The 144179-nt window shown below is 37.3% G+C and overlaps 1 protein-coding gene and 1 pseudogene across 3 annotated transcripts; both read right to left on the bottom strand.

Moving 5' to 3' along the window:
• Positions 1-7602: 7602 nt before the first annotated feature.
• Positions 7603-8387, bottom strand: LOC150020208 (proteasome activator complex subunit 2 pseudogene; annotated as a pseudogene).
• Positions 8388-30462: 22075 nt separating this feature from the next.
• Positions 30463-104305, bottom strand: N4BP2 (NEDD4 binding protein 2). Of its 3 annotated transcripts, XM_090266967.1 has the most exons (17): positions 103978-104305; positions 99009-100170; positions 94220-94344; positions 91775-91863; positions 87313-87389; positions 80321-80476; positions 76508-78882; positions 75818-75903; positions 75226-75271; positions 73804-74000; positions 70973-71091; positions 51897-52035; positions 43476-43664; positions 42172-42340; positions 35347-35470; positions 33812-33887; positions 30463-31592 (listed from the first exon to the last, which is right to left on the bottom strand). In XM_090266967.1, the coding sequence occupies exons 1-16, from the start codon at positions 104195-104197 to the stop codon at positions 33842-33844; spliced, it is 5319 nt and encodes a 1772-aa protein (XP_090123093.1). In that variant the 5' UTR covers positions 104198-104305; the 3' UTR covers positions 30463-31592; positions 33812-33841. The 3 variants fall into 3 exon arrangements, with proteins under 3 accessions (XP_090123093.1, XP_090123091.1, XP_090123092.1); XM_090266965.1 differs by lacking the exon at positions 103978-104305 and having other exon boundaries at positions 99009-100165; XM_090266966.1 differs by lacking the exon at positions 103978-104305 and having other exon boundaries at positions 30463-31595; positions 99009-100165.
• Between the last annotated feature and the right edge of the window lie 39874 nt (positions 104306-144179).

The following is a 144179-nucleotide window of genomic DNA, read 5'->3' on the forward strand; positions in this document are numbered from 1 at the left end:
CAATGAAACACAACTGAGAGCCCAGAAATGAACCCACACTTACATGGGTAACTAACTTACAACGGAGGAGCCAAAAACATACGATAAGCAATGGAAAGCAAAGTCTCTTCAGTAGATGGTGTTGGGAAAACTGAACAGCCAATTGCAAAAGAATGCAAGTAGACTCCTGACACCGTGCACAAAAATTAACTCAAAATGGATTAAAGACTTGAATGTAAGACCTAAAACAATAAAATACATAGAGGAAAACATAGGCACTAAGCTTCTGGGCATTGGTTTCAAAGGTGTTTTTATGAATTTTAACTCCAAAGACAAGGAAAACAATAGCAAAAATAAACAAATAGGACTACCTCTAACTAAAAAGTTTCTGTACTGCAAAAGAAACCAAATCTTCTATAATAAGTACCTATTATTTTTTTAAGCCAGATGGAAAAATTATTGTTGATTTTTTTTTTTAAACTACATTGAGTAAGTTTACCTAAGTTTTCTCCATGATCCCTTGTCACGGCTTCAGTTGCAATATGTTTTATGTCACAACCTGCAATTTTATAGCAGTTGATTCTGAGGAGACTAACTGAACCACAGCTGAACTTGCAAAGTCATCTTCCTCTCAGGGGTCACATTTAGATGATTCCAACCAGATGCAAATTCCTCTTCCATATAGACTTCAAAACAAGAAATGCCAGAGATTTTTGCATGAAACCTCCTGAAGTCCTGTCTTAAATTTCCCTTAAGATAAAAATCATAGCTGGGAGAGATATCCTAGGCAATCTAGTAGCTTTGTCTTCTCGTGGGAAAGATAAAGGAGTACTCAGAAATAAGAGTGAGGCTTCTGGGAAATTTTCTCAGTGTCTGAGCTCAGAAAGAAAGAGGTAGTGGGACAGGCTCGATGCTCATTAGAGGAAAACATGTTTGTGACAAGTGCAGTCAACGATTGCAAGATTTGGTTTCAAACTAAGCCTAGTGTTTTCTTGTTATTATTACATAAATTATCATAGCTGTGTATTTTTTAATCATTTAGGAGAAAGGGGAGTATTTTTGTGAATTCTCCTTAATGAATCCTTTCTCTTCAAATGACATTGAAAATTATACATAAAATTTCAAGGTTAGTCATAAACAGACACCTTTTTCCTTTACTTTTTAACCTCATAAACCTTTTAAAAAGTAAAATTTCTATTAAAACATTTTTCCAAATAAAAATTTTAAGTTCTAAGATTTTTTATCAAAAACAAAATGGTTCTTATAATTTTGTGCAAACCTATCTCTATGATATTTATTATTCAAAATATAAAATAATGTTGTTTTTGCTCTCTAAATCCTGTTTTTTAAATTAATGATATTTTTTTTAATGTTTTGAAAGGAAAATATTAAATTACCAAGTTTTCTTTTAACTTGGAATTTTTGTTTTTTGGAATTAATTTGCAATTTACAAAGTACTTTTATGTATATTACCATATTTGTTCCTCACAAGATCACTGTAAAATAATAAAAACCAGTGTTATTATCATTCTTAGCAATCTCATTTTATGAGAAAACAGAAACTCAGAAAGGTTAAGCAGTTTATATAAGGCCACATAGCCAGTGAATGAGAGAATTTTATAGATCAATTTCTTCTATAGCATTTTCCCTACCAGAAAACAAATTACTTTTCCCAATTGAGTTCTTAAAACACAGTAAGAGGTACACAGTCAACTAAAGAGAGATAAGCAAAAAAACTGAGAAAAGTCTATTGTTTTTAAAGGATCATAGATTTATTAAAAGTAAAATATAAAATTAATACAATAAAATTATAATCTCATATGAAAAAATATTAATATATCTGATACTAAAAATAATATTAAATAATAATAATAATGATCATCTATTAATGCTAAAATTAGAAATAATTTTTTAGTTACTTTTCTTTAATATTTTCACACTGAAAATTTTTACCCATCAATAAGTACTAACTCTAAAGTCAGAAAAATAAACATTACAAGTTAGTTGTTGTTGTTTTTTTAATCCTCACCCGAGGACATGTTTCTATTGATTTTAGAGAGAGAGAAAGGGAAAGCAAGAGAGAAACATCAATTGGTTGCCTCCTGTACATGCCCCAAATGGGGATCAAACTTGCAACCTAGGCACATGCCCTGAGCAGGAATCAAACCAGCAAATCTTTGGTTCACAGAAGGATGGTCCAACCAACTGAGCCATATGGCCAGGGCACAAGTTATTCTTGATAAAGCACTATAAACATACAGTTTATTTTCTTCAGTGATTCTCTAATGCATTGTTTCACTTCAGTTTTTTGGTTTGCTAGGAATTTTTTTATTTAAAGAAAAGGCAGATGTGGTTTCAGTGTTTAAAAAAGAAAAAAATATTGTGAAATCACAGTGCTGTACTTTGAGGGCTTGGTTCTCTATTCTATTCCATGTAGCAATATAGGGCAGGTTTTGAGACCTTAACCTGAAAAAGCATTTTTGTGGTTTTCTTTGTCTCCACAATAAGCCCCAATGTTTAAATATTAACTTGGATGACTACCTACCCAATATTCATTTTTTTTTCCTTACTAAAAGAACTTCTACTCTGGGATGGGCAACACATCCCAAATCAGGGGATGAATCATGATGTCCAGTCTAAGATAGTGAAAGAGAATGTTCTGGTTCCTGGCTTCCCAGCTCCCCTTGCAGCTACGGGTACCCATGTGACCTGGTTCTAATCAGTGAAATGTTCAAGAATGTCTTTTGGATATTCTAAGAAAGGTGTTCCTAACCAGTCGGATCAGGGAGACACAATCGGGAAACCCCTGCCTTCCTTTCATGCTTTGGGTGTTATCTTACAGAAAGTGATGCTCTGAGAGCTACAGCAGACATCTTAGCACAAGTTGGAGAGCTCAGAAAACAGCAGAGAGGCAGAGATAGAAGCCTGACATTGTTGAACCACTCAACTCTTAATTTTTATTGTGTGAGATCATTAAATGCCTGTATTATCTAAACTGCAGTTAGTTATTCTAATACATGAAACTGAACATCTTACAGTGTAGTAACAACAAAAATCTGAACATGAAGCTACTAACGTCTTACAAAAGGTAACAAAAAACCTTAGCCAATACCCAACCTAAATAGCCAACAGTGTAGAATGGCATATAGAAATGGTAAAATATACAGAATATTGTATGTCAAATATGGGTTGGCCAAAAATTTTATATGGTTTTTTCCATAAGATGGCTCTAGTAGCACTTAGTTGTCTTTAATGTCATTCAAAACAATTTTGTTAGATTGTATTGTGACGGGTGTCATATCAGTGTGAATTTTAAAAAACAAAACAAAATTGGTGAATTTTTGTGTAGCCCTTTTAATACTGAAGATGGAACAAAATACACACTTTCAGTATATTATGCATTATTATTTCAAGAAAGGTAAAACACAACTGAAATGCAAAAATGGATTTGTGCAGTGTATGGAGAAGGTGCTGTGACTGATCAAATGTGTCAAAAGTGGTTTGCAAAGTTTTGTGCTTGAGATTTCTCACTAGATGATGCTCCACACTCAGGTAGACCAGTTAAAATTGATAGCGACCAAATTAAGACATTAATTGAGAAAAATCAACATTATATCACAGGAGAGATAGCCAACATACTCAAGATATCCAAATAAATAAAGTCATCAGTGAAAATGAAAAATGTGTCTTTAATTTTATGGAAAAAGCCATATGGACATTTTGTCCAATCCAATATATCTCAATAAAGCTGAAAAACATTAAAAAAAGGTGATATCCCCTATTTTACTGGGATATTGCACAGTCATTTAAAAATGATATTTAGAAAGACCATGTGGCCACATAAGGAGTTTATGATATAAGGTTATGTTGAAAGAAAGAAAGAAAGAAAGAAAGAAAGAAAGAAAGAAAGAAAGAAAGAAAGAAAGAAAGGAAGGAAGGAAGGAAGAAAGAAAGAAAGGAAGAAAGAAAGAAAGGAAGGAAGAAAGAAAGAAAGAAAAGAAATATAAGACTTGAGATTGTATATGCACTGTGATTATAGCAATGCTTTCAAAGACTGTGAGGAAACAAACCAAAACCACTAGCAGAAGTTGTCTTAGGGAGGCAGCCTATTTTTACCATTCTTCTCTTTTCCAAATATGGGGCCTCATAGGTTATCATTTTTACATTAAATACATGAAGTAACTTATATAAACAGGGAATATAAATCCCTGGAAGAATTTATATCAAATATAAAGATATGTTTGGGCCCTGACTGGTTTGGTTCAGTTAGTTGGTCATTGTCCCACAAAGTGAAAGGTCACTGGTTCAATTCCTGGTCAGGGCACAGGCCTGGGTTACGGGTTTGGTCCCCTGTCGGGCGCATATGGAAGGCAACTGATCAATGTTTCTCTCTTGCATCAATGTTCTCTCCCTCTCTTTCTCCCTCCCTTCCACTCTCTCTAAAAATAAATAAATAAAATCTTTAAAAAAATAATTTGTTTAGCTTCCCTATTGCCAAAATCAAACTCCCCAGCTTGAATTTCAAAGCCTTGCAAGTCAACATGGCCCCTACCTACCCTTCTAGCCTGATCTCCCAACACGCATCCTGTTCTAGCCACAGTGAACACTCTTTTTTACCTCTGTGTATACTTTTCCTTGCACATGAAATAAACATTGCTGGTTGTGGAAGACTGCTGGTTACTCCCCCAAAACCCTTTCCTCAGTAATAGAAGATAATTCCCAACTGAGCACATGGGAACCCATATGAAAAACTACATGCCCAGTCTTTCTTTCAGCTGAATGTAGTCATGTGACTGTTTTGGCTACTGAGGTGTGGGTAACCTCCAGGAATGTCCTTAAATAGGAAGAAATGTTCTCTTCTTTGTCCTATTCTTCTGAAATGCTTATGTTTGAGCAGCCAGCTTGCACCATGAAATAGAAGCCATGAGTTGAGATTGGAGGAACAAGATAGCAGAAGGGGCTGGGGCCCTCCCTCATCAGTTGCTGCCACACCCGCCCTGGAGTACCCACCTCTGCGTTTCATCTGCACTAAAGAGAGAAATAGACTCCTATCTTGCATGTCCCACGTGTTGTTTTGGGGTTTTCTATCACACATCATCTAACCTAATCCTAACTGATATATTAATTTACAAGATAAAGTTGTCACAAAAATGCTTTTAGAAGAGGGATGACAATACTATCTCTGAATTGCAATCCAGGAGAAATGAACAGGAAGCTGGGTGTTCGGGGCTGGCATGCAAAAGGTTGAAGAAGAGTGAGGGAGCTATAGCAATATCGTGAGAAGCCAGGGCCACCAATGACTATCTGGGGGAGGAATGGAGAAAAGATTTGGCCAAAGGTTTTGTAGGAATAAAGATGACTAACGTGAAATATTAAGTCACCTATTGTACTCTGCTACAATATTCATGTTACCGCCAAATTCTCAGTAAAAATCTAATATACACAGTAGCCTCGGGTGAGCAGGTTTTTTAGAAAGTCAAGGAAGACAGAGAAAAACAACAGCAAAAGTGAAACACCAAAAGGCTGTACGTTCATTGGAAGCTGGATATCAGAGCTTATCAATAAGCATCAGCCTCCCAAATCCTCAGGAGAACAGGTAGAAATGCTATACTTTCCATTCAATATAGAATGATTTTTAGAGCCAAAAATGTGCATATATTATTGTGTTTAATATATATTTGCATGTATCTGCATATGTGTACCAGAAATAGAGTCATTCTAGACATATTGTTTTGCATCTTATTTTTGTTTTCTTTTAACCAATCAATATGCTATGGATAGTTTTCCAAATAGATTAAACTCATCCTTTAATTACAGCATAATATTCCATCATATGGAAGTACTATAACTAATTTAGTCCATAATGATGAAAATTCACTCTTTTGCTATGGCAAACAATGCTATACTTGTATCATACAAAAACAATGGAACACTTGAATGCAAGCATGCACGATCTATTAAGTATTCCTGTGGAATAAATGACAGGAAGAGACTTTGCAGGGTTTCAGAGCAGGTGTATTTTTTATGGTAGCAGATATTGCCAAATTACTTTCCAGAGAAGTCCACCAATGATGTATGAGTGTCTCTTGGCCTCTACTTGCACCACACTAGATGTTATAAATCTTTTTAGTTTTTGTCAACTGAAAACTGGTATCATGCTAATTAATTATTAGTGAGAGCCAACATCTTTTCACATATTTACTAGTCAGTTGTATTTCTTTCCTGAAATGCATATTTATACCTGTGTTTAGTCTTCATATTGATTTAGAAAATTTGTTTATAAAGATAGCAACAATTTGTCTATATATATTTTACAAAAATATCTCAAAGTCTGTTATTTGTCTTCTAATTTTGTTTATGGTGTCTTTTAATTTTAGAGGTTGCTTAGAAAGACTTTACCATTCCAAAGTGTAAACAATATTTTCTGGTATTTCATGATCTATCATTCTTTCAAAATTACATGGCAATAATAGAATAGATATGAGTATGGTCTTCTAGCACCACCGTGCCTGAGTTCAAATCTTGACTATGCTGTGTAACCTCAGGAAAGTTATTTAGCTTCTTTGTGCCTTGATTTTCTCAACTGTTTATTGGGGAAATAATAGCATCTACACCTCATAGGACTGTTCAGAGGATTAAATGAGTTAGTACATACCAGAAGTTAGGAACACTCCATGCAACACAGTCTTGGTAACATCAGTTAATATTATTTTGCTGTGTTTTAATGACAGTAGTTTTCCAAAATGCTTTCATATCTGATATGACCCATAAATAAACACTCCAGAAATGCATCTAATCCTTATAAATGGCTTTAACATTTCTGCCACCTGCCCATATCCATAAAAATGAAACTCTGCACCTGAAGACAGACAGAAAACTAAAGACTGCAAATGAGAAGGGTAGGGTGCTGCACAGCAAATCGAACAGAAATACCAGCTGCAAAAACTCAGCAAGTTATAAGCAAAGAGAAAAGCATAAGACAGGAATGATGTGTTTCAGCTGTGAGTCTTATCCCGCTGGGGTTCTCAAGCAGCAGCTGCACAAACCTGTCATATCCCATCCGAGGCCCATGTGCCACTCATATTCAAAAGCAGCTCATTTCTTCTACAGTTAACCAATACATTTAGCAAGTCTCCCTGGACAACCTTTTCTTCAAACCTTTCAAAAACTTCAGTGAGTCCTGGGCAACTTCCCATTGTTAACTAAAGAGCCTGACCATTGTCCTTATGAAGCACTGCAGCTGGAAGGCCAAGATTGCGCATTGTTTTTACAGTGATAAAGTGTGCCCATGTTCTGTTAATAATCACTGAAATCTACCCAAAAGGCACATGCTGCCTGAGTACTGCTAGTTCTTCTTTTAGTTCTTTAATCACTTCTGTATCTGTGGGTCTATTTTTCGTGCCTAAAGCTGAATGTGTTTTTCTTTTCTTTTCTGGGTGAGTCTTGCAAGAGTTTTCTTTATAACATTTATATATCTTGAGGACCAGCTTTTGATTTTACTTACCAATTCTTGTTATATTTTTCTTTCCTAATTCACTCATTTCTGATTCTTTCATTTGTATCAACACTGACAGATGACAGAAAGGTAAAGACTGCTTTTATTTATTTATTTATTTTAACCCACACAAAGTATTGGTAATTTATTTCTTTTCTAGCCTTGGGCTTAGTACATAGATGGCTTCTCTTCACCCTTTGGGTTGACAATTTTCTCCAGGTTACTGCTGATGATATGATAAAGCTCAGCATAGAAGGCCCTCAGGTCCAGCACCATGGCCCTGAGTTCCCCATAGGCTGCCTCATCTCTTTTGTGCACCAGGGCCCGGTAATCCATTACATGGGTCTCCTTAGAGGCCTTGGCCACAGCATCCCCACGTTCTGAAAAGTACTTGGAAATGGTTGTCTGGAAAGCTTCTACTTTGGTCTTGACCGCATTCACCCTCTCCAACACCTTCTCCTGGATTGCCACTCCAAAGTCATTTCCATCCTCAATCTTGGGGATTAAGTGCTGGATCCATGCGATCACCAGAATACATTTTTCTTTAAGAGCCCAGACTTCTGGCTTAACCAGGGCAAGCAGGGCCAGAAGCTTTTCATTCCCAGGGAGAAAACCACACTTAGGGACTTCTTTCTTCTCCTGCTTATCTGTTTCCATCTCATCATCCTTGGGTGGGGGGTCTGGAATAGGGATGTCCAATGGGGCTCGGAGAGAGGTCAGGTTGGTCACGTTGAGGGAGTCCTCTTGCAAGAGCTGATTCAGATGTATGATTTTCTGTGGCAAGAATCTGTAGAGGAATTCCTCAGCCTTCTGGAAAAGATTTTGCCTGAAGACATCCACCTGTTTGCGGGCTTCTCCGCTCGGCCGCAACCCACAAGGCTTGGCCATGCTGCTTCAGTTTGCTAGATCTCGAGTCTCCAAGACTGCTTTTAGATTGTACTCATTTCTGAGCACAAAATTCATCCCCATTATTATCTTGGATTTATTTTGTTGCTTGTTTTCTGGTTGCTTAAGTTAAATGCTCAGTCATTTTCTTTTCAGTTGCCCTCATTTCATGATAAAAGTGTTTAGTTGTGACAATTTTACTTGAATTTCAAAGGACAGGGTGACTCCAGCAGATAGATGTTCAGGCTACAAGGGACTTATAAAAGTAGAGGTGCTCTCCCAAAGTAAGGTCTGTGTGCCTGATGACTGTGGAGAAAACGGTAGAATGTAGAACTGAGAGCAGCCGTGAGGAGAACCCAAGTCCTACACTCTACGAATGAATGATCTGATGACAGAGAATGAGATCATTTATCTGACATTAAAAAAAGTCTTGTGTCCTCTCACTGAGTCTGGCCTCTAGCTGAACAAGAAATCTTAAAAAGCAAAACAACAAAGAACTACTTCCTTCCCTCCCACCCTTCCCTTTGCATGGTACCAGATCACCCAATATCCCACAGAGAGCCTAGCTAACCTTTCATAATCAACCCAGATTTGGAATAGTGTGTGAATTCTGTTTTCATAGTTGAGCTTCAGCTAGGCACTGCCCCAGGCCACCTCCTCTCCTGCAGGCTGGAAATTGGGGGGAAATTCTGGAAGGCAGGAAGAACAAGGCCCAATGTCAGTGACATCTGCTTTGACTGCAAATTCTAGATGCAAGCACATGGAGCTTGAGTAATTCAAGTTCACTAAGTGAAAAAAGGGTCTCATTTTCCTAGTCTCATATTTTCTCCCACTTCTCCCAGTCTCCACAGAGTGATTTCACTGCCTTACTCCTGAAGTTCTCAACCAGAGCTGCGCAAGGTGAAGGGTCTGCCGGTGAGTATCACCCAGAGGGTTTTTTAGTTGAAATGATACACTCTCCACTCCTTGAGAAATGAGCAGTGATCTAAGCAAAAAAGAGATGATAAAAGATAAAGGAATCTAGGAATCTCGTTTTGGAAGTAGTTAGAAATGGGGACAGATGTTCGTTCATCCCATTACCAATGTTGAAAACTGATCAGCATGAATGTCCAACAACAGGAAAATAATTACTTTACAGTAATCCATTTTATGGAGTATGTTTATAACTATTATAATGACTTTTAAAACATAAGAAAAGATGCATGGTTTAACTTTCATTGCAAAATGCAGGATACAAAAATATACATTATATTATCTCAACTATTTGCTTAATCTATATACAAAGCAAAAATGTTGGACAGGAAAATCACCAAAATGTTAGCAGATTTTCGTTTTGAATGGGATTAATGGAGAGCGTTTAAATTCTTTTCTCTTTATACTTTTTGGTATTTTCAGTGTTCTTCTCACAAGCTTTATTGCTTTTAAATTCATAAATAAATCAAGAAAGGTTTGTCGGTTAAAACTTCAAATCGTATCTTTTTTCTTATAATCAGTTCTGGAGAAAAAATAAGGAAGAAAGAGGAAGGAGAAGGAAAAGGGAAGGGAGGAGAGGAGAAAGGAAATATTGCTGGTTTACTAGTAAGAGTGATATTCAAAATATTTAATGAGAGTCTGGCCCAGGCTTCACACAGTGAGAACACAACCTGACTGTAACTAATTTGGAACGTCATAGATTCATTCATTCATTTGGTCAACAAATGTTCATACTACCGTGGCCAGGTCATGTGCTGGATATTGGGAGACTGTCATATATGATAAATACATGTGGCTGGGAAGGTTGCAGTGAAGCAGTCACTCTGACTTAAGCTCCCACAGCTGGCTTCAATTAATCCCAACCCACTGCATTAGTTTGCTAGTGCTACCATAATAAAGCACCAGAGACTGGGTGACTTAAACAACAGAAATGTATCACCTCCCAGTTCTGGAGGCTAGAAGTCCAAGGTCAAAGTGTCAGCAGGCTGGATCCTTCTGAAGGCTGTGAGGAAAGGACCTGCTCCAGGCCCTTCTCCTTGATTTGTAGCTAGTCATCTTCTCCCTGTGTTTCTTCCCATTACCTTCCTTCCCTGCATATCTCTGTGTGCAAATTTCTTTTTCATCAGGACACCAGTGTAAACGGATTAGGGCCCACCAAAATAATCCCATTTTAACTTGATTATCTCTATAAAGACCCTACTTACAAATAAGATCTCATTCTGAGGTACTTGGGATTATGAATCTTGGGAGGACACAGTGGGAGGACACAGTTCAACCCATAATGCCCACCTACACCTTAGAGAATAATCCACAACTAAACCTAAATGTCATCAGACAGCCTTGAACTGCTTCTCTGGCCAGGTTGCATGACGACTGCCACCCAGTGTTATCCCTGGGAGCTAAGGCCGCAACAGGTAAGGCACAAGATGGCACTCATCCTGCTGGGGGCGGGGGGGGGGGGGGTAAGTGGAGGCGGAGGAGCAGCAGCCTTGTCCTGGAGCTCCGCTCCTGTTTTCCAGTCTAGTTCCTGGCAGCAGGGACAGGCCCACAGCAAACAATGACGGCAATAGCATGTTGTGGTTGTGACCTTTCACTTGGCAGGGGCTTGCCAAGGGCAGGAGCAGCCTGAGAAAATACTCAACCCAGTGACAGGCTATACATATCTACATGCTTCTACCAATTCCCAAATAACTGATAAAATCATTGAAGACACCACTAAAGAAAGGCCAATCTGCTTTCACTGAAAGATTAAAACCGAATTCTCAAACAAGTTCCAAAAAATAATTAAATCTCTCCATTGTAAAAAATATGTATGCCATGTCATTTCTCCCTAGTTTTGATCCCTTTTTAACACACCAAAGATGAACTAAAGTAAAAAAGACATCACTGAAGAAAATGAAGATATTTGAAATACAGTTGTACTGTCTTAAATGGCCCATGACACATTAACTCAATATTTAAGTTAATGTATAACTTGATATATATAGCTATTGAATGGAAATGATCTCATCTGGTAGCATCTGGCCAAATGATACAACTGAAAAAAATATATGCAGTCAACGATTTCTAATTAGAGCACAGAAATGGATGAGGTCTGCTGAGCTCATGCATGTCTTCTTATTAGAAGTCTACCTCGTTCATCTTCTGTTTTCTTGGTAGTCTTTAAAATAGTTCCACAAATGAGCACTTAAAAACGCTGGGATGGTGAGTGTGTATAAGTCTGTATAGTGAGTAAGTGGAAAAAAATTTTGAGGTTAATGATTGAGGTGGATTAGAGTGAAGACTCCAAGTAATCCAATTGCTAAAATTTGGTGTAAAAAAGATACAGGGGCTCCCTTTAAATCTCTAAGGTATCTGGTTAGTATTCTGAACCTCATGAGAAGTGTGAACCAAATGAAAAACACATTGATGTTATCTACTCTCTTGATGTTGTGCAAGGTTCATGGGCTAATTTCTGACCTCTAGTGGTCAAGTTGTAACAAGGCCCTCAGATATCTAAAGGTCTAAAAGGAACAGTCACGCATAATTTCAGAGGGCATTGGTCTCTTTGACCCTGGTAGTTCTGGGAAATTAGTGAATTCCTTGGCTGACTTCCACTTAAATCTGATTTCAACCCTCATGAAAGCAAGCCTTATCCAAGAACTCCAGACAAAGCAATAGTCCTCAGGTTTGCTGCATTCAGACTCTTTTCTCTTCCGCTCCCCAACCTCTTCAGCATACTAATGACTGGGAGAAAATCCAAAAACAAGCAAGCAAAGAGAGGAAAGAAAGGTGTGCATCACCAGTACCCATAACAGTGCTCACAAGTGCAGATATATCACTTAATCACACACAATAAAGTGTTCCAAAAAGCAAAAAGCAATACTGATACCCCAAAAGGAATGTGACATCTAGACGTCTGAAAGTAATCCTTCCACTACCATTTATAATTAATTGAACTTAAAATTTTAAAACCACAAAGTAGATGTAATCATTCACACATTGGTCCCACAGGTCAGAGTTACACCAGAGAAAGACTGCCAACAGAAATAGCAGAGCAAATATAAAATCTGGGAAGAAACGTCTTTTTCAAGAAAAACAAAACTATCTTCCCTAATGACAATAGGGTCACCGTTTTGACCCAAATCCATTTCTGTTAACATAGGTAATGGAATTGGAAATTCCGCCATCTTAATTAATCACAAGTGCTCCCCAGAGAGAATGCCACTTGTGAAGCTCACATCTGGTGCACATCACAGCCCTTTCCATTGTTCTAAATGTTGTCCTTTCAAATCCACAGACACATGTAACACTGCCACACCCACGCTCCATGTTTTTACCTCCACTGCTAGCACTTTCTTATATTCATATGTAGGTAGGTAGGCATGCATGTACTTTTCTTGTTTACCTCTGCCCTCCACCTGGCCCCTCAACCAAAGTTAACTACCTGCTTGCTGTCTCCCAGAACCCTGCCGCTCTGCTATAAAAATGTGCTATCTAGTTCCCAGTTTCTCTCCCAGTCCCACCTCTCCCGCCCCCCAGCTATCATGAGAGCGCCCAGGCTACCGTGGAAGCCCATGTGTAAAAGTTCTAGCAGACAGCTCTAGCAAAGGTCTCAGCTAACACCAAACTGCCAGATAATTCCAGGTTCCTTCCACAGAGTCTCTCCCAGCTTTCATGTCTTCCAAAGGAGGCCTCAGTCACCATGGGAAACACACCAACCACCTCCATTGTGCTTGGAGTCTCTGCTGTTCTGTGTCCGAAATCCTCACCCACAGAACTCATGAGCTTAATAAAATTGTTGTTCTACGTCAGTAAGTTTTGGGGAACTTTATTACACAACAATAGGTAACCGGAAAAGGATTAATTCATCATTTCTAATGGCTACAGAGTGTTTCATAGTATTGCTATAATGTATCTTGTTCAATCATTTCCTTTGCAAAGCAGTCACTTTTCCAGTTTTTGCCATTACCAATATTACTACAATAAATATCCTTGAATATATGTATATCTTGAGATTTATGCTTTTAATTCCATGAGAATTGTAGGTACAATTGATGAATTAAATGTGTATTTTAATTTTTACTAGATTTTTTTTGTACCTTCTGATTCATAATGAGTTTATCTTTCAGTAGGGGCTTTAGATTTATCTTTTCTACTATTTTCACATTTCATTAATATAAGCCTTTCAAAACTTACTTCCTTTTCTACTTTCTTTTATTTTTTTTTTATTTTTAAAAGATGAGTACTGAGTTCTTATATTTCTAATCTTTGCGTACATCTCCGCTGGGTCTTGTAGGTTTGCTTATGTTGGTTTTCCTTTTATGCTTTAGAGAATTTACAATTTTAATTTTAGTTTATAATTTGACCAAACATTATTTAGGAGGGTGGTCTTCTTAAGTTCTAATTAAATAAAATGTTTAATTGTTTTTATTAAATTTTTATTTCTAATTTCATTAATTTACTTGAATTTCATTGGATAATGTGATCTGTAAAAATCTCTACTTTAAATTTTTTAATTTTCCTTTATGGCAAAATTTATGATCAATTTTTATAAATAGTCAATGGCCATTTGGAAACATGTATGTAGTCTCTGTTTAAAGCATAAGATTCTGTATATGTTTATTAAAGCAAATACGTGATTATATTAGTCTTTGTATGGTCTTATTTTTTTCCTCTGTTCGATCTAGTTCTACAAGAGGTATAGTGAAATCTACTCTAATTTCATGTTTATGAAATTAACTTACATTGCTAATAATCCTTTAGCTTAAATATACATATTTAGCTATTTTATGTTTGACGCACATCTTCATATTTTGTGTCTTTTACAGGCAATGTTCTTCCTGTTTATCAATAGCTCCACCTTGTCTGATATTAATATTGGTTCTCATAGTTTTGTTTGTTTGTATTTATATGATATTGCTTTTCCAATCTCTTTAAAACACTTCTTTATTACATTAAGTGTGCTTACCATATATAGCTGGCTTTGTTTTTAACCTAATGTTGCAGTCTGTCTTTTGATAGGAAAATTGAGCTAATTTACATTTACTATAATCACTGATATTCTTGATACTTTCTCCTGCCTATAATTATTTTTGAACTTATTTCATTAATTTCCTTTTTCTTTTAATTTATATTTATACTAGTATTAAGTTATAATGGTTTTCCTTTAACTTTTTTATTTCTATTTTTTTCTTTCCACTTTATTTTTAACGAATTGTTATAATTTATTCCCACTTACCCATTACTAATTACAAAATATTACGCCTTTCCATTTCTCTAGTGGTTATTTTCTTTTTTAAGATGTATCATCGAACATATTTTATTACTATTATATGGAAAGGCATTTCTGCATATTTATCTACTTCCTGATACTTTTCAACCACCTCAATAAGATATTTTGAGATGTTTTTATTTTCCACTTCCCACCCCACAATTCCACCTCTTGAGTTTTGCAGAGAAATTTGCTTTCATTAGGTAAATCTCATTTATCTTAAGAGTCTTTCTTTTAACATGTACAGTATGCAATCCTGGTCATTCTATCAGTAGGTATGCATGTTACAAAGCTCAGTGTTAACTTGCCACTTTCTCCTTTCTAGTTCACCTTCTCCTTTCTCGAGATCTCTGTTCTCACTACTTTGCTGTTTAGTTAGAATCCTCTTTCCATAGTTTCCTCAGATGGGGCATATCAGTGGCATAGTCCTGGAATCCTTACATTTCTGCATCTCTTTCACCCTGGCAGGTGAATGATGCTTGGCTGGGAAGGAGGACCTCTTGGGTTACATTCCTTTTCTCTCACTAGGTACAGATATTACTCCAATGCCAGATGCCAGTCTGATTTTTTCCCTTTGCAAGTAATTTCTTCTTTCTGTATATAAACATACAGTTTTTATGTTTGGGATTCAAGAATTCTTTCAGGATAGGTTTAACCGTGTGCTTTTTCTCATCAATCCTGCCAAGAACTTAGTGAGCACTTTCAACTGCAAATACAGCATAGCCTTCATTTAGCTTAGGAAAATTGGTATCTATTAAATTTGGTTTTTCCTTCATAATACCCTCTAGAACTCCTACTACTCACATATTAGATTGCCTGGATCTCTCCTCTCTTCTTCTAGCAGTTTAAGTATCCATTTAAGAATCTGAAAAGATCTAATTTTTTCCTGATAATATTGGATCATCCCCTATCAGCTAAATTATCTCATTATAACATTTGGTACTAGAAAGCAGCCTAAAGTGAAATATAATATACATATCATTTGTACACTAGATAATTTACTCTATCAAGTAAATTTTCACTATATTTTTTAAAAATAAGAATCCATTAAATTATGACATTTTAAAAAATAATATTCTAAAAGCAATAGTCTTTTAAAAATCTGCTCAATGAAAGTGAAATGTCCCTCTCCTACCTCTGACTTCCCCTGCCCACCCCTAAGGAGGCCTCTATTCAGTTCCTCATAGAAGTGTTCAAAAGTTCTTCATGTGTAACACAGACAAAAATTATTACTGTAGTAGTATTCATGGCTTCTTTATATCACCCTACCTACAAACAATTCTGACATATACACCCTGACTCCTTCCCACCTCCTACATTCCTACTTCCCACTGCCTTATTCTACAGATAAGAAAATGGGGTGGGGGCTTGTAAGTGAAAACCAAAGAAGTTGAGGTAGGAGACTTACATGCAAAAGGCCCTGGTCTATTCACTACAGAGAGAGAACTAAACTAAAATAGAAAGACAGAGGAAGGGGTGGTGAGTGAGGCCCAGCACTGGAAGAGACAGCGGAGAGGGTTTTGATGGATGAAGACAGTAAGATAGAGACAGAAGCTTTGAGGCATCTACAGGATAGGAGAGCGCGGAAGACCGGAGGGCTGTAGGAATGCAGACTTAAAGAGGTGTTTCGTACAAATTATGTAAAATAAAAGTGCCTTATGTAAAACCTTTGAGGAATACAAATATAGATTAGAATGAGTTTTACTGTCTTCTGATCATGATACCCTCTGAGTCATTGCAGCTCACGATGTGTGGGTTTGCATTCATGTGTGTATGTGTGTGTGTGTGTGTAGAAAGAGATGTATGGTATATAAGTGCATTTATCTACATAGTTTTTAAAAAGCACAAATGGGCTCATATGGTAAGTACCGCTATTGTACCTGGCTACTTTTCTCCTTAAACATATAGGTTGATTTATTTATATCCTGCCTATTTAGTAAAAAGAGTTGAGTTAGTTTACAGTGAAATCACAGGCACAGGACATAAAATTAACCTGACTCCAAGGACAGAAACCAAAAAATGTAACAGCCAAGGGAGAAACTATATTCAGAAATTCTAGCTAATAATTTAATGAGTGCAATAAAAAAATAATAAGGTGCTTCAAAAATAGATTCCTAAGAAACCAAATGCCAGGCATTATTTTTGGAGGGAAGAAATTAATTTTATCTAAGAAAAGACAGGACAATGGGAGAAAAAAAGCCCAGAGCTTAAATAGACAGTGAGCATGTCTTATTATACAGCTCCATCCACACCAGAGCTACCAGAGAGATTCAGGAGAGTGCCATCAATTCTTGTTTATGTAAATAGTGGGTTATTTTTAAAGTACATTTCATATGTTTTCATATATTCAGATGGACAGATGGGCAGGAAAGTGACTTCATGCAAAACAGTGAATGAAGTACCACTGCAAGGAATTATTTCAGAAGGAGCTGAGCAACAGTCCATTCCCATAATCTTCTTGGCTCCTGTTGACTTCATCCATCTCATTCTCATCTTCCACTGAGTGCAAAACAGTTGATCACAGCAGGATAATTCTTATCTTTCTTCAAAGTGGGGCTGTGTGAATCAGATCCTATCAGCGTGAAGGATGGGGACCATGCAAATTAAAAAAAAAAAAAAAAAGAAACTTTTTAATCCATCACTATTTTCAGCAGACTTTCAATCTTCCTCTGCACTCCATTGCCTGTCACCATCCTGTGCAATGTGTACATAGATGCAGGGGTCTCCAACCTTCAGCCACAGACTGGGCTGCACAGCAGGAGGTGAGCTTGAATGTAATGTGCTTGAATCATCCCGAGACCATGCCCCTCTCCCCGTCCATGGAAAAATTCTCTTTCACGGAAACAGTCCCTGGTGCCAAAAAGGTTGGGGACCACTGAGTAAATGGGTGATCCAGAAATTTGGTATCAGTTCTGTGATCTTCTCCACTCTGATAACCATCAGCTCCATGTTCAGCAACAGATCAAACTGTTGGAAACAAATAGGCACATCCCTAATATCTTGAACTCTGAAGTTCTCTCCCTTCCTACAACCTCCTTCCACTTTCCCTCTCCCTCACACTTCCTGAATCTGCTCTTTATCTGCACACCTTCCCTACTCACATCCATTTCTATCTGCCCCCTCTAGATTCCATTTGATCCCTTAGTCTATATCTCACAGTTAACCATTCAACTTTATACACACAGCACCCTAACTCCCCCCTCACTTCCTTCCCACACTGACCCTCTACTATACCTGTTTTGCCAATTACTCACCTTGCTTAACCCAACGGATGTCTCTGTGTCTCTTCTCTGACTCCTGAGAATTGCTGGAGAAAAGTCACTGGATACAATAAAGAAGTACCAGGTGTTTAGGACATGCAGATCTCGGTCTGAAATTTAGTTCTGCTGCTTGTTAGCTGCGAAAAGTTTGGGCAAGTGACATCATCCCTCTGAACATCTGTTCCCTAATGTGTAAAATAGGGTATACCCATGAGTGTGCTTTCAGCTACAACAGAAAACCCAACCAAAAGTAGCTTACTGTCTCCTGTAACAAACAAGGTGGCTAAAGACTGGTTTCAGGGTCAATTCAGGGGCTCAATGATGTCATCAAGAACAAAGGTTCTCTTTTCATGCTCCATCATCCTTACACATTGGCTTGGGTCTTAGGTCTATCTTTTCATAGTTAGAATGTTGGCGACTACATTCCCAGGCATTACAGACACAGTCTTAGGAAAAAAGGGTGCACATCTTCCCAGGCACCTCTCTATGTTAGGGAGAAAAACCTTTCCTCGAACCTTACCAGTAGAATCCTCCTGAAGTGCCTTTGGCTCAATCGTACAACCGCCCCTTAACCAATCACTGGAAAAAGGAAATGGAACTGCCAGATTGCTTTTGGATTGATCACAATTCACCCTCTGGGGCTGGAGAGGGTCAATCTTTCCCGAGCCCACTGCTACCAAACACCTGAACAAAAAGAGCTGTGATAGTAAGAAAGAATACCTGTTGGGGAAGCCAACAGTGTGTGCCATGTGGTTATACACTATATTATCCACATGACTATATTATCTACTCAGAGAAGGAAAACTCTGACTCCAAAAAAACCTCCGCTGCCTTGCGGCATACCTCTTCAGGGGAAAGGCTAAGGGAGTAAACCCCGACAGAAAATCCGGAGCCGGAGTCCCTAAGGCGGTTTGACGTTGTAGTCAACACCGGCAACTCCTGCGGCGCACCTGAAGCCAAGCTGTATTGACTCCGTCTTTCCCTTGGACCCTTCAGCTGCGAAGAGAGGGGGGGTCTGCTGCATGGGCAACAGCAGACCCTCCATATCACCCCGCCCAGGCTCTGTAGCTTCAGCTTCACTGGAGAGGACACTCCAGCGTCATCACAAGATGTCGATTCAACACGGGAGGAGACAGATACCGTGTCACTCCCGAGTTGGACTGCACAGCCATTCTCGGCGGTGCAGATAGACTCTTAAGAAGCTACACCATCATCTCTCGAGACGGACGGCTGCCGACGACGATATTATCTACTGATAGACACTTGGGCTGCTTCCAGAACTTGATGATGGTAAATAACACTGCAATGAATGTAAGGGGTGCTTATATTCTTTCAAATTAAGTGTTTTGGGGTTCTTTGGATAAATTCCCACAAGTGGAATCACTGGGTCATAAGTCAGTTCCATCTTTAATTTTTTTAGTTACCTTCATACTGCTTTCCACAGTGGCTGCACCAGTCTGCATTCCCACCAACAGTGCACTGGGTTCTCCTTTCTCCACATCCTCACCAGCACTTGTTTGTTGATTCACTGATGATAGAAATTCTGATAGGCATGAGAGTAATATCTCATCGTGGTTTTAATTTGCATTTCTGATTATTTAGTGATGTTGAGAATCTTTTCATGTGTCTATTGGCCATCTGTACGTCTTCTTTTGAGACGTGTCTATTCAAGACCTTTGCTCGCGTTTGTCCATCAGTAGATGAGAGGATAAAATTATGGTACACGTACACAATGGAATACTATTTGGCCATAAAAAAAGAAAATTTTACCCTTTGCAAAAACATGGATGGACCTGGAAACATTAACTAAGTAAATTAAACCAGTCAGAAAAAAAACAAATACCATTTTGTTTCACTCATATGTGGAATCTAATGAACAAACTGAACTAACAAGCAAAACAGAGACAGATTCATAGATGGAGAGCAGGATGACAGCTACGGGTTGGGGGAGGGATCAAGCAAAAAGGAAAAAGGACTCATGGACATGGACAACACTGTGGTGACTGCAAGGGGCGGGTGTAAGGCTGATAAATGGTAATGGAAAAAATACAATAAAAAAAGGTATTAAACATATTTGCAAAGTACCTAGTGGTACTTGGCACATGCAGAAATGATGGCTTTTAAATGTCTACAGATCCTTTTATCTTTTTTCCTTTAAAAGGTAGTTAATTTCCCTGTCCTTGAATGTGGACTGAACTTAGTGACTTGCTTCTAACAAATAGACTTTGATGGGAAATATTGGTGTGCGACTTCTCATACTAGGTCATCAAAGGCACTGCAGCTTGTTCTGCTCTCATGCATGGCCCACTCAGGAAAGCTGCCACGTTGCAGCGACATGGAAGCAGCCTGTGGGGAGGCCCACAGAGGGAAAAATTGTGAGTTCCCACCAACACCCAGCACAAACTTCTAAGCCATCTGAGTGAACCACCACCTTGGAAGTTGCCCCAGTCAAAGCCTTCAAATGACTGATAGCCCTGGTGACTACTGGCTGCAATTTCATGATGCTCCAATCTAGAAGCCCCCAGGTAGGTCACTCCCAGAATCCTGGGAGACTCTGAGGAAAAGAAACACTTAATGTTCATTAGTTTTAAGCCATTAAATTTTGGAGTAATTTTTTACGTAGTAAGAGATACCGAATACAGATCTTGGCACCAGAAGGAGGTTCTGCTATAACAAAACCTAAAAATGTGAGAGTAGCTTTGGAACTTTGCTATGGACAGAAGCTGGAAGAACCCTGAGGAGACAATCAGTGAAAACTTCAAGAGCCTTGAAGAAACCATTGGTGAGGCCAGATGGGCCGCCAAGGAGAGCAGTTGAAGTTCATTTGCTTCCTTCCACAGTCCAGGTCAAGTGTATCTTGGTGTTCTTCCTGATAAATTTTAAGTCTGAGCTGCTTTAACCACTGCTGAGAGGTAACGTGCATCACGATTAAGTGCATAGGCTGCAGAGCCGAAATGCCTCGATCTGACTCACCTCTTGTGTATGTAATCTCACGTTGCTAAACCTCCTTGGACCTCAGGTTCTCTCATTAGATTGTTAGAAGGATTAAGTAAGTTCCTGAATGTAAACTTAAAATAGTACATGTCTTTCTGTGTCCCATGGCAGAGTTAATTACAGCTGAGGACCTACAAACCAGGATTGGGGTAGAAGCCAAAGAACCCTACCTTCAATAGCTAAGAAAAGAACAGTCTTCGTGGTGAGTAGCATTTCTTAAAATGTGGCCCACCTCAATTAGCTGGCCTATTAATTTATAATTCAGAGTCCAAGCTTCTGAGAGTGATTCAGGAAGTCTGAAAGAGGACAGAAATCTGCACGTTGAGCATTTTGTGGATGATTCTTGTATACACTGAAGTTTGAGAACCAGTACTCTGAGGAAAGGGTAAATGGCCTAAAGATTTTCTTTGAACCCTACCGTCTTATCTTACAAATTAAGGCAAAGTTTTCATTCATCACAATTTATTCGTTTTTTAAATGAACAGATAAATTAAATAATAATATGCATTATTTGCCACTGAGTAAAATTAACGTTCTTGAAAGATATGCTAAATTTATCTTGGACTGTGGTACCTCTGGCAAATCTCTACATCCACCAGTTGACACGCAAGGCTTTTGTGATAAATATATCACCTTATTTTACTTCTAGTACCTGGTTTGACAAGTTCCATCAGTGTCATAAATGCAAACATTTGATAATCCACCCTCTAGCTCCACTTTTTTCTAATCAGCCTTTTTGTACTGTAAAGTTTAAAACTACATTTCCTAGACTCTTCTTGCAGGTAAAAATCTGGATATAAAATAGTTTCAACTAATTAGATACACTCTTAGGAGATACGGGAGACAGAAGTTGGAGGCCATCCATCTGCTGCTATGGCCCATTCTGCTAAATAAAAGTCATGTTATGGAGATGTCAGGTTTGTCAGGAACACTTTTCTGGTATCTGCTCACCGCCTCTGGTTTGTGCCGAGGGCAAGCTGTGGCGATGGTGCCAAGGTGGTCTCCTGATTCCTCACCTTTTCATGATGGCAGGGATGGCGGCTACTGTGGCAGGTCCATTCTTGGAAATCATTCCCAGAGCCAAGTCTAGAGTCCATTACTCTGGTTCCTTTACCAGCGTTTAAAAAATACTTATTAGTTTTGGACTTCCGGTCAAGATGGAGGCGTAGACAGACATGCTGCGTCACCCTCCACAACTAAGAAGGAATACAACTACCTCAAAACTAGAAACAATCAGAAGTTCCAGAAAATAACAGTGCATGGAAGTCCAGCAAACAAGATATAAAGAAGAAATACTCATCCAGACAGGTAGGAGGGGCGGAGCGAGGGCAGAGAGGACACAGTGTGGTGGTGGCAGCAGCAGCAACAGCAGCAGGCCAGCGCAAAGTGCAGTTACACGTTTTAAAAAGTCAGGAGGGACACCTGGGAGTGTTCCCAGCTCCTCACCAGACCGCGAAGCTCACTGTCCCAGCTCCAGGGAAAATCAAGCCTCATTGCTTCTGACTGTGCAAACCAGTGGGGGTTGGGATGGAGGCAGAAACTGCCGGTCTCTCAGCAGAGCCCGCTTGTTTAAAGGGCCCCCACGGACCTAGAACATCCACAGACCCACTCTACTCTGGGAACAACGGCCAGAGCAGCAGCTAGAGGGGTGCCAGTCCAGTGCAAAAGTGGGAGAAGTGCCTGGAAAAGGGGCGAGTGCTAGGCAAGCGGCATTGTTCCTTCCCAGACCCCTCCCCGGCATACAGCGCCACAATGTGGTGAAACAGGTCGCCCATTACTGACAAATACCTAAGGCTCCACCCCTTACAACGTAGTAGGAGTGACAGCTCTCCCTGGGACATGGAAGCAAACAAACACAGGAGACTTCCGGCCAAGATGGAGGCCTAGACTGACACACTCCATCTCCCTCCACAACTAAGAGGCAATACAACTACCGCAAAACCAGAAATAACCAGAAGTTCCAGAAAATAAATGGAAGTCCAACATATGAAGTTATAAAGAAGTGGTGCTCGTCCGGATGGGTAGGAGGGGTGATGCCGGGGTCGAGAGTTCAAGCTGTGCTGTCCGCAGCAGCAGCAGCAGCAGCGATGGAGGCAAGACAGCAGTAAGCACAGACACCCGTATTTAGGGGGAGGCAAGAAGCACCTGAGGAGCACGCCCAGCTGCAGACCAGACCCATCAGCTTGCGATTCCAAAGCCGGGGAAGGCAGACCCCCTTTGCCTTGGACTGTGAGGCCCGGTGGGGGTGGGGATGGAGGAGGAGGCTCCCGGTCTCTCAGCGGAGACTGAAAGGCAGGAATCCATCTTGGACCCCCACCCCCACAGAAAACACCCAGTTGTGACAAGTGCACAGGGCTCCACCCCGTATAGCATAGGAGGTGTGACAGCCCTGCCCAGGAAGCAAAGGTAAACACAAAATGGTGAGGATGGCACAGATCATGATAGATCCCAATCATGCTGCTGACCAGACAGCAAATATCTAATCTAACGGCTGAGTAGATAGGAAATCTTTCTGAGGCACAGTTGAGAGCTTTGGTTATACAAATGCTTACAGACCTAACAGAAGATCTTAAACAAGACAGGGAAGGAATGAAGGCTACTCCTGCTGAAATGAATAAAACCACATACGAAACTAGTGGTGAGGGCAAGAAAACCAGGGATCAAATCAACAAAGGAACATAGGGAAGGAACAAACAGTCAACCAGTGTAGAAAGAGGAAATGAGAAGTGAGGAAAATGAGGAGAGGCTCAGAGACTTATTGGACAGCAATAAGCAGGCCAACATCCAAATCATAGGGCTGCCAGAAAGTGAAGAAGAACTAGAAATTGAAAAATTGTATGAAAAAATAATGAAGCAAAACTTCCCTAACTTGAGGAAAGAAACAGACTTACAGGTCCAGGAAGCACAGAGAGTTCCAAAAAAACTGGACCCAGGGAGAACCACACCAAGACACATTATAATCAAAATGTCAAAAATTAAGACTAAAGAGAGAATCTTAAAAGCAGCAAGAGAGAAGAAGAGAATTACATACAAAGGTGCCCCAATAAGACTATCAGCTGATTTCTCAAAAGAAACTCTGCAGGCAAGAAGGGACTAGCAAGAAATATTCAAAATAATGAAAAGCAAAAACCTACAACCACGATTACTCTATCCAGTGAAGCTGTCATTCAGAATAGAAGGACAGAGAAAGTGCCTTCAGGACAAAGTAAAACTGAAGGAGTTCATCAGATCCAAACCACTGTTATATGAAATGTTAACCCTTTAACATCAAAACTGTGAACATTAAAATGAAAACCATCACAACAACGAATAACAGAAGCTAGAGAATTGAGACAAAGGCAGACTAAGTAGGCAACGAGAGTGGGAAAATAATTATAGGTGTGGGGAACATATTGGGGGGAGGTCAGCGGGGAAGGGAGGGGGAAAGGGAGGGAGATGGTACAGGAATTAAGAAGCATAGTAGGAGGGAGTGGAGTAGACAGGAAGATGTTGAGAAGAACTATATGCACAACAAATGGACATGGACTAAGGAGGGGGACAACTGGAGAGAGGGGGGTCACGGTGGAGGGAAACAAAAGGAAAAGAAATGGTGACAACTCTAATAGCATAGACAATAAAGCATATTTAAAAAAATAAAAATAAAATACTTTAGTTTTAAATATATTCAAAAGTAGAAATTATAGAATAATGAACCCCAGCTTCTACATTTACCAACTTAAGCTAATCTTATTTAGTAAGTAGTCCCATACACTTCATCTTATTTTCAAGTAAGTCCCAGGTATCATACTGTTTTCATACAAATATTTCCGGATGCATATTTTTCAAAAGGGAAGACTTTAAAAATATAACTACTGTGAGAATATACAAAATATATAGCATTGGGGCAAAAGTAGGTTTACAGTTGTGAGTATGCAAAACGCGTTTGTTCTTGTATTATTAATTAATTATTGCATTATTTTCCACACAAACAACTGTAAAACTACGTTTAACCCACCCTGCAAATTGGTCTCTGTCCCCGGTGTCTGGCACAGAGGTCCTGAAACCCTTGTAGTTTTTTTAAATTTATTTTTAGAGAGAGGGGACAGGAGGAGGAAAGGGACAGAAACATCAATTGACTGCCTCTCACACCCTACAACCAGGGACCTGGCCCACAACCAAGCATGTGCCCTGACCGGGAATCAAACCAGTGACCTTTCAGCTCTCAGGCTGGCACTCAATCCACTGAGCCACACCAGCCAGGCACCCTTATAATTTTTTAAATGACAAGAACACTAGAAGTATCTCTTGTTCCATATTTGTCTTTGCCTCCCATCCCTGACACAATGCTCTGAAAACCCCTGTAAATTCTTAAGTGTAAGAGCACTAGGAGCATCTTTTGTTCTACTGAGGTAACTCTGGGTAGGCTCCTGGGTGGGAGCTGGTCACCAGGAATACCAAGCAATGATTAGAAACGTTGACTTTTCAGTCCCATCCTTCATCCTCCAGAGAAGGGAGAAGGGATGAAACGTTAAAAATTAATCCTTCCTACATGAGAAAGCCTTCATAAAATCCCTGTATTATGGGACTTTAGTATGCCATAAAACAGCTAAAAGAAACCATACACAGGAGATAAGCTCCTTGACATTGATCTTGGTAGTAGTTTTTAGATATCACATCAAAAGCACAAGCAACAAAAGCAAAAATGAAGTGGGACTACATACATCAAACTAAAAAAATTCTGCACCGCAAAGGGAACCAGAAAAAATGGAAAGGCAGCCTATGAAATGGGACAGAACACTTGCAAGTCATGTATATAAGGGATTAATATCCAAAATACATAAGGAACTCATACAACTCAGGAGAAAAAAGGAAAAACACAAACAAAAGAATGAGCAAAAGACATGAATAGATATTTCTACAAAGAAGACATACAAATGGCCAACTGCATAAAAAAGTACTCACCATCTCAAATCATCAGGAAATGAGATCAAAACCACAATGAGACATCGGCTCACACCTGTTATAATGCCTATTACAAAAAAGACAAGCGGTAACAAACGCAGGCGAGTATGAGGAGACCAGGGAACGCTGGTGCACTATTGGTGGGAATGTAAATTTGATAACAGCCACTACAGAGTACAATATAGACATTTCTCAAAAATTAAAAAAATGGAACTTCCATACAATGTAGCAATCCTACTTCTGGATATGTATCCAAAGGAAACAAGATTAGTATTTCAAAGAGATATCTGTACTCCCATGTTTATTGCAGCGTTATTCACAGTAGCCAAGATATGGCAACAACCTAAAGTGTCCATCAATGGATGAATGAATAAAGAAAATGGGGTATGTATGTGTCTATATATATAATGGAATATTATTCAGCCAGGAAAAGAGGAAGAGAAAATCCTGCCATTTGCAACCACACGGAAGGACCTTGAGGGCATTATGCTAACTGAAATAAGTCAGGCAGAGAAAGACATACTTTATGATCTCAGTTCTATGTGGAATCTAAAAATGTTGAACTCATAGAAAGAGAGTAGGATGGTGGTTGCCAGATGCTGGGGGGTAGGGGAAATGGGAAGATGTTGGGCAAAGGAAACAAACTTTCAAGAATAACTTCCAGAGTTCTAAGATACAGACAGCATGGTGACTACAGTTATCAATACAGTAGTGCATACTTAAAAGCTGATATAATGTAGAGCTTTAATGGTCTTACCATAACATCAAAATGGAAATTGTGAGGTGAAGATATGTTAACTAATCTTATTGTGGTAAATGTTTCACAATATACACACATATCAAATCATCACGTTGTACACCTTAAACTTATGTATGTTACATGTCAATTATCATCAATAAAGCTGGAAAATAAAAGCAAGAACTCCATCACCTCATTTCTTTACCCCACCTTCATATCCTACAGCTGTTCCTATATATGACCAGAAACAGAAGTGCCAACTGATCATGCTGTTACAGTAATCCTTCTCTATATCGCAGTTCACTTATCGTGGCCTCACTGTATCGCGGGACTTTAAAATATATATTTAATTATTTATCACGGATTTTTCACTATATCGTGGGATTTTGCGGTACTGTGTATGTTGTTAAAGTTAAGAGTTTAAGAGTGTAGAATAAATGTAAGGTTCCCACTTCCCGGGGGTGGGGGGGGGAGGGCTGTCTAGAACGTAATACCCGCGATAAGTGAGGGAATACCGTATTTTATTACACCAAAACAGTCATTTCTTGTTAAGAAATTTGTTTAATTTTGAAGCTTTTTTAATATTAAAATGTCAATATTTAATTAGCTATTAAAATTAAATAAACCTCTAACAAATTAAATAATTACTCAGAGAAGTGCTCCAGAACCTATGAAAGGTACAACTGTAAGTTATGAGGTCTGTCCAACCATTGTTAATATAATAAGAATGGTTTGCCCAACATCAATGTAATCTGGCAGCCAAGGAGAGTGGACGGGAATGCACATGCGTAAACAATGAAGCCTTCACTGTACTAGTCAGTAATGGTGGTAGATGCCAACGAATGAGCACCTGTACTGTGTGGCCCTCGCATTCAAAATGATTGAGCAAGTAGAGCAATGAACCTGCATCAGATTTTCTGTTGATCTTCAACATTCCTCCGCGGAAACTATTCAATGATTCAGAAGGCTGCAGCTATGGGCAACTGGTGATTGGCAGCTTCATCACAACATGCCCACTCACACATCACATCTTGTGCAGAGATTTCTGGTGAAACATCAAGTCACCCAGGTGACTCAGCCCCCTACAGCCCAGATTTGGTGCGCTGTGACTTCTGGCTTTTCCCAAAACTAAAATCACTTTTTAAAAAATATTTATTTTTAGAGAGAGAAGAGAGGGAGTAAGAGAGAGAAGAGAGAGAGAAAGAGAAAGAAACATTAATATGTGAGATACATCCTGCACACCCCCAAAAGGGGACCTAGTCCGCAACCCAGGCATGTGCCCTGAGATTTGAACTGGCAACCCTCCAGTTTGCAGGCCAGCACTCAATCCACTGAGCCACACCAGCCAGGGCTATAATCACCTTTGAATGGGAAGGATATTCCAGACCATGAATGAGCTTCAGGAAAATACAACAGGGCAGCTGATGGTGACTGGAAGAACTGTGTGAGGTCCCAAGGTGCTACTTTGAAGGGGACTGAGGTATCAGTGTCCTATATACAATGTTTCTTGCATTTTGTATTTCTTCAATAAATGTCCCTTTTCCATAGCACATGGCTGGATATTTTTTGGACAGACTTTGTGTATGTATAAAAGCCATGAATTTGAACTGTTTAGGCTTTTTTCTATAAAGTAATTTAAAACATTTCAATCAGGAGAGCAAAGTTCAAATGTACTACCTCCAAAAAGAACACTTATTCCCCCCAGTGCTTCCACAGTTCTTTTCTATGCAGTTTCTAGTCCTTAAGACATACAAATATTTACATATCCCTACCCTGGTTTACTTAGCTTTAAATCACTTACACCAAGTATTGTGCTTTTTATACATTGATGTGATTAGTACATGTTTAAGAAAACACAAATCAATGTGCAAATATATTAACTAATTGGTATCACTAGAAATAACTCACATACCTAATCTAGTAGCCATAACTGAGTAATCAGATCAAAAGTGATCCCATTAGCAATTAAGTCATCCACTAGAAACCCACTCCATCAGCCATGCTGGTTAATAATGTCAACTGAATATTTAAGTTAAAACACATACAACTGTGATTACCTTTTTATTACTCCTAGCACATAGTAGTCATCAACAAATACCTCTTGAAGAAATAGATCAAGAACTAATTTTTACATTATTTGTATTCAGTGATCCAAAAATAATGTGGCAGAGACTGCTGTTCATTCCTCCAAGAGAATGCCTAAATTTTAGCTGAATATACGGCAGTCTGAAATAAAGACAATCTCCCAGCTTCTCCAACAGGTAGATGCTGGCCATGTGACTAAGTTATGGCCAATAAGATGTAAGTTGTGTATTATGGCAGCTTCCAAAAATCGTCTATAGACTGCTGGCACTTACCCATTGCTCCCTTCTTCTTCGTCCTTCCTCCAACAAAATATAGATGTGTGATGGTTATAAAAATGAGGGCCACACCCTGAGTATGGTAGAGTGGTGGACCAAGAGGATATTAGATCCCCAAAAACTTCATGTAAAAGAGCACATCCAGTCATAGACTCTATACCTCTGGAATTTTATATTGAGAAAAATGTATTTTTATCTTTGCCATTGGGAAAACCTATAATACCATAATATCCTTTGGATAAAGGAGAAAGGCAGATGTATAAATGGCAGACTTTCACAGACATAGCTCATTCACTTGGGAACAGGATATTAGCTCTTTAAGTATAAATTCTTACTCTTATGATAAGATGCAATTACTCAATACTAGGAGTCAAGAGAACCTAGGTTCGAGTCTCAGTACCTCTGCCATCAACTTCTCTAAGCCTTTGTAAGACACAGATATAAAACAATTCTCTTGGGTCTTAAAATATAATGTACAGTATTCCCTCACTTATCGCGGGTATTACATTCTAGACACCACCACCCCTGCAACAGGTGAAAATCCGCGAAGTAGGAACCTTACATTTATTTTAGTATTTATATATATTTTAAGGCTTTATAAACCCCACACACTTATAAACTGTTCCCACTCCCTTATTAACCTTTTCTACACTTTTATAAACACAACTTATGTTCTTAAACATATTCTAAACTCTTAAACCTGCGTAACTTTAACAACATAAATATACAGTACTGCAAAATTCCGCGATATAGGGAAAATTCGCGATAAATAATTAAATATAATATTTTTTAAAATCCTGATACAGTGAGGTCATGAAAGGTGAACCGCAATATAGAGAGGGACTACTGTATATGAAAGTGTTCCATGGTATATATCACTATACATAAAATAACTGATGAACCTGGCTGCTGTGGCTCAGTGGATTGAGTGTCAGCCTGCGAACCAAGTGTTGCTGGTTCAATTCCCAGTCAGGGCACATGACTAGGTTGCACGTCAGGTCCCCAATTGGGGGCGCGAGTGAGAGGCAACCACACAGTGATGTTTCTCTCCCTCTCTTTCTCCTTTCCCCTCTCTCTAAAAATAAATAAATAAATGAACAAACAAATAAATAATTTAAAATACATAAATAAATAACTGATGAGAATAATTGTGGATACAAGCTCTTTCTGTCTCACATTATATCCCCAGTAACAAGTATTCAATAAACATTCATCAAATAAATATTTTTAAGTTGCTAAATGAGTGAGTTATACTACTTTGGAGTTAAAGTTCAATAGTCTTTAATATTAACTAAAGTATTATGAGTCCCTTTGAGACACAAATCTTAATTTTAGACATCTGTTAAAAGATAAAAGGGTATAAAGAGAAAAATCTAGCTAATCCATTTATCTAGTTCAAAAGTGGATTTCATATTTGTTATAGCAAAAGAATTTAAACTACAATAAGAGTTGTGATACAGAAATGAAATTTTTAATACTTTTCCCTTGAGATTCCAAAAACACACATAAAAATATTTTTTAATATTTAAACCACTAACCCAACCACATCAAATAAAAAGTTTCTCACACTGGACTGTGGCTAAAGTATTTTATTAAATTAAGTATGTAATTTGCAAATGGTTTAAGAAATTTTTTAAAACAAAGTTACAAAACATTTTCAATAAAAAAGTAGAGTTAACAGCAAAATTACATTTTCTTTATAGTACAAATAAAAGCATTTTGTTTCTGATACATTGTCTGAAATGTTATTATATATTCTGCAACTGATAGCTATAGTAATGTACTTTAATGAGAAGTCTCATGGCTAATTCAGTCATTTGTTAATAACAGGTTCATCATTTGGACCACTGAAGTCCATTGCTCAACTTTATGGAAAATAATAAAATCTCTCATCATACAATGTGTATTTCTAAAAGGCTCTTCAGGATATAGATGTATTCCAGCCTTGTTTCTCTATAAAATTCTCTAAAGAGGCATTAATTAATACTGTAAACTTGAATTATATTTAAAAATAAGCACCATTAACAAACATTCTACATAAACTTACTTTACTATTTTGGCCACACAAACATTTAAACTTGTTTCTTTAACATGTAAATAAAAATAAACAATATTTAACTACTACACAGGAAAATTATCAAACTTCACCTCATTGCACAATGGGAAAGCACTTAGAAAAAAACAGCAAACATTATTTTTGTATCTTTTTTATAATTTTATCTTTTTCTTAAATTGAGAGCAGTTAAGACATTGTCAAAGCAATTTCCTGAGTTTCAAACTTTCCAATACCCAGCTTAGACTAATTTTGTTAATCTGTGTATCCTTTTTCTAAGCGTACAAAACACTTGAATTTAAAAAGACAAAAAGAATCAGAAACAATCCAACATAATTGTTTAGCTATTCTTCTCCAAATGTGTTATAAAACATAAGACACTTTAAAATACAAGTCAGGATTTCTAACATATAATATGTCCTATATTTAAAGGCCAAAGAATTGCAAATAATATGGAAATACTAATAAATTGAAAAAAACTCAACTTGAAAATAATACAGAAATATAGGAATAGCTAATAACCGAGACAACATGCTTCCATTTCTCAGGTTCACGTAAGGAAGTGGATGGATTGACAATACTGTTACAGGTCCCCTCAGTCCAAACGCATTTCTCCTGTGATTTCCACATTTTTTTTCCCATGGTAGATACTGGTAGAGACTACTGAAAGATATAATAGTTACTAAAACGTTCCAAACTACAGAAGTGTTGCACTTTTTAAATATTAATACATACATCTGTGAAGAGCCACTCTCATAAATCACGTACTAACACAAATACACCAGTACATAAAAAATTTGAAAATCCCCACACTATCTTTACTTTTGACACATAGGATTTAGAAATGGGCAAAAGTGAAAATTTTGATGATCCCCAAAATATGTTTACCTTTGGCATATAGGATTTAGAAATGAGCAAAATAAGGAGCGATTATAAAAAAAATTTTCATAAATATGTGTGGTTTAAACTATGGTAAATAGTGGGGTAGGTGGTAGTTTAAGATTAAACAAATTCATGAAAATACATATGATGTTTGAAATGTGTCTATATATTTATGAATGAATATTAAGGGGAAATACTCTAGATTCACCCAAAAAAAGCATAAAATTAAAGTTGATATAATATAAACATGGCTTCTTTCATTTGGTTTCTGCCACAAAATACCTCACTTCTCATTCATTTTGACTGCTCCCACATTAATCATAATTATAACATTAAAATAAGTCTAAAGTGTTCAAAAGCAATTTTTAAACGGGATGAGGAAATATAAAAACACAGAAAATGCATATGCAGCTGCACACTCAAATAACTCTAGATTTTAGTATTGTCAGTCTCATTTCTTACATCTTATTAATTTATACATAAAAACATTTTATATCATTAACAATTAGTTTTATAAAATGTTGAAAGGAATTGTTTTATTTGTAATGTATACAACTCTTCTAGACATTACTAAAAAACATATGCTAAACTGTTGGCATTTTTTTAAACAAATTATTACAAACATAGCATATGAATAATATTTCAATACCAGATAGTCACTATTTCTAAATAATAAACAATATTTTTATTTTTGTGGAAATAAATTCAACAAGACAGCTCTTCTTTTAAAAGCATGCTTTCATAATATATAAAAATGTGTTTTTGAGTTTTATTTTCATTAAAATGCCTGTTATTTTAGGAACCATTCTGTAATTCAGGATTCTTGCAGTAAAAGTTCAATCCTATAATTCCTGACCCAAATGATTTTTTACGTTTATTGAAAAGCAACACAACTGTTTGATTTTAACAAGTACCCTTGATATCCAAAGTCAAATTTATGTAATCATTGTCTTCTACTGGAAGATTATACTTTACCACATTAAACTTGTGTAAAGGAAATTTCAATTGACATACTAACAGGACTTTCTAGCCAACCAAAAAACAGAAGTCAAGGAAGGCTTTCATTCAGAAGCTGGCTCTTTTTAAAAGTAAAAGTAAAAAACTTTTAAATAGTAAGGATTCTTTTTATAATTACATCAAAAATGTTTTCTTCATTTGTTTTTAAGTTAATAGAATTTTGACCTTACTGCAGTTTAGAAATTACATGCCTCAATATAAAAGACAGCTCATTAGTACTATCTTAAAAACCACTTATGCAGACAGTTCTAGAAGCAGTTCTATAAGATGGGAACATCTGGCAGATATCTAATCACTTATCCTTCTCTGAAAACTTTCCTACCTATGGAAAGTATAAAACTGCAATAGAATCTCAGACCCCAACTTTCTTCTAGAAAATGCACACACACAGTAAAAAAAAAAAAAAAAAAAAAAAACCAGAAGGTTAAGAGATTAAGATCACGTGCAAATACAAAGCAGAAGAAAGCGCAACAGCATGTCTTCCTCTTGGATATGGCAAAATAAAGTGATGTTTTTTTGTATTTAGTTTTGAAATCAAAAAGCATTCAAGTGTTTTTGTTAGCTCTCTTTCTTTCTTTACCACTACTACTTTTTTTAGCCGCAGCCTTTGAAAGGCATGAACCAGGTCTCCAAGCACTTGAAATACCTCTCATAGATATGACACCATGAGATCTTCACTAAATGTCCAACAACAATTAACAGAAAGATAATATTTTGTCTCTCAGAAAGAATTAGCACACTTTCAAACTTTAAAATTGGATCTGATAATTTTCTCAGACATTTTGTAATCAATAAAAGTTATCTTTAATATTTTTAACAATATATTTGGCATTTGATTCAATAAAAACATTTAACTTCTCTTGAATTTTGAAAAACATTGTAACATTTTTATTTTATAACTGGACATTATTTCTAATAAAACACATGTTGACAATAAAATTGACTACAACTGTAAATAAAACTAATTTTAATCTACAGACCTTCACATTTGTAAGTCAAGGACGTTTAGTTTACTTTAGCATGACTTTCAAGCACCCTGGTTTAATTTCAGAGAACCTGCAGAAATGAGAAAAGAGTAATTTCAAAGATAAAATTTTCAAACTGGTTGAGAAATATCTTATAATCAATTCCAAATGCCTATGCTAAATATATTTAAGTACTCTCCATTAAGTCAATATCTAGGACCAATATCTATACTTACGTTCCTTTTAATCTACTGTCAAAATAAATACATTCCTAAGGCTGGGGATTATTCCTAACTTAACAGTTATTACAATTTAACATTTATCAAAACTCTCAAAAGCCTGAATCTGACCTTCATAAAGAAGAGCATGCTGTATCAAGGGTATAATGATGTGTGAATTACACTATTTCTATGCATTGAGTACCAAGAAGAAATCGCCAATATCATAGGTAAGTCTGAGTCATCAAACCATGAAATGGTTTCAACACCCTTGGTGTGAAATTTTTTAAAAAACTAGTTTCTAAAATAGATTATTAATCCCAACATGATAATGTTCCAGTCTAAGTACTCCTTTGTTAAAATAACTGAAAGGTTATATGTTCATGCTCAGAATAAATAAGTAGCAAAACAACATATTATTAGATGACATGAACAAAATATGCTAAACTAATTGGAACAAGTAGTAAGGGAGGAGGATACTGAATGATCTATATCCTAAGGGGATCTATCTATCAACAGATCTTTATTCGTGGACTTTTCTTGCTGTTTTCTGTTATTTGAATAATAATCACTTATTTAAAAAAGGATATTTCATATTTGTCAGCTAAAAGCATTAATGGCATTTAACCCTTTGAGTGCCAATGTCGCTGTGAGCGCGCTGACAAATTTTCTCAGAAGTGCCAGCATTGCTCCCAGCGACTCTTTTTTCGATGGCTATAAATGTAATTAACAATGGAATAATTTGTATTTTATGTTTTGTTCTCTTTTTTGGTACCTCAGGTTATATATTGATATAATTTTTTCTCATGTTGATCCAAATTTCGAATTATGCATGGCACTCAAAGGGTTAACTTATGAAACTATATAAATTCACAGTGACTACAAGAGTGTTTCTGCTAAAGTTTAAACAACACATCCAAATTATAACCATATTTCAGCAGAAGCTCCCAAATTCTTTCCAAAATCCAGGTATATATTTTCAAATGAATAATTGAAGAGCAATTTTAAACTATGATATGTATAATTGAATTATCTCGAATAATGCATTATCGAAGAAATACAAATATGCTTGCTTTCAGATTTTAAATTTAGGATGGAAATAGTTTTATCAGATGATTATTTGAACAACAAACACATTTTTTTCTTTCATTTCTGGTTTACTGGACGTCATAAATCCAGCAGAGAATGTTATAATTTAAGCATGGCTTTGTGGCTAAAACTAGATGGTTAAATTTAGTTAACTACTTTAACAAATAGTTCTGCGCACACTCTTAGTGTTTACTCTCTATATACGGGCAACTGCCATTATTGATAACAGAAGTCTGTACCCACCTGAAGTTATGGCTTGTGAGGTATTTAATGACGGCCGGTTTGATGCGAGCCACTCCTCCCTGGCTGCGGTTTCCTCTCCCGGTAATCACAGAGAGATAGGGCTTGCCACCACTCTGCTTAAATTCTGTTACAACAGGAATTGCGACAGTTAAAACTCACTGAAATTACATTCTCTAGAGAAAACAAACCTGAACTACTCAAAACACATAAATTATTTTCATGGGAATTTAGATTTATTACTTTAAAAAGCCCCCAAACTGAGGTATTTAAATATATGTTTCACCTACACCGTTTAAGTAGGAACTCTCATAGCAATTCATCTGCCTAAAAAATTAAGTAGAACTTCTTTCCCTGTGGGGAGGGAGATTTCCTTGTGCTACCGGAGTTTCTCTCTGAAGTAGTGATAATTACAATAATATCGATACCTAAAAATTATTATACACATGGAATCAACCATTGCTTTAAGTGACTTATATGCAATACCAGAATCTTCACAACAACCCTATCAGTTAAATACTATAAAGCCATACAACTTTGGTTCATTTAGAAGCTCTGCCACTAAATGACTGTTATGACCATGGTCAAGTTACTTAGCCTATTTGCGCTTTTTCATAATCAGCAGAAGGGGATATAAAGCAACTACTTTATAGAATAACACCCTCAGGCCCTGCCCAGTGTAGCTCAGTTGGTTGGGAGTGGTCCTGCAAAGTGAAAGGTCACCAGTTCGATTCCCAGTCAGGGCACATGCCTGGGTTGCAGGTTTGGTCCCAGGACGGGGTGCCTACGAGAGGCAACTGAGTGATGTTTCTCTCTCACATCGATGTTTCTCTCCCTATCTTGCAACCTCCCCCTCTCTCTAAAAATAAATAATTTTTTAAGAGTATCACCTTCAGAAATGGCTACAGCAAATCCGCTAATTATAGCACAGACTGCAGTCTTACTGTTAAAGATAATCAACTATTAACTTAAGAAATTCTTCCAAATTGATGATTTTTTTAAGAGGGCAAGGAAAGGGAGAAAGAGAGGGAGAGAAACATCAATGTGAGAGAGAAACATCCATCAGTTGCCTCTCGCATGCACCCCAATGAGGGACAGAGCTCACAACGCAGGAATGTGCCCTGATTAGGAATGGAACTGGTGACCTTTTGCTTTGCAGGACAATGCTCAACCAGCTAAGCCACACTGGTCCGGGCTGACTTTTAAATATTGAATGAAACTGAGCCTTTAAGAGACTGCAGCTCCTACTCTGGCAATGACCTTGAGAAAATCAAATGTATAAATCCTGAAAGTCAATAACAGCTGCAATAAAATTCTAAAAACTTGTTAATAAGTTTATTAACATTTATTATTAATTTAATAAATGATTGTTCCTCAGTTACAAATAGCACAAGTTTTGACCTTTAGCATAAAATACATATACATATAATAAAAGTATTCCATATTTCTTCTGCTCATTAAGGTGCCCTAAGACTACAGTAGATCCACAAACTTGGTTTTTCAAGTCTCCTATCTCCAGGGCAATATTTAGCCTGGAATTTTAAGAGGATATGTCGTTCTTGAATTTTTCATTCCTTCTCTGCTTTAAGATCTTCATTTCTACTCTATTCCACATCCAATATTTCAAGCAATATTTTGTTCAAAATTCAACTGTGCTGGCTGGGTGCTGGATACAGAAGGGTATTCACTCTGTAAAAAGTTTTTACACTATACAATTATTATTGGTGCATTTTTACTTATGGATGTGACATTACAAATCAAAGCTTAATAAAACTTAAATCTCTTAACTAACTATAATCCCCTCATCACTCCTTCACTGCTGCTCCCTCATCACTCAGGTCCATCCTTTACACCAGCTCACCTTCTAAGAGTTCACTTACTGCTCTGAAAACAGTCTCTAAATTGAATCACAAGCCTCAAATAAAGTAGGTGTTCAAGGAATGTTTGTTGAATGAATTCATGTACATGTTTAGGTTCACAAATTTCAGGTTTTTCCTGTTTACCACCTTTTAAAAAAGCTAGCTTATTTTTAAGCATATCCTAAATTTCTTATCATTTCAACTGTAAATATTTCAGTATGTATTTCAAAAAGGACTAAAAAACACAATGTCATCATATCTCGCAATATTAAAAAATAGTTCCTTTAATGTCATGTTTCTAAAAATGACTAGAAAATTCCCCAAATAGTCTCAAAAAATATTTTACAGTGACTTGTTTGAATCAAGGTTAAAACAACCCATAAATTGCATTTGGTCGATATATTTCTTACGTAACTTTTAATATAAGATTCTCCCTCCCCGTGTTTTTCTTCACAATTTGTTGAAAATTTTTGATCATTTATCCTAAATTTCCAAAGTCTGGATTTTAATGACTGTATCCCCATGGTGCCATTTAACATGTTCCTCTGTTCCCTGTAAGTCCCTAAAACGTTGTCATGAGATCTCTTTATGTTTCTGATTTATTTAGGGGCAAAAATACTTTGTAGGTGTATATTTCAATCATAAAGCACAGGAGAGTCATATACCTTGTTTGTTTTTTTAAATTCATCGCCAATTTTGACAGTCTCCTTTTATGACAAAGCAATTCAGGACAGAGCCAGATTTTTACCCCTGCACACATTTCTATTCAACAATACTACCACCTGGTGGTGAGTGACAGTAACTACAGGCCACCAAAGGTGGCAGCAAAATGGGCCTTGACTTCCAGAAAGGACTTGTACCTAGGGTCTGACCAAGTATCTATCACCTTACAGAAGTTATTTAACTCCTTTTTTTCTTGTAATTTTTGTACTGATATAAAATTCACATAACATAAAATTTACGATTTTAAAATGTACAATTCAATGGTTTTTAGTGTGTTATAATGTGTATCTATCAACACAATCTAATTTCAGAACATTCCATGATCTCAAAAAGAAATTCTATACCTGTTAGCAGTCACTCCGCATTTCCTCGTCTCCAGCCCTTTCCCCGCTTTCTAGCAATCACTAATGTACTTTCTGATTCTATGGATTTGCCTATTCTGGACATTTCATCTAAATGGAAATCATATAATATAAGGCCTTTTGTATCTGGCTTCTATCACACAGCATAATGTTTACAATGTTCACCCACACTAGAGTGTGTCTCAGTACTTTGTTCCTTTTTATGGCTGAGTAATATTCCACTGTGTGGACAGGCCGCATTTGTTTGTCCGTTCATTAGCTGATGGACATCTGGGTTGTTTTCACTTTTTGAGCTATTATGAACACCCATTTACAAGTTTTTGTGTAAATGGATTGTTTTCAGTTCTCTAAGAGTAAAACTGCTGGGTCATATGGTAACTCTTATGTTTAACCTTCCGAGGAACACCAGCCTTTTCCAGTGGTCACACCATTTAACATTCTCACTAGCAATATATGAGGGCTGCAATTCTCCACATCCCTATCAACACTTATTATTTTCCATATTATTAAACTTTTAAAATCACTTTCCTTATCTATAAAATGAGAGGAATGCCTTACTCTTTATTCAGTTATTCAAAAGTTTTCTTTAATGTTGAAAAGGCTCTCTATATAAAGGATGATTCAATAATCATCACTGACTCGATTCTAGGCCAGAAACATTTTTTTAAATCCTCACCTGAGGATATATGTATTAATAAGAGAAAGAAGAAGGGAGAGAGAGGGAGGAGGGGGAGAGTGGACAAATATCCATCAGTTGCCTCCTGTACGCACCCCGACCAGAGATCAAAACCACAACCTAGATATGTGCCCTGACTGGGGACTGAACCTGCAACCTTTTGGTGTATGGGACAGCGCTCCAACCAATTTAGGCACCCAGCCAGGGAAAGGTAGACATTTAATAATCAAATTATACAGCAAGTTTTTAAATAAATATTGCAATACATGGGAGTATTCTGAGAGCATAACTTAGTCTAGAGGTCAAGAAATGGCAGGGTAGATAAACAGAAAAGGAGGAGAAAAACATGAGTTGAGAATGGAGAGGCAGGCGAGGAACAGATTACGTAGGGATTTGGACATTTATGTTAAATGAAACATGGCAACCTGTACTTTCTTATCACATTGCTAATTTTCTGTCCACTGCCATCTACCCTAATAGGTGGCAAACACCACAGACACAGAGTGTCTTTTTCACTGCTTTATCCTTGATGCCTAGAATATAGACAATAATCAAATTAACTGATTTATTCATCCTCTACAGATAGAATATTCTCTTCTAATACTGCTATATGACAGTCTTTCTCTTCTCCAGATTAAATAATATACTAAAAATGCTCTTAAACATTATTTTCTAATCTTTAGTATTATTGTTTTCTAGATTTTCTCCAATATCTCCAAATATCTATTTAAAAACAACTGGAGGAGTGGAATCCTGTCCTTCATCAAAGAATGTCTGCTAATAAACATAGAATGGACACAAACTATAAAACACCACATGCAATCACCAATAAAATAATTGATTTAGCCAAGGATTATCAACGGATGCTAAAATCATTAGGCAAAATATTGCAGAACAGTTCAGTCACCAAGTATCAAATCACCAAAAATCACTAATTACTAAAGTAGAAAAATACATTTACACCTTAGCTAAGAAATCTAATTTATTGTCAATAATGGAGAAGACTGACCATAATATCTCTCTCCATGTATTCACCAAGGATGACTTAATATCACCTATATAGTATTTTTACCAAGACAATTTTAAACTGAATCCAATCATGAGGAAACAATCCAACAAATCAAAATTATAGGACAATCTTCAGAAATGTTGACATGGAAGACAAAAAATAGGGAACTATTCTATCACAGGAGGCTACAGACATGGGACAATCAACTAGACCATGTGATGTTTGACTGGATCCTGGATCATATGGCACAACTGTACATTTTAATACAACTGGAGAAATCTGAATATGGCCTGTATATTAGACAACATTATTATAACAATGTTAATTGTCTTAAAAGTGAGAATGGTATTGTGATTATGTAGGAGAATGAATTTGTTCTCAAGAGATAAACAAGCTGAGGTATTTAGAGGTAAAGCACCATAATGCTTAACAACTTTATTTTAAATCATTTAATAAGAAGCAGTTTTAGAGAGAATAAGCAAATGTGGCCAAATGTTAACAATTAATCAATCTAGGTAAAGAATATATGGGTGTTTATTGTACAGTTCTCTCAACTTCCCTGTAGGTTTCTAATTTTTCAATATAAAAAGCTAGGAAAAAAGATAGTGATAAGAGTACCTGTACACACTGGCATGCAAGATAAAGCTCACTACCGCATTATAACTAAACATCCACCCACAGAGAAATGATACATCGTGATGCGTTCACAGAACACTACCCAGCAGTTATAATAAAAAACCGGACTGATCGAGCTAAGCAATCTTGAAAACTATAGCAGGTACAAATAAAATAAGTCACTTGGCTGATGATATAGTGTGACACCATGTGTGTTTGTTCTTTTAAAACTCAAAAGGAATACTAGACTGGTTATGGATGAATGTATATATAGTAAAGGTATCCCTGGGAAGGAAGGATGTAGACCAAATGAAAGGATGTTGATTTCCACTAGAAAGGGAGGGAAGAAAGACAGTACAAAGAAGGAATTTAAAAAAAAAAGAATCAAGGGTAAAATGTTATCAATTGTTCCTTGCACACATGGATACAAAGGTGTTCATTATATTACACTGTGACCTTTTCAACATGGTTTTTATGATAAACAGATGAATTTTCAATCTTTTATATCAACTTATTTAATCAATTATTTAATTATAAGTGATATGTGTTGAATTGATAATCCCATATATAGTGTAAAGCTTTCCAAAATACATATATATATATATACATATATATATATATACATATATATATATACATATATATATATATATATATACACATATATATATATATATATATATATATATATATATTTATAAATCAATTAACCAGAACAATACAGCTGTCAAAGACAAGGCAGGGCTAAGGAGCCATGTGGTAAGAAGTGAGGCATGAGACTCTATGACTCCATGGTAAAAAGGAACACAAAGAAAAACCCAGGTTAAGAATTCAAAAATACTAGACCTAGTAAAGAAAGGAGATGGCATCTAGTATTAGTGTCTCAGGTAACTAAAACAGATAGAATTTTTCTAAGTGCTACTATCTGATCATGAAAAGGAAACAAGATGCTAAACCAACAAGATACTTTAATGTATGTGAAGCACATGATACTGAAACATGGAAACGTGAGAGAGATCCTCATCCAAAGCCCTGGGAAGAGGCAGGACTCACATAAGAGGCAAGAAGCAGCCTTTCTCATTGACCTGCAAAGACAAAGTACGAGCAGAAGGGGACAGGGCACCACCATAAATGGAAACACTCAAATTCTGCCTTGTGTGATCATTCTGTAAAACTTCTATCACCTTATTTACTTCTGTTTTTTATTAAACATCTATTGAACAACTGACATAAATATCTTTTAATTTTAATAAATGTCTACTGAACAAGATGTATAATATTCCTGAAAGGTCCCACTTACAAGTCTCAGGATTCCCAGATTACACCAAGTCCTTCCTTAAACAAATACATCAAAAAAATACAAATATAACTAAAACAGGGAAATAAAAAAGGAACTGTCAATGGCCATGCTGATGATAATTCTTTTCCAAGAAGGTTCTCTTGAAGAATAAGCCTAATACAAACATCCATAAATGTGGCATCGAGCTCCTCAGCCTGCACATTCAGACTCCTGAATTTGTAATTTACACCAATATAAGCAAAGACATATTTTGTATTGAAAATTTGTCATTTTCATAGTCCTACCTTCAGTTTTCTGCTGTAAAACTGCCATCAAATGTTCTATAGCTTCATCCACATGCAGTCCATGGAGGTCTAAAACATTCTGCGGCAGCAGGGAGGCATTTACTTTCTCAAAGATCTCCACGGCAGCAAGGTGATTGGCTTCTCTCATCTTCTGCTCATGGAGACTACCCTTTAATTATAAACACATCACCAGTAAAACTTGTGATATTTGCTACTTGCTAGGCAATGTGGAAACAAGTAGTAGCCCACACAAAAGGCAGAACAAAAAAAGGGAACACTGCATAAAAAGTTTAAATGCAATGGGCTAATATGTAAGAATGCACCAAAAATTACTAAACTGATAAGATAGCTCTCAAAGTACTATATCATTTCTAACGTATTTTGTGACCCAAAAATCATAGAAAACAAGAGTTTAAATAAACACCACACATCTCAAGAAGGAATCCACTGGTTTATCCTTTGATAATCCAGAGTCTCACCCCCCCCCCTTTTTTTTCTTTTATTGATTCTAGAGGGTGCGGAAGGGAGGGAGAAAGAGAAGGAAAGAAACATTGATATGAGAGAGAAATGCAACTGGGGACCAAACCTGCAACCCAAGCATGTGAGTTGAACCTGAGACCTTTTGGTTTGCAGGAAAACACCCAACCAATTGAGCCACACAGGCCAGGGCCAGAGCCCCATCCCTTTTGACACCCTCAAAGTCTGCTATCAGGGCTCACAGGGTTATACCAGCTTGATAACCTTTCTCTGTTCAATAACAAAAAGTAAGCCATATGGAACCACAAAAATAAAAAGTAAATCAGGCAGGTTTCTTGTAATACTATGCCAAATGAACTCCAGTAGACACTGTACTTCCCTGAAAGATGTAACTTTCTTTTCTGACTATAAAAGCAAACATTACTGAACATTTAAACATTATATAAAGCAAAAGACCCCTATGATGCCACCCTGAGATAACCGATATTAACATTCTGCTGTCTTTCCTCCAGAAGACTTAAAATCTGTTTAAAAGTAGTACTGGATGAGAGAATCTAACCTAAAAGAAAATATAAACTGTCAGCAAAAACTGCAGTTCATGTAAACTAGAAATGCAAAAGCAACCACAGAAATTGAGCATTTAATTGCAAAGGAGATGAAATTCTCAGAACCATACATTTCTTATGTATCAAGATACTTTATGTCACTTATATAATCTACATTCCCTAGAGTAACTTAATCTAGTCATAATACTAGTATTAACTGCTTCCAGATTTTTCACATTATAAGTGATAAAGAAAAAAACAACAACCAGCCTTCCTCCTTACCTGCTGGGCATAAAACGTGGCAACGTTTTTCTTCCCCATCCGGTACGCCTCTTTAGCCTTGCCGTAGCACTCCATCCTCTTCTGCTGGTGCAGGAAGGCCTCGGCCCTGTAGTCATTGTACTCAGGGTACTCGAAATCCTGGAAGGATGACTCACTTGGTGTATCTTCAGTCTCTTTCAATTTCTTTGCCTATAAGACATTACCCAGTAAGTACAATACAAAGAAAACAGAAATTACAAGCTTTACCTTCAGAAAAATAGATATGAAAACTAGGCTCCACTATTTTTCATCTTTCTTCTCAGAAAAGAGAATCTCCCCAGTAGCTATTTGTAAGTCATTCACTTAGTGACTGATGCAAAATTTTTCAAATTTTATTTTGTAAACCCATTCAAAGGGTTCAGTCACTGAAGGTAATAATGGCATATTTCTTTTTTCTTACTTCTTTTTTAGTGATAGCATATTTTTTGAAAGGTCTTATTTATTTTTAAAGAGAGGGGAAGGGAAGGAGAAGGAGAGGGGAAAAAATACAGTAACATCGATTGGTTGCCTCTTGCTTGTGCCCTGACCAAGGACCAAACCCGCAACTCAGGCACATGCTCTTAGCGGGAACTGAACCAGTGACCCCTCACTTTGCAAGATGACAACCAACTGAGCCACACCAGTCAGGGCAAGTGATAGCATACTTCAATTTATAGTTTTTTATACAACTCAACAACAAAATAATTCACTTAAAAAGTGGGCAGCCTTGGTTGGTGTGGCTCAGTGGATTGAATGCTGGTCTGCAAACCAAAGGGTTGCTGGTTCGATTCCCAGTCAGGGCACATGCCTGGGTTGCAGGCCAGGTCCCCAATTGGGGGCATGTGAGACACAACCACACATTGATGTTTCTCTCCCTTTCTCCCTTCTTTCCCCTCTCTCTAAAAATAAATAAATAAATCTTTTAAAAATTATTTACTTAAAAAAAAATGGGCAGAGGACCTAAAACAACACTTCCCCAACGAAGACGTACAAAAGGCCAACAGATACACGGAAAGATGCTCAACTTCACTAGTTATTAGAAATGTGTAAATCAAAGCTACAACAAGACACCATCTCACAACTATTAGAATGGCTGTTATCAAGAAAACAAGTAATAGTAAAAGTTGGAAAGATTGTGGAAAAAAGGAAACTTCCTTCACTGCTGGTGGGAATGTAAACTGGTATAGACACTATGAAACAGTATGCAGGTTCCTCAAAAAATTAAGAATAGCGTTACCGTATGACCCAGCAACCCTTCTTCTGGGTATCTACCCCCAAAAATATGAAAACATTTATTAGTAAAGATATATGTACCCCTATGTTCATTGCAGCATTATTCACAGGGGCTAAGCCATGGAAACAACCAAAGTGTCTTTTGACTGGATAGATGTAATTATTACAATGGAATACTACTCAACCCTAAGAAAACATGAAATACTGCCATTTGCAACAACAAAGATGGATCCTGAGAATATCATGCTAAGCGAAATATGTCAGATGAAAAAAAAAGCCAAAAACCTTAAGATTTCACTCATATATGGGACATAAAACTGAAAGCAACAAATGAACAAATGAGACAACCAGAAGTTCGTACACAGAGACAATAGTACGGTGGTTACTAGAGGAAAACCAGGGGAAGGTAGTAAAAGGTAAAGTGGGTCAAATGTATGGTGATGGAGGAGATCTGACTTTGGGTAGTAAACTCACAATGTAACTAACAGATGTGTTATAGAACTGTAACTTGAAACCTATATAATTTTAGTAACCAATGTCACCCCAATACATTTTTAAAAACAATGAATAAAACAACTGAATAATATTCTTTGTAAAACAGAAGGGCAGGGACTTCCAGTCAAGATGGAGGCATAGGCAAACACACTTCACCTCCTCATACAACCATAGAAACAATTACAACCAGACCACAAAACTAGTAACACCCAGAACTGTCAGGAAATCGAGCTGTATGGAAGTCCAACAACCAAGGATTTAAAGAAGACACATTCATCCAGAGGGGTAGGAGGGATAGAACTGCAGAGACAGGTGGAGAGGCGGCACAGCGCAGAAAGACGACGGTGGCTCACTGATGGGAGGGATTCCTTGGGAGTAAGCAATCCCAGGCCCAGGCCAGACTGCACAGTCCAGGGTTCCAATACAGCAAAGCTAGACCCCATGAACTCTGGCTATAAAAACCAGTGGGGGTTGGGGCAGCAGAAGAAAGTGCTGGATATTCACTGCTTGAAGGGCCGGCATAATCTCAGAGCATGTATGCAAACCCACCCACTCCAGGATTCACCACAGGGACAGCAGTTGAAAGGGCACCAGTCACCCACGTGAAGGGGATGAAGTGACTGGACATGGGCAAGCGCTGGGAGAGCTGCAAGAAGCCAGGCGGTGGCACTGTCCTCTCTCTGAGCCCTCCCCATACAGCTACAAAGCAGTGAAGCAGGTTGCCCCAGCCTGATTACCTAAGGCTCCACCCCATACAATTTACAGATGCCTTTTCAACATAGGCCACGCTACTAAGACAGGGAGTCATAGCAGCTCTACCTAATACACAGAAACAAACACAGGGAGGTTCTAAATTGAGGAGACAAAGAAATATGGCCCAAATCAAAGAGCAGAACAAAACCCCAGAAAAAGCACTAAGTGAAACAAAGATAGTCAACCTATCAGGTGCAGAGTTCAAAGCACTGGTTTTCAGGATGCTCAGAGAACTCCTTGAGTACAGGAAAAAAATAAAGGATGAAATGAAGGTTACACTAGGGGAAATAAAGAAAAATCCACAGGGAACCAACAGAGAAGGGAAGGAAGCCAGGATTCAAGCCAACAATTTGGAACATAAGAAAGAAAAAAACATTCAACTAGAACAAAAAGAAGAAACAAGAATTCAAAAAACCGAGGATAGAATAAGGAGCCTCTGGGACATCTCCAAATGTGCCAACATCCAAATCACAGGGGTGCCAGAAGAAGAGGAACAACAAGAAATTGAAAATTTATTTGAAAAAATAATGAAGGAAAACTTCCCTAATTTGGCAAAGGAAATAGACATACAAGTCCAGGAAGCACAGAGAGTCCCAAATAAGTTGGACCCAAAGAGGATGACTCCAAGATACATCACAATTAAAATGCCAAAGGTTAAAGATAAAGAATCAATCTTAAAAGCAACAAGAGAAAAGTAGAGTTACCCACAAAGGGGTTTCCATAAGACTATCAGCTGGTTTCTCAAAAGAAACTTTGCAGGCTGGAAGGGGCTGGCAAGAAGTATTCAAAGTGATGAAAAGTAAGGACCTATAAACCTATATTTCTCTATCCAGCAAAGCTATCATTTAGAATGGAAGGGCAGATTAAGTGCTTCCCAGACAAAGTAAAGCTGAAGGAGTTCATCATCACCAAGCCATTATTATATGAAATGTTAAAGGGACTTATTTAAGAAAAAAGAAGATCAAAACCTTTTAATAAAAGGCAACAAATTCACAACTATCAACTGAAGCTAAAAACAAACAAACAAACAGAAAACACTAAGCAAACAAGCAGAAAAGGACCAGAATCAAAGATACTGGGATCATCTGGAGGGTTATCGGCTGCAAGGGGGAAGAGGGAGAAGTGGGGAAATCGTGTAGGGGTTAAGAAGCATAATTGGTAGGTACAAAATAGACAGGGGGATGTTAAGAAGAGTATAGGAAATGGAGAAGCCAAAGAACTTAGATGCACGACCCATGGACATGAACTAAAGGGGGCATATTGCTGGAGGGTAGGAGAGTACCGGGTGGAGGGGTGCCGAAAGGAAAAAATTGGGACAACTGTAATAGCATAATCAATAAAAATATACTTTAAAAAAACCAGAAGGGAATGTGGAATGACCATGCTTGGTAGGTAGTAAAAACTGCAAGTGGGTTTATGGGAGTTTTCAATCAGCTGTTCACCAACTAGCTACTATGGTAATACTGACTTTCTGAGCTTTTGGAAAATTATCTTTAAGTAATTATTATCTAAAATAGAACCTTATATTAAAGAAGCAAAAGTAACTCTAACTTAAAACACATGATAATAGAAATAATTATGCAAATTTGCCTCAATGCTCTAAACCAAATTGAAAATCTCATTTTTCTGAAGAAAATTCTTATACAGTACATTCAAATCTCTCTCAACTATCAAAAGTCAATATTAAAAAGAAGTAAAACACAGTGACCTTCTATATCCAATTTGGCTTTCATTTATCCCACTCTCCAAAATGTTATTTTCAAGCAGCAATCTGATGTTTCTTAGCATGTCATTGGGGGAGTGTGTGGGGTGGAATTAATCAATATGATATGAGTTGATTATCTTTTTCTTTTTTAAATTATTGACTTCTTATTTCTAGAGGCAGGAACAGAGGGAGAGAAACATCAATCAGTTGCCTCTCAGCACTCAATCCACTGAGCCACACCAGCCAGGGCTTGGGCTGATTTTCTTAGAAGCTTAAAAGAATTCCAGTATCAGATGCCATATCAAGTAATTTAATGACCATTTTATAAACACTCAAACCCAGCACCTCCCCCCAATAAATATGATTTTCAATTTCTTAAACAAATCATGCTTTTCTGATATAATTAATTAAAAGTAAATCAAATAGTATAGATTACTTGTTAAATTTATAAAAGCTGAAAATTGTCATTAAATTAGGAATAGTATCAAGGATTATAATTATAATGTAATCTATAATACAATCTTTCATAAAGTCATTAAATTTTTTATAATTAAATATTATAAAACATTATATGTATGTATTATATAATATATACTGCTAGTTGATAAAAAGTTTTTTTTTTAAATTTCCTGCCTGTAAATCGAGTTTAGAAGCTAAGAAATGTTGGGGGAAAAATGTCTATATAACAGTAGTTGATTGTATAATTTTTCACTCATTATATTTTGTTTACTTGATCTTTAGAATTCTGGAGGCTTGAAAGAGTTAAAATTTTTTTTAGAGAGAGAAGAATAAAAGAAAGGCATCACCATACTCCTAACTCATTAGAAGAATCAAAAATCTATAAATATACAATTTATTTTTGTAACAAATATCCAGCTTATTTTATGAAAGAATGCAAGGCTCTGACAGAATATTCATAGAACCTACGTCCTTGTCACTCTTGCCAATAGTTAATCACAAGCTTGTTTTATATTAATGTTTAAAAATTCTACAAGTGTATGGCTTACATTCTGGGGAGAGGGTTATAAAAACACTTTTTATGACCTTTGAAAAGCTCCCAGTGACACTATGAACATAAATATTTCACAGCAGTAGAGTCTCTGTTGGTGTTCATAGTAAAAAATGCAAATCACAGTTAGTTCTTGGGAAGAGACTATTCTTTTTTGTTTTTTTCATTTCTTATTTTTAAAAAGAAATAACAGTATATAATGAGAAATGCTTTCTCAAATAGCTACTCTTTTAAAATAAAACATTTATTTTTATATTCATTTCATAGTGATATGGTTTACTATAACTTCATTAACAAGAGACAAGTGAAATATATGCTTCCTAAGAATTCATCTAATTAGTACTTGTTCTGTAGAAAGCATGATGTACTATAATAACAAAACCATTTCCTATGGTAACAAAATCATAATTTTTATTAAAGGCTAAAGGGAAAAAGTAGTAGCATTAATAAAACACAGATTAAATGTTAGTTTCTTGAAAACAGTTACACCAAAATATTACTGATTCCGTGACACTCCCCTTGAGTATTTGTGGTCCCTTAGGGTCCTGGGACATCAAAGACAAACTATTCTGCTCACAAATCTAAGAAGATTTTTATCGGTGTTGTAACAACTGCCTACATTTTGTGAGAAAGGCTAAGAATAATCTGCAAAATAACTTAAAGTTTACATTTTAGTCAACATTTACAAAACTCACAAAATCTCCTTTTCTGATTCCAACATTTCCAACCATCTCCAACTCTGAGCAAGTACACCGTCTCCCCATCACCTCCTCTAGCACCATAGTGATTCACAGGTTGTTTCTGTATTATCAGGGAAAAAAAGTAATCCTCATTCTCAGTTTGGCCGTCAAGGCCTCAACATCATCTTATACACGCTCTGCATCTTACACTGTAACTGCACCTATCTATCCAAGATGAACACAGGCATCAGTGGTATGACTTCATTCCCGCTCCATGTACAGTACTAACAGACCACATGAATATCAAAATTACCAAACTCCTATATATCAACTAAGTGATGATGAAATATTCAAAGAAAAAAATGGAGGATACACATTATTCCTGAGTGGTCTTATTAATAAGAATAGCAGAATGTCAGAGATCTGTTAAAAAAGGAAAAAAACCTAAAGCTGATACAAGATGAATATACAAAATCAATTATAGTTTATGCACTTATACAATCCAAAAGTAAAATTAAGAAAACAATTCAATTTATAATAGCATCAAAAGAATAAAGTATTTAAAAATAAACTTAAAAAGACATGCAAAACTTAATACTCAAAATTACAATACTCTGTTGAATGAAATTAAGACCTAAATAAATTGAAAGATACTCCATGTTCACAGATTGGAAGACAATATTTTTAGGATGGCAACACAGCTCAAACTGACCTACACACTCAACATGATTCCCATAAAAATTCCAGCTGGCTTCTTTGCAGAAATTGACAAGCTAATCCTAAAATTCACATGAAAATGCAAGTGGACCATAACAGCAGCCAAAACAATCTTGAAATAAGAACATAGTTGAAAACTTACACTTCTCAATTTCAAAACTTACCACAAAGCTATAATAATCAAGACAGTATAATAATGACATAATGATAAGACATATAGATCAATGGAACAGAATTGAGAGTCTAGCAATAAACTCACAGTCAATGAATTGTCAACAGGGTGATAAGAAAATTCATGAGAAAAGAACAGTCTTTACAACAAGTGGTGCTGTGACAACTGGATATGCACTCATGAAGGAATGAACTTGGGTCCTTATCCCACATCATATACAAATTTGACTCAAAACAGATCAAAGATCTATTTTGTAAGCACCAGAACTATAAAACTTTTAGAAAACAATAGCTATAAATCTTCATGACCTTGGATTGGACAACAGTTTCTTAGATATGACATCAAAAGTAGAAGCAACAAAAGAAAAAAGATAATTTGCACATCATCAAAATTTAAAACTTTTGTGCTTCAAAGGACACCATTTAAAAAAGTGAAAAGACAACCCTCAGAATGAGAAAATTTTTAAAATCACATGTATGATAAGAAATTCGAATCTAATATAAATAACTCTTACAACTCAAAAACAAATTTTAATGGACAAAAGACGCTAATAGACATTTCTTCAAAGAAGCTAAAACAAATGGCCAATAAGCACATGAAAAGATTTCAACATCCCCCGCAACAGGGAAATCAAAATCAAAACAAGATATCACTTATGTATAACCATATCTTTTATTTCCTGAATTCTGATTCTTTGACAACTGGAGCCTTGCCAAACCCTGGAGAAATAGCACCCCACCCCCAACCTAGGGTTAATGAATTCCCAGAGAGAGCAAACAACTCACCTGCTAGTGCATCTTCCATATGCAAACCAAGTAATTTACAGCCATATCCAACCACCTCCATTTGAGGTTCTCACTCTCTAGGCCACCATCAACATACCTTAGTCACCTAGACAAGGTACCAGAAAACTAGGGGCAAACCGTTCCCATGCACCCAAACCTACTGAAATTATTCAAACTAGCTGATCTTACCCTGCCTCACCCATTCCTTTCCACAGAAACCACGATAAAGTCTCTTGCCCACATTTTTTCCCTACTCCCCCTCTGGCTTCCCCATGTAGCCTGGGTGGCAGGCCAGACCTCCTGTTACTAGGGATCTGTGCATCCAATAAATTTCTTCCTTCATGGCATCTCCATGTCTTAGTGTCTTACCCTACCTGATTAAAATAGCTTCACACCTGCTAGGATGGCTATAATCAAAAGACTGATAATAGCAAGTGTCAAAGAGGACATGGAAAAATTGTAACCTTCATACACTGCTGGTGGGAATGTAAACTTTAGAAAAAAGTTTGGCAGTTTCTCAAATAAATATTTCTTTCCACATATTTATAGCCTAAGACTCATCATATTACAACACTACTGCTACCCAATTAAGCCTCATACTCTATTGTGTAGAGTCTACACAGAAGTTAACAGAAATTCAAGTGCTTGTACACAATGACAATGACATTGAAGGAAATAGCAATCAGCTATAAACTTATTAATTTGAGTAAACAGACATTCTAAACCAAATATGCACTGGTGGTTAAATTTCCAATCTAGCCAAATGGTGAAAAATAATCATTAAGTCATCTCAATAAACCAATTACATTTTCATATACAATTACCATTATAGGAACAAGTAAATAATTCTATACCTTTTTCTCCTTAGACTTCTGTGCAGTACAAGAAGTGACATTCTCGTTTTGGTGAACAAACTCTTGCGCTACAACGGTTTTTACAGGGTCTCCTTCAAAAACACAGTTTAAAAATTGCACTGTCTGTTCTAATGAATAGCTGTAGAGAGATTATATACAAATATAATGTCAATAAATGAAAATAAAAGTTCTGTGGAAACATGAACATAATCAATCCTTCAAACATTTCAGAGGAAGATAAAAAACTGGCACACTTTTAAGTTTTAAACATTGAAATTAAATTAAATGCTCATTATGCATCTCAAAGACTCAAGAATGACCAGAGGGAATAGGCTCTCAGGATTGGTTATAAAAATGAATATGGCCCTGGCTGGTGTGGCTTACTGGGTTGAGTTCTGGCCTGCGAACCAAAGGGTCACCAATTCGATTCCCAATCAGGGCACATGCCTGGGTTTTAGGCCCCAGTTGGGGGCATGCAAGAGGCAACCACACATTGATGTTTCTCTCCCTCTTTTTCTCCCTCCTTTCCCCTCTCTCTAAAAATAAATAAATAAAATCTTTAAAAATAAAATGAATATGGCCCTAGCAAGCTGGTGGAATTGGTTGGTGTGTCCTCCTGTGCAGTGAAAGGCCGTGTGTTCAATTCCCAGTTAGGACACATGCTTAGGCTGCAAGTTCAGTCCTCAGTTGGAGAGCATATGAAAGGCAACTGATTGACGTTTCTCTCACACATCAATGTCTTTCTTTTTCTCTCTCTCTCTTTTTCTCTTTCTCTCCCCCTTCCTCTTTCTCTAATATCAACGAATGTATACTTGGGCAAGGATTTTAAAATATACTATTAAAAAATGAATACCAAAAGGTACATATTGATAGTTAATTTATTTTCTGATCTTTTATTCCAGGTAGATTACTTATAACAAATCTTCCATCTTATTACCTAATGCTTCTTCAATCCCTTATTGGATTCACACATGGTTTCAAATATCAAATACAGACAAGATCTTTAAACTATTATTTTTATAGTTGTAAATTTCACTTTCTGCTTACACGATGGGGTTTTAGTCAAAGAAATCTAAGCCAGGATACAGAAAGGAAAAAGTGAAACACTATCCCACCTCTCATCCCTACATTATTCGGGAGTATTTTCATGGTGATACTGTATTATCTGTAGTATTAAATTCTAGAAATTGACAAAGACCTGAAACACTCATGTTTCAATACTTAAAAGAAACTCATTCCAAGGAAAATATAAATAATTTTATACTGCTCATTTTTCAGACTATTTATGCACCTGATTTCTTCCACTGGCCAGATAATAAAGAAATGGCCACTAAGAAATATTTTTGAAATATGCTAACTAGTTATCCAAAATAATGTGATATTTTCCTAGTTTCAATTTTTTTTTGTCATTTTTTTTTCAGATTTAATGTGTTTTATTGATTAAAATATTACATTTGTGCCAATTTCCCATCCCTCTGCTCCCCTCCACCCGGTGGCCCCCCTCCCTCCAGTTGTCCCCCCCTTTTAGATTATGTCCATTAGTTGTGCATACAGTTCCTCCCAACCTCTCTCCGTCTATTCCATTCCCTCCTACCATGATCCCCAATTCCTATATCATCTCCCTCCCTCTCCCCACTCCCCCTCCCTGTTGACCTCCCCCCACTATGCTTCCCGTACCCACAGTTCTTTTTCCACTCTCGTTGCCTGTTTAGTTTGCCTTTGTTTCATCTCCCTAGCTTCTGTTTTTTAAACCAGTCCCTTTAACATCTCATATAACAGTGGTTTGGATCTAATGAACTCTTTCAGTTTTATTTTGTCCTGGAAACACTTTCTCTGTCCTTCTATTCTGAATGACAATTTCGCTGGATAGAGTATTCGTGGTTGTAGGTTTTGGATTTTCATTACTTTGAATATTTCTTGCCAGTCCCTTCTTGCCTGTAGGGTCTCTCTTGAGAAGTCAGCTGATAGTCTAATTGGGACCCCTTTGTACATAATTCTTTTCTTCTCTCTTGCTGCTTTTAAGATTCTCTCTTTATCTTTAATTTTTGACATTTTGATTATAATGTGTCTTGGAGTGGTTCTCCCTGGGTCCAGTCTCTTGGGAACTCTCCTTGCTTCCTGGACCTGCAAGTCTATTCCCTTCCCCAAGTCTGGGAAGTTCTCCTTTATTATATTTTCACTCAATTTTTCAAGTTCTAGTTCATCTTCCTCGCTCTCTGGCAAACCAATGATTCTTATGTTGGGCCTTTTATAGCTGTCCCAGAGGTTTCTGATCCTCTCATTGTTGCTTCCCATTTCCTCTCTCTGCATTGGTTGACTGCTTGTTCCTTCTCCATATTCCAGTTTGTTGTAATGAACTCTGGATTTTTTTTCCTCACCATCTGTCTCATATGTGGTTTTGTTCCTTTCGTTATGAATGTTTTTTGCTTCTTTCTTATCTTTTTCCTGCTCTTTTGTGAATTCTGTGAGCCACCTGATAACAATGGCCCAGAACTGAGCCTCTGACAGGTTTCTTATCTGTTCATCTGTCAGGTTCTCTATCTGTTGCCTGGTGAGCTGTGCCACCGGGATTTCTATAGTTGTCTGCCTCATTTTGACAGATGCGTTTTGTTTTCTTGGGCCGGCTGTGGGGGGCAGTGCCTGTGTACGCGTCACAAGTCAGCGACCGGCGCCTGTCTGCGACCTATTTCGCAGCCCTGTGGTGCTTTCTTTCTTTGGGGGCGGGGGTCCAAAATGGATTCACACAGTTATTCAGCTAGGAGACCGGGATCCGTCCTCCCGCCCCCCTGGGCCTCACTGTTCAAGGCGATGCGGCGGCAGCTCTCCCCAGCGCTGGGGTCGCGCACTGCCAGGGGCTTGACTGCCGCCCCGCCGCTCCGCAAACAGCGCCGCCCTCTTTAACTCTTACCTGCCCAAATGGCACCGCTGGTTTATAACTTCATATGTTGGGCTTCCGTGTAGTTTTATTTTCTGGAATTTCTAGTTATCCTTTGTTTTGAAGTAGTTGTATTCCTCTCTAGTTGTAGAGGGAGACCTAGTGTGTCCGTCTAAGCCTCCATCTTGGCCGGAAGTCCCCTAGTTTCAATTTATTAAAGACAACATTTGAAGGAGCACCATTTGGGACTACCAATTTCCACTTCAGGCCTCTCTCATCTTCCTGTCTCAGATATGCTCCACCGAACTCATACAGGAGTTCCTAGGGGCTGGAAGCTACCAACAATTATCCACATCCTGACTAGCTCGTATAATAAAATCACCTGGCTCATGCGGCTGGGAGCCAGGCTCCTCCACTGGTGTAGTTTGAAGGGTACGGTGCTAGAAGATTACACCTCAGGCATATAGTGCAGTAACTGAACCAACCTCCCTTCTTACCAGATGAAGCTGAAGCTACTGCTAAGAAAATTATCCAGCTGTTGGCAGGGAAGTGGAGGCAACCTACCCTGAGAAGAACTCACTCAGTCCCTGTACCTTGCCTAGGGAACCCCAATTCTGGGTTGTTTCACATCAGGCCATCTTGCCCCAGGTCCCCATAGGAGAGAGTTGCCACGTGCCAGCACCACACCCCTAATTCCCAGCCCCTTGAGCTTTTAATACATAACTAAGAAAATATCAGGTTAGGTAGCAAAAAAATAAATAGGGAGCACTCTCTCTCTCTCTCTCTCTCTCTCTCTCTATCACTCTCTGACTTTCTAAATAAACTTTTGCTTGCATTTGAAAATAAACAGGAGAATTGTGGATTGGAACAATGCCATTAAAAACTTGATTTAAGTGACATATTCAGAACTCTGAATACTCAGCAGAGAATAAAAGATTATTCTTTTTCAAAAGCACTTTCATGTAATATTTATAAAAACTAATACTATTAAATCACAAGGAAAATCTCAAATTCCAAGAAGCAGAACTCTCCAGGCCACATTCTTACACCCCAATACAACAAAACAAAATAAGTAATATCCCTCTCCCTACCACCACCACCCAAACCATCAAACATTTTAGAAAATTAAAAACTCTTGGATTAAAGAGAAAAATCAAATTGAATTAGATTATTGAGAAAATAATGAAAATGAAAATACTATATATCAAAATCAAAATATTATACAAAGAAAAAGTCATACCCTTAAATGTATTTGTTATTTAATACTAAAAGGAAACAAACTAATCAAACAGTTTAAAATATATCAACAAACTTTAAGAGGAAGAAACCATCAAAAATAAAAAGGAATCATCAAAAATAAAGTAACAATTATTAGGGAACATAAAACAAAAGTCTATGATCAATAAACTAAGAACTAGTTATTTAAAAGAGCCAATCTAATAAACAGCAAAAACAGAGAAAAAAAATGAAGAAAAAAACGTTAGGGGTAAAAAAAAAGGAATATGATCAATTACAAAATAATGCTTTTAATTATAAAAGTATTATATACCATTTAACAATAATAAACTTGAAAACCAAAATAAAACTAATGATTTTCCACAAAAAAATTACGAGAAAAGAGAATGAAAAAAGCAAACATCTGAATAAAACAATAGACTTGAAAAGACAATGAAAAGTTCTAAAGTCACAATCCCAGAACATTCAAGGTGCTCATCTATTTAAACTTTCTATGGCATAGTGAAAAACAGTGATCTTGTCAAATAGTACAGGAAGAGTAATCACATTTAATTACTGTTGCAAAAATCCTGGAATCAATTCCTATACTGAATTAAATAAAAATCTAAAGGTAAAGTATGTTTTATTCCAAAAATCTACTCTTGTGATTGACAAGAAATATACTAATAAACTAAAGAAAAAATTTATATTAGATTCTCAAAGACTCTTAAAAAGGCACCTACTTAAAACTCATACTAAAATAAGAATTTAAGAAATACATAAGAACAAAAGTATATATTACTCAAACCAGGAGCATTCCTACGTACCAAACATCAAAACACACTATAACACTACAATTGAAACAATATGGCAGGCGGAAATCCAGGCCCAAACAAATAGTTCAATGGAATCAAAGTCTTTAACAGAAAATGTATAGCATAGGAAATACAGTCAATAATATTGTAATAATTACATATGGTGCCAAATGGGTACTAGACTTATTAGGGTAATCTCTTCATACATTATATAAATGTCTAGTCACTATGTTATATACCTAAAACTGATATAATATGTCAATTGTAATTAAAACTTTTTAAACAGTTTATAAAACCACAATGGGCTACCAGGCCATACCCATTAGAATTAAAGTATTTTCAAGTACCTCTCCAGTCAAGATGGAAGTGTAGGTAAACACACTTCGCCTTCACGCACAACTACAGCAAAAATCACTAGACGACAAAACAAGTATCACCCAGATTCATCAGAAAATCGAGCTGTATGGAAGTCCGACAACCAAGGATTAAATAAGCCACATTCATCCAGACAGGTAGGAGTGGCAGACACACAGAGAGACGTGGAGGGACATGGAAATTTGCAGAGGCGCAGAGACATGGGGTGGCATAGACAGGTAGTAGAACAGCCAGTCCGACATCCACATGTGGTAAATAAAAATTGGGAGAAATACCTCAGAAGTGAGCGATCCCAGCCTCAAACCAGACCATCTAGCCCAGGGTTCCAGCACCAGGAAAAGAAGTCCCTGTAACTTCTGGCTGTAAAAACCAGTGGGTGGTTGGAGAGGCAGAAGAAACTGAGGGATTCTCAAGAGACTCCTTTTAAAAGGCCCACAATGGGCTGAGGACTCACGCGAACTTACCCACTCGGAGATTCAGCACAAGAGCAATACCTGGGAGGGCACAAGTGGCATATGGGGAGAAGGGAAGAAAGTGAAATGACTGGCAACAGGGCAAGTGCCAGGAGACAGCTTATTCCCAGGCACTCTTCAGAGGCCTGGCGGCAGCATTGTCCCCTTTCTGAGCCCTCCTCCACACAAAGCCACAAAGCAATGAAACAGGTTGCCCCACCTGGTGATTATCTAAGGCTCCGCCCCACACAATTTGCAGGTGCCATTTCTACAACAGACCACACTACAAAGACAGGGAGTCAACCCACCTCTACCTAATACACAAATACAGAGAGGGTGCCAAATTGAGGAGACAAAGAAATATGGCCCAAATGAAAGAACAGAACTAAACTCAAGGAAAAGAACTAAATGAAATGGAGATAAGCAGCCTATCAAGTGTAGAGTTCAAACCTCTGGTGATCAGGATGCTGCAACAACATAAAAAAGACCCAGACGGAAATGAAGGTTGCATTTTAAGTGAAATAAAGAAAAATCTACAGGGAAACAACAGTAGAGAGGATGAAGTCAAGAATCATATCAATGATTTGGAACATAAGGAAGAAAAAAAGCATTTAATCAGAACAGCAAGAAGAAAAAAGAATTAAAAAAACTGAGGATAAGAAGTCTCTGGGACATCTCCAAATGTGCCAACATCCAAATCATAGGGGTGCCAGGAGGAGAAAAGGAAGAGCAAGAAATTGAAAACATATTTGAAAAAATAATTAAAGAAAACTTCCCTAATTTAGCAAAGGAAATAGACATACAAATCCAGGAAGCACAGAGAATTCCAAACACATTGGACCCAAAGAGGACCATACCAAGACACATCATAATTAAAATGCCAAAGGTTAAAGATAAAGAGAGAATCTTGTTCTGGCTGGTGTGGCTCAGTGGATTGAGTGCTGGCCTGCAAACCAAAAGGTCACCAATTCAATTCCAAGTCAAGGCACAAGCCTGGATTGCGGGCCAGGTCCTCAGCTGGGGGTGTGCAAGAGGCAACCGAATGATGTATCTCTCGCACATAAATGTTTCTCTCCCTCTCTTTCTCCCTTTCCCTCTCTCTAAAAATTAATAAATAAAATCTTTAAAAAGAAAGAGAATCTTAAAAGGAGCAAGAGAAAAGCAGAGAGTTACCTACAAAGGAGTTCCCATAAGACTATCAGCTGATTTCTCAAAACTTTGCAGGCAAGAAGGGACTGACAAGAAGTATTCAAAGTGATGAAAAGCAAGGACCTACAACCAAGATTACTCTATCCAGCAAAGCTATCATTTAGAATGCAAGGACAGATAAAGTGCTTCCCAGAGAAGGCAAAGCTAAAGGAGTTCATCATCACCGAGCCATTATTATATAAAATGTTAAAGGGACTTATTTAGGAAAAATATGATCAAAACTATGAACATTAAAAATGACAACCTACAACTATCAACAACTGAATCTAAAAAACAAACAAAACCAAAAACAAACTAAGCAAACAAGGAGAACAGGAATGGAATCATAGATATGGAGATGATTTGGAGGGTTTTAAGCTGGGAGGGGGGACGGAAAGTGCAAGGATTAAGAAGTACAAATTGGTAGGTACAAAATAGACAGGGGAAATGTTAAGAACAGTATAGGAAATGGAGAAGCCAAAGAATTTACATGTACAACCCATGGACATGAACTAAGCGGAGAATTGCTGGGGGGAAGAGGGGTACCAGGTGGAGGAGGGCAAAGGGAAAAATTGGGAACTGTAATAGCATAATCAATAAAATATCTTAAAATAAATATTTAAATAGCAAATTTTGGCAAAAAAAGAAAATGTTTATTTGAGATGTTGTAAATATTAGTGATGTATCTAATTATCGGTAGGTAAAGTTGGTCTATTCATCTAGTTAATCATTTGGAAAAACAATTAAGTTAAATCTTTACCTCACACTATACCCATTACAATGCTGGATAAATTAAGAATATTTAACAATTAAAATTCTGAAGAATATATTTTTATAATGTTGGTGTAGAACAGACATCCTAAAAACATAAAACTAAGAAATAAAAAAAAATTTTTCTGATAAAACATTACAATTAAAATATGTATATGAAGGGCAAACTGAAAGTCACCCTAAAGGTTCCTTGTGTAAGTTCCAGCAAAGCAGATGTAAAGATCATGTGTGATCATTTGCTGCTCTTGTTGTGTTTATGCAAATGAACAGGGTAAATTAAAACTGGACTTAGGTGTTGTCTGCTTGCTCCTATCACGGAAAGGTTTACAGTACAAACATGGAGACGAGTGAGTGAGTGCAAATTTCGAATTTCAGACAGCGCTAGCAGGGAAGGGAGTGCGAGAGAGGAGTGGAAAAAAACAGAAGGCTCGCTCCTGCTCTCAAGGGGAGTCTCTGGGCCACCCAGCCCAGTCGCTGGGCCCAGTGAGCCCAGCGCCACTGCCACACCGCACCCCAGAGGGGCAGCTGCAGACCGGCTCACTGGCCCAGATCTGCCTGGAAACTGCTGCTTGCCGTAGGCACTGGGACCAGCGGAATCCCGGAGGGAGACAACAGGAAGGTTTCCTTGAAACAGCCGGAGGTGCGGCAGGACAGCGAGCGGCCCAGACTGTGGGAAGCTGTGTGAACTGAGTCTGGGTAGAGAACCCCTGGACTGGCAGGTCTGGGCTGGCGACCCCACGCACCGGGTGAACGCAACGCGGCGCCACTGAACAGAAAGGAGCGGAGCTGGGCTGGGAGAGCTGCAACAGAAACGCAGGCTCGGTGGGGGCCCCAGGCAGGCGGGCAGTGTGCACAGACTAACGGTGAGACACTGCCAGCCAGGGACAGACACAGCCCGGTGCTGCAGCTTGGAGCACAGAGACTGCTTGGGAGGAGAAGCGAAGACAGGACCCACGGCTGGGCAGGGACTAGGAACATGCGCACTGGCTTGCCAACAGAACAGCATTGCTAGAGAAGCCTGAGGACTGGTGGAGGGTGCCCCAGGACAAGTGGGGAGAGACCCAACTCAGCGGGGCTCACAGCAGAAAGTTGTAGCACGCCCACTAGTGAGAGAAAAGCAGCCACAGAAACCAGCCAGAGCTCCTCATAGCCAGCCAGCCAGAAAAAATTTGAAACTCATGGAATTTTGACCAGCTGTGGATCCAGAAAAAGAAGACTGCACACAAAGACTGAACTGAGTAAAAACTTTCTTTCTTTCTTTCTTTTTTAATATATATATGTATATATATTTTTATATCATTATTTTACTTTATTATTTTTTTAAATATTTTTTTAAAACTATCTCTTTAATGTTTCATACCTTCTCTCCCTCCCATCCTTCTTCTTCAATTTGTTTTGTTTGTCTATTTTGTTTAGCCTCCCTTCCACACTAAATATATAGCATATAACTGCTATACAAACCTAATATTATACACTTCCACTTTCCTACTTTATTCTGCATTCTTCCCTCTCCATTTTTTTAACATACAATGTAAATATTACTTACTATCTTGCATAGCCTTGACCCTACTTCCTATTATTCTATCACCCCACACAAATCTTATTTTTTTTCATTTAAAGCAACTCTTATCTATTTCTCCTATAGTATAATAGTCTTAACCTCTCTACATTTATATTAATACTGGCTCATTTACTGCCAATAGTGGGATAGAGGGTGGGGAATATTTTTGAGGGTGTGGGTTTCTTGCCTGGGCTGTGTGTTTATGTTTTAACAGCATCTCCACAAAAGAACTCAAGACAAGGTGGGCAGAGTGACTCTCAATCAACTAGCTAGAGGGAAAGTCCCACCAAAGAGTAACTGAAATATAACCACACAGCATAAACAAATGACATAAAGGGTATCCCAAGAGCGCCAGCCTCAGGAAATCAAAGAGACTTCACCATTGAAACCCCCAGGGCTCCTATGAAGAATCTCATACCACAAAGGTGGGAAATCAAGAGACAAATCTAATAAACAAAAACAAACAAGAAGAATACAACATGGGAAGACACAGAAACAACCTCCCAATGAAAGGAAAGGAGGAATCCCCAGAAAGAGAGGTAGATAGAACAGACATAAGCCAACTATCAGACATGGAATTCAAAATAATGGTGATGAAGAGGCTCAATGTACTTGACAATCTCAAAGATAACTATGACAAACTCCCAGGAAATTACCAACAACTCCAAGAAAACTACAAAGACATGCAGGGAAGCTACAGAGAACTTATGGAGAACTACACCAGCATAAAAAAGGACATAGAAACTATTAATAAGAACCAGGAAGAAATGAAGAATACAATTTCTGAACTGAAGAACACAGCAGAATCAATCAAAAGCAGGCTAAATGAAGCAGAGGATCAGATCATGAGTTAGAGGACAATGTAGAAAAAATTACCAGACAATACACAAAATGAAAAAAGATTTAAAAAGTATGAAGATGGTTTAAGACAACTGCAAGACAACATGAGACGAAACAATATTCGAATCATAGGGATACAAGAAGGAGAAGAGGAAGAGCAAGGGATAGAAAACCTGACAGGAAAAGTAATGACAGAAAATTTTCCTAATCTGATGAGAGGAAAAGTCATGCAAGTCCACAAAGCACAGAGGGTTCCAATGAAGAGAAACCCCCAAAAGCCCCCCCAAGGCACATCATAATTAAAATGGCAACATTCAAAGACAAAATGAGAATCCTAAAAGCAGCAAGAGAAAAACAGCAAATAACATACAAGGGAGCTCTGATAAGGCTATCAACCGATTTCTCAACAGAAACACTACAAGCCAGAAGGGAATGGTAAAAATATTTCAAGCAATGAAAAACAAAGGCCTACAACCAAGACTACTCTACCCAGCAAGGCTCTCATTCAAAATGGAAGGTGAAATAAGGAGTTTCTCAGACAAAGGAAGACTAAAAGAATACATCTCCACCAAACCAGCATTGCCAGAGATGCTAAAAGGAATGCTTTTTTAAAAAAAGGAGGAAAAAAAAGGGAGAGGAACACAGGTACAAAGGGAAATGAATAAATACATGTCAATAATACCCTTAAATGTAAATGGTCTAAATGCTCCAATTAAAAGACATAGGGTAGCAGAATGGATACGAAAAAAGGACCCACATACCTGCTGTCTACAAGAAACATACCTCAAAACAAAAGATTTACACAGACTGAAAGTGAAGAGATGGGAAAAAGTATTCTAAGCAAATGGACATGAAAAAAAAGCTGGGGTAGCAATACTCATATCAGACAAAACAGATTTCAAAGCAAGGGCCATAAAAAGAGACAAAGAAGGACATTTCTTAATACTTAAGGGAACAATCCATCAAGAAAATATAACTCTCTGATAAACATATACGCACCCAACATAAGAGCACCCAAATATATAAGAAAAATACTAGAAGACCACAAGAAGGATATCAACAGCAACACACCCATAGTAGGGGACTTTAACACCCCATTATCAACAATAGACAGATCTTCGAAGCAAAGAAACACCTAGGAAATACAGCCACTGAACAACACACTAAATCACATGAACTTAACTGATATATATAGAACTTTTCACCCCAAAGAAGCAAAATATACATTCTTTTCAAATGCACATGGGACATTTTCAAAGATAGACCACATGACAGGACACAAAACAAGCCTCAACAAATTCAAGGAAATTGAAATTATATCTAGCATCTTATCAGACCACAATGCCTTGAAACTAGAAATCAACCTCAAAGAAAAAAAATCAAAGACATCCAAACTCATGGAGAATGAATAACATGATATTAAATAATGAATAGGTTAACAATGACATCAAGGAAGAAATCAAGAAGTTTCTGGAAGCTAATGATAATGAACACACAACAGCCCAAAACCTACGGGACACAGCAAAAGCAGTCCTGAGAGGGAAGTTCATAGCAATACAGGCTTATCTGAAAAGGATAGAAAGAATCTCAAATAAAAAATCTAACCCTACAGCTACAAGAACTAGAACAACAACAAACAAAGCCTAGGGCGAGTAGAAGGAAGGAAATCATCAAAATCAGAGCAGAATTAAATGACGTAGAGACTAAACAAACAATTCAAAAGATCAACAAACGCAGGAGCTGGTTCTTCGAAAAAATAAACAAAATCCACAAGCCTTTAGCCAGGCTCATCAAGAAAAAAAGAAAGAAGACCCAGATAAACAAAATAAGAAATGAAAGAGGAGAAATCACGACTGATATCACAGAAATACAAAGGATTGTAAGAAATTACTACAAACAAGTGTGTGACAGGAAATTTGAAAACCTAGATGAAATGGACAACTTTCTAGAAACATACAATCTTCCAAAACTGAATCAAGAAGTAGAAAGTCTGAATAGACCAATAACAAAGAATGAAATTGAAACAGTAATCAAAAATCTCCCAGCACAGAAAAGCCCTGGACCAGATGGTTTCACAGACGAATTTTACAAAACATTTAAAGAAGAACTAACTCCTACCCTTCTAAAACTACTCCAAAAAATCCAAGAAGAGAGAAAAATCCCAAACTCTTTCTATCAAGCCAGGATTACCCTAATTCCAAAACCAGGTCAAGACACAACCAAAGAAAGAAAGCTACAGGCCAATATCACTGATGAACATAGATGCTAAAATCCTCAACAAAATATTGGCAAACAGGATCCAGCAAAACATTAAGAAGATCATACACCCGATCAAATAGGCTTCCATCCCAGGGATGCAAGGATGGTTTAATATTCTCAAATCAATAAATATAATACACCACCTAAACAAAATGAAAGACAAAAATCACATGATCATATCAATAGATGCAGAAAAAGCATTTGATAAAGTACAACACCCATTTATGATGAAAACACTCAGCAAAATGGGAAGAGAGGGAGCATACCTTAACATAATCAAGGCTATATACGAGAAACCTGAAACTAACATCATACTCAATGGACAAAAACTGAAAGCATTCGCCTTGAGATCAGGAACAAGACAAGGACGTCCACTATCTCCACTCCTATTCAACATAGTGCTGGAAGTTTGAGCCACAGCAATCAGACAAGAAAAGGAAATAAAAGGCATTCAAATAGAGAAAGAGGAAGTAAAACTATCATTATTTGCAGATGACATGATAGTATACATAGAAAACCCTATAGACTCCACTAAAAAACTACTGGATATAATAAGCGAATTTGGCAAAATAGCAGGGTACAAAATGAATATACAGAAATCTAAGGCATTTCTGTACACCAACAATAAAATATCAGAAATAGAAACAAAAAAGAAAATCCCATTTACTATAGCAACAAGAAAAATAAAGTACCTAGGAATAAACTTAACCAAAGAGATAAAAGACCTGTACTCAGAAAACTACATAACGCTGAAGAAAGAAATTAAGGAAGATACAAATAAATGGAAGCAAATACCATGTTCATGGATGGGAAGAATCAACATCATTAAAATGTCCATACTACCGAAAGCAATTTATAGATTCAATGCAATCCCTATTAAAATACCAGCAACATATCTCACAGACCTTGAACAAATACTTCAAAAATTCATATGGAACCAAAAAAGACCCCAAATAGCCAAAGAAATCTTGAAACAGAAGAACACAGCAGGAGGAATCACAATATCAGACATCAAACCATACTACAAAGCCACTGTGATCAAAACAGTCTGGTACTGGCATAAGAACAGACATATAGATCAATGGAACAGAACAGAGAGCCCAGAAATAAACTCAGGCCTAATATGGTCAACTAATATTTGACAAAGGGGTAAGGAGCATAAAATGGAATGAGAAGAGCCTCTTCAACAAATGGTGCTGGGAGAACTGGACAGAGATATGCAAAAAAATGAAACTAGACCAGCAACTTACACGACACACAAGAATAAACTCAAGATGGATCAAAGACTTAAATGTAAGCCGTGACACCATAAAAGTCCTAGAGGAAAACATAGGCAAGAAAATCTCAGATATCCCACGTAGCAATATTTCCACTGATACATCTCCTAAGGCAAGAGAAATAAAGGAAAAAATAAACAAATGGGACTACATCAAACTAAAGAGTTTCTGCTCAGCAAAAGAAAACATTAGCAAGATGAAAAGGAAACCAACCATATGGGAAAACATATTTGCCAATGATACCTCAGAGAAGGGATTGAGCTCCAAAATATATAAAGAACTTGCACATCTCAACACCAAGAAGACAGACAGTTCAATTAAAAAATGGGCAAAAGACCTGAACAAACACTTCTCCAAGGAGGATACACAGAGGGTCCATAGACGCATGAAAGAATGCTCAACATCACTAACCGTCAGAGATGCAAATAAAAACCACAATGAGATACCACTTTACACCTGTCAGAATGGCCATCATCAACAAATCAACAAACAACAAGTGCTGGCGAGGATGTGGAGAAACGAGAACCCTAGTGCACTGTTCGTGGGAATGCAGACTGGTGCAGCCACTATGGAAAACAGTATGGAATTACCTCAAAAAACTAAAAATGGAACTGCCTTTTGAACCAGTGATTCCAGTGCTAGGAATATACCCGAAAAATCCTAAAACACCAAAACCCCAATTCAAAAACTTATGCACCCCTATGTTCATAGCAGCACTGTTTACAATAGCTAAGTGCTGGAAACAGCATAAGTGCCCATCTGTACATGAGTCGATCAAAAAACTGTAGTACAGACTTCCGGCCAAGATGGAGGCTTAGACGGACATGCTCGGTCTCCCTCTACAACTAGAGAGGAATACAACTACTTCAGAACAAAAGATAACTAGAAATTCCAGAAAATAAAGCTACATGGAAGCCCAACGTACGAAGTTATAAACCAGCAGTGCTCGTGGGGCAGGTACGAAGAGCAAAAGGGGGCGGTGCTGTTTGCGGTAGCATCTGGGACAGCAGCAGGGAGAGCAATCTCAGCAGCAGTCTAACCCCGGCAGCCTGCGACCCCAACGCTGGGAAAAGCAACCACCACATCGCCCAGAACAGTGAGGCTCAGAGGGCGGGAGGGCGGATCCCAGTCTCCTAGCGGAATAACTGCGGAAATCCATCTTGGACCCCCGCCCCCACACAAAGCACCACAGCGCCGCGAAATAGGTTGCGGATCACCACGGGTCGCTGGGCAGTGATGACAAAGCGCCACAGCACAGCGTAAAAGGTTGCTGGACCACCACTGGTTGCTGGGTAGTGACGACAAAGGGCTACAGTGCAGCGAAAAAGGTTGCAGATTGTCACCGGTCGCGGGGTTGTGACGAGTACACATGCACTGCCTCCTATAGCCGGCCCAACAAAGCAAAACGCATCTGTCAAAATGAAGCAGACAAGTATAGAAATCCCGGTGGTGTAGCTCACCAGGCAGCAGATGAAGAATCTGACAGATGAACAAATAAGAAGCCTGTCAGCGGCTCAGTTCAGGGCCATTGTTATCAGGTGGCTTACAGAATTAACAAAAGATTTGGGAAAAGACAAGAAAGGATTGAAAGCCACTCATACTGAAAAGAACAAAACCACATACAAGACAGAAGGTGAGGAAATAAAATCCAGAGTTCAAATCAACAAACCGGAACATAGAGAAGGAACAAACACTCAACCAGTGTGGAGAGAGGACACAGAAACCAAGGAAAATGAGGAGAGGATCAGAAACCTCTGGGACAGCTATAAGAGATCGAACATACGGATTATAGGATTGCCAGAGAGTGAAGAAGAACTAGAAATTTAAAACTTAAATGAAAATATAATAAAGCAGAACTTCCCAAACTTGGGGAAGGAAATAGACTTATAGGTCCAGGAAGCACAGAGAATTCCAGAAAAACTGGACCAAGGGAGAACCACTCCAAGACACATTATAATCAAAATATCAAAAGTTAAAGATAAAGAGAGAATCTTAAAAGCAGCAAGAGAGGAGAAAAGAATCATGTACAAAGGGGTCCCAATTAAACTATCAGCTGACTTCGCAAGGGAGACCCTGCAGGCAAGAAGGGACTGGCAAGAAATATTCAAAGTAATGAAAATCCAAAACCTACAACCACAAATATTCTATCCAGCGAAACTGTCATTCAGAATAGTAGGGCAGAGAAAGTGCTTCCAGGACAAAGTAAAACTGAAAGAGTTCATTAGATCCCAACCACTGTTATATGAGATGTTAAAGGGACTGGTTTAGAAAAAGGAGGACCAAAACTATGAACACTAAAATGAAAACTGCAACACAAGAACCAATAACAGCAGCTAGGGAATAGAAACAAAGGCAAACTAAATAGGCAATGAGAGTGGAAAAAGAACTATAGGAATGGGGAACATATTGGGGGAGGTCATCGGGGAGCGGGAAGTGGGTAAAGGAGGGAGATGGTACAGGAATTAAGAAGCATAGTAGGAGAGAATGGAGTAGACAGGAAGAGGCTGAGAAGAACTATATGCACGACCAATGGACATGAACTAAAAGAGGGGGACAACTGGAGGGAGGGGGGCCACTGGGTGGAAGGGAGCAGAGGGAAGGGAAATTGGGATAACTGTAATAGTATAATCAATAAAACATATTAAAAAATAAAAATAAAAAATAATAAAATGACTTTCGTTTTGTATCAAAAAAAAAAACAAAACTGTGGTACATTTACACAATGGAATACTATGCATCAGAAAGAAAGAAGGAACTCCTACCATTTGCAACAACATGGATGGAACTAGAGAGAATTATGCTTAGTGAAATAAGCCAGGCAATGAAAGAAAAATACCATATGATATCACCTAATACAGGAGACTAAGGAACAACACAAACAAATGAACTAAATAGAACATGGAACAGAATAACAGTCATTAGGGGGGACGGGGAAGGGAGAGAAGGGGGATAAGTAAGGGAAGGGTTTAGTTAAAGAACATGTATTAGTGACCCATGGACATGGACAATGAAGGGAGATATGACTGAGGGAGAAGGGGTGGGCTGGGTTGGGGGGAGCAATGGGGGGAAAAAGTGGGACAACTGTAATGGAAAAACAAAAAAAATTAATTTTTTGTCAAAAAATTAAAAAAACAAAACAAAACTGGACTTAATGCAATCCCTTTAATGACTAGGAGGGTAATCTTGAGGAGAAAAATCATGACTCAAGGAAAATCACAATGCTCAGTGGTAGACTATAAAGTAGTGCAGCTGTCTTTAAAGTTTATTTTCATTTAACGTTTGTTTTCACTTGAAAGTTAAACCAGGTCTGTGACATCATCAAAGTTGCTTAACTTACAGGCAAGAACATCAAATGCCTTGCAACTAAATGTCTTTACAATAAGACAGTCTTGCAGATTTAGAGACTGGTTTGTGGGTTATGTGTTTAAATTAACATGTGTGTTCTGTTTTCAAAGGGCATAAGCCTATGATCTCATTACCTGAGTGATTGTCTGTACATACAGGCCTCACTTAATCCTGTCTGCATCACTGCTTCCTGAGACTCAACAGTTTGGCTGAACTAAGTGGCTGGGTTGGTGAAGTATGGGGTGGTCTGTGGGCTTCACTTTAAAACTGGTTTCTCTTTTTTTATCCTAATGGCTTGGACAGAAAGGGCTCAGAGGTCTGAGAGGGGATAAACCTAAAATATTCCCTCAGCCCAAACTAAGTATAGTGGGCGAAAGGGTTTTGGACAAGTGTGACGTGCCTTGCACATCTTCCTCCAAAGAAGCCTTTTTTTTTTCCCTAATGTGGGACATTAAAAAATTAATCCCTTGGAACTATTGTAACAACATAATCAATAAAATATACTTTAAAAATAAAGAATAAAGGCCCTGGCTGCTGTGGCTCAGTGGATTGAGCGTCGGCCTGCGAGCCAAGTGTCGCTGGTTCGATTCCCAGTCAGGGCACATGACTCGGTTGCTCGTCAGGTCCCCAGTTGGGGGCGTTAGTGAGAGGCAACCACACAGTGAAAAAAAAAAAAAAAAAGAATAAATTAAAAAAAAAGAAAAATTAATCCCTGCCTTTTGTCATCTAGTGGTTATGGATTGAATGATGCCTTTTAACCCTGTTGCCAAACCTGTTGCCCCCAGAATACAACAAGGATGCCAGCCTGTTAAACCGAGCACGCTGTTGTCTGGGGACAGCCAACTGCCCTGGAGTCTGCAAGATCCTTCCCCATGTGGGAAGGCCACCCTCCCCTCCACACCCCGACTCTTATTAGGGATTCTGGACCCAAGGGTAGGTAGGACTATGACCATGCCCAGCTTGAAACAGCTAGAGGAGCACGAGACCTTTGCCCCCATTGTCCCTTATAAGATTATAAAGGCTCTTAAGTCTGAGAGGGGGGAATTGTTACAGAGCAAGGTCCCCCACAAAAAATTATTTTTTTACAAAAAAGAAGAAGTGTGTCAGAGAAGGAATAAATGAAGGCAAAATAAAATGTTGAAAAAAAATGTATATGACCAAAGTGACAATGCTGGGTTGATAGGTCTATGAGCAGAAAAAATAATTATAATCTGCATTAAGAGATGTACATTACTATTACATAGAGTTCTCCCAAATCTAGAAATGCAAACAACCAAAAGAAAAACAGACAAAAAGCAAACAAGCAATTAACAGAAAAAGAAATGAATGAAATTACTTAACCTTAATAATAATTAGGAAAACAAAAATTTAAACGGCAATGAAATATTTTTCCCATTAGATTGGCAAAATTTTTTAAGATTCTTATTTTTCAGGGCAGATTACACTATCAGTATATATAACTAATACAGAAAGCCTTTATCAAAGGAAATTTGGCATTAGCTATAAAAATTTTAAATCCATAGCACTCTGAACCAGCAATTTCACTTTTAGGAACTAGCCTACAATAGGATTTCATCCATGTACGCAAAAAATGTATGCTGTTCATAAATGCTTAGTGCAGCACAGTTTCCAGTTTTTCTTATAGTCAAAAAGTCCATAAGTAGGAGCCTGTTTAAATAAATTACAGTAATTTAAGAAGATCACTTTAAGAATACCTGGAATACTCTGTAGACTTTGAAAAGAGCAATCACTAAGTATAAACAGGAAAAATAAATACCCGCGAAACCATTACAAAACAGTACATAAAACATAACCTCTTTTTGATGAAATGTATACTTGTATGTAGACACAAAAACAAAGAGGTACACATGTATGTACATACTTTAGTATGCACAATAGCTATATGAAAAAAAATTGAGAAGGCATATAAGTGAATGGCCAGAAACTGCTCACTTTCTAAATTATGTACAAGTGCATTGCATTAAATGGTTTATAATACACTTATATTATTTCTATTATCAGAAAAATACCAGATTAAAACGTGTAACACATGCTTTCAATGACATCATAGTATAAACTACTGAGAATCCTTCCAGCACTCACTTGTGGTCCTTGAAAATGTCCACCAGGAAATTTTGGTTAATGGCTGGGAATATCTTAAAAAGCTGCTTCTCCTTCAGTTTAGTGGCACAATCTTTTTCAAACATAAGTGATTCCCTTTTCTAAAAAAAAAAAAAAAAAAAAAAAAAAAGACAAAACAATCATCCTTAAAATGGAATTTATTTATAATACTAAATATGCTGATCCAAAAGCATGGTTATTTTGTTGCTAAAAGACTAATAATTCAAAAGCAATCACAGACTTTCTTCACTGATTAAAGGCTGAAATTAGTAATATAAGTATTCTTGCACTATTTATTTATATCCTATTTTTACAAAGTATTTGAAGCTGCTCATAAATATATATACACAATCACATACACATATATGTGCATGTATATATATATATACACATTATCACATATACACACCCAATAAATTCAATCATATTACATAAAACAGGATATAAATAAATGAAGAAGTCAGAGAGTAGAGAAAATAAAGGTAAGAATACAGAATAAAGCTAGCAAATAAAATTAGTATATAAATGCATGCCACAAAATCCTGTATGACTTTGCTAAAAGTGGTCCACAAATTCAGTTCTGAGCCTCTTAGTGGCCGAAGCAAAGGGGGAAACAAAGATTCTCAGTGTCCATAAAATAAAAACAAACCAGTTGCTCAGGAGAAGTACAGCTTTTTCTGGTACTGAGACCTGAGAGAAATTTCCCCCATGGGTCCTCATAAAAGGGACACTGTGTGATGCTGTGAACAACGTCCTCAAAAACATATTCTCCTCAATGGGCAGAAACTACAATGTACAAATAAGTTGCAAATTCAGGTTGACAGAAAAATCTTAAAATTCACAGTTTTTAAAAGTTTCACAAGCACATTTACTTCAAAATAACTGTATGAGAATTGTTACTAATTGTTAATTTTTTCACAAGTCATATCTGGACCTGTTTAAATTGCCCAACCAAAAGAACTTTTATAAAATGTGCTATTTTATCCTAATCTAGGATTATGGTTAACATTCTTAAAGTGACTTCTAACTCGTAAGACAATTAATTTGTTGACATTGTAAACTAAATATTTTTGTTTGCTACAAAGTTTCTAATGTCTGAAAAATAACTTCCCATAAAAGTTCAAAGATGACTCTGAAAATTCCTAAATATAAAAATTACATAAGTCTAGGACAATCCTAGAATAGTTACCAGTTTTGAAACTTAATCATATTCAGGACATTTATATAACACCAAATAATAGAAGAGGAACCACAGTAGGTGGCCAGCTGACCAGTAAAAGAATGAACACAGAATATGTCACCAGAGTGATAGAAACAGCTATCTCAATAACTAAAAATATTTCATGTTTTATTTAAAATATGCATTATAATCAGAACTTAACAATGATCAGATTTATCAGAAACCTACTAAGCCACAGTTTCAAATCTTTAAATTCAAAAAAACTGAAAACTCATGACCTTAATCATCTTACAATTAATTACTCTATTCATAACTATGCCTAAAGATATTTTATATTCTTTGTACTTCTCCTTTGGGGACAAAAAGTGAGGAGGAATCATCACGAAATTTTCTTACTGGGGTTCTACCTCAGAGGGAGTCCTTGGGATCAAAAGATAAGAGCTTCTATTACCCAACCCATACAAAGACAAGCAAAAATTACTGATAAGGGAAAAAAAGTGCATTAAGTTGGAAGTCAAAAATGTTCATTTATTCACTATTACACTGAGAGATTAAAAGGCAAGTTAGAACTGTAAATATAAGCTTCAATAGGGAAAATGGCATTTCAACCAAAAGTGTCACTCTATTTGTGCTTAAGTTCTAGGCTTTCCCTATTTTTAAAAGAAAATCCATTTGTCTAATTTATTACATACATAAATTGAAAAGGATATCTGAACAACACTAAGTTATAAAATCATACTGAAGGGATTATATAAATGTGCAAAGATGAGAATGCTAGCAATTTAACAGGGTAACTAGACTGCCCTAGTAATCCCATTGTTCTTCTATGTACCAAGTCTATGTATTTCAACCAAATATAAAGGTGTTCCTTTAAGCAGTCAAATGAGTAAGAAAGAATGTAAAAGTGTTTTTAAGATCACCATTTAAAAGTTATTTCCCCTGAGAATTAGAATGAATAACCTTTAAGGTCTTTTCTCTTCTGGTTTTTAAATCCTCTAATACCAATTTGCAGAATTCCAAAAAAAGCTACGAACAACAAATGCAAAGGAAACCAAATTCACTTATGGTTTTATATAATTAGATAGAATGAATAAGGAACAAAAAAAATACATATAAACTTCAAAGTGAAATGAAGTGTCTCTTTGAACGTACTTAACTGAAAAGTTAGATAAGGGTATATATATTTTTTAATTCAAATCGTTAAGTTTCTAAAACTTACTCTAAAGAATTCTGTTTCAAAGATGGACACTTCTGTGATAGCAAGAGAAATTTTATTACTAATTTATGAATGAAACTATCTTTAAAGATTTATTCCATGTTTCTAGAATTTAGAAATTATAAAATGTTAAAAGGCTAAGAGCCATGCAGCTCAATCACCTGAAAAGTTAAATAAAAAACAATAGATTTAACATAGATTGATTTATTGTTACAGAATATCAACTAATTTCCCAGAAGCAAAAGCCTCCAGCTTTAAACTATGTTTAAAACATTTTTCAATTTTAACATTAACTTCAATCAAGTTAAAAACAGATTCCAGACTAGGAAATATAAAATCAAATGAAAATCACAAAGTAAACATACATAATCGATCTAGAGTCAGAGACAAAGACTTAATATTTATATTAACTCATACCAAATCATGCTTTTCCTGTAAGGCAATTTCTTCTGACATTATTTCTCTGAGTGATACTTTTTTAGTTTGAGTATTCCAATGATCCGATAAAGGTAGCATTTCAGATGCTGCTGAAGTCTTCAGTAACTTTTTGCCTGTTCTTTGAGATGATTTTTGTTCAGCATTATCAAGACCAAGATGCCCAACCATGGAAGAATCTACAAAAGCAGTATAAATAGTGTCAGACCCTCAACAACAACAACAAAAGATACAAATTAAGCATTATACACTCTTACGTCTACCTCAGAGACCAAGGAAACATTTTTTTTTTACTTTTAGCTTATAAACATAATGCAATTCTGAAGGTTCACATTCACCTTCATTTAACCATGAGCAAGAAATGACATGTAAATGTAGGAATATTTCAAATGAGTCATGATCTGGGTATCATTATAAATCAACTCAATGCTTCTCACTCTTCTTCATACCACATTGACACACAGAAAACATACAATGGTAAACACAGGAAGTTGCAGCCAGCTCAAAGTCACCACCTAGATAGAGCAGCTCTGGTCAGTTCTGTCCAGCCACTCCAAGGGCTGGAAAGATCGGCATTTTGGCAAATCTATAATCAACCCACTGGAGGCACCCCATGAATATCGAGCAAATGATATGCAACATATGCGTGTAACATGTCATCACTTCTAAGGAATAACAACACATTCTGATACACATTCCTTTGCTTTCCTGGAGAGTGCAAAAACAGTGGATAGTGTCCTTCACACAACTCTTCATACCCTTTGGGCACCTCTAGCTCTCAAACAACACCAGCTCTTCAAGCTATAATACGAGCACGGATCTGAACGAAAGCACATCCTAAGAATCTTCAACCTGCAATCCTAGTGTGTAGTGGACAAAAGTATATGGAGGAATTCATACACCCAAGGAAGACCCTTATTAACAGGTATGCCACCCTGCACTAATCACTAAGAAAAGAACAGCACTATAAAGCGTAAGTCTCCTGGAATAAAATATTTTCAATTTGGCAGATGTACCAAAAAAGCAGTCAATGTAACATTAAGAAAAATTTTGAATAACCAAGTAATGTTTCAATGATGCTCTCACTTAAACACATGAACACTTTTATTGCTCTCAAACCAGAACAGTTTTCTTTCATTCAGAGCAAAATCTAATAGCAAACACCTTGACTGTATGTATTAGAGCTCATCTTACGTGTTCCACATCACTCATGAAAGCTGAACAGTATTAGAGGGTCTTTTTTCTTCATTATAAAAATAAAACAATTTTTTAAAGAACTTCCATTTGCAAATCAAAATTCTTGGGTAACATTTTGTGGAAGTATACTTAAAGTGAGTTAAAATTCATACACACAAGTTACAACGTCAAGACAAAATCATCAGTAGTAAAAAATAAGTGCTTTACCTCGCACAGACTTGCCACGGGATACTTCTTCTTGTCTTTGTCGCTCCTAAACACAAATATAGCAACAGGGGATTGACAAAGGAGGGTGTATTACAAAACAAGATTATATTATTTTTCTCTAGAAATCATTTCTCTCTGTAAAATTATCAATCGTTCACACTAAAATCTAAGTAAGGCAATAAAATTAGGTAAACAAAATTATAAAAGTATGACATCTATATTTTTTCCACTTACAGAGTTGTTACACTGTATTTTTTAAGTGTTTTTAAATTTTAATTAATCAGTACTTTACAGAGTTGTTACACTGTAATCAGTACTGCATATTTTTAATTTAGGAAGTAAAAACTATTTGACTTTTTCCCTTAAAAAAATTCAACATATTGAGCTTCACCATTAATTATATTATTTAGCCAGTCTAGAAATAATCTAAAATACTGAGAAGTGATAAAAATCAGTAATTTGTTAAGTCATAAAGTTCATTTTCTTTCAAAGTCAAAATTCAAAGAACTCTTTCATAGAACAGATTTTATTGAAGAGCAAAGGTAACAAAATGGATACGAAAAAAGCTCTTGGTAAAAAGAAGCCTACCAACCATTACAGATTCTTTCCATTTCTCATGAATCACTTTAGCCAGATTCAGATCTATATGAACCACACAATCCTCAACTGTTAGAGACCCTTATAATGGGAAAAAGAAAAGAAAATATAATCGTTACCCATACATTTACAGGAAACATACTCAACCACTTTATGCATTATAATATTAATTAATATTAATTACTAACCTATGATTCTAGTTCTCTTGGAATACTTTTGTAATATGTAATATGTCATTGTTTTCACACTTCTTGCCTGCTGCAATTATACAATGCCTCATATATTTAAGTTATTCAGGTCCATTATTCTAAATAAATTTAATGTATTCATGTCCATTATTCAAGATTTTTCAATAGTGTGTTGTTTTAAAAAATTAATCTTGCCTTAAATGTATCTGGAGTAGCAGCAAAGGGTTCAAAAAGGTTCATCTGTATAAATAAGTATGCAGTAAATACCAGAGAAAATTTTCAATATATGAATGAGATGAACACAACTCCATATAAATACTCTCTCTTTCTTCAAATTACATCTTTGAAAATCCTCTACACACTGTGTCAAAAGTAAACCACACAAATTATTTTACATTTCAGTTAACATATGAAATAGTTTTTAAACTGAAATAGAACTACCTATATTCTTCTATTCACATAAAGACACATAATTAGGTAATTTACTTTTTCCTTACCTGAATCAATACCAACAGGGCCGAATAATTCACTGAGCTGAAAAGCCAGTTCAGGGGGTAATGCCAATTCCAGACAGTCTATGGTAAGAGATTTGGCCATAATTGGCCTGGGATTCAACATCTTAGTTTTATCTTCTTCACTAACTCCAGCTAACAAAGTATTCCCTGCCATTAGAATTTTTTCCATTTCCTGTTCATCTTCATTCACAAATCCTTCTGTGTTTGGAAATTTCACAAAATCCTTTGGAAGAGTTTCATGTTTATTTATTTCACGAGAGTCAGTAAAATAAATTCCTTCATTTAATTCAAGATTTGAAGTGCGTGATACAGAGTTTAAAATATCAGACAAATTCAAAGAAGAACGCATACTGTCTCCAATTTCTGTTATTTCTAGATTCTTATCCAATTCACTCACATCTTGAGCAGGAATAGCATTTATAGTACCTGAAAAAGACTGGTTGATGTTAAATAAACCTGAAAATTCTGCCTGACTATTAGGAAGGACTTTATTAGCATTCTTTAGCTCTGTAGTGGCATTAGGAAATACACTTATTAATCCAGGTTTTTCAGTAGTTACAGCTCTTATTTCTGCCTGCTCTGAGTCTCCCTTTTCTGAATCACAGGGAGACTGTACATTAGCGTTAGTGATACCAATCCCATGGCTAAATTCTAGCATAGAAGAATTCGAATTCTCTAAGGTTCCTCTTTGGCTAATAATTTCCTTCAAATTAAATCCCAGAGAAAATGGCCCAACTTGTGCTTCATCATGTGATTTTTGGATATTCTCAAATTCAGTATCCTCACATAATTTAGTTTCAGAATCCAACAAAAGGCTTGTGGCCCAAATAATATCTTTGTTACACCTCTCATATAAGTCTTTTAGGGCTTCTAATGAAAAGGATCCAAATAATTTACATAGAATGTTAAGGTTTTCAGATTCATCAGCACTGGTAAGCTCACTTTCTTCAACAAATGTGCTTTTATCATACATTACCCTATATGGAATTGTTTCTTGAATATTTAAGTTTGTGTTAATATTGAAGGCTTTTGGTTTAAATCCATCTAATCTGCCTGTTAATACTCTCACAGAATCTGAAACACTAATTTTATTCTTTTCTATTTTCCATAGGAGAGCAAAATCCTGTGGTTCAGTCTGGGTACACATGCCTACTTCTATTTCAGAGACTTCTTTAAGCTTTCCTTCTGGAAATCCAGCTGAAGTGTGTGGTCCTGCTACTCCAGAAATAGGTGAAGCAGTATTGGTGAGAGACAACATGTATGGCCCATAAATCTTTTTACTTGGACAAGGGTCATTCTCACAGGCCATTTCACTGGGTAGCATTTCAGAACTTCCTAGAATAGAGCTACCCAACGTTTTTAGTTCTTCAGGGCTTGTGCCCCAACAGGCCTCATGTGTTCTGTATAAGGGTATCTCACTCAGAATGTCATTAGTTCCAAATCCTAGGCTGGGCTCATTTCCACCAGCCTTTGGAATTCTTGATCTGTGCTCCCTCTCAGCTAAAGCATCAGATGAAGGCCAGTCACCCACAAGGCTAAGTGATTTTTTTCCAGTATTTCTGTAAGTGTTATAGTTACAGCTACTGAAAGCTTCTGAAGCATCAGCACCCTGTGACTTCTTGTCATTCTCTATACTTTCATGTGGGGGTCCTGGTTGCTGGATTTGATCTATACTCACAGATAGACTATTATCTAATACTCTGCATGATGGAGGGCGATGATACTTTTTGTCACTTTGTACAGATGAAGCTTTTCCAGTCTTTCGGTTCCTTTTTATCCTCTGACCAAGAATTTTATCAACTGGCCAATCACCAACAAAATCTGATAGTTCATGTCTTGGTAACTTTTCCAAAGATGACTTGCTTTTTTGTTTTCCAAAGGCTTTTTTCTTTACCATTGCTCTTTCCTCCAGTATTTCACCAGGTGAAGAGTTTTCATTCTGAAGTGATACAGCATTTGAAAGATCACAGTCTTCTTGATTATTTTCACCATGGCTAATACTCGGTGACATTCTCTCTACAAAACTACCTGCATTGGTTTTACTATACTCTTTTTCAGAGGTTATTTCCACCCATTCTATTTCACTTGTGTTTGTTAATCGTACTTTGCTTTCAGAATCAGAAAAATACATGTCTGGAACTTCCTGAACAAAAGAACTCTGAATGCTAGGATTCATACCACTTATTTCTTTTCTTTCTTTGTTTAAATCTGCATTAGCGAGACATGTAACATCCTCAGGTAACACAGTTTCTTCAGTCAGGTCAAGTTTCTTCTCTTCAGTTAACTCTATGTGCTTCAAAGATGAGGATAAAACATTTCCTTCTTTTTCAGAGGTAAGGTCTTCACTGTCTCTTGGGCTGTAAGATTTTTTAAGTATTACAAGGTAGTCTCTTTAATGTTATCATTAATCTTATTTAAATTTAAAAAGCATATAACTGAAAGACAGGACACTTAACATTTATTCACTCTAAAAATTCTAGAAATGCACTACATTATAAAAGCTAGTCTTGATCTTTCCATATGTAACACACTATGAACACACCCCTTTGTTGTAACCACAACGCCTGGCAAAATGCCTGGCATATAAGAAGCACTAAAACTTTTTTTTAATTGAATAATAAACATGATATTTTCAGTTAAGATGTTTATTATACGTAAATGTTAAAGTTAAGTTTCTAAATTTATTCCCAGAAGAGGACACCACCTCCCTGGTTTCTTTAACTTATTTAAGCTTAACACAATGTGAAATTAGGTCTGCTTCTGTATTACCTATCTGTCATTTGCTACAGAAGAAAACGTTTAAGCATCATTTATAAAGTTGCAGAGTCGACGAACATGATTTGCACAGTTAAAAGAGAAATGAGAGATAGGGAAGAGATCTCATTTAGGATGTCACTTTTTAAATTTGTTAAGATCATCCTTACCGTTAATTTCAGATTCAGAGCACTTCTGCCTAATCACTACTTTCAACTGCAGTGCTTTTTCCTTATTCAGTTTGTCAACTCCTTTTCCTTCCTCTCCATCTTTCCTCTAGGAGCTCTCAGAGCCCCACCTCTCCCATGAAATCCTCCTGCTAAACTCACATCTAGCACTGAATTTTCCATATGCCAGATGCTATTCTAAGTCCTTTCCAAGTGTTCATAATCCTTATGAAATCCTATGAGCAAAGTGTTGTCACTGCCATTTTAGAAATAAAGAACTAAAGTATAGAGAGATTTTATAATTATATTTTATAAAACTTTGGGATTTGAAGCCAGGAAATAAGGCTTAAGAACGCATGTTCTTCACCACTTTGCAACAATGCTCCTCAGTGAAAAGGCATTTACGAATTTCCTCTCCATGACTCCCAACTCCTTTTTAATAGAACCTCTCTATCTTTTATCATCACAAAATACAGGCAATTCAGACCTCTCTACGTATTTTATGATCTTCTTTACTCATTTACCATACTAGCTTGAAAGAGAATTTTTACTAATAGCTAAGGAAATTAAGTGATGTGATATATACAAATAATAACAATGAGGAGATAAGATAAGGATAAAGACCTGGATGGCAAGAAGTTACATAATGAAGACCGTATAAACACGGGCCCACAAAACCTTAAGAACAATGAAACAAACCTAATACCACTCAAATGCTTTTCTTTTCCTGTTCATCACATACATACATCCTACTTCATGTAAGACTATACATGAGCCGTACAAGTTACCTGGCAATAATTTTACAAGCTCCAAAATTTTATTTTTAAAAAATTTATTTTAAATTGAAAATCTGTACATAAGGACGTTAACCTACCTAAAACTTTGGTCCTCAGGAGAATATGCACATAACTCAATACGTTCAATTTTTTCTGGCACCGAAGAACTCATAATTATTGGCACTGAAACAAAACGTTGATAATGTTCCAACATTCTTGTTATTTTTTCTTTGCTTACTCCATGAATATTACGCCTAAAAAACCCAGGGATGAAAAGGGTATAAAGGATATTAGTAATTAAGCTTTTAAACAGATAAATAATGTCATGAAAAACAATAATATATTTATAATATATAAAAATTTAAAAGCTAGTTTATTATGACAATATATACTATTTGAATCTAATTTTCATTTTACTCAAGATATCTTAAATTATCATTTTCTTAATTATTCCATATAATTTTTTCCAAACATTCTTTATCAACTTAGAAAAAAATGAACAGATCCTAATAATGTTAAAAAAAGTTCCTCTCAAGCTCTGGTTAAAAAACAGAGAAAAAAACAACAACTCATAAGAATATAACCATCCACTTTCAGTGAAGATGGCAGCATAGGTAAACAGGGTTCAACTCCTCACATAACTACATCAAAATTACAACAAAATTATAGAACAACCATCACTCAGACCATCAGAAATCAAGTTGAATGAAAGTCTGACAACTATCAAATTAAAGAAACCACATCCATCCAGACTGGTAAGAGAGAACAGGCTGGTTCCACATCTACATTTGGTGGATAAAAATTTGAGAGGACTATCTCAGGAGTAAGGAGTCCCAGCCCCATACCAGGCCCCCTACTCTAGGGTTCCAGTGCCAGGAAGATAAGTCCCTACAACTTCTGGTTACAAAAACCAGCAGGGATCGAATCGGTGTAAGAAATGACTGGAGTACCAAGCAGTTCCTCTTAAAGAACCCCCACACACCATCCCTCTGAGCTCTAGCACTACAGTAGCAGCTTGCAAGGCACCAGTGACATACAGGGAGAAACTGAAGTGTCTGGTAGTAAGGCAAGAGCTGGGGACAGCTTCCTCCCAAACAGAAAAGGTGAGCAGAGGTCATTGTTCTTTTTCTGAATCCTCCCATCACAAAGTCATAGAGCTGGCAAGCAGATGCCATATCTGAGACTCCATCAACCTGGCTAACACTGTTTGCCCTGCCCTGGAGATCCCCTGAGGTTCCATCCCACCCAACTTACAGTTGTAAACAGTGGCTTTTCCATATGAATGGCTGGTCTTGGCTCATACTGTACAACTTCCTAAATCCTTTCAAACAAACAACAGCTGGCCTCAGTGAGCTCCAGGGACAGCACTAGCAGCAGCCAGCCTAGATTCACACCTTGGCTTTACCTGGGAATCTCTAAGCCCAGCACAAATAGCAGCCACCTCAGATTGCTTTATAGCTCAGGCAGGGAGGTCCTGAGCACAATACAGGCTGCTCTTGGCCTGCACCACCATGGAAACCCCAAGGCCTGCACACCTGGTGGACAGCTATAGACCACATTGGAGCACCACAACCAAGTCTCTGCACAGCTGATCCTCTGTGTAGGGCAGAGGTTAGCAATCAGTGGTCACAGCCAGTCCTTGGAGCTGACTGGCCTGGGTAAATCCCTCCTATTGACCTGACAACAGCAACCAAGGCTCAAATACAAGAGGGCGTACTCAGACCACACAAAGGGTGCACCTCAAGTACCCAGCTTGAGTGATAGGGGAGGCTGTGCCATTGCACCCTACAGGACACCTACTACATTATGCTACACTACCAAGACAGGGAGTCACAGCAGCTCTATCTAATGATACATAAAAACAAACACAGGGAGGCTGCCAAAATAAGGAGACTAAGAAATATGGCCCAAATGAAAGAACAGATCAAAACTTCAGAAAAAGAACTAAACAAAATGGAGATAAGCAATCTATCAGATGCATAGTTCAAAACACTGGTTATCAGGATGCTCAAGAAACTTAGTGAGGACCTTAGCAGCATAAAAAAGATCTGGCCAGAAATGAAGGATACACTAATTGAAATAATGAACAATTTACAGGGACGCAACAGTAGAGTGGATGAAGCTGTTAGGAGTCAAATCAATGATTTGGAAAATAAGAAAGCAAAAAACAACCCATCAGAACAAGAAGAAAAAAGAATCCAAAAAACAAAGATAGTATAAGCAGCCTCTAGGACAACTTCAAGCATTCAAACATTTGCATCATAGAGGTGCCAGAAGTAGAAGAGAAAGAGCAGGAAATTGGAAACCTATCTGAAAAATAATGAAAGAAAACTTCCCTAATTTGGTAAAGGACAGAGACATGCAAGTTCAAGAAGCACAGAGTCCCAAACAAGCTGGACCCAGAAAGGCCCACTCCAAGACACATCATAATTAAAATGCCAAAGGTTAAAGATAAAGAAACAATCTTAAAAGCAGCAAGAGAAAAGCAGATATTACCTACAAAGGAGTTCCCATAATTACCTACAAAGGAGTTCCCATAAGACAGTCAGCTGATTTCTCAAAAGAAACTTTGCAGGCTAGAAGGTACTGGCAAAAAATATTCAAAGTCATGAAAAGCAAGGACCTACAACCTAGATTATTCTACCCAGCAAAGCTATCCTTTAGAATCAAAGGGCAGATAAAGTGCTTCCCAGACAAAGAAAGCTAAAGGAGTTCATCATCGCCAAGCCATTATTATATAAAATGTTAAAGGGACTTATTTAAGGAAAAGAATATCAAAACTATGAACAATAAAATGTCAATAAACTCCTATCTATCAACAACTGAATCTTAAAAAAAACAAACTAAGCAAACAAAAACAGAAATAGAATCATGGACATGGAGAGCACTTTGATGGTTGCCAGATGGAAGGAGGTGTGTGGGAATGGGTGAAGAGGTGAGGGGATTAAGAAGTACAAACAGGTGGCCACAGAATAGCAATGGGGATGGTAAAGCACAGTACAGGAAATAAAAGAATAGCCAAATAACTTATAAACAGGACCAATGAACATGAACAATGATGGTGGCATTGCCTGAGGGAGTGAGGGGTGCTAAGTGGATAGGGGCAAAGGGGAAAGAATGGGGACAACTGTAATAGCATAATCAATGGACATGAACATGGACAACAGTGTGGTGATTGCTGGGAAGAGGGAGCATAAGAGGATTAAATGGTAATGGAAAAAAGTACAATAAAGATAAAATTTTTTTAAAAAGAATATGACCATCATTTAAAGGCTTTAATTACTATTAAATAGTAAGTAAAAAATTCCGGAGTAGATGTTCCTAAAGATCCTCCTGTTGCAATAAAACTGAAATAAGTGAATTAAAGCAAACATACATTTTAATACACTTTAAGTTCAAGCAAAGAAAAATATCCCCAATACTAGAAGTCTATGGATGTCCAAATATGAAGTTATAGTTGTGATTTCACTCATTATAGCTTATTTCTTTGTGTGTTTTTGTTTATGAGCTTATATTTAGTGGAATCTAACACATGCGGATCTTTAGGCCTTATCCTAGGGATGCTTTCATTCATACAGCATCTCAGTTTGCGCCTCCCTCAAGGGTCATGTCTTACTTAAGGAAAACATCTCAGTTATAACTCTCCTATCTAAGGTTGGGTCCATGGCTTAGTGTCTGGATCCCAGGGCTAATATTAGCACTTGCCACCTGGGCAAATCTGGCTTTCATATTTACCTACCTCCATCTTGTCTGGTTCAGGTCACAGAGAAGCAGAGACAGAAAATATGAAAGATACGTTAAGAGACATAGAAGACAGAGAAAAATGTCTAGTATATGTCTAATCCAAGTCCCAGAAAGAGAAAAGAGTACATGGGACAGAAGCAATTTAAAGAAAAATGGCTGAGAATTTTCCAGAACTGATGAAAGAAATCAAGCCCATGATCTCAGAAGCCCAGCAAATCCCAAACAAGATAAATAATAAGAAATCCACAACTAGAAACACAGTACTGAAAATGTCATTCACCGAAGATAAAGAGATGATATTAAAAGCAACCAGAAATTTAAAAACAAAAAATAAAGTCATCTACAAACAAACCAACTATTAGGATTACAGCTGACTTTACAATAAAAATCAAAGTCAGAAGACGGTTAAGTGTTAGGATTTTCAGATTAAAAAATAAACTTTGGCATGAAGCAAGCCTACAATGTAAAGAAAATCCTAAAAGATGAACATCAGGCAGAAAGAAATTCCCAGATGAAAAATATATAATGAAAGAAAAATTAAACACAAAGCAATAACCACATGAATGAAAACAAACAGTATCTGTTCATTGTGAAGAATCATAGCATGTAAGTTGGAAGAGAGGTTAAGTGTCAAGAGTTAAAATGTTTAAAAATCCTTTGTACTTATGAGGAATAAGGCTAAGACAATGGTTTCACTTTAAATTTAAAGTATGTATGATAAAATGTTTAATATAACCACTAGAAAAATAAAAATAGTATATATAATTTCCAAATTAGCACAGAAGGAAAATATGAGTAAGGAAATTGCATTCAATCAAAAAAATAAAGCATAACAAGAGAAAAAATTGAAATATGTAATTTTCTGGGATAGAAGAAAAACAATCACAGAAAAAGTGAGATAAAAGCACACGAAGTGAGACAATAAGAAATAAGACCAAAATAACCATAAAAAATAACTAAGCTTAATCAAGTAAAAGCCAAAGATGAATAGGGTGGATTTGTAAAAACCCAGTCATACTGCTTATAAGAAATACACCTAAATATAAAGATACTGAGAGGTTAAAAACAAAAGTATGGAAAAAGAAATATAACTCAAACATTAACTTTTAAAGGAAGCTGGTGCAGTCCTATTAGTATTAGACAAATTAGACATTAATAACAAAAAATAGTAAGAATAAGAAAATCTCTAGACAAGGATAAAATGTTCAATTAATTAAGAGTGATATAAAAACAATAAGCTTCTTTGTATTTCAAAGTACATCCTCAGAATATATAAAATGAAATAGGCAGAATTATAAGGGGAAACTGATATATTCAACACAATAAAGGAAGATTTCAACATACCTCTCTCACAGATTTCCTCACCCCTCTCTTAAACATTAATCCATCAGACAAATTATTTTAAGACAATAAAGATACAGACATGGTCAACAGAATAAGCATGATTTAATAAGATATTATTAACACACTATAATCACTATATATTCTTATCAAGCAAACATGAAACATTCATTTAATAATATGACTATGAACTAGACCATAAAACACATCTCTAAAAAATGAGGTAATTAGTATCACCCAAACTGCATAGTCTTACCTACTGAAGTTAAGTTGAAAACCAGTATTTTTAAAAAGATAAATTTAAAAACTATCTGTTCAGAAATTCAAAAACATAGTTCTAAAGAATAAAATTAATCATAACATAAGTTAGAAAGTAAATGATAAAAAGAAAGTGTAATATATAAAAAATTCTGGGAGCAGCTAACACAGTACCCAGGGAAATATATGGCATCAAATTATATTAGAAAATGACCTAAACTTTCAGGTAAAGATTTTTTTTTAAATAAAAGTATATACAAGCAAAAAGATTTTTTGAAAAGCAAAGAAAGAATAAAAAAAAGCAGAAATGAATTAAATATAAAACAAACATATAAGAGAAAGACAATCAGTTATTTATCTGAAAATGCTCATAAAAAAACTGATTTCTGGTGAGAATAATCAAGAAAAAAGAAGGAAGACACATATAAACGTATTAGGGTGAGAGGGGGAACTTAAGTATAGATGCAGCAGAGATGTACATGGTCAGAGAATACTATAATTGTTTTAACAAAGTCTTAATAAATTTGAAAACTTTGGCATAATGGAAAAATCTTAGAAATCTAATGAACAAAATAAACTAACGAGAAAAACAGAACCAGGGACGAGAAACATGGAACAGACTGACAGCGACAGGAGGGGAGGAGAGAGGGAGGAACAGCAGAAGAAAGAGGAAGGCACTAGTCAAAGAACATGTAGGAATGACTCATGGGTCTGGACAACAGAAAGGAAACTGACTGTGGGAGACAAGGATGGGCTGGGTAGAGGGAGGCAAAAGGGGGAAAAAATTGGGACAACTCTAATAAAATAAACAATAAAAAATTATTTTCATCTGAACCTTCTCAGATAAAAACAGATCCAGACAATTTATTTCATAAGTAAATTCTATCAAACATTCAAACTTATATAACCATGATACCAAAGTCAGGTAAGGCAGGACAAGGAAGAAAAAATTGTAGGCCAATGTCATTCATTTATACAGATAATATACCAAAAGAATAAAAAGGAATGAAGTACTGATACATGCTACATGGAAGAACCTTGAAACATTATGCTAAATGAAAGATGCCACATACAAAAGGCCAAATATTGTACGATTCCATTTATGCAAAGTCCAGAACAGGAAAATCCATATAGAAATAAAAAGCAGATTAGGGGAGGGGGGTGTTGGGAGTGACTGATAGCAGGTATGGGGTTTCTTTTTGAAGTAATGGTTGCACACATGGTGAATACACTAAAATTACGTCATCCTTTAGTTAGTCCATGTTCTGAGTAACATTTTTATTCAAATCAAACAATCAAATAAAGAAGGGGGGCGAGATACCTAGACAGCTAAACAGCTGGGCATTTACTACCTTTCCTATCTATGTTTCCTCACTTCCTTCCAGTATTCTAGGTCACTAGGCAGTTATAATAATTTATTCCTCCCAGTAGCACACGGTTCAGGCATGCCAAACCCTCTAGTCTGGATTAGCTTCAGATACTGACATCATATTATTAGTAAGTAATAAAGTGCTGACTATATAAGACAAATGGAATTTCTCTATTAACTCAATAAAAAGATACAAACTCTTCACAAACTAAATAAAAAACCTATATGCAATACAAAATTTGTCATCAATTTTTAAATGGCAAAGCTGCAATTTCATCCATTCTGTTTCATTCATTATTTATAAGAGGAAAAAATCCAAACAGATTTTCTATCACTGTCATGACCTAAAAAATATGCTAGATACTCTCCAAGTTTTACCTTGCAAGTTCCTTTGGTTTGAATTTCCACCATGTGTCCGGTTCCCGGAAAAGGACTTTATATTTATGTTTTTGAGACTACAAACAAAAAAGATAAAAGCATTTAAAAATAATTACTTCTATGAAATTAAATTCATTGTATCCAAGTTCATAGTATGTTAAAACTGAAATAACCTAAAAAACTATATAATTTTGATGAGTGTGTTAAAACTGGTAAAATGCACAATCTCTTTGGCCCAGCAATTAACTTCCAGAAATTTATGCTACTGATAAATATGTAAGAGTGCAAAGATATATATACACCAGGATACCCAGTTCACCATTATTTGTAATAGTAAAAAAAAAAAAAAAAAAAGACGGCAAAGCAACTTAGTAGCTTATGCAACTAGCGAAATAAATGCATGGACAACAATACAATAAAAATATTACACAGTAGTTTTTAAAATTCCATATGTATTAATGAGAAAAGGTCCTTAATATAAATGTTAAGAATGATACAGAATTTTCAGTTGGGTAAAAGAGGATTATTCACACATTTGTACATGTATAGAAAACTTCTGGAAAGACTCAAAAATACTATTAGAAGTATCTACCTCAAGGGAGTAAGATTTTAAGCATTCTTCTTTGTGGTTTGTATTTACCATATGCATTCATGACTTTTATTTATATGGTAAATATTGAAACCATAAAGAAGAATGCTTAAAATCTTACTCCCTTGAGGTAGATACTTCTAATAGTATTTATTTTAAGTAATATCTCATTTTATTTTTCAAAACTCTTTATATGGCTATCACCTAAAAAGCCACACCCTCTACTTGTGCACTAACTAGATGCATCTCCTCTCTCCATCTCAAGGATAATTAATTTCAGCTATCCCCCCCTTTCTGAGGCATCATTAATTTTTCCTCGTTCTTGAGTCAATCCCATCACTTTCAGTTATTTCTCCCATCTTACTCTTAACCCCACTTCCCCTGCCAGCTGTCTCCCCGTTGTCCTGCTCCCCTTTGTAGGAAAATGTCTCAAAATAATTACTATATTCTCTGTCTCCAATTTCTCTCCTAGCCTCTAAACCCACTCCCATTGGCTACTCCACAGAAACCGGGTACCAAGACCGTTAAGTGTGTCCACACTGGAAAAGTGCTATGGTTAATTCTCAGTCCTCTCTTACTTGACCCTCAGCAGCAATTGTCACAGTTCCTCCCTCTCTTCTCCTTACACTTTTCACTACACACGACAACTTCTCCTCTTACTCCACTCAGTAGATTTTCTCGGTCTTTTTTGCTAGTTCTTCCTTCTCAACCAGGCTTCTTCTCACAATGCAATGTCCCAGACTTAGTCCTTGGGTCCTCTTCGCTCATCTACACTCACATCCTCAGTAATATCACTCCTTTTTGGCTTTAAATATCACCCGTATGATAATGACTCCCTCTATATGTCATACATAGCCTAGAACTTGCTTCTGAATTCCAAAGTTACACATCCAACTACCTATTCAACAAACTTAACATAGTCAAATCTAAACTTTTTATAACTACTACCCTACACCCACCCCAAAACTATTCTATGAGCCCTTCACCATCTCAGCTGATGACAAGCTCCAGTTACAAAAGCCAAAAACCAACTTTAATGGCTCTCTTGTCATACCTGGCTCCTTTCTTTCTTTCACATCCACATCAATTCAACAAGAAATTCAGATAGCTCTACTTTCAAAACACATCTAGAATCTACTCATTATTCACTGTCACCTCCACTGCTACCATGTTGGTCTGAGCCACATGCTCTCTTACCTGATGGCTACAGCCCTCTAACTAGTCTCCCTGCTTCCATCCTTGCCCCCACCCCACCCAAGTCTGTTCTCAGAACAGCACCACAGTGATGACCCTGTTAATAGTCAGACCATGTCACTACTCTGATCAAAACCCTCTGTTATGGACTGAATGTTTGCATCTCCTCAGGCCCCATATGTGAAAACCCAAATCCCACCATATGACTGTTTTAGGAAACAGGGCCCTTAAGGAGATCATTAAGGTTTAAAGAAGTCAGAACAGTGGGCTCCTGATCCTTAGAAGAGATACCAAAGAACTCACTCTCTCCACCATGGAAAAACACAGCAAGGAGGAGGCCATCTGAAAGCCAGGAAGAGCATTCTCGCAGGAAACCAACCCTACCGGAACTTCATCTGGGCCTCCAGAACTGTGAGGAAATAAGTTTCTGTTGTGTAAGCCAGTCAGTCTGTGGTATTTCATTATGGCAGCCTAAACATACGAATGAATCTTCCATATCACACAAAGTAAAATACAAAGCCCTTACAGTGATCTCTGAGCCCTTTCATAATCTCCCCTACCATCTCCCCGGCCACCATTACCTCTCTGATCTTGTCTCCCACTACTGACCCATTCAGTTTTGTGACAAGATGCCAAAAGTGATCACTGCTACTTTCTGTCATTACCGACAAAAAGCCCGTAAGTCAACCCAGACATTGAGGTAGGAGATGACACAACACCCTGCAATGAGCCTACTTACTTTCCTCTCCTCACCTCAGTGGCATGTCATGTAGCTCTTGAGATCAAAATTAATTTCAAATGCACACACACAGAAAAAAGGAAAGACTATAAATTTAAAGGCTTTTTCAATTCCCATTATCAATAGAAAAATCTTAATAATGTATTACCTGAGAGGGTTCTGACTGACTTATATCAAGTTATATAACAGCTCACAAGATAATATTTAAAACAAAGTAGTAAGCTTTGCCAGTTGCTACTAAGCATACTTGACTGTCCCCTATTTATCCCCAGCTCACTACCTAGCTTCTTTTGTAAATGACAATCAAGACAGTATTAGATGGTTATCACCCATCTATTCTAGTCCTCCACAGCTCTCATTATCTTGCTTCCAAAAAAAGCAAAAAACGACCCTCCCTCTCTACTTAATTCTTATGTCTACTTCTTTATAAAGAAAATATGAGTATGGTACTCTGCGGTAAGTAGGACTCCTTTATACTTAAGTTGGGAAGAGCCAATGAATCAATACTGAAAAAATAGCTTTGTATTTTCAATTATAAGAAAAAAGGAAAAAGGAAACATTGAAGATTGAAGGCTAAATGAAAATCAGAAACACAGTAATCAGAGGCTGCTTTTCTTCTCTATGCAGAAAAATAAAGTGTTAAACTTTCTAAGATGACAGCAGAAGGCCAAGAAAAACCTGCAGAGAAGTCAAGTAAGGTTAAGGGTAAAGCGTGACCCTTTGGTGAATGTATTAGGGCAGAAATTAGGAACTCCAAATACCAGAAAGCAAACAGAATTTCGGCTCCCAATACACTAAAACTGAGTCTTTTTATTTCCTTTATTGCCTCTGCACAGAAGTAAAATCACATTTGCTTTCAAAGGACACATAATTTTCTTCAGAAAAGTGAAGAATGACACCTTCAAGACAGCACGAGTACACTAGACACAGCAGAGGAGGAACAGGCTAGATGTGCACAACGTTCATTCCCTCAAGAAGCATAACTTGAGCTTTCATGTGCCAGGCATGTGCTAACTTTGGGGGAATAAGCCAAACAATACCCCGTACTCACAAACACTTCATTCATCAACTTATTCAAGGAATATATATTTACTATATGACAACCATCGTGCTACACCTTGTTAATTCAATGAAGAATAAAACAATACTCCCACCCTTAAGAATATATAGATGGCCTAGAGCCAAATTCAGCCCACCAGCCAATATTTGTACAGTCTAGTGGTGAGGAATACTTTTTACATCTTTAAAAGTTTAAAAATTAAAGAAAAAATATGCAACAGAGACTGTAGGTGGCCTGCAAAACCTAAAATATCTACTCTCTGGCATTTTATAAAGCCAACCCCATGGCCTACTGATAAACACAGTGTGTTTAATGCTATGACAAAGTAAGCCAGGATGCCATAAAAGCAGAAAGATGACCAACTCAGCTTTTTAGTAAGCTAATTTAATGCTAACTTCCTGAAAAGTGACATCAAAGCTGGGCAAAAAAGGAATCTGGCAAATTTGGATAACTAAAAATAGTTGAGTCTACAAAATTCTGCATTTCTCAAATAGCAAAATTTCAAAATTTAGAAAATAACAAGGACAACCAAATTTTGATTCTGCCAAATAAGAGCAATAAGAAAAACAAAAAATATATACACACATACACATATATAAACATATCTATATTCACACACAAACATAAATTTATAATACCACTACTTTTTCATAAGACATCAAAAAACAAAAATAAACAATTTTAAAATTTAAAAATTAAATATCCAAACTTGAAAACTGAAAAAATTTAGCTTTCTGGGAAAACTTTTCCTGCTTTCATTTCCAGAGAAAGCTCAGTTACAGACAGTCCAAGGAGTTTGCTTGAGATTCATTTATGTAATTAACATACCCAATAATTTCAAACCCATTATTATAAACTTATAACAATATATGGTACAAACCAAAGCAACATATGGCTTCATTTCCCAAGCCTGTAGGTTTGTATTATCTATTATTACAGGAGATACCTTCTTTTCAAATGCTTCTTTTGCTGGAAAACACAAACAAAATCATTTTTAATAACAATATTAAGTATGACCTTGATATTTTAAAAAATCTGATATTTTTCTCACAATTTAAAAATTATAGATATGTGCCAATTTTAGTCTTCTTAGTATACAAAAAAACTAAAGTACAGGTAAACATTGAATAATAATGTTGAATAATAAATACTAAAGTTATAATCAGAGAAAATTATTAAATAAAAACTAGGTGATCTCAGATTTATGGATCACATGTATTAACAGCACAAATGAAAATAAGCGCTCATTAAAAATATCATGCTAACCCCTGGCCAGGTGGCTCTGTTGGTTGGAGCATCATCCCATACACCAAAAGGCTGCAGATTCGATACCTGGTCGGGGCACGTAAGGGAGGCAACCGATCAATGTTTCTCTCTCACACTGATGTTTCTTTCCCTCCCTCCCCCCGACCACCCCATGTTCCTCTCTTTCTAAAATTAATAAATATATCCTTGAGTGAGGATTTTAAAAATAGATATATACACATATCATGCCAATCCTGGATAAGATTCTCAACAGAAAAGGACTTCTGCAGAAAAATTAAAATCCAAATAAAGTCTGGAATTTATTTAATAATAATGTACCTGTGATATTAAGATGTATAATAAAAAATAGATATTTGGTCTTCATCCTGTCTCTGGCACAGAACTCCTAAACCCTCGGAATTTCCTTAAGTGATGAGAGTGTAAAGATGTTTCTTATGTTAATAAAGTGACTATTGGAATGCACCTAGGGATTGGGGCTGTTTTCCAGTGGCGCTAACCTGGTGATTAGAAGATTGGAACTACCAGCCTCACTCTAAGACCTAGGGGTTGGAGAGAGCGGATGAAGATTGAGTTCAATCACCTGTGGCCAATGATTTAGCCAATCATGCCTGTGTAATGAAGCCTCCATAAAAAACCCAAAAGGGCTGAGTTTGTAGGACTTCTGGGTTGGTGAGCATGTCATGGTGCTGGGAGAGTGGTGAATTTGGACTCATGGGCATAGATGTTCCATGCCTTCTCCCCACACTTTGTCCAGTGGGTCTCTTCCATCTGGCTGTTTCCAAATAAATCCTTTTATAATAAATTGGTAAGCCTGTCAGTAAACAGGTTTTCCTGAGTTCTGTGAGACACTAGCAAATTAACTGAACTCAAGGAGGGGGTCAATGGAACCTCCAACTGTAGCCCATGGGTCAGAAGCACAGGTAAACAACCTGGGCTTGCAACTGGCATTTAAAGTGAAGGGCAGTCTTGTGGGACTGACCTTTTACATGTGGAATCTGTCTCCCAGTAAATAATGTCAGAAATGAGGTGAATTCTCGGACACCCTGGTATGTCCAAGAATTGATTAGGGTGTGGGGGAGCGCGCGCGCGCACGCACACACACACACACATGCATGCACACACACACGCACGCACGCACGCGCATTGGAACTGGGTCCAGAAACCCTTTTCAGTACAAATGTTAATTTCTTAGTCTTGACATAGGTACCATGGTTATATAAGATGTTAACATTCAGGGTAAATGGGTGAGTGGTATATACAGTAAGAACTCTATACTGCCTTTGCAAACTTTCCATAAATCTAAAATTATTCCACAACGAAGTTTAAAAACAAACACTAAAGAAAACTAAGATGTAATGCTTTGAAATAAAGAAAACATTACTATATACAGTTGTGTAAGAGATTTTCTTATAAAACTACCTTTTTCCCAAGAAATTATTCCATTCAGGAAATTAATAATGAACCATAATATATAACCCTTACAAAGAAATTATTTGAAAGTTTTATAAGTTCTGTATACTCTCTTGAACTCAATAATGAAAAGACAAATAATTCAATTTAAAAATGGCAAAAGACTTGAAGAGACAGCTCTTCAAAGCAGATAAACTTCACTGGTTCGATTCCCAGTCAGGGCACATGACTAGGTTGCACATCAGGTCCCCAGTTTGGGGCGCAAGTGAGAGGCAACCACACAGTGATGTTTCTCTTCCTCTCTTTCTCCTTTCCCCTTTGTCTAAAAATAAATAAGTAAATAAACGAACAAATAGTTTTTTTTAAAAAAAGCAGATAAACTAATGGCCAATAAGCACACAAAAAGATTCTCAACATCATTAGCCATCGGGGAAATGCAAATTACCTCATTTAATCCTCTTAACAGCTTTGGGATAAGACTACCTCCTTTATTTTATTATGTAACCTAAGAATAGTTATAGCTATAATTTTATGTTTATATATATATAGTTATCTTTTTAAAAGTTATATGTCTCTCAAAACACAAATAATAAGAGAATTTTTTCTTTATATTACTCAATATTATCTGGAATCCAATGTCTATTCTTACCACGATTCTGGTTCCATTCATGTGCTTCTCCTAAGTACTTTACATCAAACTGATACTGTCCATTTATGTAAAAATAATCATCAGTACTGAGAATGACTCCACTCGGATTATCCTCTTGCAAAGTCCTGTAAATAATAAATGGAATTACTGTCATTAATTTTTCTAAATTCTCTATCCTAATTTTTATAAGGCCATAACCCAAATAAAAAAAATTCAAGTATTATTATTTAAAAGTGACAATATTGTATATTCAAACAAAACATATCAGAAATCCTCTAAGCCCAAGTTTGACTCCCAAGGAAACTGATCTAAGGCAAATCTATTTTACTTTATTTAAATGATTATTTCAGAATTATTTTTAATGTTATAAAGTCCTTTGTCAATAACTATAAAGGTTTAAAAATTAACAAATTTTTAAATATCAAGAAAACTGGGTAACTTAAAATGCTTCAGAATTGCATCCCCCTAATCTGCTCACTGATACACAATGATCTTCACTCACCCTAAGTGCAAGGTCACTTCATGGTAGGCAGCTACCTTGGTAATCAACAGGTTTTCAAAAATAGATGCTCTTTGTACACATACTGCTATAAATTTAGTCAGTGTGCCAAAAACATTCAAAAATATAATGTTAATAGACTAATAATCTGTCAAATTATACAAAACTAAGATAGTTTTGTGGGGATGTTTTTTACCATTTTGAAATTTTTTAAGTATATTTTATTGATTACGCTATTACACTTATCCCAATTTTACCACTTTGCCCCCCTAATTAGTATCCCCCTTCCCTCCAGCAATACTCACACTTAGTTCATGCCCATGGGTCATGCATATAAGTTCTTTGGCTTCTCCTTTCCCCATACTATTCTTAACATCTCCTTGTCTATTTTGTACCTACCAGTTATGCTTCTTAGTCCCTGTACCTTCCCCTTCCCAGTTGATAACCCTCCAAATGATCTCCGTTATCTATGATTCTGTTGTTTGCTTAGCTTGTGTTTGTTTTTTAGATTCAGTTGTTGATATTTGTGAGTTTGTTGTCATTTTAATGTTTATAGGTTTGATCTTCTTTTTCTTTAACATTTCATATAATAATAGCTTGCTCATGATGAACTCCTTCAGCTTTACCTTGTCTGAGAAGCACCTTACCTGCGCTTCCATTCTAAATGATAGCTTTGTTGGATAGAGTGACCTTGGTTGCAGCTCCTTGCTTTTCATCACTTTGAATACTTCTTGCCAATCACTTCTTGCCTGCAAAGTTTCTTTCGAGGAATCAGCTGATATTTTTATGGGAACTCCTTTGTAGGTAACTCTCTTCTCTTGTCGCTTTTAAGATTCTCTCTTTATCTCGAACCTCTGGCATTTTAATTATGATGTGTCTTCGTATGGCCCTCTTTGAGTTCAACTTGTTTGGGACTCTCTGTGCTTCCTGGACATCTATGTCTATTTCCTTCACCAAACTAAGAAAGTTTTCTTTCACTATTTTTTCAAATAAATTTTCAATTTCTTGCTCTTCCTCTTCTCCTTCTGGCATTCCTATGATTTGGATGTTGGCACTTTTGGAGATGACCCAGAGTCTTATTCTCTCCTTGTTTTTTCGAATTCTTGTTTCTTCATCCTGTTCTAGTTAGCTTTATTTCTTCCTTATATTCCAAATTGTTGATTTGAACCCCAACTTCCTTCCCTTCACTGTTAGTTCCCTGTGGATTTTTCTTTATTTCACTTTGTGTAGCCTTCATGTCTTCCCTTAGGCTTTTGCTGTACTCAAAGAGTTCTCTGAGCATCCTTAATACCAGTGTTTTGAAGTCAGCATCTGATAGGTTGGCTATCTCCATTTTGTTTAGTTATTTTTCTGGGGTTTTGTTCTGTTCTTTCATTTGGGACATATTTGTCTCCTCAATTTGGCAGCCACCCCATGTTTATTTCTGATTATTAGGTAGAGCTGCTTTGACTCTGTCTTGGTGCACCTGACCTATTATGTCATATAGAGCGGAGCCTTAGGTAATCACCAGGGCAGGGCAACCAGCTTCAGCATTTTGTGGCTCTAAATGGGGGGGAGGGGTCAGAGAGGGTACAATGCTGCTGCCTGGCTCCTGCAGGCTTGCTCAGCACTCGCCCCATTTCCAGTCATTTCACCCACTTCCTGTATGCAACTATGTCTCTCTAGCTGTTGCCCTGATGGTGGTCCAGAGTGGGTGGGTTTGCGTATTTTTTAGGACCATGCAGGTCCTTTAAATGCACTCTCCTGAGACCAGCTGTTTCTTCCATTGCCCCAACCCTCACTAGCTTTTACAGCCAGAGGTTATTAGGCTTTATTTTCCCAGTGCTGGAACCCTGGGCTGTGCTGTCAGGCCTGGGGCTGGGATCACTACACCCACCACATGTGGATGTGGGACTGCCCATTCCACCAGCTGCCCCTCAGCCACCACACTGTGTCCTCTCTGCACCAGGTTCCACATCTCCGCCCCTCCTATCCATCTGGATGAATATGACTTCTATAAAGCCTTGGTTGTTGGACTTCCATACAGTTCAATTTTCTGGCAGTTCTAGGTTGTTGTTTTTTTGTTTTTTTTTTGCTTTGAGGTTAGTTGTGATCCTTCTCATGGTTGTGCAAGGAGGCGAAGCGTATCTATCTATGCCTCCACTGTGACCGGAAAGGATTTTTCTTTTTTTTATCTCTCTCCTGATTTTGTAATATATCGTCTATGTAATTGAAATACATGCAAAAACTAAACTAACAGAATCCATGGAAATACATCAATGCTACTATTCTTGACCATTTGTAAAATATCACAGTTTATTCTCTCCTGTAAAATATGTTTAAGTATATCAAAGCTAAGATATCTTTTGATTTTAACTTTTATAGCACCCACTAAGTGGCAAGCACTGTTGTCTTCAAGCATTGAGAATATATCAGTAAACAAAAGAAATAAAAATTCTTACTCATGGAACTTACATTCTACTGAATGCTCACTTGATCTCAACACCTTCTGAGACTCCTACATTTATCCTCTTTTATCTCTTAAGTTTTCCCTTCTCTGACACTTCCTCTTTTCCCTTTAAACATGTATACATCTCAGTTATCTTTAAATTTTTTCATGCTTTAAGGACCCTTTTCAACTATTGCCCACCTTCTCTCCTTCCCTTAACCGCTTTATCATCAACGCTTCCTTTAACCTTTTGTCCCCTACCTTCACAGTGAAACAAAATTGATTTTAAGATAGCCATTCATGACCTCCTTTGTAAAGTCCAAAAGTCTTTTTCATCCCTCATTTTCCTTGAGCTTGCACACTAGTTTAATACTATACACTATTCTCTCTGAAGAAACTCAGTTTCTATGTCTCTGCACTTCCCAGCTATTACTCTATCTTTATTCAAAAAAATATTAGTTAGGTCCTACTTTGCAATAAGTGGTTGTTTTTTGTTGTTGTTCATTTTAGAAAGAGGAAGGGAGGAAAGGGAAGGGAGACAGAGAGAGAAACATCAATATGTTGTTCCATGTATTTAGGCATTCATTTGTTGATTCTTATATGTGTCCTGACCAGAGACTGAATCCTCAACCTTGGTGTATCAGGACGATGTCTAACCAACTGAGCTACCCAGCCAGGGTTAAAAGTGCTTTTTTCTCTTCTATTTTCTAACTGTAGCTGCCTCTTGCTCTAAGACCCTTGAAATCTAGCCTGTGTCACAGTTCTATTCTCTTTTAGTGTAACACCTTTCATCCCAATCTCTTTCACAAAATGTAGTATCATGACTGATTTCAATATTCATAATATTAAGTTAAAATGTTTTATTATTATTGTCATTAAATCAATTAGAGAAAAACCTATAATATGTCTACAGAAGCATACACTTACAAGTATACGAGTAGAACATGTGGAAATTTACTGGGAGATAAATCTAGACAAGGAAAGCATATCAAAATGAACTGAAAAGGAGTTTATCAAGGACATTCCCAAGCATATATTCATACTCACTAAGACTAGCTACAGCCAGGATCAAATAAAAAAGACACGGCTAGGAACAGCTGAGGGCAATGAGTTAAAATTTAAAAGAGAAAAGAAGAACTATCAAATAAAATATATTAGATATGAAAATCTTCTGAAAATTAAAGACTGGGGGTGGGGACAATGTGAAAACAATGCTCTTTGACTAGTACCACTGAAAACACAATAAAGCTGCCTATAATCCTCACTCCAGTCTCTCAAACCAAGGCACCCACAACCCACCTTAACTACAAAAGGGACACAGATGGATATATAAGATAAAATAATGGAGGGTACCATATTTTACAGGTTCTCTGACTACCAGTGACTCATCCTATATTCTCTTCCTTCAAATCACACATCTATAAAAGCATTATTTAACAACATGCTACAATCCCAAATTTCCAATTACCAGTAAACTTCTTGTAACTAAGACTTCCTTGAATTCAAAATCAATTATGGCTCTTTTAACTCTCTAATCAAAGATGAACTCATCTTTCTCCCACTCAAGTTAGTTTTCTTTCACATAAAGCTATTTCTGTTGATTTCACAAACTCACAATCTTGGAATCATCTTTAACTTTTTTCTTCTATTCCATCTCTTAAAATGATAATCTAAGATAAAAAATTCAATAAAAACTTCTGTTGAAAGCAGTACAATTAGTCACAGAGAAAAAAAAATCAGTAGAAAGAAAACATTTAAGGGGTTACTAAACATCTCTATTAAGCAAAAGCACATTTTCATACTCTATTATAAATGTTCAGGTTAATGCACTACATTTTTAAAAATGCAATTAAACCTCATACCTTGCCAAAAAAGATTTTCCTGATCCCGGAAGTCCTCTGAGAAGAACAAGAACTAGTCCAACATAAGATGTCTTCTTCCTTACAGCCTGAGAAACTGGAGTTTCTTGTACTTGATAAGCACTTGTTCCCTCTTTATTTCTCCACACCTTTGTTGGGGAAGGGTGAGAAATAACTGGAGAAGGAAATGTATAGTTGACAGGTCTCCAGTGTGCAGCTGTGGTAACAACAGGAGCTACAAAGCCATGATTTCCTTGAAAGAGGTCAAAAGCAGGAATCATTGGATTCCACATTGGTGGAGGTGGAGGAGGCAGCAGTATAGGGATATGGGTAAGTACTGGGCAGTAATTCACATCCTTCCCCTTGGAGTAATTCACATCCTTCCCTTTGGAGTAATTCACATCCTTCCCCTTTAATGGCAATTCACTATGCTTGTGTGGCTTGAAACTGAGTTCTTCAGAAGGTACACACACATCAGGGATAGAAGATGATTTCTCATCCCCACCTGTACCTCGTAAACCAAGCCCTGGATTCTGCCCAGTGTGGTTTAAAGGAGCCTGAGGTTCACTGGCATCCACATCTACAAGGGCCTGAGAGAACTGAGTCTCAACACACTGAGGGTCTTCTCCTTGACTAAGATTGCTATAACACACCACAGTGTCATTTGCTACATTTAAAGAACTACTGGGAAGAGACTCTTCCAATGTGTTATCCTTAATGCAATGTTTGGACTCATTTGAAACTGACTGTGAAGTTAAGGGGTTTGAAGTAGAGGCAGAATTCTCTAAATTTTCACTGTTCAAATCTGTATTTTCTGTAGAAAGAATGGGAGTCATACTATCTGAATCTGAATTTATAAATGTACTAGGTTCATTAAAACTATTAACATCTTGCAAAGGCAAAAATGAGTATACTTGGTCATCAGGAGAAGAGTTCAAGTTCTCAAAAGCATTCTGTATTAAAGAATCCAAGTCTTCAGTTAGCTGCATGTCCAAGAATGAATCCGTTTTTGAATCTTCACTCTCTTCTTCAGGACACTTTTCCATTATTTCATGTCCTACTGCACTTACTTGGTTCTCAGAAGCAATGGTGATTTTTGAAGACGATTCTTTTATCTTGTTATCAGTAGCAGATAATTGTAATAGACTATCCATGGCACTGTCAACTGCACAACAATAAGAACAATAACAGCAATAAAATATACACCTATATGTATTGAAAATAGTAAAATATAATTTGATTAAAATACACATTATTATACTGGATTTTACATTGAATAATTTATAAATATTCAAATTTTAAAATTACTATTTTACTAATATACCGGTCTGTATAAGTAAAAGGTCTGAAAGATAAGAGACATGCAATGTTATTACTTACAAACAGTAACAAATTGGGCTAATAAAAACTGCTATCAAGTAGATAAGTCTGATGAATTTACTGAGCAAATGTAAAAAAAAATCTGTAATTGTATGTACTAGTGTTATTTCTAAAGCTCTTAAACCAGTTGATTTAGCCAACAAATACTTACCTACTGCATGTCCTTTAAATAGTAAGTATGTAAAGTTCTCACCTAGTAAATTGAATTTGATTATGCTATGAATTTCACTTAATTAAAAACAATATGTAAGAGCACATATCTGCATATCAGACATACTTTATACAAAGGTGAATAAGACGTTATTTTACTACACTTAAAGAAATTGTGCCAGTTATAAAGACAGTCACAGGGATATAAAATACAGCATAGGGAATAGAATCAATAATATTGTAATAACATACATAAATGTCTAATCACTATGTTGTACACCTGAAACTAATATAATATTGTATGTCAACTATAACTGAAAAAAACTTTTAAAAATTAAAAAAAAAATTTAAGGATTTTTTGCAGTCTAATAGAGGCAATTAAAGATAATTGCATTAGTAGACAATTACATTATAGATTAAATAATGCACACTTTTAATATACAAATGCCAAAGCAGCCTTACAGGAAAGTAAGGAAAGATTTCAGATAGGGTGATATGTGAACTAGGGCTTGAAGAGTAAAAAGAAACTTATCACACACGGAAAGGAAAGGCAAAGCCAGTCCTGAAAACACAAAGTATGTTCAAGGTATTGAAAGAAGCTGGTGGACACACAGTATATAGTGGATAAGAGGAGATAAAACTAGAAAAGGGAGATAAGGGGAAATGTGGAGGTGTCCTTATGTCATGGTAAGAAATACCAATTTTATTTCTAAGGGAACTTGAAAGGAAACTACCTGTCATAGCATTTGGGCTAGAAGTTCTATATGCCTCACCTCACTGAATCCTCAAATAATATTAAGAGGTACAGAATTCCTTGGAAATAAAGAAAAGTTCAAGAAGTACCTTCACATGGCCCAAGTCACACAAATAATAAGTGACAGACCCATGACTGGTAAGTCTGACTCCAATGCTGAGCTCTTTCCAATGCTGAACTCTTTCCATTATAACACAAACAGAATTGTTAAGCATTTGAAATTTGGGGCTTTTCTGTTTTATTTTTGTGTTTTGTCTTGTGTTTTTTTAAGGACTGTAACTATGGGAACAACACAGCACAGCAGGTAATAACAGCTCTCATATGGAGTCAGAAGACCAGCATTTAAATCCTTACTTGCTGGCTATGACACTTTGAACATGTTGCTTTACTTCCCTAAGCCTGATTTGCTCATTTGCGATATGGGGATAATAAAAGTACCTACCTCATAGGGTTGCTGTGAGGATTAAATGAGATAATCCATGAAAAATTGCTGTGCACAAGGACTGGCACCTAGTAAGCACCCAATTAATGTTCCCTTAAGAAGAAAAACAAAGATGGATTGGAGGGGACAAGCCTGACAGAGAGACCAGTTAGGAGATTATAGCAATACTACTATAAAAGCTAGAAGCCCTAAACATAGGAATAAAAAGAAAGAAAATACAAGAGGCATTTCTATGAAAGAAAATATACATGATAAAAAAAACATAAAAGATGAACCAAAAACAATGTGTAGAAAAGGGAAAGCAGTATTAAATTAAAGGTCAAGATATAGATCACACAAATGAAAAGTCCTTACAGATTGTTGAAAAAAATTAAAACAATGATAAACAACATAAACAAAATTCACACAAGAATTAATGAACAATTTATACACAAAATGTTCAACATCCCTCTGTACTTAAAAAAAATCACACACACAACTTAAGTAATTTTATTCCTATTAAAATCTTAAAACACTACTACACAATTCTGAAAAGGCTATAATGAAACCACTATATTTACACAGTGGTGGGGTTATTCCACCTCCTTGATAGGTCATGTAGCAGTGTTTGCAAGAGCGGAAAACTGTTCTGTTCTACAACGTAAGCAATAAAACTTGAGGACTAAGAAAAAAAGCCAAAAGAAGGAAAAACTATTTGTACCAAGATGTTCTCTGAAATATTAACTATTCATGAAACACTTAGATATAATTAAACAATTTCGAGCACAACAACTCAGTGGAATATTAGAAAACTAATAAAAATAAATATAAAGATTCCACCAACAGCAAAAAAGTGCTTATATTAAGTTTAAAAAGTTGAATATACAATTTCATCAAATGCTACTATTCAAACTATTCAAAATATCAGTATTTATGAAAAAGGTGTAGAGAAGATCCTAGAAAAAATGATTTCTGTTAGGATTAAGGGTAATATATCTTTCATCTAATTCCTCATTGCTATTTTAGTATGTACAACAAATAAATTTTTAACACATCAAAATGAGGAAATAAATATTGAAGTCACACATAAAATTCTATTCACCATCATTTCTGAGCATCATATGGACGGCTGAAAACTGGTTTTTCAGCACATATATCATAACAGGGTAGATATGCTTGCTTACACCACAGACGATGTAATAAATAGAAATGGAAGTTTATCATGCATTACCGAAACATTCCAAATCTAGAATAATTTTATCTCATATAATCATAGACAATAGCAATATTAAGCATCAACATTTAATTTACTCATCCAGTCAACTTTGAAACTGTCCCCTCTCAAGCAAACATACTCCTAAATAATTTATTACAAGTCATCAATGACTTACTATATTGAAAGCCTTACCAACACACACACACACACACACACACACACACACACACACACACCTTGATCCTCACCAAATAAATAATATGCGGTACATACTATTCTTTTTCTCATTAACAGATAAGAAAACTGAGACCCACAGAGGTTAAGTTGCAGAGCTGGAAATCCAAACCAGGCTTGTTGACTCCAAAGCCAATATTCTGAAACCACACTACTCTACTAGCCTCAACCTTTATCAGTTCTCATTCCCACACTTATAATTACCTTTTCACTCAATAAATAGTTACTGAAGTCCTACTATGAGTCATTTGCTATTTTAGTGGCTGGGGAGACAGCAGTAAACAAAACAGAAACAAAAGTTTTTAAAATCTGTCTTTATGGAGCTTACATTCTAGGACAGTTGTTCTCAACTGGGGATGATTCTGGCCCCAGGGAACAATGACAATATATAGAGACATTTGTAATTGTCACAACTTGGGGGGTGGAAGTGCTAAGGGCATCTAATGGGTACAGGCCAGGGATGCTACTGAATACCCTACGATGCACAAGAGAACCACTCACAGGAAAGAATTATCTAGATCAAAATGTCAATAGTGCCAACCTGGTCCAACAAGGAGGTAAAAAATAAATAAAACAGAATATGTTAGTTATAAATACATCTTACATCCAGAACTGTACATTTCTTGCAAGCAGAAACTGCTTTCTTCTTCATATCCTTCATAATACCAAACTTTGAACCTTTCCCACAGCAGATACTCAGTAAGTGATAAACAAAATAGAAATAAGGCAGTCATTTTTCTGTAATACTACTGGTCATGACATAGTACATGAAGTCTTCTTACAAGATACAAAGGGATCAAACTAAACTTTTTCTCACCTTTGAAATCACATTCAGAAAGCATCAAATACACTACATCAGGATCCAGATCAGAAAACATCTCTGAGATACGGATGAAGAGTTCTTCCTGATCTTTGGTTTCACACTTGGAAGGAAGAGTAGATGGCTCCTCATGACTAGCAACACTGGATACAACTTCCTTAACGTTTGCAGGCTTCCGAGAAGGATTTCCCCCAAGATTTTTCCTTCTCCTTGGCATTCTGACTTCCAAAACTAAAATGTTTCCCTTTTATTATGTAAGATGTTCAATATTTTAGTCATACCTCAAAGAAAACAGGGTTAAATATCTTGCACAATCCAGCAGTAATAGGACCTAAAATAGAAAGCAAGTAGAAACACTGAGACTATATACTTATTTTTCATTTCTAAAATTGGAATTGTACCTTTATTTAACTCTAAGGAAGGATCATCAACTCTGGCAGCAAAGCCAAAAAGCAGTCAAACAATTTCTCCCTCTACAAAATATTCAAGTTTTGCCAGGATCAAACATGTTAAACAGTTAAGACCTTAACAAACGTAACATATTTTCAGAACAGTAAGTACACTGTTTTGATATCATTATTTCTGTTAAGAAAAACCATAAGACAATAGTGAACACCCACATGTGAATGTCTAATAGGCATCACAAACTCAACATGTCCAAAACTGAGCTCCTGATCAGCTCTTTCCAACCTGCTCTTCCCAGTCTTTCCCATCTCAAAGCAACTCTATCCTTCCAACTCCTCAGGTCAAAAATCTTGGAATAATTATTGACTGTTCTTATCCCACATCCAATCAGTAAGCCAATTTTGTCAGTACAATCCTGAAAATGTGTCCAGAATACTGCAATAAGTCTCCTAACCAATCTTCCTGCTTACAACTCTTGCCCCTTTGGTCTACGTAGCAAATCCATCCGTGACTTAGTTAAACTGTAGGTCAGATCATGCCTCTTGTCTGTTACATGATCCACTAGCTTCCTATCTCACTCCGGGTAAAAGCCAGAGCCCTTAAAATGGCCCATCGTTACCTCAATGATGTCATCCCCAATCCTTCCCTCATGGCTCCTGTCGCTCCAGCCACATTTTGCCTCCTTGCTCTTCTTCAAACACATTAGCCAGGCTCCCACCTAGGAACCCTCACGTCTTGGTTCTTTACCTGAATTACTATTCTCCCAGGTATTATTTCCTCACTGCCTTCCTATCATTACTGGAATGTTACCTTCCTCAAAAGTCAGTTCCCTAACATCACTTAATCCTTCTTCCCTTACTTGAATTTTCTCCATAAGACTTAATTATCTTCTAACATAGTATATTATTTTATTTATTTGTCTTACTTATTTATTGTATTTACTACCCATATTCCCGTAAAGTGTAAGCTCTACAACGGCAGGCAGTCTACTTGTTTTCTCTGCCTGTCTAATAAACATTTCAAATTTAACATATCCAAAACTAAATGCTTGATATTATCCCAAAAATACGCTCTATTTGATTGGCTACTATCACCTGTATTCTTGTTTCCTAAATGTCCTCTGTTGACTCCTACAGTTTTTTTGCAACTTACCAGCCAGAATGATCTTCATTCATCCTAAGTCAGAATGAATCAGGGTCTGCTCTAAATCCTCAAGTGGCTCGTTCTCCATGTCGCTCAGAGTAAAAACTCACATTCTTATAATGGCCCATCTCCCTGCTGACCTTTGATACTCTTCCCCAAGGTATCTGCGTTGCATTCTCACTCCTTCAAATCTTTGTTCAAGTATCACATTCAATCATTTCTTCCTTGATTACCCAATTTACAATCATATCCCCCACTCCCTCTGCCCCATTCTCTTTTTCCTGCTAACCACCCACTGCCCTTAACACTTTCTAACACTCAATAAATTTTACCTTTTAATTAAATTTATTGTGTCAAAGCTCTCTCCATCTTCCAGAACTGCACTGTTATCATGACAGCCACCAACCACATGTGCCTATTTAAATTTAAATTTAAATCATACACACACACACACACACACACACCAGATAAAGTAAAATTTAGAGCAAAGAAAATTACCAGAGAAGTATATTATATAATCACAAAGGATCAGTCCATCAAAAAGATACAGCAACCCTAAATATGTATGACCACACAACACAGTTACTAGAGAAATGAAACAAAAACTGATAAGTTGAAAGAAATACGCAAATCCACAATTACAGTTAAGAGACTCTAACACACCTCTCTCAACTATTTATGGAATAGACAGAAGACGGGCAAAGATCTAGAACTCATAACACCATTAAAAAAGATCTAAGCAACATTTGTAGAACACCCCACTGAATAATAGCAGAATACACATTCTTCAACAAGGGCTCACAGAACGTAAAACAAGGTAGACCCCATCTTAGGCTACAACACAAACCTCAGCATATTTAAAAGCATTGAAATCATACAAAGTATGTTCTCTAACCACAGTGAAATCAAACTAGAAATTAATAACAGAAAGGTAACAAGAAAATCTCCAAACACTTGGAACCTAAGCAATATACTAAATAATCCATGGCTCAAAGAAGAAGTCTCAAAGAAAATTTAAAAATGCATTGAAATAAATGAAAATAAAAACACACCATATCAAAATTTGTAGGAAACAGCTAAAGCAGCAATGACAAAAATTTATAGCACTAAATGCGTACATTAGAGAAGTGGGGAAATCTCTTGCCCAGACCAGTGTGGCTCAGTTAATTGGGCATCATCCCACAACGCAAAAGGTCACCTTTTGCTTCCCAGTCACATGCCTGGGTTGTGGTTTCAGTCCCAGTTAGGGCACATATGGAGAGGCAACCAATCGATGTTTCTCTTTACTATCGATGTTTCTCTCCCTCTCTTTTCCCCTTTCCCTCTAAAAAATTAAATATATTTTTTAAAACTTTAAAAAAGAGAAGTCTCAAATCAATAATCTAAGCCCCACCCCAAGAACCTAGAAAAAGAAGAGCAAATAAACCCAAAGCCAATAGAAGGCAATAATAAAAATAAGAGCAGAAATAAGTGAAATGGAAAACAAAAATAAAGAAAAAAGATCGATGCAATAAGTTGATGGTTCTTTGAAAAGATCAGTAAAACTGACAATTCTCTAAGCCAAACTGACAAAGGAAAAAAGAGGCAACACAAATTACCAGTATCGGGAATAAAACAAGGGCTATTACTACAGACATCTAAGGACTAATAAGGGAATCCTTTACAGAAACTGAATAAAAAATAAAACTCATAAGGGAATCCTATGAACAACTGTACAAACGAAAATTTGACAACATATATGAAATGGACTAATTTCTCAAAAACTACAAACTACCACAACTTACCCAACAATAAATAGATAAAAGCCTTATGGCTTTTAAGGAAATTTGATTCACAATTTTAAAACTCCCAAAATAGATACTCGAGGTTCAAATGCTTCAGTGGAGAATTCTACCAAAGATTTTTAAGGAAAATTAACTTTACCACTACACAATTTCTACCAAAAACAGAAACAGAGGGAACACTTCCCAATTCATTTTATAAAGTTAATACTATCCTGATAACCAAAATCAGATAAAGCCAATTTAAAAAAAACAATATTCTTTATGAAGAAAGATGTAAAAATCTTTAACAAAATATTACCAAATATAAATCAGTCATATATAATAAAGTATTTTTCCCAGGGATTTATTGAGGATTAGTCCAGGGATGCAAAGCTGTTTCAATGTTTTTTAAAAATCAGTGTAGCCTACCCTATCAATAGGCTAAATGAAAATAATCAAAATCATATCAATCAAGGAAGAAAAAAACATGACAAAATTCAACATCCATTCATGACAAAATAAACTACCAAAAAATAGGAATAGTGGAGAACTTCCTCAACTTAATTAAAAGCATCTATTAAAAAAACCTACAGCTAACATTTTATTTAATGGGAGGTACTAAATGCTTTCATCCTAAAATTGAGAACAAGGCAAGATGCCCACTCTTGCCACTGTTATTCAACATAATGAAGAAAGTTTTAGCCTGTGAGATAAGAAACAGAAATAAAGGGCATACAGACCAAAAAGGAATAGAATTGTCCCTACTTGCAGATGACACAGTCCCAAGAAAATCTACAAAAAATCCCAAGAAATCTACAAAATCTCCAACAAATAAACAGTTTCAGCAAAGTGCAGGATACAGGCATACCTCCAAGATATTGCAGATTCGTTTCCAGTACACTGCAATAAAGTGAATATCACAATAAAGCAAGTCACATTTTTGGGTTACCCAGTGCATATAAGTTATATTTACACTATACTATATATAGCATGTTAAGTATTCAATAGCATTATGTTTAGAAATACAATGTACATACCTTAATTTAAAAATACTTTATTGCTGAAGATTGCTAACTATCATCTGAGTCTTCAGAAAGTCATAATCTTTTTGCTGGTGGAGGGTCTTGCCTTGATGTTGATGGATGCTGACTGATCAGGGTGGTGGCGGTGGCTGAAAGCTGGGGTGACTGTGGCAATTTCTTAAAATGAAACAACAATGAACTCTGCCACAGCAACTGACTCTTCCTTTCATGAACACTTTCTCTGTAGCATGTGATGCTGTTTAATAGCATTTTACCCACAGCAGGACTTTCAACATTGAGTCAATCCTCTCAAACCCTGCTGCTCCTTTATCAACTAAGCTTATATAATATTCTAACTCTTTTGTTGTTATTTCAATAATCTTCACAGCATCTTCACCAGGAGTAGATTCCATCTCAAAAAACCACTTTCTTTAATCATAAGAAGCAACTCCTCATCCATTAGGATTTTATGATAAGATTGCAGCAATTCAGTCAATCTTCAGGCTCCACTTCCAATTCTAGTTCTCTTGCTATATCCACCAACATCTGCAGTTAGTTGTTCCACTAGTCTTAAACCCCTCAAAGTCATCCTTGAAGTGAAAATAAACTTCTTCTCAACTCCTGTTAATGTTTATCTTTTGACCTCTTCCCATGAATATTCTTAATGGCATCTAAAATGGTGAATCCTTTCCAGAAGGTTTTCAACTTACCTTGCCTAGGTCTATCTGAGGAATCACTATCTATGGCATCTATAGGCTTTAAAAAATGTATTTCTTAAATAATAAGACTTAAGAGTTGAAATCACTCCTCGATCCATAGGCTGCAGAATGTATGTTGTGTTAGTAGGCATGAGAACATTAATCTTGTTGGGCATCTCCATCAGAGTGTTGGGTGAGCAGGTGCATTGTCAATGAGCAGTAATATTAAAAGAATTTTTCCTGAGCAGTAGGTCTCAACAATTGGGCTTACAATATTCAGTAAACTGAAGTATAAACAGACGTGTAGTCATCAAGGCTTCATTGGTCCTTTATAAAGCAAAGGCAGGGTAGATTCAGTATAATTTTCAAAGGCTCTAAGATTTTCAAAACAGTAAATGAGCATTGGCTTCAACTTAATTACCAGCTGTATTAGCCCCTAACAAGAGTTAGCCCGTCCTTTGAAGCTTTGAAGCCAGATATTGACTTCTATTTTCTTCCTATGAAAGTTCTAGATGCCATCTTCTTCCAATATAAGGCTATTTTATCTACAGTGAAAATGTTGTTTACTGTCAACACCTTCATTAATTATCTTAGCCGGATCTTCTGGATAACTTGCTACAGCTTCACCTTGCACTTTGATGTTATGAAGACACTTTCCTTAAACCTCACGAACCAACCTCTGCCAACTTCAAACTTTTCTTCTGCAGCTTCCTTACCTCTCTCAGCCTACACAGAATTGAAGAGAGTTATTAGGGCCTTGTTCTGTATTAGGCTTTGGCATAAGGGAATGTGTCCACATCACTAAAACTCTCTCCTTATCAGCAAAAAAGCTGTTTCACTTTCTTTTCTTTCATGTGTTTACTGGAGTAGTACTTATAAATTCCTTCAAGAACTTTTCCTTTGCCTTCACAACTTATTTGGCGAAAGAGGCCTAGTTTCCAGCCTATCTCAGCTTTTCAACATGCCTTCCTCATGAAGCCTAATATCTCTAGCTTTAAAGTGAGAGACGTGATATTCCTCCTTACACTTGAACGCTTAAGAGCAGTCCATTGTAAGGTTACTTATTGGCCTAATTTCAATATTGTTATCTCAAGGAATAGGGAAGCCCCAGGTGAGGGAGAGAGACAAGGGAACAGCTAGTTGGTGCAACAGTCAGAATACACACTATTTATCAATTAAGTTTGTTGTCTTGTATGAGCATGATTCATGCACTCCAAAAACAATTACCAACATCAAAGATCACTGGTCATATTACCAAGACAATTATAATAATAATAAAAAAGTTTGAAATAGTGCAAGAATTACCAAAATGTGACAGAGACAGGAAGAGGGCAAATACTGCTGGAAAAATAGTGCTGACAGGCTTGCTCAATGTAGAGTTGCCACAAACCTTCAATTCATTAAAAACAGTGTCTGAGAAGTACCAATAAAACAACGTATGCCTGTACAAGATAAACATACAATAGCCACTGTATTTATATATTCTATCAATGAACACATGAACACTGTAATTAGAAATACAATAATATTCGCAGACACTCAAAAATATAATACTTAGGTGTAAATATAACAAAACATAAACAGGACTTGTATGCTAAAAACTACAACGCAATGAAAAAAAAATCAAAGATCTAAACAAATGGAAAGACACAGCATGTTCATGGGCTGGAAGACTCACAGTGGCAAAGATGTCAATTTTCCCCTAACTGATATACAGATTTAACACAATTATATCAAAACGCCAGAAAGACTTTAGTGGATATGGACAAGATTATTCTAAAATGAAAAAGAAAGGCAAATGAATAAAAACAATTTTGAAAGAAAATAGAGTGGGAGGAATCAGTCAACTCATTTTCAAGACTTGTTATATGGCTACATTAATCAAGACTACGTGGTATCAGTGGAGGAACAAACATATAGATCTGGTAACAGATTAAACATTTGGAAGCAGAAAGAACTCAAAAACAGACCAACATAAATACGTCCAACTGACTTCTGACAAAGGTGCAAAGCAATCCAAAGGAGGAAAGACAGCCTTTCCAACAAATGGTACTGAAGCAAGTGGACATCCATGATAAAAATTAATCTTAACCTAAGCCTCGCACTTTAAAACTCAAAATGAGATACAGACTTAACTTAATAAAACTATAAAACTTTTAGGAAAAAAAAATAAGAAAAAGTCTTCAGGATGTAAGTCTAGGTAAAAACACCAAAAGTATGATCATAAAAGAAAAAACTGATAAACGGTATTCATCAAAATTAAACACATTTACTCATGAAAGCTCTTACTAAGAGACTAAAAAAACAAGCTACAGACTAGGAGAGAACATTTATCCAACAGACTAATATAAAAAATTTAAAAAGAACTTATCAAAACTCAACAGGAATTCCTAACTGGTGTAGCTCAGTGAGTTGGGCATCGTTCTGCAACTGAAAAGTCACTGGTTCGATTCCCCGTAAGGACTCATGCCTGCGCTGCAGGTCAGGTCCTGGGTTGAGGGTGTGTGAGGGCAACCCATCGATGTTTCTCTTGCACATTGATGTTTCTCTCAGTCTCTGTCTCCCTCCCTTCCCATCTTTCTAAAAATAAATAAAATCTTACAAAAAATTCAGCAATAAAAAAAATTTTCATTAGAAAATGGGCAGAAAACAGTAAAAAACAGTATACCAAAAGGATATACACATGGCAAATAGGCACATAAAGTAAATGCAAATAAAAAACACAGTGAGACATTACTCACACAACTATCAAAATGGCTAACATAAAAAACAGTGACTGCCCTGACTGGATAGCTCAACTGGCTGAGCATCATCCCACAGGGTGAGAAGCTGCTGCTTCGATTGCTGGTAGGGACACATGCCTGGGTTGTGGGTTCAGTCCCCATTCGGGGTGCGTGCAAGGGGCAAAATCAATCAATGTTTCTCTCTCACATCAATGTTTCTCTCCCTATCATCCTCCCTTCCTTCCCCTATCTCTAAAAAATAAATAAATAAAATCTTTTAAAAGTGTATTAAAAAAAAAAAAAAAGAACAGTTACAACACCAAATACTAGCAAGGATGCAGAGAAACTGGATGGCTCACACATGGCTGATGGGAACATAAAATAGTACCGCCACTCCAGAAGTCTGGCAATTTCTGTAAAAAACTTAACAGGTAACTACCATACAACTCAGAAACTGCACTTCAGGGCCTTTATCTCTGAGAAACTAAAAAATTACATTTACCCAAAAACCTACCATATATACAAATGCTTATAGCAGTTTTATTCATTATTACGAAAAACCAGAAAACAATTTAAATGCCCTTCAATGGGCAAATGGTTAAACAAACTATAGTACTTCCATTCCATGAATACTAGTTAGCAATAAAAGGGAACATACTATTTATTGATATGCAAAACAACCAGAGAATTATGCTGAGTGAAAAAGCCAATTCCAAAGGCTATATGTGGAATGACTGAACTTATTTAACATTCATGAAATGACCAAATTATAGAGAACAGGTCAGTGACTTTCAAGGGTTAAAGATAGGGGAGTGGGTGCAGCCATATAAAAAGTGGGTGTAGAAACCTTAGATTCTTGTGGTGATGGAAATACTCTGTATTTTGACTGTATTAATGTCTATATCCTGGTTGTGATACCATGCTATAGTTTTGCAAAGATGTTTCATTGGGGGGAAAAAGCACAGGAGATTTCTTTGTATTACTTATTACAACTGCATGTGAACCTATAATCTCAAAAAAAAAAGTTTAATTTTGAAAGAAAAAGCACATATAATAAAAATTCAGTTCTTCAACCACACTAATCACATTTCAGGTGCTCAATAGCTACATGTGGTTAGTGACTATCATTTGGACAGCACAAATACTGAACTTTTCCGTCAGTGACAAAAGGTCTATAGAACAACACTGTTCTAGAACATTAGTTCCATGGGCCAAATGACTATCCCGTCTTAGGAAGATAAGAAGCTCTATAAGCAAAATCATACAAATAGGAAACATTTTTTTTTTAAGTAGTAACATATCTGGGCACATTTAAATGTAAAAAATACTTAGGAGAAAGTATGTATAACTCTGGCAACTGTTTCCAATTTCTCTCCTTCCATTCTTTCTTAAATAGGATCTTGCCCTCACTATTTCTACCACTACACTAAAATTGTTCTTAGCTAAATTTCCATTGACCTACATGTTATTAAAGTCAATGATCAAAGGTCCAATTAACCAGGAAGATACAGCATTTCTAAGTTCGTATTCAGCAAATAAAACCCCTCTCTGTAAATATTAGAAGAGGAGTCCCTACCCCAAAACATAGGAGAACAAACAGAAAGGACACAGAAGATGTGAGCCATGCAATATATATAACTGCACTTAACATCTGTAGAACACTGGATCCAATGACCACAGAATACACTTTATTTTCAAATACATATAAAATCATGCTAGAAATCTAGCAAAAATATAACTAGAAAACCCAGTTGTTTAAAAATTAAGATATATAGTTCTACATGCAAGTCAAAAAAGAATCCACTATGTTAATTAGAAAATATTTTGAACCAAATAAAAATGTTACATATCCAAACTTTTGAAATACGACTCAAGTCATGCATAGATTAAGATGCACACAAATGCATGTATCAGAAAAGGGGAAAAAACACAACCATACACACACACAGCAAATCAAACCCAAAGAAACTAGAAAGAAGAAAATAATTAAGAGCAAAGAGAAAATAGAAAAAATATATACAGTAAAGGGGATCAACACAGTCAAGAGACAGTTCTTCAGGGGAAAAAATTATTTTTTTAAAAAACTAGTATTAACGATAAATCCCTGGCAGAGTGATTTTAAAAAAAAAAAAAAATGAGAGAAGCTGCAAATAACCAAGATCAGAAATGAAGATGGGGATATATCGCTATCAAGCCTACAGATAAAAAAGAAATCATAAACCAGTTTATGCCGACACATTTTAAACCCACAGGAAACTACCCACTGAACACCTTCGCTGTGTGTATCTAACAGACATCTCACCCCAGGCGTGTCTAAAAGTGGTATGAAAACTCCACTGCAGACCTGCCCTAACTGCAGCCCCTCCGATCTCAAGTAATGGCAATTTCCAGTTCATAGACCAAAAAACTGAGTCTTTTTGGCTCCTCTTTCCCTCACACTTCCTGTCTGATCATTCAGCAAATCTTGGCAGTTCTAAATTCCAAATATTTAATATATTCAGGTCATATGATAACGCTACATTGAATCTTCTGAGGAACTGCCAGACTCTATTCCAAAGTGGCTGCACGGTTTTCAATTTCCAGCAACAATGTATGGAGGTCGCCATTTCCCTATATCCTTACCAAACACGTGTTATTGTCCATTTTTTACTATGGCTATCTTAGTATCTCACTGTGGTTTTGACTTGTATTTCCCTAATGATTAATGCTCTTAACCATCATTACATGTGCTCTTTGACATTTGAAAAAATGTCTATCCAAATCCTTTGCCCATTTTCAAATTTAAGGGTGACATCTATGTTACTGAGCTACAAGAGTTCTTTATACATTCTGGATGCAACTCCCGTATCAAATAATTTCTCCAAATCTGTGAGTTCTCTTTACACTTTCTTAATGGTGTCCTTTGAAGCACAAATATTTTTTATCTTGATGAATATATCTATTTTTTTTTCTTTTGTCATACTTTTGCTGTCCTATTTAAGACACCTTTACCTAAACCCAGGTCACAAAGACTTATGCCTATGTTTTCTTCTAAGAGTTTTACAGTTTTAGCTCTTACATTCAGTCTTTAATCCATTTTGAGTATAGCATGAGGTAGAGTCCAAGTTAATTCTTTTTCATGTGCTATCTATTTGTACCAGCACCATTTTTTGAAAAGACTATTCTTCCCCCATTGAATTGTCTTGGCACCTTCATCAAAAATCAACTGACCACAACATAAGTGTAAGGGTGTATTGTTGGACTCTCAATTATATTTCATTGGTCTACATATCTATTCTTGTACCAATATCACATTGTCTTGATTACTGTAGCTTTGTACTAAGTTTTAAAATTAGGAAATGTGAGTTTTCCAACTTCTTCTTCATTTCCAAGACAGTTTTGACTATTCTAGACCCCTTCCATTTTCCGTGTGAAATTTAAAATCAGCTTGTCAATTTCTGCAAAGAAGCCAGATGGAATGTTGATGGGGACAGAGCTGAATCAGATGATAAATCTGATCAGGGCACTCCTTTATTTTAAAACCTATCATCATGCTGCATTTCATGCAAAGTATAAAGCTCAACTTCTTAAAATGGCCTAGTTAAGATCCTGAACACTAAAAACTCTCTCAAGTGCTGTCTTCCCACTCTCCTTCTCACTGTTTCTTAAACTCACCCAGTACTGTCCTGCTTCACTGCCATTTTGCGTGATTCTTAGCCTGAAACACACATCCCCTAGATATCTACCTGACTCACTCCTTACAAGACTTCACTCATGGCACCTGTAGTGAGGCTTTTCCTAACCACCCTGTGCAAAATTAAACGCACACACATTCTCTCCATCTCCCCTTCATTATTTTTTCCTCCAAAGCAATCATCATCCTATAATTCAAATGTTTGTTTTAATGTCTATATATTCTGACACTAAAAAGTAAGCTCCTTGAAGGCAAATGTTTTTGGCATTTATGTTCACTCCTGCATTGCTATCACTAAACTAAATAAGTACCATAACTAAATACCAATATTAAAACAATGTCTAGCACATAGTAAGCATTCACGAAATTTTTGCTGGATGAATGAAGGATTAAGGTACAAAAAAAAGAACCAAGATGAAGAGGAAAGCATTAGGTACAGAATTCTAAGAAAGAAACATTCAATAAGCATTAAAAAGTCTACCCTATTAATAAATAAAATTAAGAGAATACTATGTTGCCTATTAAATAAATAAATAAATAATAATAGCCAGTGTTGGCAAAGCAAGAATGACATAGGAAGCCTCATATATTGTGATGAGTATAAACTTTTCTGGAAAACAAAGAGGTGCTATATATCAAGAAATTTAAATTATTTATATTCTTTGATCCAAAAATTCCACTTCTAGAATTCATCAAAAAGAATCAGAGACTTACATACTTATATAAAGATATTCAAAATATAGTAATTTTTTACAAATAAAAAATGAAAAAAACCCAAAATATTTGATGAGAAAGGAATAATAAAATAATTTCTGGTGATAGTAAGTGTAATTTATTAAATACTTACTATATACAAGCTAGAATACTAAGATAATGATTTTTACTTAATTCTTAAAACGCAGTAATATTATGCCTATTTTACAAATAAGAAAACTAAGGACTAGAAAAATGTAAACATCAGGCTTAAGGTTCTTAAGTAGCAAAACTGGATCTGAATCCAGGTTCTTTAAACTCCACTAACTACATTATCCCTTTAGAGTCATAGGATGAAGTTTTATATAGCCATTTAAGACTGTATTTTAGATAATATTTAACTGGAATTTTTTTAAAAGTGCTAGAAAAGAAAGACACAAAACTATATGTAATTTATACAGACACCCAAATGGGATTAGACTGGATTAAATTAGACTGTATTAAACTGGAAAGAAAATCTCTGGATAATGGGATTAAAATTAGTAACTATGTTTAACATACCATTTTTATATACTACTTTTGTATTTTTGAAATAATCTATAATATACACACTATTTCATAATCAGGAAAATAAATCACTATTTTCAATTGAAGTTGAATCTTAGACTTTCCTCTATAACTCTTTCAGCTTGCAAATTATATATCTCCCCCACCCCCTTTTTTCATTGTATCTACTACGTTAGGTAGTTTGGGTTCCAGCCGATATTTAGTATACTGTACTGAAGAAACTCGTATGTATAAAAACATATGAGTACATAGCTAACACTACCTTCCAATTACCAATTTTACTTTACATATCTAGTTTATTTCAATCCCATTTACTCACTTAAGTAAAGTTCATGTTTAACTTTTATCACCTGATCTAATGTATCTTCCTTTGTCCATAAAGAGAGCCTTATTAACATACTAGTTTGATTTTTCTACTGTTTTAGACTTAAATAGGCATGCTGATTTCAAAACTGCGGTTAGTTTTCTCCTATCACATCAAGTTTTTCCCTACAGCTTATCTTAATGCCACCACTCTAGGCTGGATCAAGCCTCATTGAGGGAAGCACTAGTGCTCTCCTATTGGCTGAGAACAAACCTGCCTTGAGTGGGGAGGGTGGGAGACGACATTGGAGACTAGTGACTTGCCTAGGGTATTCAGTTACACATAAGACAGTGTGGTGAGAGGTTGTGTGCTGCTCTATATAGTGAATCGTATTCTGAAGTGTAGTCGGAGTTCTTGTATGTATACAAGGAGTTAGCAGAATTTACTATTTTATTTACATATATACTTATTGGCCGGGAATGGTCTGCCTGCAGTGTGGGGATGAGTCAGCACTGGAACCTGGCCGGCCGCTTCCCCAGCTCTCCCCTCAAAGCCACCACACCAAACTCTCCCCAAGCATCTCCAGTCCTCTCTGTCTTCCCTCTGCTTGTGCCCAGGCATCATCAATAAATTCTTCTATATTAAAGAGGGAATACTTTCTCAGGAGGAACAGCCAGTGGTGTCCTTAAGAAGGGCTTGGAGCACTGTCTGCCCATCTCTTGGGGCTCAAGCAGATCTTCTACGGCTCTCCAAATGCTGGTTGAACTCAGGCTGACAAACAGCGGGACCAGCTCCATGCCTCCTGCCTGTCTGGGTGAGTATTTCTTTTTTATATCTTTGTTTGTTGGCCTTTCATGCAGCTCGATTTTCTGGAACTTCTGGTCGTCTCTAGTTTTGAGTTACAGTATCCCTCACTTATCATGGGTATTCCATTCTAGACACCCCTCAATTGGTGAAAATCCGTGAAGTAGGAACCTTACATTTATTTTAGTATCTATATATATTAAGGCTTTATAAACCCTTCCCACACACTTACAAACCGTTCCCAGTCCCTTATTAACCTTCTCCACACTTTCATAAACACTACTTATGTTCTTAAACATATTCTACACTCTTAAACCTACGTAACTTTAATAACATATGTATACAGTACCACAAGCCTTCCACCCATCCCCCTCTGATCAGAATCAGGGAATCAGGTCCTGGAGGGGGCAGGTGGCTCAGACACCAAGTGGGCCATCTCTACTCCTGTAAAGGAGGAAAGAGGAAGGACATCTCTAAAATCAGAGAAGGAAAACTCTGACTCCAAAAAACCTCCGCTGCCTTGCGGCATACCTCTTCAGGGAAAGGCTAAGGGAGTAAACCCCGACAGAAAATCCGGAGCCGGAGTCCCTAAGGCGGTTTGACATTGTAGTCAACACCGGCAACTCCTGCGGCGCACCTGAAGCCAAGCTGTATTGATTTTGTCTTTCCCTTGGACCCTTCAGCTGCGAAGAGAGGGGGGGTCTGCTGCATGGGCAACAGCAGACCCTCCATATCACCCTGCCCAGGCTCTGTAGCTTCAGTTTCACTGGAGAGGACACTCCAGCGTCATTGCAAGATGTCGACTCAACACGGGAGGAGACAGATACCGGTTATAAGCTCATCCGATTGGCGAAGGAAACGAGCGCCAGGGGTCTCCTCTGACGGTGGGAGAGGTCATCGCACCTCACTGGACAGCTACCGCCCGCCTCAAGCTGGGCAGCCCCAGCCAATTAGGTGCCGTCTCGCCATGGCTCGCCTGCCCCACTGGGTGCGTGGGGATCAGAGTGCCTCTCGAAAAGTGGGCCACAAAACACCCGCACCAGTTAATTCCAAGCAAACAACAAGAAAGAAGCCTCCAGATCTTCGCCTCGCTAGCTGGAACATCAGGACCATGTGCCCCGGACTTACTGCAGACCTTCCGTGGATCAATGGTGCCAGGAAAACCGCTGTCATCGATAGGGAACTGGCACGACTAAACATCGACATTGCGGCTCTACAGGAGACCCGGTTGGCCGACAACGGAACTATCAGAGAAACCAACTACACCTTCTACTGGCAAGGGAAGTCTCCGGACCAACCAAGACAGCACGGTGTTGGGTTCGCTGTGAAGAACACGCTTGTTAACTCCATAGAGCCACCCACAGGAGGCACAGAGAGATTACTTACCCTCCGATTGTCAACAACTTTCGGCCCAGTCAGCATTCTTAGCGCGTACGCCCCAACCCTCTGCGCCACCATCGAAGAGAAAGAACAGTTCTACCATGCACTGGACGAAGCGTTAGCCAAGATCCCCAGAAGTAACGCTCTCTATCTCCTTGGAGACTTCAACGCAAGAGTAGGAGCCGACCACATGGCCTGGCCCACCTGCCTTGGAAACTTTGGGAGAGGAAAGATCAATGAGAATGGTCAGCGACTGCTTGAGCTTTCGTGTCACCACGGCCTGTGCGTGACAAACACATTCTTCAAGTGCAAAGAGATCCACCAGGTGTCATGGAGGCACCCCCGCTCCCGCCATTGGCACCAGCTTGACCTCGTCATCACCAGAAGAACGGATATTGGCAGCACCCTCCTCACCCGCAGCTACCACAGTGCAGACTGCGACACGGACCATGCCCTCGTGGTAAGCAAGGTGCGCATAATGCCGAAGAGGTTGCACCACTCCAAGATGAAGGGTCGCCCACGCATCAACACCAGTTGTGCCAGCAACCCAGTTAAGACCCAGCAATTCATCAACAAGATGGAAGATGCACTCGGCGAGGGAGTGGCGGCAGATGACATTATCGAATCCAATTGGCCACGTCTCCGCGACGCCATATACAACTCCGCCATTATTGCTTACGGGAAGAAAGAGCGGAAGAACGCTGACTGGTACGAGGCTCACTGGGAAGAAATGGAACCCGTGATCGAGGCTAAGAGGAAGGCCCTACTGGCTTACAAGGCCACGCCCACTCCCAGTACACTTCAAGCTCTACGGGCTGCCAGGAACAAAGTCCAGAAGACCGCCCGCCACTGTGCCAACACCTATTGGCTAAACCTGTGCAGAAGCATTCAGGAAGCCGCCGATATAGGCAACGCACGAGGAATGTATGAGGGTATCAAGAAGGCAACAGGCCCAATCCCCTCCAAGATCGCCCCCCTTAAGTCCAAGACAGGTGAGGTCATCACTGACCAGGAACAGCAAATGCGGCGGTGGACCGAGCACTACCTCAAGCTGTACGCAACGAAGAACACCGTAACAGACACTGCTCTTAACGCCATCCCAGACCTACCAGTCATGGAGGAGCTAGACACCCCACCTACTGCGGCAGAGCTCAGCAAAGCCATCGACCGCCTCGCTTGCGGGAAAGCACCAGGAAGCGACGGAATCCCTCCAGAAATCCTAAAGAGCGGGAAACCAGTCCTGCTACAGCCGCTCCACCATCTACTCTGTCTCTGCTGGAAGGAGGGTTACATCCCCCAGGATATGAGAGACGCCAACATTATCACCATGTACAAGAACAAAGGAGACCGCAGCGACTGCAACAACTACCGGGGCATCTCTCTCCTCAGCGTCGTCGGCAAAGTATTCGCCCAGGTCGCCCTTGCCCGCCTGCAGACCCTTGCTTCCCGCGTCTACCCAGAGTCCCAGTGTGGCTTCAGAGCTGGCCGTTCAACAGTGGACATGATCTTCTCCCTACGCCAGCTGCAGGAGAAGTGTCACGAGCAGCATAAACCACTCTACCTCGCCTTTATCGACCTTACGAAGGCGTTTGATCTGGTCAGTCGAAGCAGTCTCTTCAGCTTGCTACGGAAGATTGGCTGTCCACCACATCTGCTTGCTGTGGTCATGTCCTTTCACGACAACATGCACAGCACGGTGTCCTACAACGGCGCAACCTCTGAGGCCTTCCCAGTCAGCAGCGGAGTAAAGCAGGGCTGCGTCCTCGCGCCTACGCTGTTCGGAATCTTCTTCTCCATGCTCCTCCAATACGCCTTTAAGGACTGCAGCGAGGGTGTCTTCATTCACACCAGATCTGATGGCAAGCTCTACAACCTGGCCCGTCTACGAGCCAAGACCAAAGTCAAAGAGGTGCTCATCCGTGAGATGCTCTTCGCCGACGACGCAGCTTTGACATCACACTCTGAAGAGGGACTCCAGCAGCTAGTCACTTGCCTTTCCCACGCATGCAAGGAGTTCGGACTAGCCATCAGCCTGACGAAGACGAATGTTATGGCTCAAGGCACGGGGACTCCCCCATGCATCACCATCGACGGATACACCCTGGAGGTTGTCAACGACTTCACTTACCTCGGGTCCACCATCTCGAGCTCTCTGTCAGTCGACTTGGAGGTCAACCGGAGAATCGCCAGGGCAGCCACAGTTATGGCCAGACTGAACCGGCGAGTGTGGAACAATTCCAGCCTCACTGAGAAAACCAGACTGCGCATCTACAAAGCCTGCGTACTCAGCACTCTCCTCTATGGCAGCGAGACGTGGACCACCTACGCAAGGCACGAAAGGAAACTCAACAGCTTCCACATGAGGTGCCTGCGACGCGTCCTGCATGTCGCCTGGCAGGATAAGGTCCCCAACACCGAGGTGCTGAAGCGAGCCAATATGAGCAGTTTGCATGCAGTTCTTAGCGAGAGACGCCTCAGGTGGCTCGGCCATGTCAAAAGAATGGATGCAGGCCGTATCCCCAAAGACCTCCTCTACGGCGAGCTAGCAGAAGGCAAGAGGATGAGAGGGCGCCCAAAACTGCGGTTCAAAGACATCTGCAAAAAGGACATGACACAATGCTCCATCAATCTCAACACATGGGAAGTTCAAGCAGACGACCGCCTAGCCTGGAGGCTCGCGGTCAGGCAAGGTACGTCACGCGCAGAGGCTGCGCGCAACGAGGAGGCGGTCCAGAAAAGATCGAGGCGGAAGCAGCGTCAACAGCAGCAACAACAGCCATCTGCCTTCACCTGTGACAAGTGTGGCAGGGATTGTCACTCCCGAGTCGGACTGCACAGCCATTCTCGGCGGTGCAGATAGACTCTCAAGAAGCTATGCCATCGTCTCTCGAGACGGACGGCTGCCGACGACGACGACTTATTTCCTTTCCTTCAGATCATGTCTGCCTCTGCTATTTCTCCTCATAAGTGCCTAAACAACCCCAATTCGTTTTGTTCTATCTGTGGCAGTTTCACCATTCCCAAAGGACGAACATCAGCACATTTGTCAGGCAAGTCTATTTTGCATATTTTAAAATAAAACTTGGTGATCAAGATAAGTCTTGGGCCCCTCACAAGGTGTACAAGCAGTGCGTCGAGAGTTTATGGATGTGGAAGAAGGGAAGACGTGATAAATTGCTTTTTGGTATACCTATGATTTGACAAGAGCCCAGAGATCATTCAAGTGACTGTTAATTTTGTACAGTAAAAACATCAGGATATAACAAGAAAAATAAATGTAAAATAGAGTATCCTAGTCTATCATCAGCTATACGACCAATGCCTCATTCAGCTGAAATCCCAGTGCCAGTTTTCACTGAACTACCCTCTTTCGAAAAATAGGAGTATGATGAAGAACTAAGTGACAGCAATGATGAAGATTTTGAAATTGAAGATGACTCAGTTCCTAAGGGATTTGATCAGCATGAGCTGAATGATTTGCCATGAGATTTGGGACTATCCAAAAAGGTTTCAAAATTCCTAGCAACAAGACTGCATGAGAAAAACTTGCTTGAAAAAGGGGCGAAGGCATCCTACTTTCGAGCAAGAGAAAGTACATTTCTGCAATTCTTTCGAAGTGACGGTGGCTTTGTGTATTGCCATAACATACATGTTTTAATGGAGGAATTGGGAATTCCAATCTAGAATACAACTGAATGGCGGAGCTTGAAGTGTGTCCTCCTCCACAATGGCAATTTATTTGGTGCAGTCCCAACTGGCCATTCAGTTTGTTTTCGTGAAGAATATGAAGGCATAAAGAGAGTCATTGATCTGTTGCAATATCACAAGCACAACTGGATCATCTGTGCTGACCTTCAAATGGTCTGCTTCCTTCTTGGTCAGCAATGCGGATACACCAAGTATCCCTGTTTTCTGTGTATGTGGGACAGCAGAGCTCATGAGAAGTATTGGGTGGAGTCGAATTGGCCTCCAAGATCTGACCTCAAACCTGGTGATCCAAACATTCTACATGAGCCATTTGCTGACAGAAAGAACATTATATTCCCACCTCTGCACATAAAACTGAGTCTCATGAAGCAATTTGTTCAAGCTTTGCCAACTGAAGGAGACTGTTTGAAGTATCTCATTTTGGCATTTCCTAGCCTGTCATTTGAAAAGGTAAAATACCTTAATATGTATGTTTGGTAGCAGAACTTTACTACTTGTACACAATTTGACTTACAGTAACAATATATAGCCTTTATATGAATAAAATAACTCTAAATAAACAGTATAGTCAGGTAATTTTTTCTTTATTTTCCTTTATATGTATTTTGTATGATTTTGGGGACAAAGGGAGGGTATTCTGTACCTTAAAATGTTGATGTGATAAAGAAAAACTCGGGTTATTTTTGGATTCAGATGCCAAAAGTTAATCAAAAACAAGTGTCAGATCTAACTCAACGAAAATTGTGTTCCCCAGTGTAATATACCTGACTTAAATAGAGAGCCTTTTCTAAAAGGGTATGGGAAATAAGGGTGGGTAAGTATGGTTTAATATATTATGGAGAAATGTGGAAGGACTGGCTCAAATGAAGAAACTAAAAACCAATATAAACTTAATGTACACATTTTCCAAGTTCTTCTCCTTCTATAATTCAATTTTAACCTGATAGAATCTAACCAATGCATACTTGCTTACTGATTATCATTGAAATACAATAGCAAGGTAAGCAGAATTCTTCACAACCCTAGTTGTTTTTTTAACCATTAAAAAAATATTCAAGGTGAACAAAAAAAAATCTATAAATAGTAATAGAGTGAACACAAACTCTAACAATGGTATGGCAATGGTCAGTACTGCCATTCAAGTGGATATACCAATAAATACCACTTCAAAAAAAAACAAAAACTTTACTAAAAAAGTAAATAAATAACTTTCTATCATAAATACAACACTAAAGTTTCCCATACCATTTTATGAATAAATCTGTTATGTGTATATGAGTATTAATTTTAAATAACCTACTTTTACAAAAAATAAAATCAAAAAAATGAAATTTCTATGATGACCAAGAGTCTATTTAACACTCAGTATCAACCACCTAAGAAAAAAGGCGTAAGAAAAATGATAGTATCAATAAAATATAATAATACTTTACCTCCTTAAAGCTATCAGAAAAGGAACAAAAACAAAAAACATCTAAGGAATACAAATATCTTCCTCAAAAACAAATACATACTACCAAAAACCAATAAAATCAATCTTTACTGGAAATTAAGTTACCTAGATGATTTTAAGTGTGCTGTGATAAGGTAGATACTAAATTTGATCAAGGCACAAAGAGTATGTCACTAAAAAAAAAGCATTTACAGAAAACGTAATCAAATTAAGATAACTAATAATCTTAAATGTATATGTCATAAGAACTATTATAACTGATGATGGAAAATACCTTAATACTGAAGAATAAGAGCATGATTAAATTATGGCAAAAATCACCCTCTGGAATACTACGTAGCTGTTATAAAGTTTAAGGTAGAATGTAGAAGCCAGATGTGTATAAAAACCAGAAAGATCTCTGAGACATATTCTCAAGGGGAAAACTCAGTTGCTAAAGCCTTTGGCCAACACTTTCTATAATCCTTCATTACTTACTGCCAGTGCTAGTCTTACTTAGTTATTTTAGAACCTCACAGTGTTGGTTTTACTGACAAATTTTCATCTGTTTATTTCCCAAATTAGCCATGTTCCTTGAGGACATGAATTATCACATATACTCCAATCTGGCACTTAGCCTCAGTTCCATACACAAAAATGAGTGCATAAATATTATCTGTGGATGGCTAACAATGTGTAAAATATGAAGGAGTAAGAGGGGGCATTTTAGTAGCAGAGAAACTAAAACACATGTTAAATGGGAAAACCAGGACCACAATTATAGCATCTTTAGGCTTTTTGGATCAACATGTTCTATGCAATCACAAGCTCTTTGAGAAATTCTAGTAACAAAATCTATTAAACGTTTGAAAACCTATGCGTAAAATATTCATACTCTATGACTTGAATAATACTTACTGTCTCTCTGGGTACTATCAATGTGCTCATTAAGGCCACAGTTGTTATCTATCCAAAACAATGTCTTCTTACTATAAAAAACATATATAAATTATGTATAATATATACAATAAAGGCAAGTTTATACCAAACTATAATCTTAAATGAAATCAAAGTCCAAAACATATAATATTTATAATATAAATATGTATAATATTCCAAAGAGAAAGCAACAAAAATAAATAAAAAGAAAAATGACTAACCTCATTTGCCATCACTGGATTTGACTATTACACTCTGGAAATTATTATATAAAATAAAGGGAAAAAACTAAGCATGAATTCTGCCTTTTAAGTAAAACACTATTTAAAGGTAAGCAAAATAGCCCTAGTTAATGAGGGAAACCTCTCTATAGAAAAAGACTATGTAAAAGGAATATAAAAGGAAAAATAGAATCCAAAACTGATTATCACTTCATAACCCATAACTAAAGAGTTAACCAAAAACAGTTTTCAATCAAGTCTAAAGTTACTAGGTAAGCAAGAAAGAATAAAAGAAAGTCAGTCAGTCGGTCATTAGGTGAAAGGTGGGTTAAGAGCTTTACCTGTTGCCCAAGTACCATGCCACGTATTACTTATTAAATGCTAAAAAGAAAAATATAACTTTACTATCAAATGATCTGGTTGTCACCAGCTTAGCCTGGTAATCAAACACTGTCAAAATGGTGGGGCAACTAAACATTACATGCCTCTTAACATGAAACAATACAAATACACAACATTACTCAACGAATGTTTAACTTGAATCTGAAACACTTTTAGCTCTAACTCCCAGTTTACAGGAAATATAAGGGATAGAGAAAGAAGTTACACTACACCACAAGGAAATGATCAGCAATTCCAAATGTCAACAGGGTTAAAAAAGATTCTCAACAGAGTTCTGTCTTGGAGGAGGACAGGGAGGGTGTTAAGAGACACACTTCTATATTTAAAAAGACAAGAGATAATCAAATGCAATGGGTAGCTCTTCACTGGAATTTGGTATAAAAGATATGTTTGGAACAACTGCATACATGTAAACATGGTGTGATTATTATATATCAGGGAATTATTATTAATTTTGATAGGAACAATAATAGGTTTTTATTATTATCCTTCTTCTGGAAACTATCCTTCTTCTGGAAACTATCCTTTTTCTGGAAAATATGTACTAAAGATAATGTCTTCTTTTAGTTTTTTTCAAAGGGCAAATTTCAAATTTTGATAAATGAAATTTTGATAAATTTCATTTATCAAAATCCAAAATATATACATTTATAACACATGCATAATAGGTACGAAAAAAAATCTCATTTGCCACTATTTATTTACTTTTAAATGGTTCAGGAAATTTATACATACATATAAATTATATATGCATAAAGCAAATGTGGCAAAATTATTAACAAACACTGCATACAGGAGATGGGTATACATGAGTTCAATGTATTATACTATTCTACTTTTCTATATGTCTAAGCATTTTGCTAATATAAGTTTTTTAAATGTACCCTGTTTTAAGTAAATTGGTTTGTTTACTTCTACAAAGTAAAAAAATAATAACAATTTAGTTCAAATACCAGCCTTTAATTTGAATTTTCTAATTCAAATATGCCAAGTTTTCATTAAGCAGGGCACATGCCATATTTTGAAAGTTGTACCTGGTTATCTATCTATGCCTATGAGTTATACAAGAAAAAGAAAAATTCAATCATGCGTGCTCTAAGTAAAAAGGAAGAAAATGAGTTTTTAAAGGCTAAAAATTTAGAGAACTCCAAATAGCAAAGCAAACTAGAGAAAGAAAAACAAAGCTGAAGGCTTCACACGTCCTGATTTCAACATATGTTACAAAAGCTACAGTAATCAAAACAATGTGGTACTGGCATAAAGACAGACATAAGTCCAATGGAAAAGAATACAGAGCCGAGAAATAAACTCACACCTATGGTCAAACAATCTTCCACAAGAGTGCCAAGGCTAAACAATGGAGAGAGGATAGCCTTTTCAACAAACGATGCCGGGAAAACTAGATATCTACATGTAAAAGAAGGAAGCTGCACCCTAGACAGGTAGTTGAGTTGGTTAGAGCGTCCAGATATGCCCAGGTTGCAGGTTAGTTCCCTGGTCAGAGCATATACAAAAATCAACAAATGAATGCAGAAAGAAGTGGAACAAATATCTATCTATCTCTATCCTCCTCCCGCCCTCCCTAAAACAATTAAGCTGAATCTTTACACCACATTCAAAAAATTAACTCAAAATGAGTGTGAGATCTGAAACTATACAACTCCTAAAACATAAGGGGAAAGCTTCATGATATTGGGTTTGGAAATTATTTCTTTCCAAAGATACAGCACCAAAATCCCAGGGGGAAAGAAAGCAAAAAGTAAAAGGAAAACATTAACAAAATAAAAAGACAATCCAGAGAATGAGAGAATATATTCACTGATACATCTGATAAGGAGTTAATATCCAAAATTTGTAAGGAACTTAGAAAACTCAACACCAAAAAACAAACCACCCAATTAAAAAATGGACTAAGGACCTGCAGAGACACTTCTCCAAAGAGGACACACAGATGGTCAACAGACACATAAAAAGATGCCCAACGTCAGTAATCATCAGAGAAACGCAAATTAAAACCTGAATGAGATATCATCTCACACTGGTCAGAATGGCTATCATCAATAAATCAACGAACAATAAATGCTAGCGAGGATATGGAGAAAGGGGAACTCTTTCGCACTGTTGGTAAGAATACAGACTGGTGCAGCAGTATGAAGATACCTCAAAAGATTAAAAACAGACCTGCCTTTTGACCCAGCAGTCCCACTTCTGTGGATATATCCGAAGGAACCAAAACACTAATTCAAAGGAACATAAGCACCCCTATGTTCATTGCAGCATTATTTACAATTGCAAAGATATGGAAGCAGCCTGAGTGTTCAGCAGTAGATGAGTGTATAAAACAACTGTGGGAAATTTACACAATGGAACACTACTCGGCATAAAAAAGAGGAAAGTTTTACCCTTTGTGATGTTTACCTGGAGAACATTATGCTAAGTGCAATAAGCCAGTCAGAGAAAGACAAATACCATATGAGTTCACTCATATGTGGAATCTAATGAACAAACTGAACTTACAAACAATGTAGAGACAGACTCATAGATAAGAGAGCAGGATGACACCTGGGGGCGTTAAAATGGTTAAAATGGTAAATTTCATGTTACAGTTTACTACCATTTTTTTTAAAAAAAAGCTACAAGGGGTTTAACTATTCTACAAAGGAAAAATAAGAGAAGGTAGTTTAGCAGGGGAAGAAAATGTTCACTCAAAGGAAGGCGAGTCAGAAAAATAAGAGAAGGAAATCACAAAAGAAATTCTGAGAGGTGAACTAAATTTAATTACAACTACACAATCAATTATCAACTCTAGGTCTTCTGGCAAAATACAATAGATTTATTGTATTTTTATAGCTTAAGAAACTATGTGCAAAATACTCTGCTAGGTACTCCGTATTCCCCAATATGACTGATACTACATATACCAGATACATTCCCTCCTCAACCCCCTCTTTCCTACCAACCACCACCCATCAAAAACCCTCCCTCTTCTCCTCCCTCTCTTTAAAATTTCTAATTCTAATAGTTCAAATTCCTGCACTGGAAAAACTGTTCAGAAATTTGATTTGCTCCATGCACCACAATGAATAATGATCAGGTGAATTTTTAACTCAGACTAAACAAACTCCTGGTTATCTCCTTTACAGCTTCAGTTTCTTAAAATAAAAGCAGTTTACACGTGTTGTTTCAACTTCCCACTGTAATCTGCCCCTACATCTACTAGTGTTTCCCTGGCTGCCCGCTCTCAGTCTCCTTCACTAATTCCCTTCCTTCTGCTTACTCCTCTCAATGTCATTGCCCCCCTGGGTTCTGTCCCCAACCTTCTGCTCCACCAGCTTTTCCTAGGTCCATCCAAAGCCTTGGCTTCAATGCCTCTAAAATGAGACTCCAGCCAAGAATTCTCCTAAGCTCCAATACAGCGAACTGCCTGACAGACCTATCCACTTAGATACTACACAGGCACTTCAAGCCTGAGAGAGCCAGCTTAAAATCCTTAAATGACCCTCTACAACTTTCAAGACCAAGTTCCAATACCTTGGTAAAGCACTGAAGGACTTCTATGATCTAGCCCCTAACCTAAACCTAGCATCCTATTCCTCTATTTCCCCTCGGGTACTCTCTCCTCCTCCTGTATCTAATTATTTGTCTCTCACACAAAGTAGGGCATTTCACCATCTCTGTGCCTCACACATGTTCTGCCCAAAGTCCTTCTACTCCCTCCCACTCAAGTTATTTTTTCTCTCAATTAACTTCCCTTCAGGAAAGTTTTCCATTATCCCAAAGTCTGACTTAAACACAGCTCCCAGTGCACCCTAAATATACACCTCTACCTTAGCAACTCTGCATTTATTTGTTTAGCCTAGCCTATAAGCATCCTCTAAACATAAGCATCTCCCAGATGTGTCTTGTTTAGCAAACAGCTCAACAAAACTTTGTTATATGCCAGCACAAACCAAAAAGCCATTTTAGTTTTTAAAAATACTGGACTTACCATTTCAGTATCTGGAATACTCAGTTCCACAGTACAGAGCATCTCTTTCCCATAAATAAAGTACCTAGGAAAATAAATTTATAATCAGAACGCTGGTTAAGAATTATAGTGGATATTCTTTGTGTCTCCCCAGAGCTCCTTCTTCTCCTCCCCCAAACCCCACTAGGTGTCTTATATTTTGCTAACAAACCCCTAGCCATATAAATGAGTACATCACATGACCCAGGCTGAACTAAGCATAGTATCTCATGCCCTCAGCTGCAAAAATTGGTCAAGGGATGGGCAAGAGACCAAATCTATCTAGAGCCACTGACATGAGTCTGTAAATTAGCCTGTGCTGCCAAGGAACATGGTCCTTCCATGTAAAGCAGCATATCAGCAGTAGGAGAAATGATGCCAGTATGCACAGACTAAGTATAGGAAGGATTTAATTATGGGCAAGTTCCCATCTTAACACCTTAGGGCTATCTCTACTCATACAATTTCTGTTACACGGGGCGTGGCAAAAATACATTTACAGTTGCAGGTACATGAAACAGTTTATTCTTATATTATTATTTACTTATTGTATTGTTTTCCATATGAAAAACTGTCAACCTACTTTTGCCCCACCCTGTAGTTACTGAACCAGTAAGTTTTCCCTCCACAGATTATCTCAAACTGGATGTTACTTGCAATCCAACAAGTCTTAACTAATAAACAGAAAAACTAAATAGATGAAAGTTACATGTCAAAAGATATATTTCATTGAAGCTATAAAAGGTCCTGCCCAATATGTCTTTCCTGACTTAGAAAACTTTCATCTATCAAATATAGTGTCTCTTTCCTTTCCCTATTAGGTAAACCCCCAAACTACTATTTAATTCCCTTTTTAATATATTCTGTGCAAATTATTTCATTTTTCAAGAGAGTCAATTTAGCTCTTTCTTTCACCCTAACAAGTACATGGTAAGATGACAAATAAGCAAGCAATTACAATATGATAACAAAAAAATGTTGTAAGGAAACAACTTGAAGACATAACACAGCCTTGAGGTATCACAGAGGGCTTCCCCACAGAGGTATCACCTCAGCTGAGACCTGAAAGACAAGTATGAGTTAACAAAACAAAAGGGAGGACCATAGGGAACTAGGGAAGGCATCCTAGACAAAGGACAGCTTTGGTACTCAGGCCTAGATTTAACTAAATTGGCATCTCAAGGGAGGAATGCAAGTAACTAAGTATGACTAACTATTGCATTGAGGGCAAAGGGAGAAAGTGAAAAAGGATTAAGAGGTAAATAAGCCAGATCATGAAAATCCTGAAAGCCAAGTGAAGTTCAGACTTTTCCTGAAGGCAATGAAAAACCACACAAAGAAAAGACGACTTCTAGCAGGGGAGTTATATACTCGAATGTGTTAGACAAATTACTCTGACTACAGTGGGAAAAATGAATTGTATAGCAAGACTGGAAGAGGGTAACCACTTAGGAGTCCATTGCAGCAATCCAGGTGAGAGATGATGCTAACCATGAAGTAGGATGGTAGCCTTGGGAGTTAAGAAAAGGCAGAGATTCAAGAGATACTAAGGAAAAAGAACCCAAGAGGGTTCAGTGACCAAAAAGAATATAAAAGGAAAAAGAGAAGACAGAGAACAGCCCATGTTTCTGCCAAGTTATTAGCAGTGTCTTACCACACATGCAGTATCTCATTTATTTAATCTTCCCCTAGAGAGAACACAGAAAATAGGCAGTTTGTTTCACATTTTTGTTTTGAGAACAGGAGAGGAAAGGTTGATGGCTACAGTTCAGAATATGCAGTTTGAAGTGTATGTGGGAACAGACAAAGGGACATATCATGAATGTAGATGATACGTAAGTCCAGTTATCAGGGAAAGAACTTTGGATTGGAAAGTAGAGAATTAACAGCAAGGAGACAGAAATATTCTTAAAAGTAAAATATCTCCTTTATTTATGTCAATATTTACTTAATATCTACATACCTGCAGTGTTTGGATGAGTGTTAAGCAAAGAAAAAAGATTCAGTGAAGCTCACAGTTATTAGCGGAGAGAGGTAGCTCAATATGTAGTGTAATGGTTCAGAACAGACCCTGGCTGGTTTGGCTCAGTGGATTGAGCGTCGGCCTGCGAGCTAAGTGTCGCTGGTTCGATCTTCCAGTCAGGGCACATCAAAAAACCTCCGCTGCCTTGCGGCATACCTCTTCAGGGGAAAGGCTAAGGGAGTAAACCCCGACAGAAAATCCGGAGCCGGAGTCCCTAAGGCGGTTTGACGTTGTAGTCAACACCGGCAACTCCTGCGGCGCACCTGAAGCCAAGCTGTATTGACTCCGTCTTTCCCTTGGACCCTTCAGCTGCGAAGAGAGGGGGGGTCTGCTGCATGGGCAACAGCAGACCCTCCATATCACCCTGCCCAGGCTCTGTAGCTTCAGCTTCACTGGAGAGGACACTCCAGAGTCATCGCAAGATGTCGATTCAACACGGGAGGAGACAGATACCGTGTCACTCCCGAGTCGGACTGCACAGCCATTCTCGGCGGTGCAGATAGACTCTTAAGAAGCTACACCATCATCTCTCGAGATGGACGGCTGCCGACGACGACGGTTCAGAACAAGTCACTGCAAGATGTGCTTCTGTGGTATGTAGATTATTTTGAGTTCAAGGCAACTGAGACCCTGTGGGCTTAAGATAAATTTCAGTCCCCTTTCCCTTAACTACCTAGAAGAATTTGGATTAGGGACCTTGCCCTTGATAAGAGATTATCAGAAATAATCTCTTTGGACCTATCTATCTCACAAAGCAAACTAATAAATACTGAACATTTTTCCTTCTGAAGCAAAGCAACTCCAAGGTACCTTACCTCATCCTTAGCTCAAAATGTCATATATACCTCATTTTCCCTTTCTGTCTCTGAATCTTTCATATATGTGTTCCCATGCACATGAAATTTAATTTCCTCTTGTCAATCTGTCTCATGCCAATCTGATTATTCAATCAGCCAAAGACCCAGAGGGTCTTCCCTTTCTCCACAAAAGCAAGTAATGGAAGTACATCGAAGGTTCAGAAGTAAGTGATTATCACTACTGGGGAAAGAAAGGAAGACTAACAAACACCACTAAAATCTTGAAGTTGGTTAGCAGATTTTAGGGGAAGGAAGGCAGGGAGAAGAGTAAAGATACTCCAGACAGAAAGAACAATAAATTCAAGGGCAGAAAGAAATTTACAAAACAAAAAACAAAAAACTGATGCCCTGCTTCAGAATAGAAAAATTAAATATTATTCATGTCTGTCTTCCAAACTAATTCTTAAATTTAATGAATAAAGAGAACGTATAAAAATGTTTTTTTTTTTAAAAAAGAAACCCTACTGAATACTAGAGCATATTATGAAACACAGTAAAATGAAGTGGTACAGCTACAAAAATCCAATAAAAGATCAAAGAACTTATTATAGAAGTCAAGAAGTAGTCCTAACTACAATAAATCTCATAATTTATACGTAATAAGATAGGCTTTCTAAAACAAGAAGGAAAGAAAGAATTTTTAATAGTATTAACATGATTTCACAGTAATCTGTAAAACAGTTACGGTGGTGCCACACTTTATACTAAAATAAATTAAATTTTTTAAATGTTAGAAAAAACTGATTATCACATTCATAGAACAATGAAAATTCCTTAATTTGGGAGTATGAAACATTGACAAAGGAAAAGAACAATAACTACTGTATGAATATTTTAAATTTCTGACAATAAAAGCAGAAAGTAAAACAGCGAACTAGAGAAAAATACTTAAAAAAAAAACAAACCGTATGTTCAAGTATTGCTCAAAGCTTTAGAAAAAAGTTAGACCCGACAGATGATCAAAGGATATGAACAGACAATCCACATTTAGAAAACCAGTGTCCACCATTAGTCAGGAAGGTTTAGTGAAATTGGTACACCCTGAGCCATTGCTCAGGCAAGTGCAACATGTGAGTTCTTTGATTCAGTAATTCCACTGACTAATAGTCATAAAAATCTCGCTGGCTTAGCCAGTTTATTTCCCCATGGAAATTAATGAAATGCTCTTTTAATTTTTGAAATTACGTGAGTCTGGATAGCACAAGCTGATTAACCTCAATCTAGACATCCTAATAAAACAATTTCTGGAGAACGATTCTGAGATTGTTCCAACAGCCTGCCAACCTTCCATCTAGCCATATTTTAAATACTTTAGTACAGTGGATAGAAAGGTACTTAAAAGTAAGTTCAATAACCAAAATTCAGAGTAATGTAAATGTCTATATATATGGTTTTATATAAGCAAACTGAATTACTCATTGTAAAGGGGGAAATGTTCAGGTGACAAATCAATACAGCCGCCCCCTCATATCCAAGTGGGATGCACTGCAAGACCCTAGTGGATGCCTGAAACTGCAAATCGTACTGAACCCTACATATACTGTTTTTTCCTATACATACATGCCTAAAATGTCTAATTTATAAATTAGGTACAGTAAGAGATTAACAATAATAACAACATAGGAGAATTATAACAACATAGTGTAATAAAAGTTATGTGAATATGGCCTCTCTCAAAACATCTTATTGTACTATACTCATCCTTCTTCCTGAGATGTGAGATACAAGGTCTATGTAAAGAGATGAAGTGAGGTGCTCAGAATGGTGCACAATTTAAAACTTAAACATTGTTTATTTCTGGAATTTTCCACTTAACATTTTTGGACCACGGTTGACCGTGTGTAACTGAAACCCGGGAAAGCAAAACTTGGAATAAGGGGGGACCTACTGTACATATATATAAATGGTAGCCACTTTTATTACCATAAGGATGAGGGTGGTGAGGATGTAATGACATCTGGCTAACTCATTGCCTGGCATAAAATATATTTTAAAAAGTTCAATCTCTTCTTAAATTCCTTAAATTCCTAATATAAACTACTTCTAAAGGATTTAACAATTACCTAAGATTCAACGCTTTACCTCACAAATTGGGATTCTTCCCCAGACTTACAATGTTAATTTGCATATAAAAGGCTGAAAAGGAAAACAAAGATGGTGTAGCTGTTATCTAATTCACATGGTTCCTGTTTGCTTAGCAAGAGACACAACCATAAATAATTAAGGAGTTCTTAAATGAAAAATCCTCATTGCTAAAAAATGCACCTACAATGAAAATACTTACAACATTCCTTTACCTTAACTTAAATCCACTTTTTCTATGAAGTCCAATATTCCCGTCCTCTTTACTCTTCCCCTCAAAGCAACTGAAGTCAACAGGTACACAAACTGACATTGGTAAGTACTGTATGCTGATTTGTACTGGAGTTTTTTTTTTTAATACGTTAATATTTTTTCATTAACTAAACTATAGCCTCCTTAGGAAAAAAGCAGCCATTACTTTCCTCTTCATCACACCATCTCCATCACTGCAGCCTCCCCACCCCCAATCTAGCACAACCACTTAACTAATAAAGGCTCTGGCATAAGAACTAAAAAATATTAATTTCATTTCTGATCTTTAAAAACGGACGTTAAGAAAAGTGAACCGCACTGATTACCAAAACACATGATGTTTACATTTCAAGGGTGTAAAGGCTTCTTTCATGGAAAACTAAAGGATGAGGGTTAAAACGAGTCACAAAAAGAGGTGGTTGTTTGAGTGAAAAAAAAAAAAAAACAATGAATAAAACGGAACGAAAAGGCTGATGTTGGGGTGAAAAGATAACATTTTTAAAAGTGGGAGAAAAGACAACAGCGGCAAATCAATCACTGTTTTGAGAGAGGCCAGGTTGGTCTCCAGGATTTTCTTCACTGACCTCTACCAATCCCCACCTTTCCTGAGTTAACCAGTCTCCGGGCAAGAGACGCTGCTTGATTGGCTTAAGGACGTCGAGTAGAAAAAACAGCCAATCCTGCCTTCAAGCCAGAACTGTGCTATGGAGACGTTACAACCACTGCATGGCGAGTGTGTGTACAAACCTGTCCGTGCCAAACAAGACCAGATCCTACCGAGTCCTAAAGACTGTTCCAGAGTCTTTAAAAACACCACTGAGCGTGATCTGGCATCAACACTTTTTCTTTCTTACTACTCTAGCTCTCCTACTGTGGGGGAGAAAGTGTGTTAACCCAAAGAATAAGGAACGAACTGCCCCCGGGGTCAGATGACTGGCTCTATGAAAAACTGAGATATACAAGTGGACATCTCGGAGATGGTCCCAGTGAGGATATCAAGATTGCGGGGAGCAAAGGAGGTGGGGACCAGGGTCAAGGAGGGACAGACGCCAGGCACGGCGAAAGCCTCCCCTCAGTGGTCAAAATCAAAACGTGTGAAGAAGTGAGTAAATAAATGGTTTTGCTACGACTATGTGCTTGGAAGAGTGGGCCGAAGTTCCAAGAACGCCCTGCAGGGGAAACGCTAAAGGCGCTCCGAGGGGCGTGAGGTAAAACCTAGGCGGGAACCAAAAACAGCCCCCAGTGGGGGGAGGGGTGTGTCTGGGGCCTGGAGACCCGCCAGGAAGGCCGGGAAACAGCCGCGGCCCCCCGCCCCCCCCCCTTCGCCCTGGCTCCGGCTCGGGCCGTGCGCCAGGGCCCGCCTCTCGCCTACGCCTCACTTCCCCTTGGGCCGGGCGCCGGGGACCGCGGGCTAGGCTGGAGGTAACCCGCACCGGACTCCGCATTTGGAACTTTGGGTATCCTCGCAGTGCCGCCTGTCCCGGCCTCCAGCCCTCCACCGCGGCTCGGCGCCCTGGGATACCTTACCTACGGGACCCTAACCCCGGACCCGCCGCGCCGCCTCCCACCCACCGCCTTTACCTGCTCCAGGAGCTGACGGAGGGCACGGAGGCCGGTGCCGCGTCGAGTGCGCAACGCGGGACCGCAGCCCTTTCCCGCCGCCGCTAATGTGCTCTCAGGCGCGGCATTGGACTGCGGAGCGGCGGCGGTCGCGTGGGGGAGATGCTCGAGGAACGCCGGGCAGGGAGACACTGCCGCTCGCTGTCGGACCGGGGAAGAGCAGCCTCCCAGCAACCAGCCCCGAGAGGGCGGGTGGGCGGCCGAATGGGGAGGGGTCTCAGGGAGCAGGCAAAGGCTGCCACGTCGCCCAGGTGGATCGTCCCCTCCCCAGCCAGTCCTCACAGCCGCTGGCTCCCTCCGCGACCTCTGGTTCGTCCAGGCTCCACCGAGGCACGTGGACCCGCCCCCACCCCCCGGGCAGAACTAGGCAACCTGGGCCTGCTGGCGAAGTGCAAGTCCCGGCCTGGCGGGTCGTGCCTCAGGAAACGCGTTCTCCCCTCCCCCCACCCCCTATCCCCGAGAAGCTCGCCCGAAGGCCTGACTAGTTCCCGCCTTATTTTGAGGGGGTTACACAGAGGAGCAGGCCCTTTTCAACGTGTCGGGTTTTCGAGGAAGGCGAGAATCATTTTTGCGCTACTGCATAAGACAAAAAGGGGCCCAAAATATTAGTCCATGTAAGCGGCGCGGTGAACCACAGCAATTTCTAGCCTTTCTCACACTCCCCCCAAGCCCCAAAAAGCACAACAGAAACACAAGCTCGTCCTCCCTGGTGGGAGTGGGGAGGAAGTAAGCCGGGGAGATGCCAGAGGGACCGCTAGCGGAGCCAGTCGGCCTCAGGGTAGCCTAAGTGAGCTGTTGTCTCCGGGAGTGCCGAACGACGGGGGCGGCCAGCGTGCAAACCCCGCCACTGCGCGTGCGGCGCCGCGGGCGGAGGTTTCCGGGTACGCGGCCCTGGTTCCCTCTGCGCTTGGGGGACAGACAGGGCGGCACGGCTTCCTCGGAGCCCAGAGACAAAGGGACCTACCACGGCCGCGGGTCAGTTGGAGAATGTCAGGTTCTAACCGGCGCTCCCGAAGTGCTGTCTAAACACGCTGGCGGAAGCACAAAAGTGTGCATGTAGGCTTGTAGAACTGCAGCCCCTGACCTTTGTCCCACTTAGAGCTTCGTTTTTTTTCCAGGAGCCAAATAAAAGCAAAGGTGTTTTCTACCTTTTTGCGATCACTCTATTCCCAGCATGTCCCCCCGGCCTGCTCCATTTTTTTCCTTCCTGAACTCGGCTTCCCTTGATTTGTTTAACTTGTGTGTTCTGACGTCAAATAGTGTTTTCAGGTACACGAGATTTCACTCTTGTTTTCTGGTGGAGGGGTGGTGGATTGACTTACCTGTTTTTCTCCGTCTCCCTCCCTTTGCAGTTACTTTTTATTCCATTTTCAGTTTTTCATAGAGAAATAAATAGCCTTCTGACAGTCTTCTTTTGAATCTAAGAAAGACTATCTGTCAGTGTTGTCTTAGTAATTGGTTTAAACTGAATAGAAATTCGGGAAAATTGCAAATGGATTTTTTTTTTTCTTCATTTAGGTCTAATTGAAACATCTACTCATAGCCAATTAAAGTAGTATACTGTGTTTTGTTTTGTTTTGTTTACCAGGAAAATTTAAGCAGAGACCTCAAGATGGTAAATTTTCTGATGAAATTGACCACACAGAAAAAGTCAAAGGAAAGGGTTTTTTCTTTTGTGTTTTTGTATTTTTAAAGATTCCTCTGAGTCCTTATGTTAAGAAATTACAATGCAAATGCCTTTACTAGTGCTTTTATTAATTTTAAAACAGCAAAAAATTTAAAGTACCCAGAATCAAGATGTAAATAGCTGTTGCTGAGAACCTAATATTAACTCTGCCTCTGAACAGCCATTAATAGAGACTAATAGTGGTATAAGTCGCTTTACAAATGAAGAAACCTGTCAGAGGTTCAGAAATAGCCAAAGTAAAACCAATGAATCATTGAAGTAGTAATTAGTAAAAAGTTACTGTGCATGCACCAGAAACACTTTGCAAACTGGCAGCACTCAAGCCAAAACTTGGAATGAGGCTCAGGGATATATAGTGAGGTTCATCTTACATAGAGAGAAAATCAGTGACTTTATTCTTCACAGTGATTGGTTAAAATATTAGAATTTTCAGTGGTTACCTCATATCAACCTTAGGAAACAGTTCAAGTTTCTTAAGGATTTCCAGAAGCATAAGCAAGAAATGACCAAGGTCAAGTTAGTCTTGAAAAGTAAGGTAAATTAAGCTTTATCTGTATAACTAAATTGGTTCTGTCTGCTCAGAGAACCTTCAAGATTAATCTCCATTTGTTTTTTATTTTAACTAACGCCCTAATTTTAAACTCAAACAAATCTAGCAAATTAACATCAATTTTGTTTGTATGAAATACGCCCACTATGGCCATAAAAACTGGCATTTAAATTCTTGATTTTCCATCGTACATTTCCTTAGGTACATCGTTAAGGATTCATCACATCTTAAGTCTGAACAGTAAGAAATAAAGTGTTCTTAACATTGGAAAATATATTTCAAGCCACCAAGACATCACCCAGGCTGAATATTTTTTAAGTGGTGTTTACTACAACAATAAAAGAAAAATATCAATACTATAAAGTTCTGAAACTCCGACTCAAATTAAGAACAAAGCAATCTTTTTACTCAACATCTCAGTGCCAGTCTGCCTTTGTGAATATTTTAAAAGATTTCCTCCTTCCTTACTGGTTTAAATTCTAAGCCAATAGAAAAAGTACAAATATTTTTAAAGGGTAAGACATCAATCAGCATTAGGTTGAAATACTGGATAAATGAATTGTTTATCTTGGCCATTCTCATTCAAGATCATGTGTCTTTCAATTTCAAAGAAATGTAAGAATCTTTGAATTATTGAATATCTTTATGGACTTAAATACCAATGTGCTATTCCTGATCACACTCTGCTTTCTGTAATCCTCCAGTTAGTTACGTTACAATTGATTTTGTTAAAACATTGAGTTCTCTAAAATGTCCAGACAAATCTGAAGAATGGCAAAATACCTACTACTTAACACTTTAAATAAGATGAACCCTGGCATTTCCTTAGGTGAAAGACTGGCCTTTAAGGGAATAATAAAGTTTATATGTTAAACAATGTCTTGGATTTTTATAAATAAAATGGCCAATGCATTATAAATAAATCTTCTATCTTTGCCTGAAGCCATCTTTGGTCTATTTAACAGCTACATTCTAAACATGCTTGTTTATGTTTGCAACAGAAGTATGATTTATTCCAAAAATAACCTATACTTTGATTTTGACTTGGAGCTTTTGCCTAATTTTAATTATTTACATATTTATAATTTCCCTTAGCAGATCATCAATTCCTTGAAGATAGGTTCTGTTCCCATTTAGCCTTGTATTCCTCACTGCCAAATTCAGAGCCTTGTAAAAATTAAACACTCTTTAGATATTTTCTGAGTGAAAGAGTGAGTAAGCATTACTCTATGACACAGTGTATGGAAAATCAAAAGAAAATCTGTCTCAGGACTTTTTCCTCCTCTACATAATAGTTGATAAATACTTGTTTGCATTCCCAATTAAACTGAGAATAGCATTGTGCAAAAACTTCTGTGGATGATAGAAAAGGGTTTTGTGAAAAATAACCTCACAGGGTGATCTGATCATAAATCCCTAACTGGGCAGGTCATGGTGGGTAGTCACACCCCAGGAATATAACTTTGTAGTAAAAGGTTTATCTTTGCTATAAGAAAGCCTTATTCATTGTTTCTGTACACCTAGATCAACACACCCTCAAGAAATAAACCATAACCACCCTCAAGAACAAAAATCTTTTTTTTAGAATTTTTAAATTTTTTTTCAATTACAGTTTATATTCATATTATTTTGTATTAGTTTCTGGTGTACTGCACTAAAATAAAATAGGACCAACATATGCTGAAACATCTGTGTTTTTCTATTTTAAATCTGGTAGAAACTGGGTAGTGGGTAATATTGCTGTTATCTAAAGTAAATAAGTATCAATGAGCTTATCCTTCTAAAAGAATGCTTTACCAAACTCAACAGGAGCTGCCTTTTTTGTAGACTGGAAACATTACTCTAAGCCCTCTAAAACTCAGTTTTCTCATCTCTCGAATGCATTCATTATACCTACTTTCTGTTTAATTAAAATAATGAAAACATGTAAAAGTGAGGCTCAGTAGATGGTAGCTAGTTATTATTATTTGCAGATATTAGTGGACTCAATCATGAAGAAAAAGTAATTTTCCTTGTACAATTATTTGTCTATAAAAGGTATAAAGTGCTGTTTTGTTTTGTTTTGTTTTGATTTAAATGAGGAAACAAATATCCTGAAGGAAGAAGGAATTGGATACTAAGAGGATACGAATTTTAAGAACTGAAATTTGCTGGGGAGGAAAGGAAGCTGTCCTAGAGAAAAGAATGAAGCTGGCAAGCAGAGACATTTGGAGAGATGGAAAGAAAGTATTGTCTAGGTTCTCAACAATTTCGTTCTAGTATTTCCTGGGGTTAGCTGCTCCTCTCCCCCCGCCCCCCGCCCACCCCTTAGTTTCTTTAAAAAATTTCTATATTCTTATAATAAATTACCCCTTTTCTGGCCTAAGCTAATTTTTTTTGTTTCATAGGGGCATTTAAGAGAGTCTAACTATTGTAGTAGGTTTTCTGGATATGCTTTGTTAAAATAAAATGTGAAGCTCTTTATAATGAAATCCATTTGGTTTCTCAGAAATTGTACTTTTTTTTTAATGTTTCAAGTTGAGAGAGGGAAAATTCAAGGACATACTGAAAGGCATTTGCCCTAAGCTAAGATGATATTTGCTGATGGAAAATATAAGCTGGGCCTCGAGCCAAGTAGCACATTCCACCTACTAGACTTTTCTCTCAGACTCTGCCTATGACCTGAGACTTCACATTTAATATTTGGTGATAGCCTACCTTAAAGACAAATTCTTGAATTTTGCTAATTAGCATAGAGTTTGAGGATTACAGGACATTTTTGTTGGTTTGGTTTAGGCTGTTTGTATTATGATGGGAAAGGCATTAGGGAACAGGACAAGAGCACCAATCCTAAGGTAACGAGAACTTCAGTGGTAATTGCTTGAGTATTGTCAAATATGAGTCTCCAAAACCTAGGGCTAGTTAACATTTTGAGGCTAACCCTTTCAAAAAGCAGTGTTCATTTCTTTGTCCATGTTTTCAAGTTTATAGATAGAATTATCATTTTATTGTTTATTTTATATCATTCCTTCCAACACTGAAAAGATAGGAAGTACCTAGGAAAGTTCCTAGGAGACCCAGAATAGTGTTTATAAATACCTTAAACAGCCTGCAAGTGAAGTTATAGTTTGTATAAACATGGTATCACTATGCACATTCCAAGAATTATAGCATAGAAGCTTGATATATATTCATACACCTTTAAAAAAAATTTTTTTTACTTTATTTTTATGTTTATACTATTACATATGTCCCCATTTTCCCATCTCCTCAGGTCCTTGGCCCCACTTCCCTCTGGCCATCACCACATTGTTGTCTGTCTCTATGGGTTATGCATGTATGTTCTCTTTATGGTCTTTCATCCAGTCTTCCCTCTCACCTCCCCTCTCTTATGTAAAGTGAATTTAAATAATATGATGAAATTATCTCTGATGTGAAATAAGTCAGAATAATTGCATATAAATAGTAAGGTGTCGATGAACACAATTTATATCTATCATTGAAATTCCACTGAAAAATTGAATACTGTTATCTAAATAACAGGAGCTATTCTTCATTCAACCAATATTTCTTGAGAATCTATTATTAATAATATTTTAAAAGTGTAAGACATGGTCCCTGTCCTTAAGGAGCTTTGTTGTAATTTTTCCAAGATATGACATACAGATAGAAAGCATTATCATTGTTATTTTTATGAAGAAGAATACGATGGTGAAGTGGAAAATAATACTGGCTTTTAAACATGGTTCACATTTTTAGTTCTCCCATGTCATTAATGTATAAGCTCTGCAAAGGTAATTAACTGCTCCCAACCTCAGTTTTCTCAATTGTAAAGTGCATATAAGGATGCCAATCTTATAGAAGACCATTGTAAGGATTAAATGAGATAATATGAATGAAAATATCTAAGTAAATGTTTGATACATATCAGGTGCTTGATAAATATTAATTTATTCTCTGAATTGAATGGGTTATATGTTTCCTAACTCTTTTCTTCATTTATAATAATGCTTTAGTTCTATTATCAGGGAATTTTTAAACTGAAGTTAGCTTAAAATTTCAATTGTTATTTAAGAACCAAAACTTTCATAGCTTCAAAACTAAAATTCAGTTGGTTGGAGCCTCATCCCATATATCAAAAAAAAAAAAAAGGCTGTGGTTTGATCCTTGGTCAGGGTGCATTCGGGAGGCAACCAATCAATATTTCTCTCTCACATCAATGTTTCTCTGTCTCACTCTCTCTCGCTCTTGCTCTCTAAAACCAATAAACATATCTTACAGTAAGAATTTTTTAAAAAAGAAATATCTAGAGTTTTAATCAAGTTAACTAGGTAAAGGATAAATTAGAATACAGTGTAATTATTTTCTTAGAAAAATGTTATTTATCATTCCAACTTGCTATCTGAATGTAATAACATCACCTAAAATAAATGATTTTTTTAAATATGTAAAATGTATAACAGTGTCAGATTTTGCTTTGGATCCCCTATAGATGTATGTGAGTTTTTCAAAATATGTCCTACATCGGATATTTGTTCATGGTAAAACAGAAATGTCTCATTGCTTGCTTGGATGGATTACTGCAAAAAATCTGTTCCAAGAACCATAGATGTGGAGGGTCATCAGCAGGGAGGGGAAGGGGGAGAATGGGGAAAAAGGTACAGGGATTAAGAAACATTATTGGTAGGTACAAAATAGACAGGAGGATGTCAAGAATACTATAGGAAATGGAGTAGCCAAAGAACTTACATTCATGGCCCATGGACATGAACTAAGGGGGGGCAGTATTGCCGAAGGGAATGAGGGGTACTGGGTTGAGGGGGGCAAAGGGGGAAAAATTGGGACAACTGTAATAGTATAATCAATAAAATATACTTTTTTAAAAAGTCTGTTCCAAATCAGAAATCAATCATGATTTGTAGGATGATGTCAATGAGTGTTCTTGTTTTTCTTTTGACTAATTCTAAAACATAGGAGGATTTGATTGATCAGCATGGAGCATAGAAGAGAAATTAAATAACAGTATTTTGTCAGAGGCTGAGCAGCATTGATCAGGGTAGCCTTGCTCAGTACACAAATTCTCCAGACTTTTTCAGTGCAATTCAGTAAATATATATGTATTCCTGTGATTTTACTGGAGTCTTGAGGGAGCCCAGTAAACAGCATTGTTCTTCTCTGCCCAGATTTAGAATAAAGGGCAAGCACAAGGTGAATAACAGCTCAAATATCACCTTGAACTGATAAGGGCTAACTGAAGAATGTAGTT

The sequence above is a fragment of the Furipterus horrens genome, unplaced genomic scaffold (genome assembly GCF_987537825.1).
Source record: "Furipterus horrens unplaced genomic scaffold, mFurHor1.1.pri manual_scaffold_2, whole genome shotgun sequence".
NCBI lineage: Eukaryota > Metazoa > Chordata > Mammalia > Chiroptera > Furipteridae > Furipterus > Furipterus horrens.

Coding starts and splice junctions, on each gene's coding strand:
- N4BP2 (XM_090266967.1), bottom strand. CDS start 104,197: ATGCCAAGGAGAAGGAAAAATCTTGGGGGAAATCCTTCTCGGAAGCCT. Junction 80,477..87,312: donor AAACCAAAGGAACTTGCAAG/GTAAAACTTGGA, acceptor TGGGTTTTTTAG/GCGTAATATTCATGGAGTAA. Junction 78,883..80,320: donor CCTGAGGACCAAAGTTTTAG/GTAGGTTAACGT, acceptor AAAATCTTACAG/CCCAAGAGACAGTGAAGACC.